The sequence below is a fragment of the Hyperoodon ampullatus genome, assembly GCF_949752795.1.
Source record: "Hyperoodon ampullatus genome assembly, chromosome: 5".
Lineage (NCBI taxonomy): Eukaryota > Metazoa > Chordata > Mammalia > Artiodactyla > Ziphiidae > Hyperoodon > Hyperoodon ampullatus.
This window is the reverse complement of record NC_136918.1, coordinates 78,781,581-78,894,906: the sequence shown is the minus strand read 5'-3', so window position 1 is coordinate 78,894,906 and position 113,326 is coordinate 78,781,581. Positions and strand designations below refer to the sequence as shown.

Sequence of the window (113,326 nt, the reverse complement as noted above, 5' to 3'; positions counted from 1 at the left end):
AAGAAAATAGTTATAAAAATGCATTGAACATGGTTTCTGCCCTCAGGGAGCTCCTATTCTGCTCACTGACCTTACAAGTCAGTATTATTTCTCCTAAGTGTATCTCCTGTTTTGCTCTGCCAGGAAGGTTCCTCTTCGCTTGGCACTACTGGAGTCTCTCATCTCGCCTCCACCCAGAGGAGCATCCTTGTCCTGAATCTGACCGGAGGTTTCAACCCAGTCTCTTCTCTCCAAATCCCCTCCTCCCCCCTCCACTCCTGGGTCTGGCCTCTGGTTCCCCTATAGGGCCTCTCCACTTTAAATAGTTTTCTTGTAGCCTCTTCTCTTCTAAAAAGGAGGAAGTAAAATCAGGAAGTGCATGGCCAAAGGCAGATGGCACAGTGTGTTTAGGAGCCTTTGGATCTTCCACAGTGGGATCCCAGCACAGCAGGAACAGCAGGATACAATGTGAGTGAGGGGTGCTCCCCCAACGCCTTCCAGGGATCCTGCATGTGCTCCCAGAAAGCTTGTATGTGTTTGAGAGTTTGTGACCCTGAGGGATTTGTGTGATTCCTGGCTTTGAGAATTGTTCTGGGGAAATTTTCAATCCTGTCTAAAAAAGTATGAGCCCTCTCCTTCCCACACCTATACCTCCCTTAGCCCTTGCTTTGGTATTAAGGTCACTTTGCTATTCACTGAAGTCAGCATTTCTCCATGTTTATTCCATGGAACAGTAGTTCCATGGAATGTTAATAAATAATATATGGAAAAAGGGCTCTTTGATCAAATATATTCAAGAAATGCTGAGTTAAACTAAATGAAACATTTTTCCAGGACCTATCAACCCCTTAGGGTGCTAATATACATTTGAATTTCCAAGAGAATATGTCACGCAGCATTGTTCAACCACAAAACCCTTTTTTCTCATACATATCTTAGGGCAGATGTCCCATGGAACATATTCTGGGAAAGCCTGGTGGTCTAACCCAAACATAACTGGGGGAATATGTTGAGACTTACATAGGAACAACAACAAAATAATGACTTTAACAAAGGTTATTCCAAGTGTAGTAGAATTAGAAAATTCCCTTATCTTCTCTTGAGAATCACTCATTCAACTGAACATCTACCTCCATTTCTTCTCTTGTAGTGAACACTTAGGTTAACTTTATATGGTCCTCTGTCTACTATGTGCATCTTTTTTTCTTCACCACTTATTACATATTATGTACCAAGTAATGTTCTAAGTGCTTTACATGCATTATCTCATTAAATTCCCACAATAACTGTATGAAATAGGAACTTATTATCAATCTCATTTTACGGAATGAAAGCTGAAATACAAAGAAGTAACTTGCCTAAGGTGACAAAGCTAGTAAGTGGTGGAGTTATGAGTCTAAGTGAGGCAATCTGATTCCAGATCTTGTGCTCTTAGTTATTATACCACCATGCACTCTCACCTAGTTACGTCTCAGTGTGTATAGTTGACTCTATCAGCGTGTGCTAATGCAGTTTCTTTCCACATATGCCATTTAGCTCCAGACAAAGAAAAACTCCATTCCACTGCCATGAGCTCTCCTGGGTCAGTCATTTTGCCAACATGTGCCATTCATTCAACAAAGATTAGATAAGAGCATACATTTGGCTCAGAACAAATAGTTTTTTCATTGCTAGATATAGAAGTAAAAATCATTTGACCTGCTGATACTGATTGAGACAAAAGTGTCCTCATCTGCAAAATAATAATAGCTACTATTATTAAACACTTACATTGTGCTAGGCACTATTCTAAGCACTTTTTGTTTTAACTTCAATAATTCTTTCAACAACACTATGAGGCAAGGACTATCACTGACCCCATTTTATAGCTGATGAACTTGAGGCAAAAAGATTCAGTTATTTACCCAGGGCCACCCAGTCTGTAAGTAATAGAGCTGAGATGCAAACTCAAGCAACCTGTCTTCAGAGCACACACCCTTAATTACTACTCTAGTTATGCTGTGCTTCTATGTGTCGACTGGTCCAGGCTCTGACCACAAAGTACTGAGCTTATGATCTCACCATTGATAATTGCACTTCCTAGTTGAAACTGTATCCATGAATGTTCTGAATACTGAGTCTATATGTGCATATGCATCTGTATTTGAGAATATTGTGATATTTCTACATCTATATGTGTATTTATCAAGAATGGAGAAAAGAAAAGAGCATGTAAATAAAACTTATGCTTCAGGCAGTTAAAGGTAAAGGAGAGCAAGAAAAGAAAGTCACCAACTGATGCTGCACCATTTGGAGTATGTCTTATTCATCTTTGTATGCTTGGCATATAGCATAGTACCTGGCATATAGGTAGTGCTCAATAAATATTTGTTGAGCTGTTAATCCATAGTTTCTGGAGGAAGTGACATGTGATCTGGGTTTGAAAACAAATAAGATTTTGCCAGAGTAATCCAAGCAGAGAGACCAGTATGTGAAGAATCATGGAACCAGGAAATAGCATAGCTGAATTATAAGCACTTGAGTTCTGCTAGACTATAGAGCAAGGTGGGGAGTGGTAGGAAAGTATGTTATAGAGAGCTAGCCAGGTAAATAAAGGGCCTTGCATGACCAGCTGGATTACTAAGACTTCATAAAATAGACACTGGGAAGCCAGTGAAGGGTCTTAAGCTGGTCGAGGCATGATCAGACTTGCATTTTAGAAAGATAAACTTGGTAGCAGTAAGAAGAATGGTAGATGAGAACTGAGATGAAAGGCAGGGAGACCAGTTAGGAACTGATACTATAGTCAAGGTGGGAGATTCTGGGGGGTTAAGCCAGTCGTTGGTGTTGGGAATGGAGAGGAAAGAATACTTGAGCAGATATTTCGAATATAGAATTGACAAGATTGGTGATAAATTAGATGTGGGAATTGAGATAAGAATATAAGTTTCTGACTATTGAGCCTGGGTGGATGGTGATGCGTTTAAAGAACATAGATATATAGAAAGGTTTTGAATCACTTCAAACACATTGCACCTGAGAGAATAGTGGACCATCCAAATGAAAATCCTATGGAGGGTTGGACATCTTTATTAAGTGCGATCTGGTTACATTAGGTTAGTAGGAGCTGCACAACTATATAGGGAGGTCTGGGTTAGTAGGGACTGAGAAACCTTCTGGATTAGTGGGATATAACAAGACAATTTATCTTGGAGTAGGGCTAAAAGCAGGAGGTGGTAGGATCTAGTAAAAGGAGTTTGAGAACAAATACGTTTATTATTACCATTCCTAGTCAACATTTTACAGGATATTATAACTAGTATAATAAGAAAATAAAAAGTAAAAGTCTGAAAATGAAGAATAAAGATGTTACATTGTGATTATCCACACAAAACATTGAAGAGAATCTATAAATTATATATAAGGATGAACAAGAAAGGTTGCTGGAAACAAGGTCAATATACTAATGTCACTGGTGTTTGTATATACCAACAATATCCATTTAGAAGAAATGAATTTAAAATATACATTTGCAATAGCAATAAATCTATAAAGTAACTAGGAATAAATCTAAAAATATATGTGGAAAAATAAAAAAATAAAAAAATAAAAATAAAAAATAAAAATATATGTGGAAGAGCTTTATGAAGAAATTTGAAAAAAGGCACTGAAGACATTTTTTAAAGATTTAAATAAAAACGAAGATGTACCATACTCATAGATAAGAACACTCAATATCACTAAGGATGATAATATTTCCCCAATTAATCAAATTCTATATATTTCTAACAAAATTCTGAAAAAAATCTCTGTAAAACTTCACAAGCCATTTCTAAGATTAAAAGGAAATTATACAGTGATAAGTAGCTAAATAATTTTGAAGAAAAATTAGGAGGAAGAGGGAATTTGCCTCTTCAAATGATAAAGCTAGAGCAATTAAAACAATGTGGCACTGGCATATAGATAGACAGACAAGTGGAACATAAAAGAGATTCTGGAAATAGGCACCCATAATAATGGGAACTTGATATATAACAGAGATGGCATTACAATGCAATGGGACAACCATAAACTATTAAGTAAGTGATGCTGGGACAATTAGTGTCTGTTGTATTAAAAGATAAGGTGTATCTTTTCTTCATACCACATACAAAATTCCAAACTGATTAAAATCTACATATTAAAGGCAAGAATTTCAATTTTTTATAAGAAAATATAGAATACCCATATGAACTTGTAGAAAAGACTGAATTCTTAAACAGAAAACAAAAAGAATAATTCATTAAGGAAGACTGATACATAAGACTATATTAAATTTAAAAGTTCTATAAACAAAAGACAACATATACAAAGTGGACAAACAAACCACAAACTGGAAAAATATATTTGCTGTGCATTTAAAAGGCAAAAAAATTATAACCAACAAATATTTTAAAAACTCCTAGGGCTTCCCTGGTGGTGCAGTGGTTGAGAGTCCGCCTGCCGATGCAGGGGTTTGTACCCCGGTTCGGGAAGATCCCACATGCCGTGGAGCAGCTGGGCCCGTGAGCCATGGCCGCTGAGCCTGCGTGTCCGGAGCCTGTGCTCCACAACGGGAGAGGCCACAACAGTCAGAGGCCCGCGTACCGCAAAAAAAAAAAAAAAAAAAAAAAAAATCCTAAAAAGTAAGCAGGAGACAATCCAATGGTAAGGGAGATGAACAGGCAATTCACATTAGAGGAAATCTGATTCAGTATTAAACATATTAAAAGATGCTCAACTTGACTAGTAATCAAAAACTGGAAATTTAAAACAAAAAAAATGCTACTTCACATTTGACAAGTAGGTTAAAATGTAAAGGTCTGAGCCAACTAAGCATTAGTAAAGATGTGAGAAGTGTAAATTGGTTCAACTACTTTGAAAAACAATTTTACAAAGCCTCATAAAGTTGAAGGTGAACATATCCTAGAATCTTGTGATTTCCCCTCTAGGTCTCCACTCTATAGAAATTCTCAACTCTTGTGAACACAGATACATGTGCAAGGGTGTTCACTGCAAAGCAATTTGTGCAAAACTTGGAAACAACTTTCTACTAGAGGGAAATAATAAGATAGGGCTTATCAATGGAATGAGATAATATGCCACTGTTAAAATGAATTAACTAGATCTATACCATGGATGAACATTACAAATATAATGTTATATGAATAAAGAAGTTGCAAGATACTGTTCTGTCAAATGTTAAGACACAAAACAATATCGTTTAGTGTTATAGAAGATTCATATATATGTAGAACAAAGTACAAAAACATTCAGGGGAATGGGATTCACCAATATTAGAGTGTTGTTACTCCTGAGAGAGGGGGAGGAGAGAAATGGGTTGGAAGGGACTTTAGCTGAATCTGTAACATTTTTTTAAAAATATTTGAAACAAATATGCTAAAAAGGTAAAATCAGTTAAATTTAGGTGGTATAAGTGTGAGATTATATTATTTTGTGTGCTTTTCTGTATCTTTGGAATCTTAGGTATTTAAAAAATACTTTCAAGACAAAAAAAGAGAGTGAGCACTGGGTGTAGAATCAGACCAAGTGTGTTTGTGTCATGACATTTCCACTGGTATTCAGTGTGACTTTATGTAAGTCACTTTGGGCCTAGATGTTTTTATCTATCAAATGGGAAACTGTATGAGATAACCTCCTTGGTCCCTCCCAGCTCTGGCATTCTACAGTTCAAAGGTGAGAAGAACCCAGATTAGGAAGATGTTAGGGTCCCTTAGCTGGACAGAGGAATACAGAACCAACGCATCTCTAAGGGTGACCTCCCTGAGAGAAGGGTCCTGCTGGGTTCTGCCCATTCTGAGCAAAGGGGTAGACTCCATGTTCTGCCAAAGCATGAGACCCATGTACTTTAATTGCACTTGTCATTGAAAGACCTAAGGATCTGGTTCTCTCAATATTTTATTATAAGGAGAGAAACCAGAGACGAATTGGGGTGTGGGCGCTGGGGGAATGGGGCTGCATTCCTGAGACTGGAGCCATAGAGAAGAGGTCCATGTCCTCAGGTCATAGCAACAAAGGCAGAAAGCCTGGAGTTTTGCTACCACCAGAGGGATTTTTTTTTTCCTCTCTAGTGTTTCTTCCTCTTGTGTCAAGGCCCAGTTTGCTATTCAGACTCAGAGCTCCTCTAAGATGATGAGCTCACTCCATGCACAATTCGGTAAAGCTCAATGAGGGTCAGAATATCCAGTTCTTTCCAGCCCACTTCAGAGACTGGTTCAATTAGTTTATGGGGAGGCCCAGGAAGGAGTATTTTTTTTTAAAGTTCCCAGGTGGTTCTAATGTGCAGGCAGAGTTGAGAAGCTAGTTGAAGGGTGAGATGGATAAAAGAATGCCCCACATATTTGTTACCAAACAGGGCATTCCCTAGCGTAGTCCCTAAATGAAACACTTTCCAACACATTTCCTATGTCAGCTTCTCTTTAGTAACTTTGCTTTGCTGCCACCTTGAGCGACAGAATAGGAGAGTTTCTACTCCAAAGACTATGATCCTGAGATGTGTAACTTTCCCCTTTTTTGGCTTCTCCATCAGGGCAGCACAATATGGTACCTTCAGATGGCAGTGAATCTCAGGTCATTACCACCAAGTAATAGCTGTATAACTCTGAACAGTTATAACACAGTAGTAACACACACTCTCTAAGCCTGTTTCTTTATTTGCAGCACAAGGGAGTTAAACTAGATCAGTGGTTTTTAAACTGTTCTGAGAAACTGTTCTGTGGAATATCTAAGGGGTTGCCTCTGCCAGAGAGGCCAGTTTGAAAAATCACTGGATCAAATGATCCAGAAGGTCTTTTCCAGAACCAACATTCAACCATTCCAAATTCTATAGGAATAGATTTATGCTACCACCAAAGGCTACTGTAACCCATATGCTTTGGAGGCCTGCTGAAGATCACATTTACCAACCCTGGTCTAAAACAGATATTATAAACTGGCTAGTTGAAAGCCAAATTCAGCACAAAGACCTGTTTTGTCTTTGCCTGAAGAGTATTCTTTTCTTTCCTTGGTATCTTTTTAAATTTTTCCTAATTTGAAGTATAAAACAATGCTGAAATCTGCACAGATAAGAGGTGTATGGCTCATTGAACCATCACACTGTAAACATACCTTCGCAACCACCACTCTGGGCAAGTTACAGAACAGTTAACACCATTTCAGAAGCTCTGCCTCATTACCCCTTGTAGTCATTCCCTCCTTTCTCCTCTTCAAAGGTAACCACCATCTTGATTTCTTACATTGTAGATTGGTTTTGCCTCTTTTAACATTTATATAAAGGAGATAATGTAGTACAGTTTTTGGAGTTTGTCTCTTCTGCTCAATATTAGTGAGCAAAAGAATTAGTGAGATTCATCTATGGTTTCGCATGTACCTGTAGTTTATGAATCTGTAGTTTACTAATTTTCATTTCTGAATAGTTTCCCATTGTTAGAATATACCACAATTTATTTATGCTTTCTATTGTTGATAGACATTTGATTTGTTTCTACAATTTGGCTATTATGAATAATGATGCTATAAATGTACTTGTAAATGTTTGAGGGGCCATACACCCACCCTTTTTTGCTTCTATAATTCAGGGTCAAATTATTTGGTCATAGGGTATGTGTGGTGATTTTAATATACGTCCATAAAGTCTTTGACCCTCCTGTCTTCGAAAGGGGGAGCATAAATCCACGACCCTCAAGTGTAGGCCAGACTTAGTGACTCACTTCTAATGAATAAAATAACAGAAGTGACACCGTGTTACCTCCGAGACTAGGTCATAAAAGACATTACAGTTTCTTCCTTGTCTCCTCTGGGGGAAAAGCAGTTGCAATATTATGAGGATACTTAGCTAGTCTTATGAAGAGGCTCACACACTGAGGAAGTAAGGCTTCCTTTCAGTGGCCATGTGAGTGAGCTATCCTGGAAGGAAATTGTCTAGCTGCAGTGAAGTCTTCCAAAGAACTGACATCTTGACTAAACTCATGAGAGACCCTGAGCCAAAAACCCTACAGCTAAACTACTTTCAAATACCTGACCCACAGAAAGACTGAGAGAATATATATTTATTATTTTAAGTCACTGAAACAATATTGCTATTAGGCAGCAATAGATTACCAGCAGAGGAAGCGTATGTTCAACCTTAATAGAAAACGCCAAAAAGATTTTTTCCAAATTTACCCGCACACCACCAGTGTATGAAAGTTCTAATTGTTCCACATCCTTGGCTATACTTGGAACTGACAGTCTTTTCACGTATAGCTCTTCGGGTAGGTGTGTAATGGTATTGCATTGTGGTTTAATTTGCATTTCCCTGATGACTAATGAAGTTGATTAGATGACTAGTAAACTTTCATATGTTTATTGGCCTTTTGGACTTTTGGATATCTTATTTTTGGCTTTGGTGGGATCTTTTGTTTATTTTTCTATTAATTTCTTGATTTTTTAGGAGTTTCTTATGTGTCTTGGATATGGTCCTTTCCGTGGTTAAAAATATCTTCTCCTAATTTGTAGGACTTGCCTTCTTGCTCTCTTAATGATATTGTTTGATGAACAAATAGTTTTATTTATTTAATAATTTATTATTTATAAATTTTAAAATCTTTTCCTTTAATGTCCTTAATATTTTAGTATTTTATTTAAGAAATACTTGCCTTCCCTAGGGTAATGAAGATATTCTCCTCTATTGTCTCCTAGAAGGATTATATTTTGGTCTTTACATTTAGGTCTATAACCCACATAGAATTAAGTTGTGAAGTACGGGGTGGGTTAAGTTTCTTTTTCTCATATGGATCCAATTGACCAAGCCCAGTTATTGAAAATTAATTTCTTTATCCACTCCTCGGCAGTGTTAGCTCTTCCAAAAGTTAAGTGTTGATACATGTGTCTCTCTGATTCTGGATTCTCTATTCTCTTCCATTGGTCTATTTATTTGCCTACCTTTGTATCTATACCACACTCTTTTAATTAGGGCTTTATAACAAGTCCTGATATCAGCTAGAGCAAATACCTCATTTTTTCCTCAAGACTGACTTGACTATTCTTAGCTCTTTGCATTGACACACACATTTTGGAATCAGTGTGAAAATTTCCAGAAAAATCTGCTAGGATCTTAATTGGGATTGCCTTACATCAGTAGGTCAATTTGGGGGAGTTAACATTTTTATATTTTGAGCCCTCCAATATCTTCATTTATTTTTATATTTTTCAATTTCTCTTAATAATTTTTAAGGGGTTTTTTTGGTAGAAATGCCACACATCTTCATGAGGTTTATTTCTATTGATATTGTTTGATGGCAAATTGTATCCTTAAAAAATTTTATTTTCTATTATTTGCTGTTGGTATATAGACACTAAGTTGATTTTGTATTCTGACCTTGTATTCAGCAGACTTGTGTGTCTGGTCATTTTTGTTGAGCCTCAGAAATTGTACATGAAAAATTATAGAGATTAATTCTGGTTTCACCTCAGAAGATGTAGAAAGCTATAAGGACAGTTGTTCCCACCCTAACAACGAGAAAATGCTGGACAAACTGCAAACCAATGAAGAACTCTTAAAAGAACTGCTATGACAGGGCAAAAATATAACCCAATATTTAGGGAGAGACAAGCTCCTATACGGAAAAACAGGATGCGAGCATTTGATTACCTGGGGCAGATGCCTCCAGATGCCACATGTCAGTAACAAGAATCAGCTGGAAAATTGTAACAATTAATTGTAAAGACTGAGTGTAGGTTAGTGTGATACAGTGAAGCCCCTGGCTTGCATCGTTTTTCTGTGAGAACATCATCAGGAGCTCACAAGGAAAACTGGAGAAAATCCTGAGGAAATTTTCTTCACAGGGATGGGTGGAGGAGGAGATTAGAAACTGCTGCAGAAATTCTGCCCAAACCCATCTATCCTGTCTCCCTTATGGAACAAAAGGCTTAATCTGCAGGGATAGTGAAAACAAAAACTATATCCTTACGGCACTTGTGGAAGCCCATTGCCACTGGGGGACAAAAGCAGGAAAACCATGTTCATCCCTGGGAAAAAGTCAGGAATAGGTTCTAGCCCAGCACTTGATTTGGGGGAGGGACAGGAACACTTAGTGAAGGCCCACAGGAAGCAGGTTCACAATGTCTGACTAAAACTGAAACAATTAGAAAATCAGAGAACTCTGCCTTCCTCATACCCCTCCTCCATAACCACTCTGATAAGCATCAAGTAAGATAAGAATGGAATACAGCTAGGAGAGCTGCAAAAGACAGATTCTTTCTGGGGAGCCAGTTCAAAGGGAAGACTCAAAGCAGAGAGAGATGAAGCCAGGTGTAGAGCAGACATTTGGAGAAACAACCTGATAAATAGCCCACACAAGTTATCATTAGAGAAATTTGAAGCCTATGGTACACTGAGGTTAACCATACCAACAACAAACTTCAAACCCAACTCAACTCCAGACAAACTTAACACAAATCCCCACATTGCTAAGGACCTAGCAGAAGGAAGGCGTGTTTATCTCTAAGCACAAAACATATTTACCTCAGAATCTATTATTTTATATAACACATCTGATTTTGAACAAAAAATTATGAGGCTGTCTTACTTGACTCAAGCTGTCATAACAAAATTCCATAGACTGGGTGGCTTAAAGCAAAAATTTATTTCTCACAGTTCTGGAGGTTGGAAGTCCAAGATCAGGGTGCCAGCATGGTTGGGTTCTGATGATGAAAACAAGCAGGACCCTGTGGGGCCTTTCCAGGGACATGCCCCACCCCTGTGTTCCCCATCTCTTCTTCATAAAATTGCTTTAGCTTCCTAGGCCTTCCCTGAGTTCCAAAGAGCAAATTTAATCAGAGAAGTGAAAAAATAAAGAAAAACAATGAAGCAAAACAAAATAATAATAGTTTAGCCATAAAACAAAGTCAAGAAACTCAAGTCTTTAGTTCCTCCTCAAGAGCTGTAGATAATATCCTGAGCCACATCCTTAAGCTGTTTTGCAGATACTAAAAACCCCACCAGGTGGAAAAAAGTTAACTGCATGCTGACCACCAGCAAGACTGTCTGGAACCAGAAGGCTGATGATTGAGATCCCCAAAACACCACTCTATTACCTCATCATCAACCAATCAAAAAACTGTGCATAGATTGTACACACCCTCTCTCACACTGTCTTTAAAAACCCTTCCCTAAAAGTCGTTGGAGAGTTCAGGTGTTCTAAACATGAGCTGCCTATTCTCCTTGTTTGGCACCCTACAATAAATGCTATACTTTCCTGCACCACAACCCAGTGTCAATGGACTGGCTTTGCTGTGCATTGGACGAGCAGACCCAAGTTTGGTTTGGTACCAGTGAGAGCTCTCTTCCTGACTTTCAGATGGCTGCCTTCTCTCTCTGTCCTCATATGGTAAGAGAGAGAAAGAGAGTGAGCATGCAAGCTCTCTGTTGTCTCTTTGTATATGGGCACTAATCCCATCATGAGGGTCTCACATCTAATTTCCTTCCAAAGGCTTCATCTCCGAATACTATCACATTGGATGTTAGGGCCTCAACATACAAATTTGTATAGCAGAGGCATACAAAAAGGCAAGAAAAATAAAAATCTGAAGAGACAAAGCAATCATCAGAACCAAACACAAATATGATACAGATGTTGGCACTATCTTATAGGAGATTTAAAGTAATTATAATTAATATGTTAAAGGATCTAATGGAAAAGGTATTTTAAAGATAATTTTAGCAGAGAAATGTAAATTATAAGAAAGAATCAATTTAAAAATGCAGTAACAGAGAAGAAAAATGCCTTAAACAGGCCCATCAATAGACATGACATAGCAAAAGAAAGAATCATGGAACTTGAAAGTAGGTCAATAAAAATTATATAAACTGATAAGAGGAAAAATAGGATGGGGGAAAAAACAACAGAACAGAGCGACCAAGAGCTGAAGGAAAATACCAAATGGTATAATATACATGTAATTGGAATCCCAGAAGGACTAAAGAGAAAGAATATGAGACAGAACAAATATCTGGAGAAATAATGGCCAAAGTTTCTCTAAAATTAATGCCATACCTCAAACCACAGACCTAAGAAGCTCAGAGAACACCATGAAGGATAAATATCAAAATCAAACCAAACCAAAAACAAAAAAAAACCCCAAAAAAACCAAAACCCACTAATATTTATATTTGTTAGGCTACCCTAACAAAATGCCACAGACTGGTTGACTTAAGCAACAGAAATTTATTTCTCACAGTTCTGAAGTGTGCAAGTTCAAGATCAAGTTATGGCAGGACTGATTTCCTCTGAGGCATCTCCTTGTGGCTTGCAGATGGCCATCCTCTTGCTGTCTCTTCACATGGTCATCCCTTTGTCCATGGCTATCATCCATGGTGTCTCTTTTTGTGTCTAAACTTTCCCTTCTTATAAGGACATCAGTCAGATTGGATTAGGAACCATCTTAACAGCCTCATTTAAATTTAATCACCCCCTTAAAGACCATATCTTCAAATACAGTCACATCCATGGAAACTGGGGTTAGGACTTCAACATATAAATTTGAGGTGGGGACACAATTCAGTCCACACCAACATTCAAAGTGCTGAAAACCAAAAGCAAAGAGAAAATCTTAAAAATAGGAAAACAAAAAAAGTACCTGCAGAAGAACAAGGATAAGAATTACAGCAGACTGTAATTCATTTTCTTCCCCTGAAACCATGCAAGTAAGAAGACAATGGAATGACATATTTAAAGTACTGAAAGTAAAAAAAATCTGTTAACTCCAATTCTTTGCTCAGCAAAAAATATTCTTCAGAAATGATGGAGAAATACTTTTTCAGACAAATGTTGATAAAATTCATTGCCAGTATGCATATTCCCCAAGAAATGTAAAAAAACACAAAAAGCAGAAAACAAGCCAACAGAAAACCCTTTAGGTGAAGGAATATGTATTGGTCAGAAATTAACAGGCGTACCTCAGAGATACCACTGGTTTGTTTCCAAACCACCTTAACAAAGTGAGTCACACAAATTTTCTGGTTTCCCAGTGCATATAAAAGTTATGTTTCCACTATCTTGTAGTCTATTAACTGTGCAATAGCACTATGTTTAAAAAAACAATGAACATACCTTAAGTTAAAAATGCTTTATTGCTGAAAAATGCTAACTATTACCTGACAAGTCTGGGTTGCTGCAAACCTTCGCTTTATAAAATATGCAGTATCTGCAAAGTGTAATAGACCAAAGCACAATAAAATAAGGTATGGCTGTATATACAAAAAAATTAATGAAATAATAGAATAAATAAAATGGAATAAATGAAAGAAAATAAAATCTTTTTTTCTTAGGATTAATTGTGCTAAAAAAATAACTGATCATATAAAGCAAAAAATGACAATGTAGTGTGTTTAAAACATGAGTAAAAGTAAAATAGATGATAAAAATAGCACAATTTTGAAATTTACTGATAAGTTCTTAAAATACCTAGTTAAAAAAGAACTTCTTTTCTTTCTTAATGTAGACATTTATTGTTATAAACTTCCCTCTTAGAAATGCATTTGCTTCATACCATAAGTTTGGGTAATTTGTGTTTTTATTTTTGTCTGTTCAAAGTTTCTTTTTGACTCCTTGTTTTTATTTCTTCTTTGACCAATTGGTCACTACTGATTTTAGTAATTTTAGTCTTTTTTCTTAATCCACCTAGCTGAAGGTTTCTCAATTTTTTTGATCTTTTAAAAAGTACCAAATTTGATTTTATTGATTTCTCTATTTTTTTCTATTTCATTTATTTCTCTTCTAATCTTTATTGTTTCCTTCCTTCTGCTATTTTTGGAATTAGTTTGTTCTTTTTCTAGTTCCTTAAGATGTAAAGTTTCTAGTTCCCTACATCGTTGATTTGAGATCCTTTTGTTTTGTTTTGTTTTTTGTGGTACGTGGGCCTCTCACTGTTGTGGCCTCTCCCGTTGCAGAGCACAGGCTCTGGAGGCCTAGGCTCAGTGGCCATGGCTCACGGGCCTAGCCGCTCTGCGGCATGTGGGATCTTCCTGGACTGGGGCACGAACCCGCGTCCCTTGCATCAGCAGGCGGACTCTCAACCACTGCGCCACCAGGGAAGCCCGAGATCCTTGTTTTTTGACATCAGTGTTTATAGCTATAAATATCCATTTTAGTCCTAGTTTTCACTGTGTCCCATAAGTTTTCATGTTTTGTTTCGTTTTCATTCATCTCTAAGTATTTTCTAATATACCTTGTGATTTCCCCTTTGATCCAGCAGTTGCTTAAAAATATGTTGTTTAATTTCCACAAATTTGTGAATTTTCCAGTTTTGGTTCTGTTATTGACTTCTAACTTCATCCCATTGTGGTCTGAGAAGATATTTTGCATGACATCTTTAAAATCTATTGAAAGTTAATTTGAGGCCTAACATATGATCTACCCTGGAAAATATCTTAAGTGTACTTGAGAAGATGTATGCTGTTGTTGTTGCGTAAAGTGTTCTATGTATGCCTGTTGGATCTAGTCAGTCTACTGTGTCCTCTGTTTCCTTACTTATCTTCTATTTGGTTGTTCTATCCATTATGGAGAGTGGTCTAATGAAATCTCCAACTATCAGTAATTCCTGAAAAGGAGAGACTTACTTTTGTCATTTTGCTATTTGTTTTCTACCTTTCTTATAGATTTTTTTGTCCCTCTTTTCCTACATTATCATCTTCCTTTGTGTTTAGTTGATTTTTTTGCAGTGAAGTGTTTAAATTTCTTTCTTATATCCTTCTATACATATTCTATATCTATTTTCTTTGTGGTTACCATGGAGATTACAATTAAACATACTAAAGCTGTAGCATTCTAATTTGAATTATACTTGCTTAACTTTAATAATAAACAAAAACTCTGCTCCTTTATAAGTGTCACCACCTCTTTCAGTTGTTGATATTACAAAATTACATCTTTATTCATTGTGTGCTCCAAAACATAAACTAATACGTCTTTTAAATGCATTAATCTCTTAAATTATGTAGAAAACAAAATGTAGAGTTACAAATCAAAGTTACCATAATACTAGCTTTTAAAATTGCCAGTGTATTAACCTATATTGAGATCTTTATTTCTTCATACAACTTTGAGTTACTCTCTAGATTGCTCTCATTTCACCCTACAGGACTTTCTCTGCATTTCTTGCAGAGAAAATCTAGTAGTAAACAACTCTCTCAGCTTCTGTTTACCTGGGAATGACTTAATTTCTCCCTTACATTTGAAGGACAGGTTTTCCATATATAGGGTTGTTGATTGACAGGTTTTTCTTTTCTTTTTTTTTTTAGTACTTAGAATATATTGCCCCATGGCCTATGGCCTCCAAAGTTTCTGATAAGAAATGTGGTGCTAATCTTATTGAGAATCCCTTGTATATTACAAGTCCTTCTCAACCGATGCTCTGAAGATTCTTTGTATTTAGCTTTCCAGAAACTTCATCATAATGCGTCTCAGTGTAGGTCTCTTTGAGTTCATCTTGCTTGCAGTTTGTTGAGCTGCTTGGATGTTTATATTCAAGTCTTTCATCAAATTTGTGAAGTGTTCTGCCCCTTTCTCCCTCTCTTCTCCTTCTGGGACTCACAATGAATATGTTGATTGATTTCATGATGTCCCATGGGTACCTTAGGCTCTGATAATTTTCTTCATCTTTTTTCCTGTTTCTCAGTCTTGATAATTTCTTTTGTCTTATCTTCAAGTTCATTGATTCTTTCTTCTGCCTACTGAAATTTTCTTTTGGCTCCTTCTAGTGAATTTTAAAATTTCAGTTATTGTACTTTTTAGCTCTATAATTTTTTTGGTTTCTTTTTAGGTTTTCTATCTCTTTTATTGATACTTCCATATTGTTCATACATCATTTTATTGACTTTCTCCACACCTTCCTTTAGTTCTTTGAGCATCTTTAAGATAGTTGTTTTAAAGTAGATGTGCCATCAAGTCTTTATCAAGATCAGTTTCTGTTGATTTATTTTTTCCTTTTAATGGAAAATTCTAAGAGGGAAGTTTATATTTTCCTTTATATATATCATGATATGATTTTTTTGTTGAATGCTGGACATTTGAATCTAATGTGGTAACTCTGGACATCAGATTAGCCACCTTTCCCACTGTTTGCTTTTTGTTATTCTTTTTGTTTTTTTAAATTGTTGTAGGCTGTCTCTGTGCCAAAGATCACACTGAGGTATAAACTTAAGGTCCTTTCAGGTCTTTTTTGAGTCTTTGCCTTTCCCACTTTCTAATTTTCCCCATATATGCAGTTGCTTTTGAATTTCCTAGTCTTTAATGTCTGGCTCCAAAGGGTGGAAAAAGAGAAAAAGGAAGGAAGAGGAAGGGCACCAGTCCTTTAAATCCACTGTAAGTCACTTCAGCTGGCAGTGGGGGAGGTGCAACAAAAACAGCTTCTCATCTCTTTGTCTGCACTTCTGTACCTGAAGCAGCAATCAGGGATCAGGACATATATCCCAGATATTTGGAGTCCAGGGTCTTGCTTTGCCCACCCTGATACATGCAAGCTGTGTGCAAGGTGCTCCAGGAACTTGTGCACAATTGCCTGCAGTGGAACTGGGAGTGGCAGATGGGTAGCTGCTGCCCTGTGCCAAGAGCTGGAATTGATTGAAATTAACCACAATTTACAGTCCAAGCCTTCCCTTGGAAATTGAAAGTCTTCAATAGACTACAGGGTTCCAAAATAGTTACATCAGACAGATTCTGCCAGTGCAATTGTCTAGGCGGTGAGAGAGATTCCTGGTGCTTCCTGCTCTGCCATCTTCCCAGAATCCTGTCACCTGTTATTTTCAAACTTCATTAAAAATAATATAGGTAATCTATTTCTAATAATTTTTCTTAACATTCTGATCTTCTAAACTAATTTACAACAATTTTTTTTAGTGTTATCTCTATATGTTTTACTGGCATTCAAGCTTACCAAAGTTTTATTTCTTTCTTTAATCATAGCTTTTCCATTCTTAGGCTTTCAATTTTAATTCATTTCTAATTATTTGGGAACACACATATTTAAGTAATTTATTTTGGAAGGTTATCTTAGTGGTGGTATTTTTGTCGTTGTTGTTGTTGTCTGCTTGGTAATATATTTCTACTGACTTCACACTTAACTGGCATCTTATCTGGGTAGAGAATGCTACCTCAAAACACTGTGGATATTGTTCTGTGGTTTTCTGACATTTAGGGTTGATTAAGAGGCCAAGCTGGTTTAACTTTCTCTGCAGTCATCCTACTTTAATTTTTTTCCTTTTTTTTTTAGTTTTCTTTGTCTTTGGAATTTAAAATGCTCACAATGATTTCTCTGGATGAAAATCCATTTTCTTAAAAACATTTTTTTGACCATCTGAACCCTTTGATTTCCTTAATTGTGCCTTTTTTAGTTCATACATGGAAATTTCTTTTCTTCTGGTAATAGATTCCACTTGATGAATTTTATGTTTCTCTCTCAAGTACATCTTTTAATTTTAGGGTTCTGCTTTTTTTTTTCAGGTCTCTATTTCAGGAATCCTCTCTTTGACCAATCTAACTTTTGGCTATAGTAGGAATGACATAATAAAAGGGATAGTTTTTGTTTGCCCTCCTTGGTTGTGCAGCTCTCGTAGGAGGTCACCCCCTTGCCCTTAAGTTCAGTGAAATCTTCCATCATCCTGGTGGTGGAAATCACAGGGGGAGGCTACCCACTTCCAATACACACCCATAATAAATCACACTTCTTATTGTTTTACCAAAATCTATAGAACATTCTTTTATTCCATCTTACAGATGCAGAGTGTTGTGTTTTTGTTTTTTTCTCTTTTTATTATCTTATTTTCTAGGCTTTTTGAGGGAGTTTCAAGAGGGGGGGTTTTTAGTCAGCTTCATCTTAATGCCATGTCTGGAACTCAAGCCACTGAATTATTACTTTTTAAATATATTTAGACCTAGGTCAACAAATTCAAATGCAAGAAAAGGGTTAAATTTCTTCCACAAGTGTTGGCAAAATCTGTAGAAAAAAAGAGGAACAGCAGCCTTTAATAAAGAAAGTTACAAAGTATACCGTCATTGAGGAGCTTTCAGCGGTGTAGGAGGGGTTGCTCCTCCTCCCACTGCCAACTAGCAGAGACAGACAGACAAACAAAGTCATTCCCAGACAGTTACCCCAACAGCAGAAACCAGTGAAGATGGGTCTCGGACGGTGAGTGATCATTCTTATTTTTGAAAGGCAGTTATGAGTTAAGTGACCTCAGTGTCAGGCTGAGTTCGAGGATGGCGCTGTTTTCTGTCCTTCCTGCCCAAGAGTGCTAATTATGTATTAAGGATGTATTTATGCAGCAGGAATATCTGGGAGAAAGAGCAATCTATGCTATGGAAGGTTAGCTAGAGTCTTGAAGCCATTCGCACCTTTTTGCTCCATCACTCTAAGATGATACCATACCTCCAAAGCAGGGGAGCTTTTAAAAAATGTCTACTGAAGATATTTGACTACTAATTAAAGATGAGAATTATGGAAATGTCAAAATGTTTATTGGTTGTTGGGGGTTTTTTAAGTGATTTAATTTTGATTTTTGAAATGTGTTTTTCAGATATTTAAATGTTACAGTTACTGATTTCAAGAATCAGGAAATTTTAAAATGTCTGTACAAGTATAACAAATGACAGGGAGTAAATTCAATGGACACCAAGGTCAGTTTGGCCTGGGGGTGGGGAATGAGATAGAGAAAGTAGAAGGAGAGAGGCCGAGGAAAAGGATGAGGAATAAGAGGCGTAAAAAGAAAATGCAGAATCCAGGTAATGAGTCACAAAGAGGCCATGGGAGATTCTGAGCAGGGTGAGGTAGCAGAAGGAGGTAGAGTAATTCAGTTAGCTACCGGGTATTGAACATGCATGATATGCTGTGTAGTTTACTAGTGTGATTTCACTGAATTTTAATCTTCACAGTGACTCTCAGGCAGATGATATCATCATCTGTGTGTGTTTTATGGATGAGATAACTGTGGCTTAAAGCAGCTAAATAATTAACTCAAGGTCACACTGGTCATAAGGAGTAAAAATCTTTCTTTCCACTTTGTCCTGCACCACAAGGTTTCTCCATGTCCTGGCAGGCCCCCATGGCAGTGACTTACTGGAAGAAGTCACATCCACCCTTCTCTTGGATGGTGGCAGCTGGGCTCACTGGTTATTTATTATTGTTCTTTGAAAATCTACGTAGCCCTCATCTATCCAGTGCTTACTGGTTTGGTAGACAGCTTTGCTGCTTTTATTTCAGAAGATTAGAATTTAATTTCCAAGTAAAGACTCCTTTTCCCTCCAGTGAAATTTTGAAATGTTACCCACGTATGAAGTGAGCAATTTCAGAATATATAATTTTGTGGAACCATAGAAGTGGTACTTTATGCTAACACTGCCTGCAGATGTCTATAGAACCACAGGCCACTGTCTACACTCTTCTTGTTAAGATTCTCTTTGTTTCACAGTGCCTGAAAATTGATCATGAACAGGAAATTTTAAAATATAAATGGCCAATACTGTTTAGTCTTACCTGAAGTAAAAGAAATGCAAATTAAAAGTGAAATGTCATTTTTCTTTTATCAACTTGGCAAATATTTTGTTTGAAAAGCAAGCAAGTAAGAATCCTATGTGTATCTAAGGAGGGAGGAACATTTATATCCTTATTACCTGTTGATGATAATATAATCTTTCTAGACAATAATATAGTGATACATACCCAAAGCAAAATATATACACCTTTCAACCAAGTAGTTCAACTTTTAGGAATTTATTATAAGGACGCAAGCATATTTTTCTTGCCATTGTTTCTCATAGGGAAAATCTTAGAAACAACTTAAATATCTAAACATAAGTAGTTGGTTAATTATGGAACATCCATGATGAAATACCATGCAATCATTAAAAACTCTATTGTAGAACAATTCTTAATATATATATATATATATATATATATATATTTTTTTTTTTTTTTTTTTTTTTGCGGTATGTGGGCCTCTCAGTGTTGTGGCCTCTCCCGTTGCGGAGCACAGGCTCCGGACACGCAGGCTCAATGGCCACGGCTCACGGGCCCAAGCCGCTCCACGGCATGTGGGATCTTCCCAGACCGGGGCACGAACCCGTGTCCCCTGCATCGGCAGGCGGACTCTCAACCGCTGCGCCACCAGGGAAGCCCCTTAATATATTTTGTATAAGAAAAAAAACAGAATGTACACAGCTACTACTTTTATACATGATACCTCTATACATACAATGTTAGAAATACAGATGCTTTTTATTTTCTACTTTGTGCTTTTGAACTTGGATCACATCTGCAGGCAGAAAAATAAAACTAGATATTTAAGAAAAAGTAACTAATAGCTGGCTTCTCTCATAAAAGCAGTCAGCTGTCTAGTGGTATGTGATCACTCATAATTTGTGGAGTTCCATTGTTAGGGCTTTGGCCCTTTGTGTTTAATGTTTTTGTCTCTTGACTCCTTCTCAAAGGAGTCATAAATCACTAGATCCTGATAAGCCTGTTTTCATAGAATATTCTATGTGGAAGAGACTGGAGTGCTCATTTCCTTATTTCACAAATGGATCTCATGGCTCTGGAGTGAGCTGCATGGTGAAAGGAAGAACAGTGCAGGGGTTAAGTGGCCACAGTTAGGAACCAAAGTACTAGTGTTTCTGTCCCAGATTCTTTCACTTTCTAGCTGTGTGACCTTGGACAAATTGTTTAACAATTGAAATCCTTAGTGTTTTACTGTATAATGGGGATAATTGTGATAATTGTGAGATTTTAATGAGATAATCCATGTAAGGTACTTAGAACCTTGCCTGCGATAAGTACTCAGTGATTATTATTATTGTTGTTGTTTATTACTATTACTGTTAGGATTAAGAAATAAAAGGGAGGTCATTTGTCCAAGATGATACAGCTACTTGATGTCAATGCTAGGATTAGAATTCAGGAAAGTTTTTTCCCATCAGAAGTGTTCAATCCCCTCTGAGCCTGTCAGGACAACCCTAGGCTGGGCTCCCAGGGGAGCTGACAGTGAAACAGGCAGAGCCCAAGGACAAGACCAGCCACTTCCAGGAAATGACTCTGATCACAGTGGGAAGCCAAATGCTGGAAAGGAAGATGAGGGTAGGGAAGCCGAGAGCCAAGTTAGATGCAAGGATGAAGCCAGGAGCAAAGAGCTAGTACAGGAGAGAAAAGATGGCTCAGAGACCCTCCTGAGGCTTTTTAGATCACCAGCTGCGGGCTTCATGGGAAGTCAACATAATTTAAACACCCAAGGTCTGGGTAATTAAGTAGACAAATGGGGTGCATGGGGGAATTGCAGGTATAGCTGTGAGAAGATGCCTGGCAAGTAGTACTCATAGAGGATGAGGTGGACACTGGGAGGGGTCAGAACAAGGACACTCTCTCCCCCCTGCCCTGAGCCCAGGCATCCACTGTGATTATCCTAAAGTCACAGCCTACATTTGAAGAACCATAAACAAGCAAAAATACGATAAAATTTGCTTTAAAAATTCCTTGGGCAGCAGAGTGCAGAACTGAGTTAACAAGGAAATCATTTAGGAAACTATTAGGCTAATAGGACTATAGGAAGCTAATTCAAGGAGAGGCGTTGAGGACATGAAACCAGGGCAGTTATGGTAGGGTGAGAGAGGAGAGGATGCATTTAGGAGATATTTACACACCAGAATTGATAGGATTTGGTTTTTGACAGATATGGAGCTTGGAAAGAGAGATCTAAGTATACAGTGGCATCCTCACAAAATCAAGGATATAGCAAGTGGATTGGGTTTGGGCCAGGGTAAAGAGGACAGAAGTTGAATTCATTTTTTAACATGCTGAATTTGAGATCTCTTGGAGCAGCTAGATGGTGATGTCCAAGTAGACAAGTGGATATACAGGTGTAAAGCTCAAAAAAGAGGTATGGGCTGCAGAAAACATTCAGAGTCTTCAGCATAAGTATAGGTGATAGTTGAAATTCTCATTGTGGGTGAGATCACTAGGGAGAGGGGATGGTGAATTGAGAAGAAGCCAAGGATGGAAGCTGGAAAATTTTGACATTTAAGGAGGTAGATGAGGATAAAGAGTCCACAGTAGACACCAAGGAGGGACTAGAGAGAATGGGAACAGAGCAGGAGAAAAGTGATATCATAGGAACCAGGGGAGGAGAGAGATGCAAGAAAGAGAAGGACAGCTGTACACCTGAAACTAACATAATATTATAAATCAACTGTACTTCAGTTTAAAAAAAGAGGAGGACATGTTCATGGAAAGACAAAGCATATTTACCAAATTTCTACACTGAGCACATGAGATACAGAAAAAGTGACTAGGGACTAAGGGTTAAGGGTTGGTTGTGTCCCCTCAAAATTTATATGTTTTAAGACTCTTGGTACAGAGTCTTAAATTGCTTTCCAGAAAGGTTATAGCCATTCACAATCCCACAATCAGTAGTATATGAAAGTACCATTCTTCTTAATGGTATCTCAGGATGTGACTGTATTTAGAGATAGGGTCTTTACAGAGATAATCAAGCTAAAATGAGGTCATTAGGATGGGCCCTAATCCAAGATGACTGATATGCTTAAAAGTAAGAGGAAATTTGGACACAGAATCATGCATAGAGGGAAGACCATGTGAAGAGACTTGGAAAAGATGGCCATCTACAAGCCAAGAAGAGAGGCCTAGAACAGATCCTTCCCTTAAAACCCTCAGAAGGAGGGTTGTTTAAACCACAAAGTCTGTGGTACTTTGTTATCACAGCCCTAACAAACTAATACATTTGGTGAGTGTACATAATCCTTTGGTGAGAGTGCAAATAGCCAGAGAAAGAAACTGTGACTAAGTATCTCAGAGAGGTTGGTGAGGAACCAAAAAAGGATTAGGTCACCTAAGCTAAGAGGAGAAAAATATTTCAAAAAGTAGAGGGTAGTCACGGTGTCAAATTCTGCAGAAAGGTGAAGTAGGAGAGTGACTGAAAACATCAGTCCAGAGGTCCGTGGTGACCTTTGCGGAGCACTCCCAGCTGAGTAGAGGGGGTAGATCTTAGAGAGCTGAGAACAGAGAGAGCAGATAGATCACTCCCACAAAACGTTCGGTGATGAAAGGGGACCTCTTCACTGAACCAAACTCACCTCTGCTGTCCATAAAGAGCCACACGGAGACACCCTAGAGTCAATCAGCCAGACCTGGAGTCTCCTCTGCTTTCTGCAGCTGTCATTTTACATGTTGGATTTTTGGTACTGACATAGATTCCATTCTCTTTTGTTAAGCCATAAGAAATGTGTTTTTCAAAGCTTCTCAGAGATGAACCCTATGATGAATCTGATGTTGTAAGGGGGATGTTGTAAGACTGTGGTGAATCTAATGATGTAAAGGAAAAAACAAGCCTGAGTGGAATTTGGGGGATCATTATAACTTAGGTCAATAAGCAGGAAAAAACATAGTAGAATTGGAATAGGGAAGTATTAAAGCATTGTCTTAGAAAGCTTTGAAGTCAAAGTGAGTCTAAAATTTTCCTTCTGTAGCCTCAGGATATTATTGGTCAAGCAATGCAAATGTCACACTTCTATATTATTGGGGATCAAATTAATCAGGTTTGACTCTACTAAAAGATCTAATAAAATTTTTTAAATGAACATTTAGCGAAATAAATGAATTAGTCAATAGCAGCCAGGAAATAACCATGGGGTAAAACCTGAAATAAATAAGTACCCAAAAGATAAACCTAGATCATCACCTCCATCTTACAACTATTTTCAACCAAGTAAACAATAAATCTTTATCAAGAACCTGATAGTTTTAAGGCAGTATGGAGGATACAGAAGAAAAAGCCAACATACAATTTTTATAATCTAATTGGGAATGGAAAACAACAATTATGAAGTGACAAAAGCAATCCAATGCCGTTAATAATTAAGTGATTTTAAAATATACAAGTAACAAAAAAATGTTCATTTTCAGTAGACATTGAAGAAACACCAATGAGATGTTTTCACTTATCAGATTAAACAATAAACAAATAATCCAATTACAAAATGGGCAAAAGACATAAAAACATTTCCCCAAAGAGGATATACAGATGATAAGTAAGCACATGAAAAGATGTTCAACATCATTATCCGTTATGGGAATGAAAATTAAAACCATAGTGAGCTATTATCGTACACCTATCAGAATGGCTAAAGTAAAAAATAATGGTAACACCAAATGCTGTCAGGATGCAGAGAAACTGGATCACTCATACGTTGCTGCTGGGACTGTAAAATGGTACAGCCACTCTGGAAAACCGTTTGGCAGTTTCTTACAAAACTAAACATACATTTACCATATAATCCAGCAATTGCATTCTTGGGCATTTATCCCAGAGAAATGAAAACCTCACACAAAAAACAGTACATGAATATTCATACCAGCTTTATTCTTGTTTTGTTTTTTGTTTTGGGGTTTTTTTTTTTGTGGTACACGGGCCTCACACTGTTGCGGCCTCTCCCGTTGCGGAGCACAGGCTCCGGACGCGCAGGCTCAGCAGCCATGGCTCACGGGCCCAGCTGCTCTGCGGCATGTGGGATCCTCCCGGACCGGGGCACGAACCCGTGTCCCCTGCATTGGCAGGCGGACTCTCAACTACTGCGCCACCAGGGAAGCCCCCAGCTTTATTCTTAATAGTCAAAAACTAAGGGGAAAAATGTCCTTCCTTGGGTGAATGATTAAACAAACTGTGGTACACATATACCATGAAATACTACTCAGCAATAAAAGGAAAGAACTACTGATACATACAGAAACATGAATGAATCTCCAGGGAATAATGTTAAGTGAAAATGCCAATCCCAAAATGCTACTGTGTGATTCCATTTATATGACATTCTTGAGACAACAAAATCATGGAGATGAGAACAAGTTGGTGGTTGCCATAGTTAGGGGTGGTGGGGAAAGGAAGAGGTATGTGTGGCTACAAAGGGATAGCACCAGGGAGCCTTGTGGTGGTGGAACAGTTCTGTATCCTGATAATGGCAGTTGTTAACATGAATCTACACGTGTGATAAAACTGCATAGAACTACACACACACACACACACACACACACACACACAGAGGAGTGCACATAAAACATAAAACTGGTGAAATCTGAATAAACTCTGTGGATTAAACCAATGTCAGTTTCCTGATTTTGACATTGTACTAGTGTTATACAAGACATTACCATTGGGGGAAATTGGTTGAAGGGTACATAGGGCCTCCCTGTACCCTTTTTTCCAGCTTCCTTTGAATCTTTAATTATTTCAAAATAAACAGTTTAAAATGTAATTTTAAAAGACAAAATTTTCATCTTCACTAAGTATTAAGGAAATGCCAGTGCAAACACCAATGAGATATATTCATTTATCAAATTAATAATTTATATTTCATAAGGGAATGGGGGTATTAATGCTCAGAGTATACAGGAAGAATGGTACTTTCATATACTATTGATTGTGGGATTGTGAATGGCTATAACTTTTCTGGAAAGTAATTTAAGACGCTGTATGAAGAGCCTTAAAAATTCAGATACAAGCAAACTTGGCCACTGCCTATCTCTCTATGTTCTAAGTAATTTTTTCAGTTCATTCAGCACCTTTGTTCCAGGCACTATGCCACACATTTGAAATACACCAAAGATGAGCAAATATGATTTCTGTCCTGAAAGAGCTCAGCTTAGTGGTAAATATAACAAATGTGGTGATATTTTTATGAGTGAAGTGTGTGAGGTTCCCCAGGAGCACAAAGGTGTCTGTTTTCTGTTTGCCTGTAGGTAGTATTGTGTCTTAGATAAGTGCCAGCGTTTTGAGTCAGTCGGGCTGGTGTCAAATAATAAGTAGTTAATAAGTAATTTTGTACTTATTAGCGATGTCACCTTGGGGAAGCTATCCAGCTCCCTGAGCTTCAGTGCTTTCATCTGTAAAATGAGGCTACTGGTACTTACCAATGCTATGAGGTTTATAAGAATTTACAATGGATGTAAAGTCTTGTGAAAATGAAATATTTTAGGCTTCACATTCTTTTCTTTAAAATCTATTATTTCCTATCTTTTAAATGAAGTCTTAAATTTCTTTGGCTCTGCCTTTTCTGACTCAGTTCTAGCAAATGGATTTTTACCTATAACTCAAAAAAGTTGCTATAATAGACCTCCTAATTATAGATAAGAGAAGGCCAGGCTCAATGCAAGTGAATAAGGTGAAAGCCAAACAAAAAAGCCACCTAAAATATATTTATATGAGGTAGGATGCCAAAAACATTAAAATGAAACCCTGTCCTGTGATTGGTAATCAAGTGAGTGTCTTTATGAAGTTGTCCTTGAAACCCCCTTTTTAGCCTTTTGGACCTCAAATATTTTATTTCTGCTTGTCTGCTTTTAATTTATAAAGATGATTTTGCTCATTAGTCATCATGGGTAACATATTCAAATTTACACTTCTAATTCTAGAAGATACATAAACTATCATTTTTCTTTATCATAAAAATACGCTTATTTATCTTGTTCTAATAATTTCACCTTTAGGGATCTATATAATTAGATAATCAGGGATGTTAACAGATTTGTGCACAGAAATGTTTATTACACCATTATTTACTATAATGAAAAATAAGAATCAACCTAAATTTTTCATAGTAGGTGAATGGTTAAGTAAACTAAAAGTGAAGTTGATGATGACTTCTTGATGACAGAAGAAAACATAAGACTATGGAATTATAAAGAAAATAATGCAGAGAAACAAGATAGCAAGCAAATACATCAAAATAGTCACAGTGATTACCTCTAGATTGGTGGGATTGCAGAAATAGGGATTTCATTGCTCTGCTAAGGAGGATGAAATCAAGGTAAAAAGTCATCTAGTAGGGGGGGTACAGACTCTAAGTCAGAAGTGGCAAACACAGAACACCTTTGAGACCCTCAGATAACAGGAGTGAGTGATGGAACAAGACAGGTGAGATCTGGGAGACAGAAGCTAAGGGGGTTGAAAGTGTGGACCCAGCAAGACACTTCCTTATGGAAGCCAGACCCTAAGGCAGAGGCCACTTATCTTCTTCTCTTCTGACTGAGTTGGGAGTGTTCCCAAGATCTTCCCCTGGGGGTTGGAAGGAAGTGGATTGGGAGCGAGGGGAGAACTTGATTGAGAGCTCAGTGGAGAAGGTGGAAATTCGAGGAACATGGAGAATTTAGACAGTAGGGAGTAGAAAAGTTAATGTGCCCATTCAGTGGCTCACCCAAGACTTTATTTCCAAGAGAATTCCCTGGCTTGTTAAGTGTTCATGGTTGCCAGAAAATAAAAGTTAAAAAAAGGAAAACAGGCTCAAACCCAGGCTCTTTAATGCCTCCAGCTGAATTTTCACACTTACAGGCAGAATGATCCCTTTAAACACTACTTAGTTATTGATATCAGGGGCTTATTCAGTTCTGGGGGGCCTTAGGAAAAACATCTGTTTAAAGGAACTTTGGGCAGGTTACTTAATTCTCTAAGCCTCAGTTTCTTCATCTGTTAGAAGGTTTAATAGTTTCAGTTTTTCAGAGGGTAAGGATTAAGTGAACTAATGGAGGAATATGAAATGCGTGGCTCAAAGAAGGAAGGAACAGTGATGGCTGTGATGGACAGGGACAGGGCTAGGAACTTACATAGGTGTTGTCCCTGGATCCTTACGAGGGCCGTGTGAGCTTGGTATTATTTTCCCCATTGAAAAAAAAAATGAGGAAATTGAGGTTTAGAGAGGTTTAGTAAGTTACTCAACATCACAAAATTAGTAAGGGGCAGAGTAGAGACATGTACTCAAAAAAGTGCCAAACCACACCAAAAAAGTACGCTGACATCTGACATTCTAATGATAGTCACATAGTATTATCAGTTAGAAATAAAACAGATTCAATTCTATGTACCACTAAAACCTTGAGGTTGCCAGCTGTGTGTCCCTGAGCAAGTGGCCTAACTCCTCTGAAACTTAGTTCCCTCACTTGTAAAACTTTGTATGTTTGTTGTGCAGATTAAATGAAGTAACAGATTTAAAGTCCTTAGCAGAGCACCTAGCTTATAAGCAATCAGCTAACAGATATTAACTTTAATAACATTTACTGGACCTGTTCCTTTGCTAAGCACTAGGAACGCAAAGGGGAATGAAACATGTCCCTTGCCCTTGTGGAACTCAGGACAGGAGAGCCATATGAGCAGTGAGATTGTAGCACAATGAGGAAATAGCTATAATGGAAGAATAAGTAATGTGATTTGGGAGCAAGGAAGATACAGATATTGTGAAAAGAGGAGGGAAAGGATGGCCAAAAAAAAGGTTTCAGCCGTGAACTGTGGAATGATCTGGATCTTAAAGGAAGAGGAGCATTTTGCCGACAGAGAAGGCATTCCAGACAGAAGGAACAGTTTGTGCAAAGGCAAAGAAGGCAAAAAAGTCTTGAAAGGATTTGAGAGGGTCAGGGAATAGTGAACAGTTCAAGTGTGACTAGAGGGTAAGTTATATGAGTTGACTGACAAAAGCAGAAGAGAAAACTTGGATTCAGGCTGTCAAGGGCCTCATGTGTCTTGCTAAGTAAGTGTGACTTCTGCCCATGAGGAACAGGGAGTAAGTCTTTAAAGCAAGGAAGTTTCATAATCAGATTGTTTTTGATGAAAGATAATGGTAGGGTAAAGGACAGTGAGAGGGAACCAGCCTGGAGGCTGCTGCAATAGTCCAGACAAATGGTGACAAAGATCCTAACACTGACCGCCATTGACATTGGAAGTGAGTGGGGAGGAAGGGGAAGTGAGGGGGTCACTTAAACACGTGTGAAATCCAAGGTATGAAAATGGCTTGGTCCCTTCTTACCACAGTCATCCCAGAGGACCAAAACAAAAACACAGAAAACCTCTTTTAAAAATAATCTCTTTTGTTTGTATGCAAATAGGCCATGCACAGTGAAAATGCAACTCAAGTGTGATGACAGATACAATATTCTGTCTTCAATCCATGAAACATGAAGATGGAACTGGTTTACAAATGCTGTCCTTCTTAAAAATTCCAACTCCTCACATTAAAGCTGTAGCTAACCAGCGCAAGGCTTATTTGAAATTGTTTTCAGTCTTAAACCAGATATGTGGAAATCTATTTAAGGCACTTTTCAAAAGAAGCTTTACTGACATTGCTGCAGAGTAGGAAGAGCAACATCTTGTTTTACTGGAAAATTTCTTTCATATAGCAACACCTCTGCGTGGTGGTGGACATTTAGAATTTTCCAGATAAAGGTGTGTGAAGGGAACTGCAAAAATTACACTTCTATGGTTCTGCACCACCAACTTGAAAATTGCAAATTCAAGTTGACAAATACATATTTTAAGGGTTCACAGAAGTCTTATGTGCATTGCTTTTGGTTACAAAGATGACACAGGGAAGTGATCCTTTGGGTATGAAGTACCCCCTCCCTCAACCCTGCTGTGAAATGGAAGCTTTAAAAAATCCAGTGGTTTTTTTCTTTTTTTAAAACAAGCTTAGTCATATTCATTGTGTTCTGTATGCCCCAGTCTATTTTATTTTACTTTGTAGTGCACATTTTATTTATACTCCTATATAAATATTTTGCATAAAAAGGTGCTTTCTCAGGTCTTTGTGCTTCCCTAAATTTGAAATATACTGCCATTTGTTAAAATGTGTCAGTTTTGTTATGTATTATATTCCCTCCTCTGCACACAGCAAAAAATACATGGACTTAACTCTTCTAGCATCTTTTACATTTAGAATATTACCTCATTTTATTTCTCCTAACCGAGGTTATAAAGGAAATGGCAAATGTCAAACGCTTTGTGAAAGAAATGACAGTTTCTCAGAATGCGTAAGTGCATACTCTTAAGCAAGGGGCCCCTTTAAATTCAGAGATCACAATCTTCTGAACTGAGGTTTAATGTTCCCAGGTAATGCTAAAGATTGAAAGGATGTAAGTTTGGAATCAGATATTCACCGTTAGATTCTGAAAAGTTCCATCACCAATGTTGGCAGTTTATTGTATCAATTTTTAAACTTGCCACTGTATATATTTCCTTCCTCTTGGAAAGATTTTATGTGGTTTTGTTATCTGTTAACTAATAGGCCATCTTTTGAGTAAACTATCAGAGAAAGTCCTGGGATTGTAAAATTGTATTGTAAACCTCACTAAATAGCTAGAGCATAGAACTGAATCTACCCCTCCCTCAAGTGAGCTCTCTCGATTGCTCCACCCATGACTAATGGTCATGCAGACACTGAGACTATTTAAAATATGAAATATCTCTCAGAGAGCCTATCCTTGAGATGGAGGGCCTTGGAAAATTTTTCTTAACTGTGGCCTACATGATCTAGTTAGAATCTGCCTCATGCTTTTAAGATGGTATTTGATCATTAGGATATCATATGTAACTGAAGTTGTTTATGTTGAAAATCAGTTGGTGGCAAGTACCTTGACATTATTAGATTGCGTAGGTCTCCTGCACTCACCTGCAGGATCTGGGAGGACAGGGACCCTCTGCTTTTGCTCACCTTGGATCCCAGGACCAGCCCAGGGCCTGTACTTAATCAAGGCTGGTTAATCATTTGTTGGTGAATGAAGGCAAATTAAAAAGTAGAAATTCCAAATGGTGCAATTACATCTGTGGATTTTTAAGAATTATTGAAAAATGGGAAATGTTAACTGAGATACAAAGATCAGCGGGAACACAGGTGAAGCATAAAACGTGTGTATTGGGATGCCACTAGAGTCTATAGTTACTACTAGTTCCCATGTATGCTCTGGCACCAGCCCTGATGCTCTGCCCAGCCCTTCCAGGAGATGTTTGTACACTCAGCAGGCAGGCAAGGCAGGAGGGATGCTCTGGATGTGATCTTGCTGGTATAATCCTGGTCTCTGTCCACTGAGTTGTGAATTCCTTGGTTCCCTTAAGCTGCCGTTCTTCTCTGGCTTAACCTTGTTTCTGACCTGTGGTCCAGTTCCCCGCTGGTCCCTAGGGCCTGTCCCCCAGTGAAGGGCCTTGTTCCATGGGGACAAACAAGGCAGTATCTCCATTCACCACACTGTAGATATCACACTTCTCAGAAACTCCTGATTCTGGGTGTGTCGTAGCACACCCCCACCCCATTCTGCCCTGTCTCCACCAGACCACCGATGCCTCTCAGACCCTGAGTGTGGTATGGCTGGCTCCTCACATGCTGGGGTTGTCGCCCCAGCTCCATCTTCCTCCCTTTCCTCACTCAGCCAGACCACTAAAGTAAGATCTCATCTAAAGGTCACCCCCATCTCCGGTACAACAGTACTTCTTTTTCTAAAATGCATGTACCCTGACGCTTACCCTTTCGACAGTTTTTTCCTTAACCTACTTTTCAATACATGCTAATGTAATCTTCAGTCCAAATAGACGTATTTTGCTGCTGAATATTAAGCCACCGTGTGATTTTGAGAGAAGAATGTTTTGTATTCACTTGATAGAATCTTGCAAAACAACTGTTTGTGCCTCTTGCCTTTCTGACTTCTTAGAGGACATCTAGGCAAAAGTGTATCACTGGGTCCTAGTTTCGGTGTTCAGAAGCTGATCAAATACAAGTTAAGAAACAATACACATGGCCTCTTTCTTAGCATGCATGAATGATAGGTGTGAATTTGCATCATGAGAAAGTGAATAGAAGGAGGGGCAGCTAGGGAGACCAAACAAGCCAGCCTAGGATGGGAGGGGAGCCCGTGCTAGAGGTTGTAAGGGTGAGGGTCTCTCCTACCTTGTCGACCCACTTGTAGAATAGAAATACTGAGGCTGCAGAATTTGGGCTCAGAGAAAAAGACTCTGATGTTTAACTATATAAAATCTATTTTAAGTGTAGGTCAAGATTGTATCTCCCCCTCAAAGAAAAAAGAAACATTTTATTTCTAAGAATGTTCCTCCAGAAACATGGAACTGAAAGCTATTTTTTTAAATTGATCTGGCCCTTAGAAAACAACGGGGGCTTTTTCTTTAATTTACCTAAGGAATTGACATAAAAATCTATGGCTCTGCACCAGAAAGATGCAGAAAATGTCAAACTAGAGGGCAGAACCACAAAACTGGAGATTATTCACTGCAACATTTTATGCATGGCATCTGATAAGTGTGCAACATGGAGAAGTGAACCTCTGGAGTGTGAAATTCATGCTAATTTCTTACCCACTAGTCTAGAAGCCCTCTAAAATGTTACATCGTTCATTTGGTTGCTTTACCAGGAATCATTGCATGTGATGAGTGTGCATGTCTGTGTTTAATTAATAGATTTTATTTTTAAAACAGTTTTAGATTTACAGAAAAATTAAGCAGATAATACAGAGAATTCCCGTATACCCCCTACACTGTACAGTTTCCCCTATTATTATCATCTTGCATTACTGTGGTATATTTGTTACAATTAATGAACAAATATTGATACATTATTATTAACTAAAGTCCATACTTTGTCTCCCTCTTTGTGTTCTATGGCTTTTGACAAATTTATAATAACCTGTATCTACCATTACAGTATCATACAGAGTAGTTTCCCTGCCCTAAAAATTCCCTGTGCTCCACCTATTCATCCCTCCTCAAGTACCCTGGCAACCACTGATCTTCCTACTGTCTCCATGGTTTATGTCTTTTTTAGAATGTCATCTAGTTGGAATCATACAGTATGTATGCTTTTCAAACTGCCTTCTTTCATCAAGCAATATGCATTTAAAGTTCTGCCATGTCTTTTTGTGGCTTGATAGCTCATTTTTTAATCACTGAATAATATCCCATTGTGCAGACATATCACGGTTTGTTTATCCATTCACTTATTAAAGGGCATCTTAGTTGCTTCTAGTTTTGGCAATTATGAGTAAAGCTGCTGTAAATATTCATGTGTGCTTTTGTGTGGACATAAGTTTTCAATTCATTTGGGTAAATACCTAGGAGCATGACTGCTGGGTCATATGGTAGGCTTATGTTAAGTTTTATAAGAAACTGTCAGATTGTGTTCCAAAGCGCCTATATAATTTTGCATTCCTACCAGCAGTGAATGAGAGTTCCTTTTGCCCCACACTCTTATCAGCACTTGGTACTGTCAGTTTTGTGAATTGTAACCATTCTAACAGGTATGTAGTTAGTAGCTCGTTGTTGTTTTAATCAGCAACTCCCTAATGATATATGAAACTGAGCATCTTTTCATATGCTTTATTTGCCATCAGTATATATTTGGTGACTTTGTATAATCGGATCTTTTGCCATTTTTAAATTGAGTTGTTTGTTTTCTTATCTTTGAGATTTAAGAGTTCTTTGTTCATTTTAGATACCAGTCCTTTACCAGATTTGTGTTTTACAAATATTTCTCCCAGTCTTTGGCTTGTCTTTTCATTCTCTTAGTGGTTAGTGTGTTTATGCTTTAAGGAGGAAGGTTCTAAAAATACAATTTTACAACAGCAGTAAAAGGCAAATGTCATAGCAAATGTGCTATGCTCTTTCTCAGGTGGTGTCAGGGAATCCTGTTTGTGGACCCAGCAGAGTTTCATTAAAAGTAGAGTCAGATGCTGGGGTGGCTGACCATCCTGCATTATTAGAGGTTGTGCGACAAGGCTGGGAATAAGAACAGGACCCAGCCCTAGGCTGCATCACTTCTAAATAAAGAAGAATTCAGAAACTGTGTTTACAGTCCAATCTTGGGCCCCCTCCATGGATTATACCATGTGTAGGCTATGAATTTCTGTCCATGAATCCAAGTGTGTAAGAGATGATCACTTTTCCTATTTCTTAATCTCAACTCTGAGCCCCCATTCTGCCAGTCGGACAAGAGACTCCATCTTGATCATACAGGGGTGCCCTTCCCCTCTTGTGGCCCAGTCAGAATTCAGGAAGTTTACCTGGTGCCTAAGAAGTGGTGGAAGTCCTAGTCTGTACTGGTTGCCATTGGCAGCCTTACTTTCTAGCCCACAGTGGTCTGTGAAGTCTGGCAGCTCTTTGCCCCATGCCATGGTGGGGAATGAGGTCACCTACTGAGGCTGGCTCTCTAGGCATGAGCCACTGCCCCTGAGGTTGTTGTCTCTTTGGGAGCAGTGTGAGCGGTGCCTGATTCCCACTACACATGGGCCCCATGCCCCTCTGCCCTCTCTCCCTTCCTTCTGCACCTCAAAAGCACTCTCTGTGTTGTCTCTCACCCTCTAGGGCACCTGTATTGTCTTTTCCAGGGGCTTTCACAAAAGTCCAGAAGTGCCTTTGACTTTAGGTCTCTTCTGCTTTCTTCTCTGCAAAAACCTCTGTGTCAAGGAAGCTCAGAAAACAAACACTAATTAACATTTCAATAAATCATTTCTCTACAATTATTTGTGGAAACTATTTTATCCGGTATCAGAACCACCACCTGGAATACTTTTAGAGTGCCTCCTGACCACTGGCCACAGGAAGCCATTTATATAAAGCAACAAATATGAATGGAATTGGAAAATTCAGCTAAGTGTTTGGCTGTTTCCAAATACTACAGGTTTCTAGCTTTGCCTCCCAGAGTGGACCCTAACGATGTTTTCCCAGAGGAACATCTCTTGAGCAAAGCTGAGCAAGGACATAGGGAAGGGATCTGTTTCCTCCACTCAGCCACCATCTATAAGCCACTCCCCTCCTGCTGCTTTCCTGGTAGCCTTGGCCTCCTCAGACCTTAGAGCATCTGGGAGTGAGGCAGTGGAGGAAGCAGCCCCACACAGAAGGCAGGTTTCTGAGGTTACCAGCAACTTCCTCCTCATTAAACACAAGGAACTGATCTTCATTTTGTTTGACCTCTTAGCATTTGAAACTGTTGACCACCATCACTGTTGAACCTTCTCTGTCCTTGGCTCTGATGACCCTTGGTAAGGCCTCCTTATCAGATATTCAAGTGGCACAGGCTTGGAGGGATGGCTAATTTACAATGGATGACATATGTGGGATTCAGAGTAATTTCGATTGGCTGAACGCTGGCCCCAAATACTGATACACAAACAAGATGGGGCCAGAGGGTGGTGATCTGACTCGACAAGTGAAAAAAATCATGGTCAGCCAACCTCCCAATGCAACTATTTACAGGCTAATTTGATCTCTGACTCATTAACAAAAGGGATCTTTTCACTGCCCCTTTCATTCTGTGAGCAAAGAGACAGTTGACAAACTCAGGGAGATGGGTGCCAGTGCGAGAGCCACCAAGTTGATTAGGGTTCTAGAGACCAAATCATATGACGAACAGTTGAGGACACTGACCATATTTAGTTGAGAGAAGAGACTATTAAGGAAATTTATAATATCTGCTTTTGACTATTTGGAGGAATTTATATCTAGATAGATATAGATACAGATATAGATATAGACACACACATACATATATTCTGGTAGTTCTAGAAAACATGTCAAGGACAACTAGATGGTACTTATGGGGGTGAGGAGTAAGGAGTGAGAGATTTGGGATTATTATAAAGAAGATCTTTGTCTTTTTTTAAAATTAATTTTATTGGAGGATAGTTGATTTACAATGTTTTGTTAGTTTCAGGTGTACAGCACAGCGATTCAGTCATACATATACATACATTCATTCTTTTTCAGATTCTTTTCCCATATAGGTTATTACAGATTATTGAGTAGAGTTTCTGTGCTATACATTAGGTCCTTCTTGGTTAGCTATTTTATATATAGTAGTGTGTGTATGTTAATCCCAAGTTCCCAATTTATTCCTCCCCACCATGTTTCCCCTTTGGTAACCATAAGTTTGTTTTTGATGTCTGTGAGTCTGTTTCTGTTTTGTAAATAAGTTCATTTATATCGTTTTTAAAAATTAGATTCCACATATGAGCGATATAGTATGGTATTTGTCTTTCTCTGAAGAAGACCTTTGTCTTATAACTGTCTTATCAGGTAGTGAGTTTTCTAATATTAGTGAAAAAGCAAAGACTGGACATCCATCTATCAGAGATGATATCGAGGGGGGTCGTTACTTGAGTGAGAGACTGGAATGACTTCTGAGGTCCCTTAAACAACCCTGCAACTCAAATTAAGTCATAGAGTAGGAGAATTCCATGACACTGTATCATCTTTTATTTCTGCTGCCTGTCTCATCTCCCTGCACTTCTATGTTACAGCTTTGGAGGAGGCTGCTCTAAGCAAGAACTAAAATAAATGTATGAAAGAAGGGATATGGAAAAAAGAAAACAAAAAACCTTTTTTAAAAAAGGACCTACTACCTGCCAGAATCTGTGCTAGGTATCATGTATATATATGTATATATGTCATCCTATTTGACCCTCACAACAAGCTTATAAGATACTTAGTATTACTTCTGTGAGGAAACTAAGGCTCAGAGAAGTTAAGTAACTTCCCCAAGAACACACATTTATTAACTATTGGAGCTGAGGTTTGAACACAGGTCTCTGTGATTCCAAAGTCCAGTGTGGCGTGTTATTTTTATTCATCCTTTATTTATGGCAAATGATACTGCTTTTTAAAATTTTTAGTATTGACATAAGGATTCCTTTTAAAATAAATTTACTTAAAGTAAGTTAAGAGAAAAATATTGTACAAAGAATAGTACAGATTTTACATGGGTATGAAGTGGTACTAGTACCTAGAATGACTGAAGTTTGGCTCAATATTTTGATAGCAGGACTTTCCAATTTAGTCAATCTTATATTTTGACTGCTGAGTACAAGGACGAGAAGAAAATTTGAAGAGTAAGTTGAATGTGAATTAGTTCCCTGTGCTCTGATAGGTGGGGTAATTTCATGTGTTACAATAAGGAAACCAAATGGACCCTTTCAAATTAAAAACTATATGATTGTAAAATCCAGAGGAAAACCCCAGGTGGGGCCTATTCGAGTAAAGGATGACGTTTCCAAGGTATGCACACAGAGTGGCTGAGGGGAAGTAGTGGGGAAGAATGATCATCACCTTTCCAGTGATAGAAGGAAGATCTTTGTGGAAAAGTCAAAGTGAGAATTGGAAAGTCCAAAAAGAAGATAGGAAAGTAGTAATGAAGGCTAAATAGTGCAGAGCTTGCTCTGTGTTGGGTGATGTACATGCAAGACCTCATTTGTTTTTCACAACAACGCAGCAAGGAAGCTATTACTAGTCACAATTCATAGATGAGAAGACTGAGACTGGGAGGCGTTCAATAACTTGCCCAGGGTCCAGTGGCTCAAGCCAGGATTTGCCCTTGGGCTGACCACCAGTTCCAAACCCGCACTACTTCCCCTGCACCACACGTCCTTGCTTGGTTGGACCTCCTCCACCCAGACAACATCAAGCAGTTTTCACTTTGTCACTCTTAATTTCTCCAGCCTCGCAGGGCACAGCTAGCCTCCAAGAGGCGGGGAGGCATGCTCAGAGGGGGCTGCCTCTCTCCTGAGCTGCAGACTCAGAGGCACATAATTGCTCCCAAAATTGAGCAGAGGGCACTGTAGGGTCTGATCGGGTCAGAAAAAGAAGCTATGCGTTTGGGGCAGGATTATATATGTGAGGCCTATTTCTGCCTAAGCACTGGAGTTGGAAAAATCCACTTGGAATTCACATACTTTCGTACTTCTTCTTGTGACTTTTCCCCAGACTCAAGAGTACCATCCACTTCCAGGAATAGCAAACCAAGGTAACAAACATTCTAGGCTACGACAATTAGGATTAGATTAGGGTAATGTGAAAATAGGGGCTGTGTAGGCTCATTGGGTTCTCGCAGGATCCATGGAGTGGTACTCAATGAATGACTTTGTGGGGAAGGTGACAGGTGAAACACCGGGACTCTCTGCTCTCTCTCGTTGAGGACTGTCTCCTGCAACCTGGCCGAGCCAGACACAGTATCTGGCACATGGCTGCCCAGTAAAACATTTGCTGAACTGAGCTGACTCTTTACCTGTAGACCTCTGTAATCTGTCAGAGAAGGTGTCTTTGCCATGTTTGTGGCGGGGCTGTCTTTGGGGGGTTTCCTCAGGGCTTTACAGTCACTCGCTCTCAGGAGTGCATTTGTAGTCATTCTCATCAGTGGAAATGCCCACCTGTCAGCAGAAGTTATCTGGAACCAGCGAGAACACTGCCACTGTCTGTGGTGTTATTTCTCTCTGGTCAGTTCCCCTTTCTGCATCTGAGATCTAGCCTCAGCCCTGACATTCTCTCTCTACTAGGAGTGTTAGGAGGTATGGGGAGCTCACAAAGGCTCCTCTTCGTTTATTCTTAATATCTTGCTTCTGTGTTCCTCGGGAATGCCACTGGGCTTATGCCTCTGGTCTCTGGGAGCTGCAGTGGATGGGCATTTGTGACAGGTATGTTCTTATGAAGCTTGTATGCCTGGGAGAGCATGGTACGGGATCAAGCTGCATCTGGGGCAGATGTTCAGAGGTGGGGCTGACAGCCAACAAGGGAGTGGGTAAGAAGGGGTGAGGGGTATGTGCTTAAAACCTTTGACCATCAGGCTTGATTCTCAGACTGGCTACGTCGGAGGTGGGACATTATCGAAACGTGTCTCTTTCAGTCAGATCCCTTTGTCTGCTTTGGTGAGCTAAGAGACATGACAGGCAGGAAATAGAGGGCACCACTTACCAAACAACTGGCAGCCGCTCTTGGCCTTGGAGTGCTGGGGGCTACAAGCAGCTCTGCTCCAGGAGAAATTGTCCAAGTATGCTAGCCCTGACTGAGCCCCTTGTGCCAGCAGAAAGTCCAGAGGATGGGGACAAAACTTACACCCTCTGAAATGGCCTCTGCTTTCTTGTTTGGCCTTTCCCTTCTCCTGTCCAGAAATCTTTGCCCATTTCTTCTTCCCATCCAAGTGCCCCATCCCAATATTGGCCCCTTTTGGCACCAGAGACCAATAGCTTATTTGGAAAGAAATAGTCCTAGGTCAAAAGAGAGCCCAGGCAGTGGTTTATCATGTTCTGTATACCATGAACATATTTGCATTTGCAAATAGGCTTAAAATAGCGCCTCCACTAATGGTTATTTAAGGCTCTGGAGAGACAGGTGAAAATAATTTTTGGCCAAGGGAACTTCCCACTCCTCTCAAATTGTAATAACTGAGGAGTTGACCTGTTCCTCCCAACTTCAATCTTGGGACTCAGGCTCTGGACTAAAATAAGTCAATTTAATTATGTGCACAAGTTCACAGTTTTATTATTATATCTTCTGTTTGCTGCTACAGATACCACTAACTCTATTTACATGAGCTATTCTGTTTATAATGGAAGCTTTTTCAAATCTCTGCTCATTTGTGTGTTCTAAATACATTTATTGAATGCTTCCTACATCCTAGGTACCGGGTTTCTAACAGGGAGCATAAAAGACATGGTCCTTGTCCTCCTGAAGCTTCTAACCTAGTGGGAAAACAGTGCTAATTAAATAGTCACACTAAAAAATGACCATATAGCAACAGTGCTTTGAAGAGAAGAAATGGTTCTTTGTGATTGTGCTCACTGTTCAATAACTATGCCTTTGAGCTTGATATTTTGGTTCCTCTGATATCCCAGATAACAGATGTCCCCTCCTGGTGGAGGTGAGGACTGGATTTCATGAAATTGAGGCTAGGGTGGGAGGGGAGAGAACATGAAAGGTGAAAGGGTGAGCCAAGCTAGATTCCTTAGGAGAAAAATCAAGGTTCAGATACCATGCTTCAAAAATTAGATGGGCTTCCCTGGTGGCACAGTGGCTGAGAATCTGCCGACACGGGTTCAAGCTCTGGTCCGGGAAGATCCCACATGCCGTGGAGCAACTAAGCACATGTGCCACAACTACTGACCCTGCGCTCTAGACCCCGCGAGCCACAACTACTGAGCCTGTGCCTTAGAGCCCGTGCCCCATAACAAGAGAAGCCACTGCAATGAGAGGCCCGCACACCGCAACGAAGAGTAGCCCCCACTCTCTGAAACTAGAGAAAGCCTGTGCACAGCAACGAAGACCCAATGCAGCCCAAAATAAATAAACAAATAAATAAATTTATTAAAAAAAAATCAGATAGAGGTGGGAGTTGAGTTTAGGGGTCTCTGGGGCAGGAGATTGAAGCTGTGAAGACACAGAACTAGAGCAAACATGTCTAAACAAGCGAGGAGGTGGTGGGGAGTTTCCTGGAGTCATTCAGAGTCCAAGCAAATGGGGACACTTCACCTTTCATGGCCAGGAAGGACGGATAGGGCTCTAGGCTGAGCATATAACCCTTTATTAGACCCTTATTCTCATCTCAAATCTGATATAGAGACCTTCTGAGCTGCACATCAGAGTATACTTAGGCTGAGGTTTGGGAGAGAGACACCATTTTGAATATATGTAGAAGAAGAAAAGTATCCAGCACTTTCTGTCTCCCCATCAAGATGGGAAAGGTCCCATTCCCTGTTCTTCTCCCTCCTTTCATGAATATGATTTCTTTCCGAGTTCCATTTCCTATTTAGATAAATTAACTTGAACTTAACTTTTTTCTCTTTTTTAATTAATTAATTTATTTGTTTTTGGCTACGATGGGTCTTCATTGCTGCATGCAGGCTTTTCTCTAGTTGCGATGAGCAGGGGCTACTCTTCGTTGCAGTGTGTGGGCTTCTCATTGCAGTGGCTTCTCTTGTTGCGGAGCACAGGCTCTAGGCATACGGGCTTCAGTAGTTGTGGCGCACAGGCTTAGTTGCTCCACGGAATGTGGGATCTTGCCAGACCAGGGCTCGAACCCATGTCCCCTGCATTGGCAGGTGGATTCTTAACCACTCTGCCACCAGGGAAGCCCAAACTTAACTCTTAATAGCTAAAAACAAAAGACATTTCTCCTTTCCAGATAGCATTTGCATTTTAACAGGGGCTTTCAAAAAATGCCTTTACCCAAGGAATGAGTAATTTGGGAATTCCAAGCACCAGGGTAGGGTTAGTACATGGAATGGGGAGAAGGGAACATCCCTCAGATTGTGCCCTTGAAACTTTGGTTTTCTCTTTTTGACCATGATTCTGGTTCTGAGAGAACAGGAAGGGGCTCCCTTAGGTTGCCAGAATTGTCATGGCTGCCTTTTGGTAAGTTCTGTGGGTCTTATTCATGGCAGGCAGAGCTCCTGATTGGATGTTTACAGACTCAAAGAGAGGAACTTGTAAAACTTTGCATGATACTTACCCATAGGAATTTTTTGGCAAAAGGGGAAAAGTGGTTTCCAAAACCATTGATAATTTGAAAAAGCAGTGCTTCTTGACTCAGAAAGGTCTGATTCTAGATACGACTAGGAAAACTGGGCATCTGTCTCATACACAAACTTGCTGTTGGGAGACTGGAAAAGCTAATTACTATTGCCATGTTACGCTCCTTCTTCTGGGTAAGTGAGGGGAATGGACTCAATTTTAAGACTTTAGTTACCTACAATATTGGGGAGTGAAGAAAAGCATCCCCCTGCTCCTTATGAATCTGCCTAGACATTTCTTCTTTGTACCTAGGCATCTTTGATACTGCTCCCCTCATATCTGTGTGGAAACACTGTGCTCCCAAATGGGTGAGGAAAAGGACAGCTAATGAAAGGAAGGCAGTGTTAGGTAAGAAACTTCTCCGCCAATGAGGGCCCAAAGGGATTTGCTCCAAGAAGAGACTGGAAACCAACTCAGACATATGATCCAGCCTAAGCTAGGAGATGTGGCTGGTGGGGAAGCTCAAGGAAAGCAGAGCTCAGGATGGGTGACATGTATCCATACCAATCACCTCCCATGTCCACCAGACACCAGGAAGTGTTCACGTTTTCATCAAGGCATCACTCATGCCCATATTCTTTCATGTCATGCCTGCTGCCCCTAAGCTGGTTCAGCCTCTTCATCTCAAGGTCTACAAGCCTTTAACATTGTCTTTCTTGATCACCCTGATATCAACCCTTGCCTCCTTCCTCAGGCCACTGACAGGATTATTTTCTTTAAATTTTCACTACATAATTTTTTTGCTCCCACACTATTAATCCCAAACTCCCAATTTTCTATCAAATCAAATATAAACTCTTTATCTGACTTTCTAGGCCTTGTTAAGCTATCCTACGCTGCTTACAGAAACTCATTTCCCATTATTTGTCCAGAGTCAACCATCAACCTCTCTTCCAGTCCAGCCTGATTTTCTTACTGTCCTATAAAAAGACCATGGTCCTTCCCATATTTCCAGGTGTCATAACATTACTATATTTGATTGTGGCTTAGGAAGTTGCCAAAGACTTTTATACTAGTAAGAAACATTGAACACAGGGTTCTGCCTCTGTTCTTATACATGTGTGTGCACCTCAAGAATATGGATAAAATATTTATCCAGTTAAACGCAATCAAACATTTAAAAGTGGTTCATCAGGAGGCAGCAGTTTTTTTTGTTTTTTGTTTTATTTTTTGCATTACGTGGACCTCTCACTGCTCTGGCCTCTCCCGTTGCGGAGCACAGGGTCCGGACGCGCAGGCCCAGCGGCCATGGCTCACGGGCCTAGCCGCGCCGCGGCATGTGGGATCTTCCCGGACTGGGGCACGAACCCGTGTCCCCCGCATCGGCAGGCGGACTCTCAACCACTGCGCCACCAGGGAAGCCTGAGGCAGCAGTTTTTTGAGACACATTAACTGCATGCCTAGGATGGTACTTCTTCAGGAATCTGTTTGAAGGGCTGTCCTGGGAAGAATTGTTGGAAGCTTGCAAAGGCTTTCAAGGACAGAGGCAGATAGCCACCACATCGAGTTCTGAACAATCAACAATTGCTAATATGAAAGGAAGACAGAAATTCTCCTAGAAAGATTCTGTTACGCAGTGGCCTAGGCTGACAAGTCTCTGGAGTGGGAGTATCAGAATGAGTGGGCTTAGGTGGAGCACTGGGTAGAAGCCTCATCTGCTCTAACAGAACTTGACTCTCTCCAGCAAGCACTAACACCCCTAGCTTACTCTTTTCCTGTCACCAGAGGACAGATCTGAGACCAAATCTGACCTACTTTTAAGTCCCAGGTCAGTTATCACCATCTTCACCCCACCCTTCTGGACTATAGGAGTGCTTGCTGTTCTCCACCTCTTCTGAAGCCTTAGACCACATGTCAGCTCAGCAGACCCTCCACAGACCCTGGGATCCTCTAAATGCACCCTACCATATACTATGCTAAAAATAAGAGGGGGCTTCCCTGGTGGTGCAGTGGTTGAGAGTCCGCCTGCCGATGCAGAGGACACGGGTTCGTGCCCCAGTCTGGGAAGATCCCACATGCCGCGGAGCGGCTGGGCCCGTGAGCCATGGCCGCTGAGCCTGCGCGTCCGGAGCCTGTGCTCCACAACAGGAGAGGCCACAACAGCGAGAGGCCCGCGTACCACAAAAAAAAAAAATAAATAAATAAAAATAAGAGGAATGGAATTGGGTGGGGGCAGGGAAAGGTGGTGCGTCCAGGTTTTCTCCCTTATTTTTCCTCCCTCCTGGGAATGGAATGAGAAGCTTCAAGGTAAACTTAAAAGTTATGAAGTTCAACCACCCACCCAATTCAAGCATCTCTCTTAAAATGTCTCTCTGCATTATTACCCCACTTTTGCTTAAGCAAGTCTGGTGATGAGGAGCTCATTATCTCACAAGAAAGTCCAGTCCTTGGTTGTACCACTCTATTCAAAGTCCTTCATTATCTGAAACTGAGCTCTGGCTCCCTGTAACTTCCAATTATTGGAACTACTGGCCCTTTAACAACAGTGCATGTGTCTTCCTGTGGGAGGGCCATTAAATATTTGCAGAGGGCCATCAGGTACTTGTAGGCTTCTCTTCTTTAAGTTAGTTAATCCCAGGCCTTTTAACTGTTCCTCATTTGACATACTTTCACTATTCCCTGGTGAATCCCTTGATAAACTCTAATTTGTCATTGTCATTCAAGTATAACCGACCGTGATACCACAAGTGATGTGGTCTGATTAGCACAGAGCACATTTACCACATTCTACACTAAGAGTGAATTAACTTTTGGTTAGCCTTGTCATGCGAACGCTTATATGATTTTTACCTTTACTATGGATAAGCTACTTCTCTATTGTCTACTTAACTACTTCACTTAAGTGCAGATCTTCATGTGTACCCTGAGATTCAGCATGCTAGTATCACACTTTCTTTTCAGGCTTTATAAATATTAATTCAGCTTACCAAATGACCAGTAGCTATCTGGCTCATTCTTGTGCACATTTTTATGCACATCTGCACATTTGAAAGCAGAAGTATGACTTCTGTGCTTTCATTCATAGTTTTACTAAATATGTGAAAGTGAAAAAGTAAAAAATCAGCCCCACAGCATCCACCATGGTATCAGTCTATTAAACAAGAATGGTTCCTGGCACTCAGTTGTTGAGTGAATGAATCAATCAATACCTTGTCCTCATTCCCCATATTTAACCCATCACCATGTCCTGTTGGCTATAATCCTGCTTGAACCTATAAACTTCTATCTACTTTTGCCACCACAACCATAGGCCATCTTCTTTCACTTAAACAACTAGAGTAGCCAACTGATTGGTTTTCTGGCCTCTGCCCTGGCTTCCCTACTATCCATTTGCTACACAGCAGCCAGTCATCTTCAAAATGCAAACCTGATTATGTCACTCCTCTGCTGTTGATGTTGCTCTCAGAATAAAGACCAAAATCCTTAACTGACCCATAAAATGAGCATGGTCTGACCCTTGCCGACCTCTCCAATCTTGTCCTCCACTGCTCTCTCCACATTGACCTCCTCTCATGTGCCCTCAGTGCCTTTGCACATGCTATTCCCTTTGCATAGCATCCTTCCAAGTCACCCCCCCCAACCCTTCACCTACTTAGCACCTATTCAATCTGCTCTGTTTACCTATTGATGCATCACAAACTGCCCCCAAACTTAGCAGCTTACAACAATGAATACCTTACTCTTTCACAATGTGGGAATCAGAAATTTGGGCAGGCTTCTGAGTGATTTTTCTGGTCCTCAGGGCATCAATTGAGGTCACTTGGCGGTATTAAACTGATGAATGGGCTAGTCTGGAAGTACACTGTCCAATTCAGTGGCCACTAGCCACATGCAGCTACTGACTGCTTGAAAGGTAGCTCATCTTAATTGAGAGTTGTTGTAGGTATAAAGTACCCACAAGATTTTGAAGATTTAGTACAGAAAAAAGAATGTAAAATATCCATTAATAATTTTTATACTGATCACATGTTGAGGTTATTATATTAGGTATATTGGATTAAACAAAATATATTATTCAAATTAATTTCACCTATTTCTTTTGAATTTTTTAATGCAGCTACTAGATATTTTCAAATTACATATGTGGCTTGCATTATATTTCTCTTAGACAGTGCTGATCTAGAGCAAGGGTCAGTATTTTTTTTTCTATAAAAGGCCACATAGAAAGTATTTTCAGCTTTGCAGGCCATATGGTCTGTGTCACAGCTACTCAATTCTACCATTGTAGTACAGAAGCAGTCATAGATAATAATTAAATAAATGGGTACGGCTGTAGTCCAACAAAACTTTATTTGTAAAAATAGGTGATAGCCTGATTTGGTCTTCACACTGCAGTTTGCTGACCTCTGATCTAGATGATTCAAGGTTTTATTCACATGTCTGGTGGCATGGAAGAGATGGCTGGAAGGCTGGGTTCAGCTGGGTCTATTGACCCAAACACCTACACATGGCCTCTCCAGCATGGTGGTCTCAGTAGTGGGACATCTTACATGAGTATTCCAAGAAAGACAGAAGCTGCAAGGCTTCTTTTGACCTAGCCCCAGAAATCCTAAACATCCCTTCTAGTGCACTCTATTGGTCAAACAAGCCTCTAAGGCCAGCCCAGACTCAAGAGAGGAGATTAGCAAAGACTATGTGTCCATCTTTAATCTATCACAACATTCTTCAAAGTTTAGACTAGACCTATTATGGGCCCTCAAAGTACCATGAACCTCTCCTCTGTAGCACTTGTCATCATTGTAATTTTACATTTATTTGTATGATCATTATCCTGCTCCTCTGCTAAACTGTAAGCAACCACATGAAAAGGAGTCCTTTCTGGTTTTGCTCATCATTCTATTCCCAGCACCCAGCACAAGGCCTGGCTCCCTAAATATTTGTTAAATGAATGAACGACATTAGGGCACAGCTTTTCAGCCAAATAATTGTACGAGTGTATATCCCATATTTCTCCATTGCTCTCAAGCATATCATGAGACACCCTGTCAGAAGTTAAAATTCAGATACAGTCAAGTCCCAGCAACCTTCTTATTTTGCAGTTCAGAAACTTCGTAAAAAAAGGAAATAAGCCTACCCTATTCCTCCCAGGGCCTCAGAGGTTATCATAGCTGCTCTAAAGGTAGAGCTTCAGGTTCTGGTGCCCTGAGAAGTGATTCATGCAGCACGTCACCCCAAGGCCAGCCAAAGCCCTGGGGAAGCCTTGTCCTCCTCCTGGTCTTCACTCTCTTCTCATCCGGCTGGCTGTGCCCATCCAGCACACCTGGCTTGTCCAGTCACAGTGTGAGCTGGCAGAAGGCAAAGGGCCAGGGCCTGAGCACTGGGCTGAGGCCCATCTAGTCCTCCCTCCACGGAGGTTGTGGCGTCTCCCGCTTCGCTCGGAACAAGGACTCTCGTATGTGCCAGGAGAAGATAAATGAGTCCACCTTCCACACTGGCCTGGAGCTTGAATGGTAGCTATTTGTGGACATTCTGTTTCTCTTTTTAGTGCTGGGTCAGGGACCAAGGCCTGTACATCTTTACACTCCCCCATAACCTCTAGAACAAGCCTGATGCTGAGCAAATTCACTACATGTTGGCAGGAGACGGTCTCAATGAACAACCTTCCTTAGACACCAACAAACCTATCATCATTTTTCCTTGTGCCCTGATCACCACTAATATTTTAGACAAAGTTGAGAAATAGGGAAATTTTTTTGTTGCTCCCCAACTTCTGCCTTGGAATCCTTCTCTCACTTCCTGAGTCATCATGTCTGTGCTCCCCCGTCCCACCCCATGGCTGGCCACCCCTACACCACACCTCTGCATACTGCCTTTTGCCTGAACTAGATCCCACATCCTCCTGCAGACCTGAGATGAAAAAGAACTCTTCTTAATCCTCTCCTTTTTCTGCCCCAATACCTGTAGTTCCCTGAGCTCTTCTAGGTGAAGCTTAGCTGAAACACAGTAACATGTATCTGGAGGTCAGCCCAGGCCAGGAAACTGATTACCTGTCTAGGGCTGGAATGGAGAGGAGCATTCTCCGCCTGGCACATAGTGGGTGCTCAAGCAATATTTGTGGACTGAATGGCAGCTCAGGACAGAACTTTTCTTGATACACAGGAACACTTATGGCTCCCTCCTGCCCACAGCCCAGCCTGTCCCCCTGAGTGTCACACTCTGATTCCAGGAGCCACCATCACACTTGGCCCCAGGGATGTGCTGCTCCCCTGTTGTCCTGAGAGGGTAGAACTGGGATCCTTTCACTGGGTCCTACAGCACATCTGAAACCAGCTGGAACTTTTAAAGGAACCACACCAGTGTTAAAAAGAACACAGCGAGTGACGGATGGAAACTAAATTTTTGGTGGTGAGCAAGCTGTAGTGTATACAGAAGTGGAAATATAATGTTGTAGGCATGAACCTTATATAATGTTATTAACCAATGTTACCTCAAAAGAATTTAAAAAGAATGCAAGGAGGCTGTGCAGGTTTAAACCTCAACCTCAGATCTCCACCTCTCAATCTCAATCTCAACCTCCAGGTGACTCAGAACTTTCTTTAACCTCTCTGAAACTCCATTTCTTCATCTGTAACATGGGGAGAAATAATCTCACCTTGTTGTGGGGCATAATAATATACTTAGTCATTCAGCTGACTCTCACTCACATTCTATGATGGCCAGGTATTTAAAGCAAGGGAAAGTAGTGTCTGATGGGTACTTTTCTTTGGTTTCTGAAGTGAACCTCCAGCTAAATGGAAGCTACTCATTCTAGGTTTTTGACCAGTTCACACACCTACAGACTTTACTCTGCTCATAGCTGACAGAAATCTCCTCTCAGAGAATCCTCCCTGTAAATTCTTAGGTTCTTTCCTCTCCCATTCCCCTTTTTGCTCTCTCCCTCCAAAGGCTAGAGTGTCTACTTCTCAGGCCCTCTGGAAAAAGCAGTGACTCATAGTTGGGGTTAAGAGTTCATTGCACAGGAAGCAGTGACATTTCTGCTCTTCTTCAGAGCCGATGACATTGAAGAAAACTGGCTTCCTAAGTCAAGCCTCCACCCTCACGCACACTCCATGGCTAGAGGTGAGAGAAATTTTTTACATGGGGCATTTATACTGTATAAGAGAGAATCATGTCAATCTCAAGTGTTTTAGCCCTACATTTTAATAGGGCCTCTGATAAACTAAGTGTCTAAAATGTTGGCCAGGATGGTGGGCAGTCTCCAAATTAATGTTAGTGAAGTTTACTAGGAATGTCACTGCTGGGCCAGGATTTTGAGAACAAACATGATCTCTACCCCCCAAATCCATGAAGGGCTTAGATAGAAGTGTGGTAGACTAATTCTGCATAGTTTGAGAGAACAACACCAGTATCAATGAGAGGAAGTTAAGGAGAGGCCGCTTCTCACTTGGGAAGAAAGAGTTTCCAAACAGAGAAGTCAGAAACGATGTTGACTTCCTTCTCATACCCAGTGCTCCTCCCCACTGCACGAATTACAGGGACCATCCGTCCAGGATTTCCCAGGGCCATACCACTTTCATGTAATTGCTTGAATTAAAGGTGATTCATTAAATTTATAACAAAATATAATTTTTTTTGAATTTTTAAAATTATTTATTTATTTATTTTTATTGAAGTATAGTTGATTTACAACATTATATTAGTTTCAGGTGTACAACATAGTGATTCAATATTTTATAGGTTATACTCCATTTAAAGTTATTACAAAATGATGGGCTACATTTCCCTGTGCTGCACAGTATATCCTTGTTGCTTATTTATACATATACATTTTATTTTATACATAGTAGTTTGTACCCTTTAATCCCCTACCCCTCTCACCCCTCCCCCCTTCCCTCTCCCCACTGGTAACCACTAGTTTGTTCTCTATAACCATCTGTTTCTGTTTTTTTACATATATTAGTTTGTTTTATTTTTTAGATTCCACATACGAGTGATAACGTAGAGTATTTGTCTTTCTCTGTTTGACTTATTTCACTGAGCATAATACCCTCTAGGTCCATCCGCATTGTTGCAGATGGCAGAATTTCATTCTTTTTTCTTCTTTTGGCTGCGTTGGGTCTTTGTTGCTGTGCATGGGCTTTCTCTAGTTGTGGCGAGCAAGGGCTACTCTTTGTTGTGGTATGTGGGCTTCTCATTGCGGTGGCTTCTCTTGTTGTGGAGCATGGGCTCTAAGCATGTGGGCTTCAGTAGTTGCGGCACATGGGCCCCAGAGCACATGGGCTTCAGTAGTTGTGGTGTGTGGGCTCAGTAGTTGTGGCACACGGGCTTAGTTGCTCCACGGCATGTGGGATCCTCCTGGACCAGGGCTCGAACCCATGTCCCCTGCATTGATTGTGTGTCCCTGTTCGACACATCACCCAGGGGAAAAATATCTTTGATTACGTCAAGCATACTGATATTTGGTTTGCAAACAATGGGAGATTTTTACACTAGGTGGGAGTTCAGACTCAAAGTGTTCCTAGTCCTCAGATTCTATGATAAATAGGATGCTGGCGGTGATTTAGGATGAGGAAGTACACAGGAATCAAACAGAAAACCCATTTACCATATGATCCAGCAATCCCACTCTTGGGCATATATCCGGAGAAAACTCTAATTCAAAAAGATACATGCACCTCAGTGTTCACTGCAGCACTATTTACAATAGCCAAGCCATGGAAGCAACCTAAATGTCCACTGACAGATGAATGAATGGATAAAGAAGATGTAGTACATATATACAATGGACTATTACTCAGCCGTAAAAAAGAATGAAATAATGCCATTTGCAGCAACATGGATGGACCTAGAGATTATCATACTAAGTGAAGTAAGTCAGACAGAGAAAAGACAAATATCATATGATATCACTTACATGTGGAATCTAAAAAAAATGATATAAATGAACTTATTTACAAAACAGAAACAGACTCACAAACATAGGAAACAAACTTATGGTTACCAAAGGAGGAAGGGGGACAGGGATAAATTAGGAGTTTGGGATTAGCAGATACAAACTACTATATATGAAATAGATAATCTACAAGGTCCTACTGTATAGCACAAGGAACTATATTCAATATCTTGTAATAAGCCATATGGAAAATAATCTGAAAAAGAATATATATATATATATATATATGTATGTATATATAACTGAATCACTAGGCTGCACACCAGAAATGAACACAGTGTTGTAAATCAACTATATACTTCAATTAAAAAAACAGAGAACTCTTTTTCCAGACTCTACCACTGAGTGGTGTCAGCTCTGGCCCAAAAGATAATGCCTGAGTTCTGAAACCTATTGAAATCACTGGAAGGAAGGCAGAGAAATTGGGAGAGAGCATGAGGTGCATAGACTGAACACCTACTGTGTGCTTCAGCAACTGAATATATTTGCAATTCACTGTCACAAAGCACTAATTTTCTAATTGTTTATTAATCAGCACTAATTTTTTAAATATAAAAGAGCTCCTAGAAATCAATAAGAAAAAAGGCCAAAGACCCAAGTTAATAGTAGGAAAAAGAAATGTACAGATATCGAACAGGAAATATTATCTCTCATACATTTGAAAAGACGCTCATACTCAGAATAAAAGAAATTCATTTTAAAATTACAGTGAGAACCACCTCACACCCATTAGCATGGGTACTAAAGAAAAAAATACAGAAAATAACAAGTGTTGGCAAGGATGTGGAGAATTGCAACTCTTGTATACGGTTAATGAGAATGTAAAATGGTACAGCCGCTATGAGAAACAATATGGAAGTTCCCCCCAAAATTAACAATAGAATTACCATATGATCCAGTAATTCCACTTTCGAGTATATACCTGAAAGAAATGAAAGCAAGATCTCAAAGAGATATTCGCACATCCATGATCATAGCATTATTCACAACAGCCAAAAGGAGGAAGCAGCTCAGATGTCCATCAACAGTTGAATGGATAAACAAAATGTGCATATATATACAATGGAATATTATTCAGCTTTAAAAAGGAAGGAAATTCTGACATATGCTACAACATGGTTGAACCTTGAATACGTTACGCTAAGTGAAATAAGCCAGATACAAAAAGAAAAATATTGTCTGATTCTACTTACATGAGGCCCCTAGAGTAGTCAGATGCATGGAGACAGAAGGTAGAATGGTGGTTGCCAGGGACGGAGGGGTGGGGGAGAGTGTGGAGTTAGTGCTTAACGGGTACAGAGTTTAATTTTGGCAAGATGAAAGAAGTTCTGGAGATGGGTGGTGGTGATAGTTATACAACAATGTGAATGTGTTTAATACCACTGTACACTCAAAAAATGAGTAAGATGGTAAATTTTATGTGTAATTCATGACAACAAAAATTTTTTAAAAATTACAGTGAGATGTCATTTTAACCTTCCCTATTGATAAAGATCGCAAATTAGAAACCTTTGTTGGCAAAAGCTACATGAAACTAAGCACACTCATGTTTTGCTGCTGGGAGCATAAACATAAAATTTTAGGGGAGAACAATTTTTTCAGTATCTGTGAAGATTAAAATTGCAATTACCTTTTGACCTTTTGGTCAAGGCATTCTGCTTCTAGGAAGACAGCTTACTCTCACATATGTATTTGGCATATGATCAAGGTTTTTCATTGCAGCAGAAGATTGGAAAAACCTAAACGTCTATTGATAGAGGCTGGTAAAGTAAATTATTGCCATCGAATAGAATACACCAGAATAATATATGACTGTTAGAATGAGGATACTCAGTACGTGCGGTTACAGAAAAATCTTCAGGGGAGTGGTTAGTGTGCAAAACTGCATTATAGTATGCTAACATTTGTGTTTTATAATAAAATGGAAAAAAATATGGGTATAAGTTTTCATTTCGTTTTGCCTAAAATAACTTCAAGTAGAGGCAAGAAACTGCTAACAGGTATCAGTGGTCACTCCAGTTATTTCTATGGGGGAAAATCAGACTGCTAGGGGGCAGGGTTGGGAGTGAGTTGCTTTCCACTATTTATCACCTTTACATTTTAAATTTAGTACCATGCGCAGGTGTGATCTACTAAAATTTTTTTAATTAAAAAAGAAATGTTATAGTACAGAAGGGAAGAAACAGACACTTTTGGCCCAAAGCGGTGTGCTGGGTGTTATGGGAAAAGAAAGAAAGGGTGTCTAGCCTAGCCCAAAGTCATCAGGGATGGCTTCTAGACAAATCACCCCTAAGAAAGAAATTTCTGCTATTGCATCAGGAATAGTTGCACACTTTCCCCTGAGCATTGGTTTGTTTTAATCTCATGGACAGATCTGTAAATTAATTCACCAGTTAGGTTTACCTTTTCTCTTTGGCTGTTAAAAAAGCTACAAGCCAAACTTGTGACCCACACCATGCAAAGTGGGCAGAGTTCTATGGTAAGCATTTAGCATTTGCCTTGTACTTGGCTCCATTTTATATTCCTGCATTTGGTTTGCTTTTCCCCTGTTTGTAATGTTGGTCATCTTTCCTATTCTGTGCTTCCCTGTAAGCCACTCTATAGCCTTTTTGGTCTAAGTTGGGGTAAGTGGGTGAATGAAGAAAGACAGAGAGCAGGAGAGTTAAAAAGAGAGGATGGAGTTTATAGAGCAATGCCTGTCATTTTCTTTGGCTCCATCATGTAGATTAAGTGAACACTCTAGCACAGTGGTTCTCAAAGTGGGGTCCTTAGACCAGCAGCATCGCTATCACTTGTGAGTTTGTTAGTCATGGGTTTCACTCAATCTACTAAATCAGAATCTCTGTGGACAAGGCCCAGGAAACTGCTTTGACATGCCCTCCAGATGATTTTTGTGCACAATAAAGTTTGAAAACCACAGGGAAGCCAAAGAAAAATAGATTTCTAAACATAAATACTTTCTGTTTGCCCCGCCATACCCATTTATTGGTCAAGATAAGTAATGCTAGCTACTGCAGTAAACAACTCCCAAAATTTCATTAGCTTAACACAATAAAGTTTTATATTTTGCTCATGTCACAGTCCAATATAGATCACTGTGGGGTGTTAAGAGCTGTTTTATTAATTTGTCCAGCAAACCAGCTTCTTTCATAGTGAGGCTTTGCCATCTTCTAGGCCCTTGGACTCCTCCTCTGGATCCTCTGCATCCAAGAAGGCAGGGGAAGGAGGCAAGAGAGAGGCTTTAGTGCTGCTGTATCTGGAAGTAACACCTGTCACTTCTGCCCACAATTCTATTGGCCAAAAACCAGTCACATGGTCCACCTAACATGGGGTGGGGGGACTGGGAAATAGGGCGTGTCTGTGGGGTTAGGAGGAAAAGAAAATGGCTTTGGTGTACACACTGTTTGATCTCTGCCGCACCCATGGGCCTGAGTGAATTTCAAACTCCACTTGTTATATTTTGGTTTTTGGTTTCATTTTCTAATCAAGCTTTATCTTCTCTTTTTTAACTTTAGCACTATGGGACTGAGAAACACTCTCGTTGTGATGGCCCTCCTGCTGTCTGGTAAGCACCCTCTGGGCTTTATAAAGTCCTAGAATCCTCCCACTGTCTCCCGATGAACCTGACCTACAAGCTGGGGTTTGAGATTTGATGGGTTTTACTCACTTTCTATTCAGCGTTCACAATACCACATGCAAAAGACTTTCATGGAGAAGAAGGAAGTATCACAATCGAGAACAAGTATCTCAGCTGATGGCAGGCCCAGCCTGAGATGGAGCCCTACACCTTCTGTCGTCTCACACCCGTGGTCCTGGATGCACAGAGGAGGGTAGACTGGCCTGTCCATCGGTGCCCAGGGAGCTGGGGGAGGGTCCCTACTCTGACAGGCCTGAGGCTTAACCCTTCTGCTCCTCTGTTCCCACTTCTGGCATTCTCACACTTTTAGGAAATGGCTGACAGGCTTCTAAACGTCTCCTTCCACCAGCGATCATTGTTTTTCTCGTTCCCTACCTTCCCTCTCCCCCACAATCCACTGCCCTCCCCACCAGCCCGTGCCCATAGATCATAGTTGGCACTGATTACTGGGAGGATCAAGAAACCCAGCTCTGCTACCACCTGCTTCAGTGACCCTCAGCTAATTGTATCAGCTGATTTACCGTCAGGATAAGGGACTCAGCTTCAGGGCTCCTCACTTGCACAGCTCTTTCCAAGCCCCTCCGAGACCCCAGGAGGAGCCCTAACAGTGTGGTCCTGTGTCTTAAGCCTTAGTAAAATTTTCATTAATAAGATATTTTAACCACAGTAAGTTAAGACCACTGTCTCTTTCCACTGCGACTTTTCGACTTTTGTCTCTATCACATTCTCCCCATGTTGAGTGGCACTGTAGTGGCCATGGGCATTTTGTTTTGTGTTCTGTATTCTTTTTCTGAAAGAGCTCTTCCCCCTCAAAGGAAATTTTAGAAGTGTCAGGCCTCACAAAACCCAAACCTTCCCTGTTTACTGCTCTCTTTGAGTTTCAGTTTCATCTGTAAACTGGGGTTGGCCGAGGTTCCTGCCGCCCATCCTGTGACTGGGTGCCTTTAGTTTCTCCTGGCCCATCCCCTTCCTGCTGCTTGTTTTCCCCACCCTTAGCAACGAGAGGGAAGGCATCCCGTCCTGGTGTGGGGCAGACAGGGAGGGGGAGCCCAGCCTGCTGTTTGGCTACAATAGCACACAGGCTGCCCCTGACTAACTGGCCTGGCCATGAGCTTACCTCCTTCTGATAGCCACACACCAGGCCCTTGGCCACTGTCCTTGTCCCTGCTGTGGGTAAAAGGAGTCAGGCTACAAGGGAGAGATGCTCCCTCAGATTGATGCTGGCTGGGACAGGCCTTTTGTGATGTGTTTTCTGTTTAGCACCTTGGAGCTTGTTGGGTCTGTGCTACAGATGTGCTGCCTGATCTATAGATGGGCTAACTGATCACTTTACTGACTTAGGTCATAACAGCAGCTTCCACCTCCCAGCACCAATATGACCTGTTACTCTAGCTCTTGGGGAGGTAGAAGTTATGTGTGAACAAGAGAAAGAGAGAAAGGGGATAAAACAAAGCTTTGCAGGGCATTATCCAGCAAGAACCCCTTCCCATCCCACTTCTTATTTTATTTATTTGACAAAACAGAGATGTAGTGCTTACTTTGTGCCAGGTACTGTTCTAAGCATTTTATAAATATTAACTCACTTAAACATCATCATAACTCTCTGCTTTAGGTCTTGTTATGATTCCCCACTTTACAGCTGTGCAAACTAAACCCAGCGAGGTTAAGTAATTTGCCTAAGACAACATTGCTAATAAGTGGCAGAGCTTGGATTCACACCTAGCAGTATAGATTCAGCCTCTCTTCACTTCACCTTGACATTATGCTGTTCCTCCTAACTCTTGCTAGAGAACTCTCCATAATACTATGATTTGTCCCTTGGGGACTCAAACAACTTTGATAGATAGTGTGGCTTGTGCCTTAGCCAAGTTCACAAGTTCCCCACCAGGTACATCCTCCACCTTCCCAGCAGCTGACACCTTAGCTGTCCCTACAGCTCGGGCCCTTGTCCTTCTCATACAGTGACCAGCCCAGCTCTTACGACTTGGGAGAGAAGAAAGAAAAATGTCCTGGAAACAGTTTTTCAGAAAAGCCTGGATTGAGATACCATTCACCACCACCCCCACCCCCACCCCAAACTTTCTGACTCTGCACATGGAAAGTGAGAATAAAACTGAGAAACCTTATCAAAACTGAGTCCAGGTGTCACTTTTGCCCTTGCCTTGCATTTGAAACTGCTTGGACACTTCCTAAATTCTAAAAAGAGAGTTATCAATATTGAAACTTTAAAAATAACTCCCCCAAATGGAAGTCATTTAAGCTTTATGGTGGTGAGAGAATAGTAGTTATATTTTTGGCAGTAGAAATTTAAAGTGGGATAGGAAAATGGTGACACCTGATTGGAAGATAACATTGCCAATACTTAACACATGATTAAAAATAATAAAACAGATTTCATTCTTTTTTAAAGAATGAAAAAGAATCTATTTGAATTTTATCTTTCTTCTCAGGGCACATCTCTGCTTGCTAGGCTGGCAAGCAGTGACCTGCCCATAGGCAGGAATCCAAAGGGAGAAAGGAGATGCAATTGACCCAGATAATCCACAGCAAAAATGCAGGGCTGAATAATTCATCTGACAGCAGAGATAAAACAGTACAGTGAAATAATTCTGTTTCTCCTTTTCCCTCCATATGTTTTGTGTCCTCTCCTAGTCATGGAAATCAGACATTGTAGTTGCTGCCGTGGCCCATGAGGCGAAAGTTGGACGAGAGTTTAAAACCTAAAAGGGTGAGAGGGCAGCCATGGCCTTGCAGAATTAGGTTATAATTTGTGTTTTGTATTCATAAAGCTAAAGGAATGTTGAAGTGCCACTTGCAAAGGCACCTCTAACTGTCCAGCTCTGTTGGCTGCTATCTCAGCACCTCCAGTAGTACTTAAAGCTGGAGTCAGAGTGGTATTTGGAAAATCAGTAGCTCGCGTTATCAGGAGGAAGTTTCTTCCTAGTTTGACTTTCTCTGGTTGCTCTTATTGTCTGGGGGTTTTCTGGGTCCTAAGGCTTCTCATTTCTCTTGAACAATACCTCTGGTTCAGTTAATGTACCAGGAGTATAGTTGGCGGTCTTCATTCACTTTAAGATTTACATAAAATTGGCTCAAACCCTCATTTCCTATCTTGTGTAAAGGTCTACTGTTTCCTCCCAGGTTTCTGCATGTTCCTACATGGGTGGCTGCATGAGGATTATGTTTATATGATTACTTTGACTCCCACTTCCTGTTGCTGTTGATAGTTGTCACTATAATCACAGAGGTGAATAGATAGATAGTTCAGATGTAATTCCCAAATTCCCAAAGAACTGTCATGGAGCCTAGTAGTTCTCCTATTGGAGTCACCCCTTTATGTTAAGGTACTGTCTCAGAGGCCTTTGAAATAGATGTTTGCTCCCCAGTAGGGAGTATCTTACTTCCGAAGTAGTGGATCATTTTAGTAGAGTATTTAGTAGGTTCCAGAGAGAATGGGCTGTCAGACAAGTTAATTTACTGGAAGATGGTCACTGAATAGGATAAGTAGAGGGCTGATTGGGAGCAAGAGTGAAACTTGTAGGGAACAGAGAGGCTCCAATGGCAAACAGGCTACTTTGGGAAGGAGCAAGAGTTTGAGAGACTGCGGCGCTGTGGCTTGTTTTTACTCTGTAAGAGATCTTAATACCATTTCCAGAGTATGCAACTCGGGATTTTGGCCCCCTCGGTACTGTTAAGATTCACAGAAACAAAAACACTTGTAGCCCTTCCTTTATAGCCATTGCCAGTCATAGGGCCAAGTTCCAGGACCTCAAAATTATGAAAACTCTTTCAACAGTCTCTAAGAGTATTTACCCATTCTTGGTTTCATTTTCACTTTCTTTCATTCATTCTCCCTATAGATGTCTCCATTGAAAAGTAGTCAACTCCCTCCACTACTTAAAAATCACTCCTCTGGGAATTCCCTGGTGGTCCAGTGGTTGGGACTTTGCCTTCCAAAGCAGGGGGTGCGGGTTAGATCCCTGGTCGGGGAGCTAAGATCCCACATGCCTCGCAGCCAAAAAAACCAAAACATAAAACGAAAGCAATATTGTAACAAATTCAATAAAGACTTTAAAAATGGTCTACATCAAAAAAAGAAAAACACTTTAAAAAAATAGAAAAAAAAATCACTCCTCTGGTCCTTACTACAGTGTAATAGACAAGAGAGTAAATATAGTTACATATAGTTGTGACCACAATATATAGGCAAATCCCTGAATATGTTCTATTCAATATTGTTTCATACACACTTTCTCATGTTTCTAAATTCTTTTCATTTTTATAATTCTTGAAATTGTATTAGTCCAGTGGGTTGAAATGCTGTAATTTGCTTTATTTGTATGTGTGTGTGTTTTACTCATTCAGAAGTTATTGCCCCATTGTCTTCTTTGGTTTATGGTTGCTAAGGAGCTTTCATTCTAACTGTCATTGTTTTATAGGTATTCTTTCTTCATTTTTTTTAAAGAATGAAAAGATTCAATTCAATACTTCTTCTTTGTAAATTTGAAAAAATATTTTATGCTTTTTGTTTAGCAGCTTCACCACAACATATCTAGGTGTGGATTTATTCTCATTTATCTTACTCGGTACTTAGAACACACTTTTGATCTGAGGTCTGAAAAGTGTTCTGCGTTTGGCAGTGGGGGGAAGCCACTGACAACATCTGCCAGGGAAGTTTCAGCAGAGAGGTGGGGACAGAGGCTGGGGGTGGAGGCAGCAATCTCCACTTACTCTTTCAGAGAGTTGACTAGAGTCTGTCATACAGAGTGAAGTGAGTCAGAAAGAGAAACACAAATACCGTATGCTAACACATAAATATGGAATCCAAAAAAAAAAAAAAAAAGGTCATGAAGAACCTAGGGGCAGGATGGGAATAAAGATGCAGACCTACTAAGAGAATGGACTTGAGGACACGGGAAGGGGGAAGGGTAAGCTGGGACAAAGTGAAAGAGTGGCATGGACATATATACACTACCAAATGTAAAACAGATAGCTAGTGGGAAGCAGCCACATAGCACAGGGAGATCAGCATAGAACAGGGAGATCAGCTCTGTGCTTTGTGACCACCTAGAGGGGTGGGATAGGGAGGGTGGGAGAGAGACGCAAGAGGGAGGAGATATGGGGATGGATGTATATGTATAGCTGACTCACTTTGTTATACAGCAGAAACTAACACACCATTGTAAAGCAACTATACTCCAATAAAAATGTTAAAAAAAAATAGGAGAAAGAGAAACTAAAAGCAGTAGCAGAGGGTACTGCTGAAGTAACTGCTGTGAGGAAGGGAGAGGGTGGTGAGCAGGGCGAGCAGCTCAGAGGCCAAGTTAAGTGGAACTAGAGACTACCAATTTGTAATGTCACCAGCCTGATCAACTGCATAATTTCCTCCAGGAGTGCTCAAACATTCAGCCCTAAGAACAGATATGTAGATCAAAAGTAGATTGCTCTTGGGATGAAATCTGCACAAAGGGGCAAGTTTATTGAAGTTGCTTGCAAGAGAATGATTGAAAAAATATTCTATCACTGTGCTATCCAATATGACAGCCACCGGCCACATGTGGCTATTTAAATTTAAATTAGTTAAAATTAAATAAGATGAAAATTCAGTTTCTCAATCATACTAGCTACTTATTAAGAGAGTGCTTTTGGAAAGCACTGCATTATAGGGTCTAGACTGGACAGAGCTGAGGTCTTAATAAAGTTGAAGAACAGATGTAGGTAGAGTAATCAAGAGCAAACCTTGGTGGAAAATATCTTGTGGACAGAGATTGGTACATTGAGATTCTAGGGGCAGAGGTGTTCTTCGTGATAAGATTTAGGATTATGTCATGGGAAAGGGGCTGCTGAAATAGCCTGTGGATGAAGATCTTTGAAGTGGAAACGATCAAAGACCTTTGAGGCAAGGGTGTTGGTAAACTCATCCATGCCAAAGTCACCCAATTTGATAGGAATAATTGATTGGAAAGAAAGACCTTGCATCTGATGACAAAAATCTTCAGTGAGCAAGGAAGTAGTGACAAATGATTAGTAGCTAACAGCAGTGAGGGAGGAGAACACCTCAAAAGGGGAAGAGTGTTGCTCAAGGTCCCTCTGATGTGTGATAAAACAAGCAGTGGCTGGAGGCATGTGACATTCTTTGGGTTGGGCCAGATTTCAATGAAAGCACAACCCTGGGGGAAACATTTGATGAAGAGGTTGAAGACATAGAGGAGTTTATTACAATGGAATGAGGCTTCCATAGGGCCTAGTAAAGCTTTGGAGGAAGTTTAGTAAAGAAGGGAAATCCATGAGTACAGATAAGCATAGTAATATGAGGAAGATATGACCCTAGAATACATAAGACATGCATGCGGGGTAGTAGCTGGGGAAGACTGAAGTCCCAGGTGGGGTCAGAGACCTCACAAAGTTAGAAGACTGTAGTTTTTGTCTGACAGACAAACAGTTTCTTGCTGATGACGTCCTCAAGTATCCTTTGAAAGAAATGTCTCCAGCTGATGAGGGAGGTGTCTAGATGGATTCTTGAGTGCCTAACTCCTATCATCATCATAGCAACCAGTTATAACTAGACCCAGACCATTTCTATGACTCAAGTGCTAGGAAAGAGAGAGAATCGCGATGCTTACCCTCCAGTGGAGGCCAGCAAGTCCTGTAGCTGGGTGGCATAAGGTTTGGGGTCATAACAGGGGAGGCCTGAAGCCACTTAGAAAAAACAGACTTTGAGCTAAATCTTCCCCATATCATCAGAGAGGCAATTAGCATGCATAGCTCTAAGTGATGTCATGGAAGCCAGTGGTTGGCAAGGAACTATGGAGTAAGTTGTGAAATACTTTCAGTTGCCCTCAGAATGGACTTCAGAGTGATTTCCACCCCAGGGTGAAGAGAGAGGGTTTGGAGAAGGATGGATGGAAACAAATTTTTCTTGTTCTGTCATCTCTCTGTTCCACTCTGGAGGCAGAGATAGAAATACTCTATTGCAGCTTCTCAAACTGGAAGTCTGTTAAAAATGCAGATTCTGACTCAGAAGGTCTGGAGTGGGGCCAGGGATTCTGCATCCCCTTGGGGATGCCGATGCCTTTAGAGCACAGACCACACTTTCGGTTGGCAGGTGAGAGGGGAACAGTTACATGGGTGGAAAGAAAATTCTGTATAATCTTTGGGAGAGGGAGCCTGGGTCTTGGACCCCTCTGTGAGTGGAGAGAATGGGTGGGCAGGAGAAGAGGCTCTGTGAGGCTCTGTAGAGAAGCAATCCTAAGTCAGGAAGACAGAAGAAGCCAAAGGCAAAGTCATTTCCAGGCCAGAGGCACTGCTGAATAATAACGTAATGGTGACTGTTAACTGGCAGAATTTTCAACTATGTGTTTGGTTTCCCCACCAGGTCATCTGCTCTATATCATATGGCAAGTTAGTGATAAAACCAGTGTGAGTTTCCCCAGAGATAGTTGCTAGAAGCTTTTACAGTAGGTGACACCCTTACATTATCATTCAGAGTTTAGCAGAGGAGTACCAGCACCCCAGGAGTGCCTGATAAGTAGTTACTGAACACAGTAAGTCTTCTTTAGGTCCCCCTTTCACTGTTCCAGGTACCCAGGTAGATTTTCCCGCCTCCCTCCAATATGGGAATGCATCTTGTACAGACTGTACTTTCTGCTTTCAAGGGCTTCACAGGCTTCTAGTGAGTGTAATGCAATAGGCAGTGATTCAAACTTGTGCCGACTCTCACTGATGCCTGGAGTCCCTTCCCAAAGAGTTCAAGACTACCCCAGGCACCCACCCCCTTGATTATGGTTCTCACTGGGCCACTCTGCACACAGTTCAATTTCACCAAGTGCATGTCTACTCCCTCTTAGAAGAGAAACCTATTGATCAGATCAATTTAATTTCTCCTTCCACCCCTCAAAGAACGCCTCAAAGCTTCCCCGGTAGCGCGGTGGTTGAGAGACCCTGCGCGTCCGGAGCCTGTGCTCAGTGAGAGGCCCGCGTAACGCCAAAAAAAAAAAAAAAAAAAAAAAAAAAAAAGAACGCCTCAGATAACTCCTCTCATCTCCCTCACCAACCTGCTTCTCCTTTCCTCCTTAATGTCAACATCCCTTTACTGAAGTCTGGAATGATGAAGCTTTACTTAGAACCCATCCTAACTCCCTCCCCGAGGTGGCGTCTAACTTCATATTAACTAAGAAACGGCATTTCTCCCCTAACCCTGCACTTCTCACTCACCACTACTTAATTTCTTGGCCGGGTCTCAAGTAATTCTGTGATCCAGAATAGGTCCTACAGAAACCCTATAGTCAATCACTTTTAAGGAGTGAGGAGACCCAAATCCCTCCACAAACCCCAATATGCCCTCAGGGATGAAAGCCTTTCTCTGAACTCTCCCAGTACATTCTCCAGGGGTTGAAAACATTTCCAAAAGCAATGCATGCTGGGGAGAGCAAGTCTGTGGTACCTGGGGATTCCCCAGTACTCCAAAAGTACATCCTCACCTTCCCATTTATGATTCATTTCCAGCATTTCATTCATGTACCTTAAATGGTCTTCGACCACCACAATCCCAAAACAACCATCAAATCTGCCCAGTTCTCTTTCTGATCTCTGAAAGAGCTTAGCGAGGTCACAGAATAGAGGCCTTGGTTGACCATTTGTGTCATTTCCAAACTGTTTTATACCCTTGGGAGAGCTGGCATGGGAGCAGCAGTCATGAGGGAAACTTTATAAAGGGAACTATCTGAATTTCAAAGATATTATTCACTGTGATCCCCAGCTACCAAGGCATAATGAAAGGAGGGATATCGGAACTCTTTTCACCACAGCAGGCCAAGGAATAAGGGGAGAGGGAGGGGAGAAGGGAGCTTTTGGTCATGGTGAAGAAGCAATGGAGCCTGTAACAGCTACAGTGAAGAGAATCAATATTCAGATTACAGGGAAGTAAGCAATGGGTGAATGAGTTGTCTAACTTTGCTGATTTTCTCTGTTCTGGGATTTAAATTCACAGAACCATAGTACTGGAAAGAAACTTAGAACATTTAGTCCACCCCTTCATTAAACAGATAAGGAAACTGAGCCTCATAGGAGTTGCAGTTTGCACAAGGCCACCCAGTTAGTTATCAGTAGAGTGAGGACAAAAGCCCCTTCCTTTCTGCACATGCCAATGTGTATGCACAGTTCCAGAGTTTAATATCTACTTCTTCAAGATCATTACTGATAAGATAGCATCTGGGTATTGTATAAAGAGAAATGGAGTTTCTGGGGTTTTTTTTTTTCTTTCTTTCTTTCTTCCCTTTTGTGTCTCTTTCCCCACTTTCCACCTTCCCTTCTTTCAGGTGCTGCTTCCTTGGAAAGTCAGGCATTTTTCAATGAGACTGGAGACCTGCCATGCCACTTTCCAAACTCTCAAAACCGAAACCTGGATGAGCTGGTGATATTTTGGCAGGACCAGAATAAGTTGGTTCTCTATGAGCTGTACAGAGGCCAAGAGAAGCCTCACAATGTTCATCCCAAGTATATAGGCCGCACGAGCTTTGACCGGGACAGTTGGACACTGCGACTCCACAACGTTCAGATCGAGGACAAGGGCTCGTATCAATGTTTCATCCATTATAAAGGACCCCAAGGACTGATTCCCATCTACCAGATGAGTTCTGACCTGTCAGTGCTGGGTATGTAGCCAATGGCGCATTCAGATCCGGGGCCGTCTCAGATGAGACTGCAATAGGTGGGGGAGAGGGCCGCCTCGAGAGAGGCAGAGGACAGCCAATTCTGGGAAGCCCGTTTGAAGGGAGTGCAGGGCTTGGGAGTAGGAAACTAAAAGTCCTTCGTACTTTTTATAGTTTACTTCTGAATGATCTGTAAGAATCTGCTCTGGGGACCAGATAGAGCTAACTAAACCAAGGTAATGTGGCTAAGTGAAAACCATGGGTGATTTGGCCCTTCAGTTTATATGAACCATATAGGTCTCAAATCTCTTTTACATTCATTTTCTCCTTTAGTCCAAGAGTTCTCACCCACTAAATCTTTGCCTGGAGCTCCTACCTAGGGTGACAGCTGGCTGATTTGGGCTTTCCCTTCAGCCTCCTGGAGGTTGCTTATGACTTGTTTGCTGCCCAACCAAAAGCCCAGTAGACAGGAGGGAAATAACCCAAGGCACACAATCCAAAAGCTGACAAACCAGCTCCCTTGTTTTTCCAGGCCTTGACAAACCTAAATGTCACTACAGATTTTTTAAAATTAAAATACAGTAAAATTATTTTTATTTTGGTGTACAGTTTGGTGTTCTATTAATATGAACTTATGTATAGATTTATATAACCAGCAATATAAACAGGATACAAATCATTCTCAGCACCCTAAAAAAATTTCCCCATGCTATACCCTCATAGTCATACCCTCTCTATACCCATAACCCCTGTTTTGCAACTTATAGTCTTATCTTTGTGTGAATGTCACATAAATGAAGTCATACAGTATGTAACCTTTTACGACCAGCTTCTTTTATTTAACGTAATGTCTTTGAGAGTCATCCAAGTTGTTGCATGTATCAAAAATCTGTTCATTCTTATTACTAAGTAGCATTTTGTTTATCTACTCAACCCATGGAAAGACATTGGGTTGTTTTCAGTTTGGGGCTATTATGAATAGATTTGCTGTAAAAATTCATGTACACATTTTTTGTGTAAACATAAGTTTTCATTTCTCTAGAGTAGATACCCAGGTGTGGGATTACTAGGTCCAGATTAATTATTGTTAATGAGGTTTAAAGTAGGTAACACCATGGCAATCCTCCTTCTACCGGCCACATCACATACAAGCAGAGTGCTTAAGGAGTAGGTGGATATAGCAAAACTTGTAACAATATCATGCGAATCACTGAAGTTTTAGAAACAATATACTAAATTATAAATTCGTATGTAGAACCTGCACAGTACCTACTGACTACAGAAGAAGAGCAAGGGATTTGGCTGGCAGAAGGAGCTAGCCCTCCTGTTGCTCAGAGAGCACCTCCTTGATTGGGGTAAGCGGGAAGTAAGCATGGTGGCCCCAAACTCCATTCCTGAAAAACAAATGTGGGATCATTATGTGGCTCTCACCGTGGGCTGAGGTCCACAATTTAGACACCCTGAGGCCTGCCAGGTGTGCCCCCAGTGAGTTCCCAGGATACCTAGTTATTTGTTGTTCCCTTCTAGATACATCTAAATTTAAACTGATTTTTTTTTGTATCTCTATTCTGCTTTCAGCTAACTTCAGTCAACCAGAAATAAATCTAATTCCTAATCAAACAGAAAATTCTAACATCATAAATTTGACCTGCTCATCTACACAAGGTTACCCAGAACCTCAGAGGATGTATATATTGCTAAAAACTAAGAATTCAACTACTGAGTATGACACTGTCATGAAGAAATCTCAAAATAATATCACAGAACTGTACAACATTTCTATCAGCATGTCTTTTTCCATCCCTCCTGAAACAAACGTGAGCATCTTCTGTGTCTTGCAACTTGAGCCAACGAAGACACTGCTTTTCTCGCCACCTTGCAATATAGGTAAGCCTGACAGTTTCTTTTATCAGGTATTATACACAGATGGGTAAGGCAGATCATCCAGTGTCCCCTGCTTGCCAGGAGACTCCAACTGGGCCATTTTCATACTGTTAGGAAAGACCCAGACAGAGGGCTCCTGTTTCATCTGAGTGCTACAAGGTCCAAGAGGCTATGAACCTATGCTGCTCTTGAGGAAGCACGTTCTTAGCCTTGACACTGGCCCAGTCTTTTGGGCTACCTTTAGATAGAAGATTCTGAAGCTTAGGTTCGAAGATGCAGGATTTCTCCAGGCTAAAATTCTTCCACTCATTAAAACACACACACACACTCTTTCACATATACATACAGCACTTGTTATGAGTACAAAACCATTCTAGGCATTGTTGGTTTCAGGGGAGAAAACCAAAAGGTATAAGACACGCTCTCTGCCCTTCTAATAGAATCAGAACTCCACGATGGACATACATGGTAAATTGGATTGTAAAAGGATTGAATTAGAATCTAAATTATAGCCCATGGAAATATACAACTAAATTTAAAAACAAGAGTGACTGATAATAAGATTTATAGGCATTCAGAGATAGGCAAGTTCTTTGAAGGTCAGTGAAGGCTTCCTAAAGGACATGGGACCTTATATTACCATAACAGAAATAAATGGGCTTAATAAGTGTGGTAAAGAGGTGACAGGTACTCAAACTTGTGGTATCTTCTGAAAAATTCTGAAACAGCATTCAGGCTTGGGAGGTGAGAGGGCCACAATCTATTAGCAGTATCTGCCATGGGCACAGGCAGTGGTGGCCATCAGTACATATGTGTCAAGGAAATACGCAGAAGCAGAAATGCTTGTGGCATGTTGACAGTGTAGTATGGGGGCCAATCCCACTGGGAAAGGGTTGAAACTAAGCAGTGTACACTAATAGGAGCCTGCCATTTTAAATTCCTGGTTTTGCCCTAGAATACATCCATATTCGAGACCCCACTTTTGAGGAGCAGTAATTGCAAGAGTCTCTCCTGCAATAAAGGCACTCTGTACCCACACTGCCTTCAACACTGCTTGTTCTGATCCTGACCCCTCCCCCCACCCATCTGCCTTCTGTTTGCCTTGGCCCCTCCTCCAGCTCTGGCCCCTTGGTTTGCCCCCTCCTAAGGCATCCATCCAGCTCCTTGCTCCATCCTCTGGCTTTAATGCCTCCCCTCTCCTGGTGGTTCATTGTTCAAACATAACTTGGCCTCTTGATGCATTCTTACGGACAGTCCCTGGGGCCAGTCCCCACCAGCCAGCTTAGCTGTACCAGTGGGCCAGTCCCCTGTGCAGGTGCTGATTTCCTTCTGATCAGACACCTCTGACTCTTGACAGTTCAGTAACTAGCGAGGTCACCCTGTCTGTCCTGGTTGCTTCCACTGTAGCCTCTCTTGGCCTGATAGAAGCCTCTCCCATGCTGTCCTGAAATTTAGCACCTTCTTGGCACTGCCAACATCACCACACATGACACACCCTGGGGCTCTCTGCCATGACTCCCACAGGAACAGAGCCTCGCCACCACTAGAGCCTCATCGTGGCTCACCCTTCTGCCGTTTCTCGACTGCTGCCAAAACCCTCCTAGCTGCCGCCATCTTCAGAAATGTTTCAGCTCTAGCTGCCTCAGGAAGATGGGGCTTGCCTCTCTGTGTCCCTATTCTATGGCTAGATCAGATATAGGTTAGGCCCTGTGTCAAGGAATCTTTTTGGGTATCAAAAGGTAGCAGCCTCCATGTTAACAAGTATTACCCTCCTTTACTGGGATGCCAAACAGGTTCAAGTGAGATTAAACTGGGATAGACACAAAAAGTGTTGAATGTGGCCTGCAGTACCAACAATTCCTTTTCTTAAGGTCCCATAAACAGGGCATGGGTCCACAAAATGTCTCTAAGCTAATGGGAGTTCACCTGGTCCTATTCTCCTGTAATTTGAGATTAACTACCAGACCTCTTCCCATAAATGTCTATAAAATAGGCCACTCAGTCCTAATTCTTCCGCCCAAAGCCTGTTTTTTAACTTCCTGTAAGTTTAGGAGTCCTTGTGTAAGGAAGTAAGTCCTGACTTCCCAGGAGCTGATTCTGACCCTGATCCTCAGGGCATGAAGACATATCAAAAGTTTTCCAGTATGAGAGACAGGCTGAAAGCCATGCTTGAGGTAGTCCACCTAGACATCAGGGGAAAGAACAAACAAACCTGGAGATGGGGGCCTGTAAAGAGGCTGCTATGTTTTGTCCGGGTGAGAGGTGTCTGGAGCCTGATTTAGAGATGATAGTGGATGGAGGAATTACTATAAGAGAAACTTCAAAAAGTGGGGCCCAGGGTTTCCCTGGTGGTGCAGTGGTTGAGAGTCTGCCTGCCGATGCAGGGGACACGGGTTCGTGTCCTGGTCCGGGAAGATACCACATACTGCGGAGCGGCTGGGCCCGTGAGCCATGGCCACTGAGCCTGCGCATCCGGAGCCTGTGCTCCGCAACGGGAGAGGCCACAACAGTGAGAGGCCCGTGTACCGCAAAAACAAACAAACAAACAAACTTGGGGCCTGACCACATAGGGGGCTGAGGAAGCCGGATACTGCCCAGATGACTGTACCTTCAGAGCCTCAGTACAGGTACATTACCCAGATTCCAGAACCAAGGGCCAAGGTGACCCTCTTCTAGATCATGGTCATTGTCATCTCAGTCTCTGGGAAGGGAAGGCAAGGCAGCTCAGTCCAGGCACTTGGTCAGAGTCACTGGCTTGGTTCTCAGTCAGCTGCCGAGGCCCTGAGACTGGGATTTTCTATGGCCCAAATCATGTGGATTTCAGGCTGCTCTGGCAGTAGAGCCCTGAGGAGATGCTGGCATGTAAATAAAGAGAAGAGCAGCAATTATAAAGCTTTTATAATCAACCTTCCTGGCTGATTGAAAACTTGGGTTCATTTTTAGATGCAAAGCCGCCTGTGCCAAGCCCCCCTGTCCCAGACCACATCCTCTGGATTGCAGCTCTACTTGTAACATTGGTCGTTGTGTGTGGGATGGTGTTCTTTCTAACACTAAAGAAAAGGAAGAAGAAGCAGCCCGGCCCCTCTAAAGAATGTGGTGAGTCAGTGCTTGTCCTCTCTGCAGATTGCCACTTTGCAGCTAACTTCCCAATCAGCTGCCTTCTGGAGCTCGTTGGCTGAGCCCAGTCTGGCAAAAAGTCAGCAGGTGTTTGAAGGAAAAGGTTCCCTCAGGGTTTCGAGCCCATATATATGGGACTCAGCAGCTGATAAGGTTGCCTGGATTTCCAGGAAAGGCAACACTTCTAACCTAAGGTTTACAAATGTACTTCTGGTTTCCAAACAAAGCTGATTATTCCTTGCCTTACCTACTTTATTTCATGAGGTTACTGTGAGAATTCAATGAAGTAAAATGGTGAAAACACTTCTAAATGTTCACGATTATGGACCTGATGATGTTCAAGCAGGGATGTTTGGTGGGAGAAGGGGAGGATTAGGTGACCATAAGATTTGCCTTCTCATCTCTAAAAGTCTCGGTTTACTGAGAAGTAAGTTAGATGAATTATTCCCCACTGACTTTAAAAAATAATATTAACTCATATGGATTACCAAGTAGTACATATCCATTACCAAATATACTGAAAATAAAAATCACCTATAGTTCTACTAGTAAGAAAAAATGATTATGCCGACATTTTAGTGTAAAACTTCCAAATTTTTCTATGTATTAATCTGTCATTTTTCCATAAGTGGGATAGTATTATGAGGACTGTTTTTCACAATTTGAATAATATAACATGTACTGTTTTCTAACTTTTTCATACTAAATGTTGGAAGAATATTTTCAGTGTCACTAAGTATTATTCTACAGCATCATTTAAAATGGCTGCAAGATACTCCATTATGTGGATACACCTTAATTTATTTAACCAAGTCCATATTGTTGGACAGTTGGGTTGTTCCCATAGTTTTGCTATTTTAAACAGCATTGCATTGAGCAGCCTCCCCATTGACTTCTGTTGTAAAAATGCCCTGTGTTTAATGGGGGGGCAAAGTGGTCCCTGACTTTGTAAGAATCTCATGCCTGTTTGTGGTTTGGGCTGGTTTGGATGAAGTTGTAAGATAAGCTTGGACTTTATCTCAGTAATTGCCTCCAGTAAAGTTTGGTTGGTGCTAATAATTAAGGTAAAACCTTCTTACTCACTTATGGTTAAAAGCACAAGATGAGTAATGCTTCTGGTCAGCATCTTAAGATTTCAGGGTGCTGCTTTTAAGATCCATCTAGAACATAGACGGATGACATTAGCAGTCATTCATTTCATCCAGCCGTATTCCAAAACCAAGAAATTTAGGAGTGATAATCCAGTTTCAATACATTAACACAAAGCATATGGCAGAGCCATTCAAACTGCCGAAGTACAGGGTACACTGAGAGATTTCTATGATACACAGTGTAAAATTCACAGTGCAGGGTCAGATGTACAGATATATCATGCTTGTCCAGGCTTTGACTTTTCAAAATGAGCGTTTTGAACTTCTCTTTCTCTCAATCTCTTTGCCATTTAGAATTAGCTAAATGTGCAGAAGCAACCTTCTGCTTGGAAATAAACTGTCTCCTAAATCTGGTTTTGCATTGGAATGATTAGCTTACAAACGAAACAAAGAAAAGGGATGGAGAAAAGCCAAGTAAAATGTTTCTTCCCCTAAAAAGCAATCAGAAAAATTCAGGAGACTAGATAAAGGGAGTTAAAGAGGATGTGTCTGTATACATGAGAGAGTTGTAAGGGTGTCTGTTGCATTTGAGGTGGTCAAATTGAGCTATGAGTATTAAAAGGCAGAAGACCACAAGAGAGCATAGTACATATACGACCCCCTCAAGAATGTGATAAAGAATATTGGTAGATAAAAGTTGTTTGGTCAGATAGTCACATGTGCCAGTAAGTTTGGTCAAAGAAAAGAGCCTTGATATCCCTGGAGGAGGGAGATGTACCAAGTAACTATGCCATGTAGATATGAGATGTTTGTAAAACTGGGTTTTGTAACTTTAGCAATGTCTGCTCTTGTTTGTGGATACCCCTGGCATTGGCTGTATGATAGGCAGAATAATGCCACCAACAAGATATCCACCTCATATACCCCAGAATCTGTAACATGTTATCCTACATGGCAAAAGGGACTTTTCATACGTGATTAATATACTGAGTTTAAAATGATGGGTTTATCTGGGATTATCCAAGTAGATCCAATCTAATCACGTGAGTCACAGAATCCTTCCCACCTGGATTAGAAAGAGGAAATGGAAGGAGGAGAGATCCAAAACTTGAGACAGGCTCAGTGCACAACTGCTGCCCTTGAAGATGGAGGAAGGGGCCGTAAGCCAAGAAATGTGGGTGGCCTCTAGAAACTGGAAATGGCCCCCAGCTGAAAGCCAGCAAGGAAATGGGTATCTCAGTCCACAAGGAACTAAATTCTGCCAGTAGACAAACATGGAAACAGTCATGACCCATCCACAGAGACACAAGCTTACTGATGAGTAGAAATTTCTCCAACAGTGCAGCTTCCTCCTAACCCAATATTAATCCTCTTCTCAGAGGAGACAGCCCTCCAACTAACTAACTTGGCATCAAAAGTCCTTTCCAGTGATTGTTCAGTAGTTACAGTTTTTGTATTCCTCAACCGTACATATTTACCCTGTTTAGGCTGTTAAATGAATAAAAGGGAAATGCCATGGTTGTTCTAGCTGGTTTCTAATCTCTCTTCCCTTTTTTTGTTTTGTCAAATAGGGCAGTTAAAGCATGAGAAATTGTAACCTTCAATTACTGTCTTTTCCCAATCAGAAGTTACCCTCTCAGCTTACCCATTGGGGAGAAAGACTAAAATAGCTCCTCCTGAAGTTTTACTTCCTCATTTGGTTCTTGTCTGACTAAAATCTATCTTGTAATAGTGTCTAGCAACCTACAATTTTTACAACTTGCCTCCCTCCTCCAAATTTGGAAGAGCCTCGGCTCTTTCAGGAATGATTTCTTAAAGGGCAAATGTCTTTTCCAAAATAAATCATTTTTAACCACCATTTAAACAGAAAGTTTCACAGGGCTTAAAAACTGAAACTAGGTGATATCATCATATCTACTCTTCAAAATGCTAAATTTGTAATCAAATCCAAAAGTTTAGAAGCTGTCTTTTTATTGTCTGCTTTCATTTTAAAATAGAAGCTTTTAAAAAAAAAAAACGGTGGTGATTTTGTCATGAGTATGAAAGGATAATATTATTTGTGTTGGTGCACAGACATCCTGAAATACTGTATTCAGCTATAAGAACCATTATTTTTAAGAGGAACTTTGACAAAAATAGAACGTAACTAGATTTACAAAGTATCTGGAAGATCAGTCAAATATACAATGGAGTATTACTCAGCCATAAAAAGAAATGAAATTGAGTTATTTGTAGTGAGGAGGATGGACCTAGAGTCTGTCATACAGAGTGAAGTAAGTCAGAAAGAGAAAAACAAATACCATATGCTAACGTATATATATGGAATCTAAAAAAAAAATGGTACTGATGAACCTAGTGGCAGGGCAGGAATATGGACGCAGACATAGAGAATGGACTTGAGGACACGGTGGGTGGGGTGGGGGAAGCTGGAGCAAAGTGAGAGTAGCATTGACATATATACACTACCAAATGTAAAATATAGCTAGTGGGAAGCTGCTGCATAGCACAGGGAGATCAGCTCGGTGCTTTACAATGACCAAGAGGGGTGGGATAGGGAGGGTGCACGGGAGGCTCAAGAGGGAGGCGATATCGATATGAGGATATATATATGCATATGGCTGATTCACTTTGTTGTACAACAGAAACGAATAAAGCATTGTATAGCGATTTTACTCCAATAAAGATGTATTTAAAAAAAAGAAATATCTGAAATAACTGAGAATGCTCAGCCAGGGGAAAAAGAAAAAGCCTTAGGGAGGACACAAGTGCTGCCTTTAAATATCTAAAAACTGCCATAGGGTGCAAAGATCATACTTAACTGAGGCTCTAAAGGGTATCTCAATGAAGGTTATAAGAAGGTAGAAGGAAATAAGAGACTTTTCTAACAGTTAAAGCTCTTTTAAAATTATATAGAAGACACAGACTTTTCCTTCCTCCCATTAAGGATTAACTACTACAGGAATTGCCCTCCTGCCGTAAACAACTAGAATCAGACAAAATATATGCAACAACTGTTTTCAGATATTGGACAACAGGCTACAGAAAACTATAGTCCCTGAGAGAAGGGAAAAGATGAGGTGAGCCCTATGATGGTCCACAACTTACTGCCTGGAGTCAGTTTCTAGGCTGCTCTGAAGGCAGGGGGAGCCCTAATACCAAAACTAGAAAAAGACATTACAAGAAAAGAAAACTACACATATCCCTTGTGAACGTAGATGCCAAAATGCTCAACAAAATTAGCAACTGAAATCTAGCAATGTATTAAAAGTATTATACATCATGATTAAGTGGGGTTTATTCCAGGAATATATGGTAAGTTTAACATCCAAATATCAAGCAATAAAACTCACCTATTGAAAGACTGAAAAGAGAAATCATGTGGATACAGAATACATGTCAATGGATACAGAAAAAGCATTTGGCAAAATTAGTACCCATTCATAATTTTTAAAAAGAAAGATAAACTCTCATAAAAGTAGGAATACAAAAGAATTTCCTCAACTGGGCAAAGAACAGCTACTAAAATCCTTTAGTTAGCATCATAGTTAATAATAAAAGACTGATTCCTTTCACCTAAGATCAGGAATAAGGCAAGGATGTCACTCTCACTGCTTCTGTTCAACCTTGTACTGGAGGTCCTAGCCAGTGCCACAACTCTACAAAAAGAAATAAAAGGCATACATATTGGAAAGAAAGAAGTAAAACTGCCTTATTTTGCAGATGACATGATCATGTTTGTAGAAAAGCCTAAGGAATCCATTAAAAGCTATTAGAACTGATTTAGTGTAGCAAAGTAGCAGGATACAAGGTCAATACACAAAATCTATTGTTTTTCTACATACTAACAACAAACAATTGCACACTGAATTTTTAATACCATTTACGGTAGCATCAAGTAATATTAAAGGCTTTGGAATTAATTTTTAAAAACAAGTACAAGACCTGTATGTATACTGAAAACTAAAAAACATTACTACTGACAGAAGTTAAAGTAGACCTAAATAAAGGGAGAATTATGCCGTGTCCATCCATGGTTTAGAAGACTAGCTATTAAGATATCAGTTCTCCCAAACTGATCTTTGGTTTCAATGCACTATCAATCAAAATCCTGGCAGGCTCCTTAGTGGAAATTAAAAAGCTTATTCTAAAAGTTATGTGGAAATGTAAAGGATCTACAATTGCCAAAACAATTCTGAAACATGACAACAAAGATGGTGGACTTATACTACCTAATTTCAAGATTTATTATATAGCTATAGTAGTCAAGGTGTGACACTGGTGAAAGGACAGACACATCAATCAATGGAACAAAATGGAGAGTCAAAAAATATGATTTTGTCAACTGATTTTGACAAAAGTGCCAAGTTAATTCCATGCAGAAAGGATAGTCTTTTCAACAAATGGTATTGGGTCAGTTAGATATCCACATGGGAAAGTATGAACCTAGACACCCAAAAACATAACTTGAAGTGGATCATAAACCTAAAATAAGAGCTAAAATTTAAAAGCTTTTGAAAGAAAACATAGAATAAAAATTTTGTGAGCTTAGGTTAGGCAAATCTCAGATAGGACACGGTAAGCACAAACTGTATTATAAAAAGATAAGATTGATAAACTAAACTTCATCAAAATTAAAAATGTTTGCCCTTTGACTTTAAGAAAATGAAAAGTCAAGCCACAGACTGGGACAAAATGCTTGCAAAATATAAATATAATAAAGGACTTATAACCAGAATACATACTTATATAATACTACTCAGTAATGAGAAGACAATCCATATAACAAAAGGCAGAAAGTAAAAGACTTGAATAGATACTTCACATAAAAATATACACAAATGGCCCATAAGCACAGTCACACAGTCGTAACACCATTAGTCATTGGGGAAATACAAATTCAAACCATAATGAGATACCACCACATACCCACTAACATGGCTAAAATTAAAAGGACTGATAAATATCAGATGTTGGAGAGGATGTGAAGCAACTGAAATTCTTATGCTCTACTATACAACCCAGCAATCCTTGATATTTACCCATGAGAAATAAAGACATATGTCTTCACAGATACACACACACAAATGTCCATAGCAGCTTTCTTCATAATACTGAAAATTTGGCATCCTGAATTTTTGCAGTTGATGAATGGATAAACAAATGGTGCTATATACATACAATGAAATACTGCTGAGCTATAAAAAGGAATGGACTACTGGTAACATAAAACAACATGAATGAATTTCAAAAGCATTATGCTATGTGAAAGACACTAGGCACGAAAAGACTACACATTACATGAAATCCTAGAAAAAGCAAAACTACTGTGGCATTAAGCAGATCAGTGGTTACAGGGGATGGGGTGAGGGGAAGGAATTGATTGAAAAGGGGCTGGAGGGGACTCTTTGGGCTTATATAAATGTTCTATATCTTGGTTGTGGTGGTAGTTACATGACTGCATACATTTGTTAAACTCATCAAAATCTGTATGGAAAATGATTGGATTTTACTGTGTACCTTACCTCAATAAAACTGATTATTTTTAAACACACACACATGCACACACAAAGAGAACTGTCAAAAATAGGAAGTGTTCAAAACCATTAGGGGTGTTGTTGAAAGGATTGCTGTGGTCCCTAAATTCCACCATGGACCCTGGGTTAACAACCCCTGCTATAAGGCTAAGAGTGGGACAACAGCACGGTCATAACAGTCAACACAGAGGAATTTTCACCCAAAGTTGCATCAGTAGTAAGTCCATGTCAGTAGGAACTCAGGCTTTGGGAGGTCTAGCACACTAGAAATTTCCCACTTGAACCTCTCCAAGCAACCTTGTGTATTATTTGGTAGCACCAGCTGGCTAACCCATTTAAGCACCAACATCTGCAAGATTTCCTTTTCCTCCTCCTTCTAAACCTTTCTTTCAGAAAAGGATTGGAAACTTTTTCCCCCATCACTAAATGATTGCTAAAACTAAATGTATTATACCTCCCAGTAGTATTTTTAGTTTAGTAAAGAATAGAGCTGTAAGTAAAACCTATTCCCAACATTAGAACTTAAGGCACAATGAACAAAAGAAGGCATTTATTTTTTCGATGAAAGAAGCTCCTTCTCAGTCCCCATGAAATTTCATCAAGGAACCATCTATTCCACATATATGGCAACAACGATTTCTCTCTGAGTCCTAGGACTTAGGAGCCTCTTCAAACTTTCCCTCTTTTAGTATTTATGGGCAATACATTTTCTGAAGTTGTTTTTGTCTCTTTCAGAAACCATCAAAATGGAGGGGAAAGAGAGTGAACAGACTGAGAAAAGGTGAGTCCTGACCCTACAACATTGTTGAAAGAGGTACAATCCCCAGAGAGTCTATAATTTAACTAGGCTTGGTCTGAGGCATGCTGGGACCTCAACATACATGAACTAATGGAGAGAAAAAGGAAAGTGAGACTAGTTAGGACTTGGAGGAAAATATCCTAGCTATAAATGGATGGCAGTGTGCCCTATGCACAATGCCCAAGGGTCATGGCAAGTTCAGTTGTGGTCAAGTAAAAAATTAATACCAAAAGGGTCTGATGTGGTGAGCATGGGCTGCATCTTATTCACCATGGTAACCGCCGTACCTGGCACAGTGCCTGGGTGTCCTACATGTGTGGATTGAATAAATAAATAAGTGAGGAGTGATAATACGTACCCTCTAGCCTCAGTGTCTTTGCATCTGCTGTGCCCTCTGTTTGGAATGTTCTTTGCCACTTCTTCACCTCATTCTTCAGATCCTGACTCAAGTTGCACTTTCTTAAAAACCCTTCCCAAACTAGATTGTGTCAGCCTGTTATAGTATCATGTGGATTCCTGTGTTTTTTCTTCATAACACCAGGTTATACTTATATACTGGTATAATTATATTATTAAACTCTATAAACTTAACTAAATCAAACTTTATAGAGGGCAGGGAATATATCATTGAAGCTCATCATTGTGCTGCCAGAACCTAGCACAGTGCCTGGCATATAGTAGGTGCTCAATAAATTTTTTAAACTGTGAAATTGCAGCAGTAGATATGTTTGGATCTATAGAAAGTAGCCTTTTAATAATACTAACAGTTTTCAGTAGTTGTAATTTTCATGGTGAATACAGGTTGAAAGATGATAAGACTTATAGAATTTACACTCTAATGGTTTGATAAGTATATAACATGTTGAAAAGGAGTTTTGTGGAAAAATAAACATTATTCTGGGCTTTACTTTCTCTTATGTTTGCTTTCAGCTGAGCAATAATTTAAGATGTTTGTTTGATTTGTACTTATTTTTCATTTATTTGGCTTTCTTTCTAGATCCTTTACCTAATCAAATTCAAATAAGAACAGCACTTAAGTAACCCTAAATATGGCATAGGGAGAAGTGTGTATATCCTTTTCTTTATATTTTCCTTTGTTCACGTATGAGGGCTGTGGAAGGCAAAATTTGGTGAGGTGCTTTTTTTCTTTAAGAGTTCAAGTTTTCAGATTGTTTTAAAAAATTCAATTTATTCAAACTAAAAAAAATTTACCCATTTCTCCCACCTCCATACCCACCCCCCAACCTTTGGCAACCATCAATCTGTTCTCTGTATCTATAAACTGATTTTTAAAAATTATTATTATTCATTTATTTTTAGATTCCACATATAAGTGAAATAATATAGTATTTTTCTTTCTCTGTCTGACTTATTTCACTTAGCATAATACCCTCAAGGTCCATCCATGTTGTCACAAATGACAAGATTTCATTCTTTTTATGGTCTACTGTATGTGTGTGTAGGTGTGTGTGTATCACAATTTCTTTATCCATTCATCCATCAGTAAACACTTAGGTTGTTTCCATATCTTGGCTATTAAAATAAATATTTGTTGAAAGAATGAATGTATGCATGAAGGAATACACAAAGATTCCTGGTGATCCATCCTTTCACAGCATGATGCAATCAGATTGTCTGTACTTCCACCCACCCTGAGAAACTGGACTCTCAAGAATATCAAGGCTCTGGTCACAAAGTCATGGGGTCAAAGCAACCCTAAGTCAAAAACCTGGTCACAGGGCTTCCCTGGTGGCGCAGTGGTTAAGAATCCGCCTGCCAATGCAGGGGACACGGGTTTGAGCCCTGGTCCAGGAAGATCCCACATGCCGCAGAGCAACTAAGCCCATGTGCCACAACTACTGAGCCTGTGCTCTAGAGCCCGTGAGCCACAACTACTGAAACCTGCATGCCTAGAGACTGTGCTCTGCAATGAGAAGCCACCGCAATGAGAAGCCCACGCATCTCAACAAAGAGTAGCCCCTGCGCACCGCAACTAGAGAAAGCCTGCACGCAGCAACGAAGACCCAATGCAGCCAAAAATAAATAAATTAAATAAATTTATAAAACAAACCTGGTCACAGAGACACAAGTCATGATCCCAGGGTGCACAGCTCCCAGTGTGCCCAGCACTTATCTGGATACACCAGCCGCTGTGAGTCTCGGAATCCAGGATGTTGAGCCTAGGTGCTGAGATCTTGCCTGTCCTGTCAGACTTAGTTCAGAAGTGGTCCGGAAGAGCTGCGGAGGGAAGGCAGCAGGGAATCAGCATAGGGCAGGGGCAGGCCCAGACACAAATCAAAGATAGTAATTTAGGAAGTGTGGACGGTACATCTCCACCTCTCTTCAGTAGTTTATTTCTCCTCATTCCTTAGCAATGTCCCCTTATATTCTGCCCTATCACTGAAATCTAGAAAGAGAAAGTGGCTCTACTGTGAAATCTCACTGAATTCTTTTCTCTGTTTTTCCAGAGTAGAACTCCAAGAACCTGAAAGATCTGATGAAGCCCAGTGTGATATTAACATTTCAAAGACAGCCTCAGGCGACAGAAGTGCTACACATTTTTAATTAAAGAGTAAATGCCATATGACTATCCGGTTTTTATATGCTTTTCTTTTCAAGTTTTGACTGACCTTTTTCTTGTCTCTCTAAGCCTTCCCAGAAGGCAAGAAAATATTACTATTAATAATAGAGGGGGCTTCACGATTCACTCTAAGTGAAATAGCCTCCCTACAATGCCAGCTCTGCTCTCTATGCCAGGAGCAGATTTTAACTGTTTCTTTTCATTTCAGAGCACACTTGTGGGTCAAGCCCACCTAACTGGTTCCTGGCTCAGGAATCATGTGTAAGACTAACACCTCCTGTTTCAGATTCAGTCTCTTTTCTTAATGTTATAAATTGTGTTTTATGTAAAACTCCCAATTCCTGGAATTGTGGCTTTTATCTACTCTGAATCTCACTTAGTGACCCATTCCATCTTGTATACCTGTGACCGAACAACTACCTTTTCAGTCCGGGTGGGAGTTATGTATTTTATGGCCTTATAGTGTTAATATTAATATTTTGAAGTATGAAGAAATATGTACTATAATAATGTAATTACTGAGAAAAGTCCACCCTCTGCTAAGGAGTTCCTGTCCCTCTGTGAGGGTCAGTAAGGAAAGTGGTGGCCCAGTGTGCTGACAACAATGAGCAGACCAACTCAAAATCTGGGAAATTAGAGACAGAGAAGGAACAAGTTCTGTAGCCATTACCATCTGGGCTCTTGCTAATGTTAAGGAGGATCCACCTGCCCAAGAAGCTACTGCTGAGCCTTAGCGAAGAGTGCTGGATAAAGCAGGAGAGTGCTGTGCATCATAAACCCTACTTCTCTTCTCAAAGAAAATGACTGAGACGATGGCCTGGGGCAACTGTTCAAGAGCCAAGAGAGAGATCGCAATACTCAAAACAGGAAAGAAAATGAAAGATCTTGACCAACAGAAATACACATTAATGTTCAGTCTGTCCAGTCCTTCGACAAGCCATAGGAAGAGCAACAGATGGACAGTCTGTCCAAATGGACTTAAGGCCGACTGCAGTTTCCTTGGAGGTTGGTGAGGGGTTTTGATGATAGCCAGGTTGTAGTGATGTTTCATCTGGCTGGAAGCAGAGCTGCGGCGGGGAGAGGAGAGCTATCATCTTAATAATGGGGTGAATGGAAGGACGCTTAGGGCTCTTTCAGTGAATGGCTGAGAGAGAAGGAGCTGGGGCAGAATTAAAAGGACCAGAATACAAATTGCCCAGAGGCTGACTTAGCCTGCAGATATCCTAAGGAGGTGATGGTTGGCCCAGAGCAGGGCTAGCAAACTTGTGTCTGAGGACTGTCTATGCGTCATTCTCAATGACAGGAAACCTGGGCACAAGAGAGGAATACATTAGCCCTGTAGAAATGAGTTAGGAGACTCTGGTTCTAAGGCAGCATCACTAAGGGATGGAGAAGCCTCAGTCCAAACCTAAAGAGAACTTTGGGAAAGCCACAGAAACAGTAGTTCTTCTTATTCTACATAAAGGACCCTAAAGGGTTATAGACGGCTATGCTAGCCATGCTTGTACTTGTAATAGTACCATTTGTGTGCTCTGCCCTGCCCTTGCCTTCATTAGACTCTAAGCATCTTGCTGTTTTGTAACATGTTTTTTTTTTTTACTTTTTATTTTATATTGGAGTATAGTTGATTAACAATGTTGGGATAGTGTCAGGTGTATAGCAAAGTGATTCAGTTATACATATACATGCATCTATCCTTATACAGAGCAGTTCTCAATAAATTTCTATTAAAATGATGTAAAAGTCTAAATTTTCTTCTTCTATTTTAACAGTACTTACAGTCTGATATTACTCCCTCTATCCTCCTAATGTATGTCCTTCCTCTTAACAGCTCTAAGTTAGCCCCATTCTCCAGTCACCTAGCTAAAAGCCTCTGACTCACCCTAAACCCTCTCCTCTTCCCTTTCCTCTGTGTCTCATATGAGTCTATGTTTATCTAGTTACTGAGACATATGTCAGGTAAGGGATGTTGTTTCTCTGGATAACTAGGAAATCTGAAGTTAAGGAAGGGATTCTTGCTTTTCAGTTTGTAATGTTTTATTCCATGTAATGTGTGCTTGCATGTACGTTAAACAAAAGCTTAGTATAAAAATTTATTCATTGAAGATACTTTGATTATAAAATAAATGCATGTAATTGTATATTTGAAAGTTGCTAAGAGAGTACATCTTAAAAGTTCTCATCACAAGAAGAAAAATTCGTAACTATGTGTAGTGATGGATGTTAACTTATTGTGGTGATCATTTCATACTATACACTATATCAAATCATTATGTTGTACACCTAAAAGTAATACAATGTTATATGTCAACTATATCTCAATTAAAAATAAATAGATACATGGCATGTGAGAAGAGTCATTATGGAAATTATGGAAATTATGGAAAAAAGAAAACTGTCCAGGCTCTGTGAGGGCAGGAATGTGCCTAATTTCTTCACCAGTGGATCCCAGGCACCTAAGGTAGTACCTCAAAACTATTTGTTTAAAAGGGACTTCCCTGGTGGCACAGTGGTTAAGAATCCGCCTGCCAATGCAGGGGACATGGGTTCGATCCCTGGTCCGGGAAGATCCCACATGCTGTGGAGCAACTAAGCCCACGTGCCATAACTACTGAGCCTGCTCACCACAACTACTGAAGCCCGTGCACCGTAGAGCCCGTGCACCACAACTACTGAGCCCATGTGCTGCAACTACTGAAGCCCATGGACTCTAGGGCCCATGTGCCTCAACTACTGAGCCCGCATGCTGCAACTACTGAAGCCCATGGGCCTAGAGCCTGTGCTCTGCAATAAGAGAAGCCACCTCAATGAGAAGCCCACGCACCACAACAAAGAGTAGCCGCTGCTTGCTGCAACTAGAGAAAGCCTGCATGCAGCAATGAAGACCCAATGCAGCCCAAAAATAAAATTAAAATTAAAAAATAAATAAATAAAAAATAAAGATTGAATAAAACATTAACATGTCCTCTGGTGAAAACACCCCCTCTTTGTACATTAAATTCTCTAGGCCTTCTGTGTTCCAAGTCTGAGAGAAAGAACCCCAAGAAAGGTGAAAAGTGAAACAGTACTAGCTAATATTACTGGTGTTTATTTTGTACCAGGCATTCTTATAAACCTTTAAACTCACTATCCCATCTAATCCTCACAACAACCCTCTGATGAAGGTACTGGGCCATTATGCCCATTTTGCTGATGAGGAAACATAGGCACAGAGAAGTCAAAGTGATTTACCCAAGGTCATTAACTTAGTAAGTGGCAGAGCTGGGGAAAATCTTGTGAATCATCATCCCTTCCACCTCTTTATTTCCCAGCCTTGTGTTTTCTGGCCATGGAAGAGGCCGCATCTTGGTTGGTTACAGGTTGAGTGCCTACACTCCATCTTACACTACACTACCTCAGCCTTCCAAGGTAGTGCCTCCAGAAGACCCATCACTGAGTTTTCCAGAAGCCATTCCATCATCTCATAAGTCCAGAAGCTGTGGATGATAAGGCACATGATATGACCAATGAATATGTTTTTGGTCAGAGAAAACGTGAGCTATGGTTGCTGACTCTAACTCCTTCCTCTTATTATAGTTTTGCAATCCACCCTCCTCCCTCTGCCATTCTGAAGCCAGTTTCATCTACTCAGTGTCCTCACATTTGTGAACCCAGGCTAGAAAGCAAGGAGTCATCTCTGACCACTGCCCTCTGACCTTTCCCTTGGTGCCCACTGCCCACCCCCACCCTCCTGCCACATCTGGTCATCACCAGGCCAGGCAAAGATTCCTCCAGCTTTAGCATCCACCCACTGTTTTCTCATTCAAGCCCGTATTTCCTCGTTCCAAGAACATGACAATCACCAACCAAATAATCCCAGTCTACTGTCTCTCTTACCCTGCATTTTGTCCAAAACATCAAAAGGAACAAGGAGATAAATAGTGAAATGAAGGTCTTCCTCACATTCCTTTTCCCTAGCCATGAAGAGGCAGCACTGATCTCCAGCTTCTTATGCATCTTTCTTAGATACACTATGCCTCTAGGTAAGTGTGCATGTGTGTTTAACATGTGTATACATATATACACACATATATAGTATGTGTATACATATACATACACACACATACATTTATATGTGGGTGTGTGTATGTTTTCCCCTTATTCAGGCAGATTTGCTTTTACTCTCTACCTAAGCAACCTAAAGAGCCTAAACTAAGGCTCTTGCAAAGACAATTAAGAGAGATACCAGTCTTTAGTATGACCCTTCAAATTAAAAACGTACTTCTTTCATGTGTCAGTTTTCAGTCTCACCCATATGCCAGAATTATTATGGATCTTATAAAAGTGAGGTTCCATTGGCTTTCACCATGGCTACCTGTTCACACCAGGAGAAAAAATACATATAGACACAGAGTCCTGCACTGTCTTTAGACACAAATTTCCAAACCTGTTCCAATCTGAACAAGCTAGATCCTAGGTCTGGTGAACAAATTCTGCACTGGATCTCCTGTTTCCTGCATTTCATGTATTTGTCTTTATTTACTCACTCACTTTGGTTGTACATACATATCCACCAGTAACTTTCTGAGAAAGGTATGTAGGGATTAAATTTAATGAGATTTTGTGTATCTGAAAATGTATTTATCCTACTCTCTCAATCATTTGGCTCAATAGAGAATTTTGGATTAGAAATCATTTCCATTGTCTCTAGCTTCCAGTGTTGCCCTTGAAAAATTGGTAGATATTCTGATTCCTTATCTTCATGTGGAAGTTTTTAGGATCTTCTCTTACCTCCAGTGTTCTTAAATTTTGTAATGAAATACCTATTCACCCACTGTTATTAGCACTGAGGTGGCCTTTTCTATCTGGAAACTCATGTCCTTCACTCCAGGAAAATGTTCCTGAATTGTTTCATTGATTATTTTTCCCTCTATTTCTCGCATCTCTCATTCTAGATTATTGGATTCCAGTGTTGTACCTCCTAGTATGATCCTCCTATTTTCTTATCTTTCTCTCCTCTTCTCTGTATTTTTGTCTTTGTTCTATTTCTTAAAGATTTTCACAACTTAATTTTCCAATCTGTCTGTTGTATTTTTAAATTTCTGCTATCATGTTTTAATTTCCAAGAGCTCTTTTTTGTTCTCTGAATATTTCTTTGTTCTTCATGGTTCTTCAAGGACCTTGAAGAACCTTGTTCTTCATGGTTGCAATATCATCTATCAACTCTCTGCAGGTATTAATGATAGGTTAAGCTTTCTTTTTCCTGCATTGTCTCTGTATACTCCAAGTTGTTTCTTCCTGCTTTGGTATATATCATCCATGTTGGGGGATTCCTTAAATATCTAATATTCCTTGATTGCCTGTTCATGTTAAAAGTGCAGAACTGAAGATTTATTTGGAGGATCTGAGTCTATGGATGGCCTTGATAACTTTAGCTTTACTGTAAAGGGATCTGGCAGGAGCGCTTTGTCAGGAAACCATCTTTAGGTCTTTCGTGTTGGACTGGTAGTTTTCCAGTATCTTGCCTGAAAGGTAGAATTCTGGCTGTCAGAATTTTGGGAGACAACTGAGAGAAGAGGGGTGTGTGTGTACGTGTGAGTGTGTTAGTGGTGGAGTCTCTGCAATCTTTATTCAGTATGTATAAATTTACTCTGTCCCTATGCTTTCAGTAGGGTAACTCCATCCTCGAATGTGTGAGATGTCCCTCTTTTCAAAAACTTTCTGCTTTTCCCTCTCCAGATAATAAAACTCCAGATTTCTGCCAGGGTGGGAGAGGAAAGTTCCCCAGTGGTATGGAGTGGGAAAGAGAGCTCAGCTTCTCAAACAACTTTTACCCAGTATTCCTTATTTTGGCCCTCACACTCACTGTCAATTGGTTCCCAGTCTTGCCATTTCCTGAGGCTTTTGATGACTCTGGGGTACAAATTGGGTTGTTTCTTGGTTTCTACACTGACAGGAAAGATTTGGCTATCCTGCCTTCCTAAGTTAGTTACCAGGCATCCATCTATTTTTCAGATTCCAAACTGTTGTCCCCTTTCTTATTCTTGTACTTGAAATTAAAAAATATTTTTTCTTTAGTTTTAGTGGAATTTCAGGAGGTAATGGAATTAGATGTGTATATTTAATCAACCCTCTTACCTGAAACTCCACTATTCAAAATTTTCAAGGACTCTACCATTGGCTGCCTTCAGCCTAAAGTCCAAAGTCATCAACAATGTGACTCAAAAGTAACTCAACTCTTTACCAACCTTATTTTTCCCTCTTCTTATATTGGATAACCATGATGCTGCCAAATTTAACTACTAATAGTTTCCAAAATATAGCTTGTATTATCTGGGTTGTTTTCACTTGTGCTATTCTGTGTGTCTCTGGAATATTTCTCACCATCTCTTTCTGCTTATTGGACTCTTGTTCATCATTAGAGCTCGGCTCAAATACCACTACTTCTGTTGGGCCACATACCTCACCACTAGCCAGGCTACACACAATTGACACAGTATCTTGTGATCCAAGAATACCCATTCCAGCAATAATTCATTCCTGTCCCAACACTTCCTTTCCCCACCAAGCACCATGACTCTGGCCACTGGCCAGTATATAGAGCAGCTCCAGGTTTCCCAAGGGGAACCTCAAGCCACTGAATAAGCAAGTGTTCTTGCTCACAGCCTTAGTCCTAAACTTCTTGGTCTGGGTAGTTTCATGCTCTATCTGCCATCTTCACCCCAACCATCCTATCTCAACCGCCCAGCTGCCTCCTGTCCTTGCCACAACACTCAGACCTGACAATCAGCTCCACCTCCCAGTTTAGAACTTTAGTTTCCCACTCCAAGAATGACTTGGATTTACTCCCTTAAAAAAGCTGCCTCTGGCCACCCAGGATAACCATCCCCCCATCATCTCAGCCTTCAGAACCCATTATTTTAGAGTGTTCACACCAGACGAGCTCTTCCCAGACAACAGGAAGCAGGATCACAGAGTACATACTTGACTCTATACAGGAGGTAGAGGTATCTACCCTGTATCTACCCCTCAATTTTAGTAGAGATCCTTATTAACTAAAGTAAAACCCCTCATTTCATGAAATCATATAATTCTAGAGCTTAAAAGAAGTCAAATAGTCCTTGGCCCTCATGGGAGATGGAGGCTAGGTACCACAGGAATTGGGAAGCAGGGTCTGGAGAGATGGGAAAGAAAGTGAAGATTCAGTCAGAGATGGGTGGGGTGGTGGCAAGGTTAAATTAGACTTGAAAAGGAAAAATGTCCATTAGAGCAACATTTCTGAATCGTGCTACACTTTGTTTGCCAGCATGTAACAAAATGCTTCTAATTATGTAGCCAGTTATCTATCTGTTCCTTATAACTTTCTTAAGAAAATATCTTCCTGCTGACAGTGCATTAACAAACATTAAGGATAAAAGGCATGATAATGAAGGAAACAAAAAGAGATCAGAATCAGTAGTTTCCACATCTTACAAGAAGCACATAAGATTTCCTACTGCTCAATTTATTTCTTATTAATTTACACTTTCAATTAGAGTGATTAATAAATTTTCTTTAGTGGACAAGGGAAATACATCTCAGTATGTATAGTGTCCTAAAGTAGTACTCTACTTTAGTAGAGTCTAAATCAGAATCACAGAGTTCGGGGAACCACAGATGCTATGCCTTAGGTCAAGGCTATCTACTAATGACGCTTTCAGAGGAAACTTATACCTAGCCTTCCTCATGTTGGCACCAATTATGTTCTTCCCTATTCATAGTACACAAGAATAATGAAGTATTTTTCATAAACAAGTGTAACTTAACAAAGATTAGAGTGCTCAGTACCTTTTAAGTGTTTTTATTATGAAAAGATGCCTTTTAAAAATACACATAAACTTATTTCAGAAAGTAGCTCTCCACCCTGGCAGTAGTGCCAGCTTGATACTACTCAGCACATGTGGCAAAGTGGCATCTCTTCCCATGATCTGATTGTAAATCATTGTTCCTGAGGTTAAATGCTGTGAACTCATGGATTTCCTAAATATAGAGAGTACAGAGTAAAGAGTCACTAAATAGTCCTAACAGTCTATTAGAAATGGAAGCAACATAGAAAGCATCCAGTAGAGCCCTTCCATTTTATGTGGCAAATGAGGGCAGAGGAGAGGGATTCACCAAACATTAAAGAGAGCTATGACCAAAAGTCAGGTTCCCCAGCTTCAGTCAAGGGTGCTTTCCACCTTACTGTGCCTTTCCATGCTTTCTGTTACCCGGACCATCTAGGAAATGGGCATTGACAGCGTATAACGCAGCAAGAGCGTGGACTTTCGGTCAAGTAGACCAGACACTGCTATAGTTAGCATGTAACCTTAGGCAAATTACTTAATCTTTCTGATTCTAGGTTTTCTTATGTGTAAAATAGGGTTAATAATACCTCCTTATCTACCTCATAGAATCAGGGGCAATCCAAAAGATACAAGGATTATACAGTTAAAGAAGGGAAGGGAAGGGGCTTCAGCAAACAAGCAGTTGGGTACCTTGTTGCAGCAAGGTGGGGCTGGTGGTGGTGAGGGAGCATTAGAAGTAGGAGAATGGGAACAGGAAGCCATGGTGGAGTAATAGGGGCGTGGGTTCTTTCATATAACACTCAGCCCAGAAGTCCCTCCACACCCTGCTGAAAGCCAGAAATGCTCCTACAATACCTCCCGCATCAGCCTCACTTGAAGAAGTCTCTCAGCATCTAAACCCAGGGACTGAGATGATTCATGCAATCATGTTATGCACATGGGACTTTTCCATCCTTACCGACTGAGGCCAAAGCCATCTTTCTAAGACCCTCTTTATATTTCCTTTGTCAAGATTACTTCCAGACATGCAATAATATCTACTTCTCTGTCATGGTGGCAGAGAGCTCTGTCCTTACTAAGTATAACATGAGATTCTAAGCAGCTGGACTGAGAGGAAAAAGGGGATCTCTGAAGGGCTAGGGCCTCTCTGCTAAGATTCTGGAGGACTTAGTCTTAAAGGGTAGTCGTGCAGAGGACGGTTTGTTGGGGGAGTGGTGTACAGGAAAAACAGGAAACTGGCACAATTAACCCCTACAAGTTTGGCATTTCTAAGGAGATGAACTAGGAGAAGCCTCCTGACATTTCCAGGCTAGACCCCAGAGTCCAGGCTCATCAGACCAAAGGCAGGATCAAGTAGACTCCACTACAGAAGCAGATGCAAATGACAGGGAAGTGAAAACTTCTTAAGTGAGCTGCTTTAGGAGAGATGGACCACAGGAGTTCTCTGCACTCAATCATAATGGGAGGAAAGAAATCCTAACAGTGGATATTAGAAAAACTATATGATTCAGGCATAGCCTGAAAATAGTACTATCAATCACAGTCTTTGATTTAGTCACCAAAGTGAAAAAACCTTTTTCTATGCTATAGACCCAGCATGGGGTTAGGGCAAAGGTTAATTTCAGATGTGAAAGCCCAGAGACACAGAGCGGGAAGCAGGGGCTCTTTGCTCCCAGAACACTGGTTACCTAATAATTAAAACCCTCCCTATTCATATTTGCAACCCAGAACATATACCTGAAGCTTATTATTAGAACAGGCCAGGGTATGGTCACCGTGCTAACTGGTAACACAAACTAGTTACATGCTGTTTCCACCAGTCCACCTGCCACTTTTTAACTGCACACATCAAGTATTTACCCTCAGGCTTCAGGCCTCACAATCTCTGTTAGAACAGCTGAGCTGTGTCCACTTGATGGGAAAACATCTAGCCCATTCCATTAAAAAAAAAAAAAAAAAGCCAAACCAAACAATTAAATCAGTCTTTTACTTTTTTTTTTTTCCTCCAGTTTTCAATTTACTTGTTGAACTCTCTTGGAATCACAGCTTCAGAGTTATATCTGAGACTCTCATTATCAATTTGAAAAGAAAGGAAAAAGAAGGAATGATTTTTTAACATTAAAAATAAATCTTGGGCCTCCCTGGTGGCTCAGTGGTTGAGAGTCCGCCTGCCGATGCAGGGGATACGGGTTCATGCCCCGGTCCGGGAGGATCCCACATGCCGCGGAGCGGCTGGGCCCGTGAGCCATGGCCGCTGAGCCTGCACGTCCGGAGCCTGTGCTCCGCAGCGGGAGGGGCCACAACAGTGAGAGGCCCGCGTACCGAAAAATAAAAAAAATTAAAAATAAATAAATAAATAAATCTTGTTCCTGTGTCCAAACCAGCCATGCATATTAACATGGGTGAGTGTCCCCAGGGTTTAAACTCTGGCTGGAAAAAAAATATTGTAGCAAGACTCAAAGAAACAAGATGACATATCAATGAGAATTTTAAGATTTTCATTCTCCCTAATTGCTTATATTAAGAACTTGATAGAAATGGTTTATTTGCAGCAGGAAATATAGGTAAGATATGAAAAAGATCAGGGTGTTTAGGATTGGGAACAATTGTCAAATCTTCCCAACACTAGGTAAGGGGTCGATGCTGCCTCATTGCCATTGTCATCGTCATCATCATCATCATAGCTATTTATTGAGCACACTACATGCCAAGCACTATGTTAAACAGCTTATATATATTATCTTGGGAAAAAGGAAGAAAGGCTGCATCATCTTGTAGAAGTTTAAGAACTCATTTTAAGACGAGAAGGGAGAACCAAAAGGAAAGTGTAATGATATGAGATAGTATGAGAATTCAGAGAAGAAAAAAAATTATGAGAGCAGCAGAACAGTGAGCAAGTATGTTACTGTAGTGGGGCAGAGTGGGGGGGTGCAGTCTAAACACAAATTGTCCTACACTAAGACAGGTATAAGTGATCATGAGGAGAGAACTGGTGGGGAAGAACTGGTGATTTTAGGGAATAATTCATCCTAAAAAAAGAGAGAATCCAGGCATAGATGTTTGATTCAAGAATCATGGAACTATTGCCAAGAGAGGTAAGTAGATTTTGAGGAAACCAGAGTATCTGTCCCTCAGCTTATTGTCTGATTCACGTTTAACCTGAAGATGGAGCCAGTCCTAAGAAGCAGATCCAGGAGATAGATCCTGGTGATGTCATGCAGGCACTGTTCCCACCACACCTGAAACAAATGTACTCCTGGGCTCTCCAGTTATGTTTTTCTTTCTCACTCTCTCCCTCTCCTCTCCTCCCACCCTTTTTATTCCTCAAGTTGGTTTTATTCCTTAAGTCATACTTTCTGTTCTATACAACAAATATATTCCTAATTGAAACACCATAGAACAGAGAAACCTTGGCTCACCTGAGTCCAGCACAATCAATATTTTTAGGCCACTCTCTAGCTTCAGTTTTGGCTCAGGTTTTCTCTGCATGTTGATCTCTTCTCCTATTACAGGCATATTCCTTCGGTGGAGCTAGAAAAGACATCCACAAGCAACTCTAACTTATGTTGTCCAGAGCATCTTTTCTGTTAGCTCCAGCAGAAATATCCTTGAGAGGAAGCTGATTGGGCTTGTTTGGGTCACACATTCATTCCTAAAGTAATCACCATGGCCAGAGATTTTTGACCTTATGAAATAGGTCCAAGTATTATTCTCCTCTTCTCCCTCCCCAAAATGCTAGGGGAATGGAGTCAACCCAAACTTAAATACATGGAACTGGGGAAAGGTGGTGTACTGGATGTTGCTGGTGCCCCGCCCAGGCCCCCTTTATATGCACGGATCCCCCAGATGCTGTGAATGTTGACTGACAACGAGCCACAGCTGCCCTCTCTTTGAGACTTGCCCTTGGCCAAATAGGAACCTCCTCCCCTAATTCTCTTTATTTAAAATTTGACTTTGTTCGTTGTGAGTTTTGGGGGTTAATTCTGATTTATTTAAAATGTTGCATTTAAATAGTATTCACCTTGATTACTGAGATTTTGGTACTCCTCTAACTTTACCCTGCTCACCTCACCCTAGTCCTAGCCCTGGCTAAGAAGCTGCACTCCAGCCCTCTGCCATCCCCTCTGGAAGCAGACCTCAGCCAATGATTAACTGATGTAGGGGTACAAAAGGTTAGCCCCCTTGCCTCAAGATAGGACTAACTCTGCAGTTGAACTTTGTTCTAGAACTCCCCATGGGATCAGATTCTACAGCTAGTCTGCAGCTAGGACCACATTCCTGCTGATTTTCATTCCTGCCCTGTTCCTGCCTTCCTCACTCTCTTTTTCTAAGAGTTTTCATGGCAAGTTACTTGGATAAGATTCCCTGTCTTCAGGGAACCCTACCTAAGATAGTTGATACCAAAAAAGGTCCTAGGAAGTACACACTAAGTGTGAGATTTTGTAGTTGGATTACTCACCAGCTGGATGACAATGAGGACTAGATTTTGAGACTGCCTGGATGCTGTGGTAGTAGACTAAGACTTACCTGTAATGAGCTATAGAGGGATACAGGTACAATGGGGTGTACTAACTGGTACAATGTCCTAGCATTAAAGTCACCTGGTAATCTCTTAAAAATTCCTAACCAAGACCACACCTAAGATTAATGACATTGCAATTTCTTGGGGTAGGACACGGGCAGCAGTATTTTTAGAAGCTCCCAGATGATTCCAATGTGCTGACCAATTTAGGAACTACTGTGTCAGGCAGTTGAGGGGTATAGGAGCAATAATAACTGTAAGGAAGAACCATGGAATCAGATAGCTGTTGGTAATCACTACTGATTCTTTGCAGAGAGAAAATCACAGGCTCAGCTGTACTCAGCAACAACTTTAAGCAGTGAAAGAGTCAGAGTATTTCCTTGACAGCATTTAAAAAGACACTCATATCCTACAGCTGGAGGGGAGGCACAGCTGAAGATCAGGCTGAGGATTTAATGAGAACTTTGAATTGCCTGAACCCTCTCGGCCTACCGAAGTGACCAACTCTCCCTTGTTGGAAGAGAGAGGACTTCCGCTGCTTAAAGGCTATAAAGAGGCCTCAAATGAGGCAGTAGGGTCACCAGATAATGTGCAAGATGTGCAGTTAAATTTGAATTTCAGATAAATAATGAATAATATTTTAGTATCCTAATCTCCTGTATCCTATTTTTTTATTTGCTAAATCTGGCAACCACACTTTCAAGGCAATCCTTGCCCTCTTCAGGATCTGTTCCCACCTCCATCTGGCCATGAGATGCACAGTTAAGACCAAGACTCTGTAAAACCTGACTGAGGGAATACAGGCTTGATAAGAGAAGAAAGAGAAAATATACCAAAAGAACTGCAGGACCAGGCTAGCATGTACTGGCAGGAACTGGGAGTAGATCCTGGGGGTGCTGGATCAAGGGAGGAAGAATAAAAATCTAAAAAGGGGATATAACATCTGGTTATTAAAGGGTTCTGAGTGACATTTCTAATACACCACTGGGATGGTGCTTGAAGATTAGAAAAAAACATGACACGTATGTAGCAAATGCAGTAGAGGTGCAAACTGTGGAGGAAAGTCTCAAAAGGCTTTGGGAAGTTGGAATGCTAGAATAAGCCTGCTTACAAACCTGAAAACCTATCACTGTCTCTGTTTCTCTGCAGGGCCTGGAAGATACTTCATTAACCAAGGCGATGAGAAACATGCTGGTGAGAGAGGGACACACATTTTCAAAAGTCCAGTAATATCTGTTCTCTGTAGGCCAAGAGTGACAGTAGAAGACACTTCTACAGAAGTGGGCTTTACAGTATCAATGGGGATGACAAAATTCTGGAATAGCAGAGACCAGGGGTGGCACTTAAACATCAGAGGTATTGGTCATAGTTAATGTGATGGGCAGCCAGTTTGGAACAGCAGCCGGGGTGGGGGTGGGGGCCTCAGAGATCCCTAGAGATTGCTCATAGAACACGGTCTTCCATGGGGCAAGGAGTTAGGCTGCCATCAGAGGCCCTGTGTGACTGCCCTAGTTGTATGCCCCATGAAGCTGACCCTGCGTAAAATATTCATACAATATTCATACAATAGAACAACATAGAGCATTTAAAAGGAAGATGCTATAGGTACACATACACTATATGTATAAGTCTCAGAAACATAATATTATTTGAAAGAAATTAGTCACACATAAAAAACCATACAGTATAACTCTATTTATATAAAATTTGGAGTCCTGGGCAAATTAGACTATATTCATTAGGGTGCATACATAGTCTGTAAAACCATAAATAAAACAAGAAAAGGTTTATCACAAAGGCAGGATGAAGACTACCTTTGGGGGGAATGGTGGGCTTTTGACCTCAATTTTCATCTCATTCATTTTTGATCCCAGACAATTACTGATCTGCTTTTTGTCATTAAAGATAAGTTTATAGATAGTAGATTGATTTTCAAGAATTTTACATAAATGAAATCATACAGTGTGTATTGGCTTGGTTACTGGCTTCTTTCACTCAGCATAATTTTGAGGATCCACGTATTCTTTTTTTTTAATCTTTTAAATTTTTTATTTATTTTTTGACATATAGTTGATTTACAATATTGTGTTAGTTTTAGGTGTACAGCAAAGTGATTCAGTTACATATATTTTTTCAAATTATTTTCCATTATAGGTTATTGTAAGATATTGAATATAGTTCCCTGTGCTGTAGAGTAAATCCTTGTTGCTTATCTATTTTATGTACAGTAGTTTCTGTTAATCCCATACTCCTAATTTATCCCCCCCTCCTTTCTCCTTCAGTAACCATAAGTCTGTGAGTCTGTTTCTGTATATAGATTCATTTGTATTAATTTTCAGATTCCACATATAAGTGATATCATATATGTCTTTCTCTGCCTAACTTACTTCACTTAGTGTGATATTCTCTAGGTCCATCCATGTTGCTGCAAATGGCAATATTTCATTCTTTTTTATGGCTGAGTAATAGTCCATTATATATATTCCATTTTATACACACACACACACACACACACACACACACACACATATATATAATCTCACATCGTCTTAAACCAATTATCTGTTGATGGGCACCTGGGTTGTTTCCATGCCTTGGCTATTGTAAATAGTGCTGCTATGAACATTGAGGTGTGTGTATCCTTCCAAATTAGAGTTTTCATCTTTTCTGGGTATATGCCCAGGAGTGGGCTTCCTGGATCATATGGTAGCTCTAGTTTAGTTTCTTAAGGAACCTCCATACTATTTTCCATAGTGGCTGCACCGATTTACATTCCCACCAACAGTGTAGGAAGGTTCCCTTTTCTCCACACCCTCTCCAGCATTTATTATTTATAGACTTTTTGATGATAGCCATTCTGACAGGTGTGAGGCAATACTTCATTGTGATTTTGATTTGCGTTTTTCTAACAATTAGCAATGTTGAGCATCTTTTAATCTGCCTGTTGGCCATCTGTATGTCTTCCTTGGAGAGGTGTCTATTTAAGTCTGCCCATTTTTTGATTGGGTGGTTTGGTTTTTTTGATATTGAATTGTATGAGCTGTTTGTATATTTTGGATATTAACCTCTTGTCAGTCACATTGTTTGCAAATATTTTCTCCCATTCCATAAGTTGTCTTTTCATTCTTCTTTTCTGATCTACCCAAGGCTATAAAGTTCCCTTTAAAATCTGTCTTAACTGTATCCCCAAAATATGCTATGAAGCATTTTCATTATTGTTCATTTCAAAATATTTTCTAAATTCCACATGGGTCATTTATAAATGTGTTTCTTATCTAATATTTAGGGATTTTTTGTTTCTTTTTGTTTTTACCAATTTTAGCTTAATTACACTGTGGTCAGAGAACATCATCTGCGTAATTTCCAGCCTTTGGTTTTGTTGTGACTTCTTTATGGCTCAGCATGTGGTCAAATTCTTTAATATGTTCCGTTTGGGCTTGAAAAGGAAGTACTTTCTGTAGTTGTTGGGTACAGTGTTCTATATAAGTTCATTATGTAAAAATCTCTTAATCATGTTAATTAAATCATTTAAATCCTTATTGAATTTTAGGGGGAATTGTTGTTCTATCACTGAGAGAAACTTAAAATCTCCCACTATAGTTGTCCATTTTTCTATTTCTCTTTGTAATTTCTCTTTGTAATGTTGTGTTAGTTTCTACTGTACAGCAAAGTGAATTGGTTATACATTCACTTTGTATACAAAGTGAACATATATCCCCTCTTTTATTTCCTTCCCATTTAGGTCACCACAGAGCACTGAGTAGAGTTCCCTGTGCTATACAGTAGGTTCTCATTAGTTATCTATCTTATACATAGTAGCATATATATGTCAATCCCAATCTCCCAATTCATCCCACTCCCCCTTCCCCCTTTGGTATCCATAAGTTTGTTCTCTACATCTGTGTCTCTATTTCTGCTTTGCAAATAAGTTCATCTGTACCATTTTTCTAGATTCCACATATAAGCGATATTATATGATATTTGTTTTTCTCTTTCTGACTTACTTCACTCTGTATGACAGTCTCTAGGTCTATCCATGTCTCTGCAAATAGCACTATTTCATTCCTTTTTATGGCTGAGTAATATTCCATTGTATGTATGTACCACATCTTCTTTATCCATTCCTCTGTTGATGGATATTTAGGTTGCTTCCATGTCCTGGCTATTGTAAACAGTGTTGCAATGAACATTGGGGTGCATGTATCTTTTTGAATTATGTTTTTCATCTTTTCTGGATATATGCCCAGGATTGGGACTGCTGGATCATACGGCAGTTCTACTTTTAGTTTTTTGAGGAACCTCCATACTGTTCTCCATAGTGGCTGCACCAATTCACACTCCCGCCAACAGTGTAGGAGGGTCCCCCTTTCTCCACACCCTCTCCAGCATTTATTGTTTTTATGATGCATTTTAATATCTTATCTTTTTTATACCACAAGATGTCATTATTGTTTTATATAGTCAATTTACCCACATATTTATTAATTTATTGTCCTTTTATTTCTTTTTTATTTCTTTTTTTTGGCCACACCAGGCAGCATGCAGGATCTTACCTCCCCAGCCAGGGATCAAACCTGGTCCCCCTGCAGTGGAAGCATGGATTCTTAACCACTGGACCGCCAGGGAAGCCTGTCCTTTATTTCTTCTTACATTGCAGATCTTCCCTGTAGGATAATTTTCTGTCTATCGGAAGTACATGTTTTAGAATTTTTTTCTTTCTAAAACCACTTTATTGAGATATAATTAATATACAACATGCTGTACATATTTAACGTATACAACTTAATGAGTTTGGAGATAAGTACACTCCAGTCAAACCATCACTTCAAACATTAGAATTTCTTTTAGTGATGCTCTGCTGTTGAAAAGCTCTCTGTTTTTGTTTATTTAACCTTATTCCTGACAGACATAAAATTCTATTTTGGCAATTATTTTCCCAGTGCATTGAAGATACTACTTCACTGTCTTCTAGCTTTCCTTGTTGAGAAGTCAACTGACAAGCTGTCACACCTTTGAAAGCAGTCTGTATTTTTCCCCCTCTGGCTTCTTTTAAGATAGTCTCTTTGTCTTGTCTTTCTGATGTTTCATTATGATGTGCCTAGGTATGGATTTGTTTTTATTTATGTTGATTAGCTTCTTAAGTTGGTATATTGCTGTCTTTTTCATTTTCAGTGAGTTACCCATTATCTCTTCATATATTATTTCTCCGAATTTCTCTTTCCTCTCCTACTGCAACTCTGATGAATTGATTTAGACCTTCCCATACTATCTTCCTTGTCTCTTAACTTTTCGTTTGTATTCCCCCAGTTTTTTTTCTCTAGACATTTTTTTCTGTCCTATCTTGTAATTCACTAAATATATCTTTACCTATATCTAATTTGCTGTTAAACATTTTGACATTTACCTACTATGAAATATAATCCCTGGTCCTTCTCGGGATGTAATGGTTGCCATGCATTCATTCATGTATTCAATTAATACTTACTGAGTACTTTCCATGTGCCAGGCACAGTGCTAGGCCTTGGATATACAGTGGTGAAAAGCACACAAAACCCCTGTTCTCATGAAGCTCACAGTCTAGTGGAAAAATATACATTAAACAAGTAATTAAACAAGCACATTCATTTCATATTGTAGTAAATATGATGTAAGAGAAAAACAAGGTGCTGTGAGAGAGAATGAGTGTTAGAGCTTCCACTGTGCCTGGCTCACCTCCACAACAGCTCTCATCATGATTTATTCTAATTGTCTGATCCCTGTGGCTATTATTTTGCCTGACACCATTCCTCCCTAACAGTGATAGACTCTAGTTTGACTCTGCTTCCCTCTCTCTGGCTGCCTTGCTGACTCAGCATGGCCTGGGTCACTCTTGCTCTGAGAAACAAAGTTCTGAGAAAACTGAGCCAACAAACAGGTGACAGAAAAATAAAACTCCTAACGTAAGGGATTTGGAGCATGTAGGGGTGGAAAAATCACTCTGGAGTTGTCAGATGAACCTGATCCAGATAAAATACTCTGTGCTTAGATGAACAAACAGATAGTGTGGTAAATAAAAGTACATTTTGAGTACTGTTTGAAGCAGTGGCATGTAAATGCCTCCTATACCTTGAGAAAGGCCCTCATAATAATAGGGGAGATCTTGTCACAAAACCAAACCTGAATATATGGACTATGAAAAAAACAGAAAATAGAACATGCAGTCAATGAATCCACATTTTCTCTGTCATCATCATCTGGGAAATAAGCCATTATAGCCTCAGGGTTTCAGGATCTTAGAAGTCCTAAAATGACAGGAAAGTGCCTTCCAGTGTCTTCCCTGAACTCAGGGCCTGGCATTTCCAATCAAATCTCTGCTCCACCAGCTGCATGGTCTTGGGCAGGTTGTTTAACCTTACTCACCCTGGGCTCAGTTTCTTCATGCATAAAATGTGAATAATAATGGGTCTCCTATGGTTCCCACCTCCCAGTTTTATTAAGAATACTAGGACTTTTGAAAATAGTTAATGTATGAAAGACATTACACTTTTATAATATTTAATTTTTTCAGCACGTAGCTCAGTGCTGAGCACATATTAGGTACCCAATAAATGTTTTATTGTTTGATTAGTCGTGCTTTTATTACTGGGGCCTCTCTGAAATAGTAAGGCTGCATCTCTGAGATAAATGAGTAGGTGGTCTCTGTGACCCCACAGAGGCTTTCAGAGGCCTGGTGATAAGTCTACAGAGTGATTCAGGGGCATTTCAAGACAGCTGAGCCTAGATAAGGCCCTCAGGGATGGAAAAGAAGAGCCTTCCTCCATTTACCTGCTCAAGTGCCTTGCTGGACTTATTTACCTTCCAACTTCCTAGGCAGACCTAGTCACAAAAACAGACAGCAATATGGATATTCTTTGCCTAAATGAGTAAATTAAAAGCACTGGGTAATGTATATTGCACACTCTTAGTCAAGTTTAGCTAAAAGGAAAGCTTAAGCTGGCCAGAGGCTTTGCCAATCACCTGCTCAACACATAAGGTTGTATGATGCTAGTTGGACACTGACCCTGTCCCAAGCCCCACACCTGGATCTGGAGCTTTCTTTCCTAACCAGAGCTGTATCCCACACCCTGGTGGTCTTCAGTCAGCTCACATGTTTTAACTTTCCCAGTGGAGCAGCAGGAACTATCTTCTCTATTCTGTCATCTGCTTCGTCACCACCGCACGCCAAATCATGAACTGTCAGAGGATGGAGTCGGGGCCTGCCTGCAAGGGCACCACCTCTGGCTGCTTCCCTGATTGTTTAATGGAAGCTTTAGCTCTGCAGGGAACTCTGCTCACAGGGGCCCAGAAGGAGCTCCCTCTGAACTGCACTCAGTCCCAAACCAGTCTGTGACATGGGATTTGCTCAGAGAAGTAGAGAGACAGTCTTCACATCTGCACCTGAAAGGGTGAGGATCATCCAAGATATTCTGATGGAAATTCTGATGGACCCAATCAATAGATCATCTGAAACTCAAGGAGATTTTCTTCTACCACAAAGAAAAATAAGGCCAGAATTTTCCTTCTCAAAGTAGCCTGAACCACTACTTGGAAAGGAAGTTTGATATTTCTAATTATGGTTTCCTTAGTAATCAGCTGACAATAATTTTAAAAATCGAGAACTGAGATAGAATTAAACACTCAGATGTGAGCTTGGTACATCGCAGTTAAGGACAATACTGAAAGAGTAAAATGATTAATCTTGGGTTCACAGCTGTGGGGTAAGACTGAAAGAAAAGTTTATTTCCTGAAAGCTAAAGACCAGGCTCTCTCTCTAATCCAAGACCGTATTATCCTGATAAAGAAGGAAGTTGTGCTTATTAACAGGAGCTTAATAAGATTGCAGACCCTTTAAATATCCTGAAGACACCAGCCGCTTCCCTCTCCAGCAGCAAATTGTGGTGAGCAACTCAAGGTCATTTCCTGCCTTGTCCTTGACTACCGGCTACAGCCTGTGGACATGGCTGACCAGGGCACGGAGCCACATGAGTCATCTTTCTTCCAGCATATGGATATGAGGGCAGCACCATTTCACAGGAAAGCACAATTTTGTTTTAAATTGTCTAATGTGGTTCTGGGACAGCACAAGCTGTCCCTAATCTGAGGCGAGAGAATTTGATTTCCTCTCTTACCTGTGGAAATGGGTTCAGCATATAAGCCTATTTAATCACAAACTATTAACACTAACCTTACTAAGATGGCCAGCCCTGGGCCACCACAGATGCAGCACGGATCCTTCTCACTGAACCTCGCTCCAATCTCAGAATACAGAGCTCTTGGCAGCCCCATCAACCACAGGAGGCATGTGTGATCGAAACCACCATATATTTCCTCAGTTCAAAGATGCATATTTTTTATGCACTAGGAGAAGAAAACACGATACTACTTTAATAGTTGACCCCAGAATTCCACTAAGGGAAGAGTACAACCACTTCTCCCAACAGTAATGTACATTCATGGTGATGCTCTTTCCAGTGCTATTTTCAAATTCCTCTCTTTTATCCCTAATTCCTCAATCAGAGTCTAGTATAGACAGCCACCTTGTATTCCTGAAGAGTTGGGGAATAAAGGAAGAAAGGTGGTGCCTGTGTGGGGTGAAGCAGGGGGAGACAGGACCACAGCTACTGATGCTGAAAGACAGGGTAGAAGCCAGGAAACAGTAGAGAGGCTGGCTGCAGTGTGGACAGACTAAGAGAGACAGACACAGGAGAAACCCTGCAGTCGAGGGGGCAGGAAAGGGAAAACAGGTAGATGGGGCTAGAAGGCCTTGGGGCTGTTATATGGAAAGGGGTTTTCCAAGTGATAGGCATGTACTTGTTTAACACATCTGTGATGATAATTCATGAAAATCTAGTACCTTGACTACTTTTGCAAAATATAATCTCAGTAGCACTTTCTATGTTAATAATATATTATCTTCATGAATATCATTTGCAGTGGTGTCATAATAGTCTATTGAGCAGCTTTACCATGGATTACTTAACATTTCCCTATTTTGGACTTTTAAATAAATTCAAAATTTTAGCTATTAAGGATGATGCTATGAATATCTTTATGTATAAAGCTTTTTCATAGTTATGATAATTTCCTTATGATAAATTGCCAGCAATGGAATTTACCAGTTCAGATGACATGAAATTTTTGAACTCTTGTTAATATTGGTATAGTTTCTACTTCCATCAATACTAGGGGAATCCCATTTTCTTTACACAAAAGAAGCTCTCTATTAACTTCCACTTATTCTCTGGAGGGAGATGTTCTTAAGATTGATTGGTATTCTTAGAGATATAATTGCTAAGTCAAAAGATATGCATATTTGAACTTTTGGTAGATAATGCCAAATTACCTTCCAAATAGGCTATACCACTTAAACTCTCATCAACCATGTATGAAAATACTCATTCCTCCACATTTTTGCAAACATGGTATTATAAAATTCGTCATAAAACTATTTTGGTCAATCTGATGGTCAAAGATATCTTATTATTATTTTAACTTACATTTCCACAACTGCTAGAGAGGCTGTCTTTTCATATTATCAGCCACTTGTATGTTTTTCATCTGTGAATTGCCTGTTCACATACCTTGACCATTATTCTATTAGATAGTTCATATTTTACTTACTGATTGTAGAAGGCCTCTAAATATTACAAAACTATATTGCCTATTACATATATTGCAAATTTTTCCTTCCTTCTTTGTTTTTAATGCTTTTTGTACAGAAAATTTTAATTTGTATGTAGTCAGATCCATCTGTCTTTCCCTTTTGAACATCTGTGCTTTTTACCTACCTTAGAAGGGTCTTACCCATCCAAGATTATAAAAATATTTTCAGAAGATTTATTCTAATATTTTTGTTTTTTATAGTTAGCTATTTAATCTATATGGAATTTAGTTTTGTATAAAGTGTGATTTCATTTTATTTTTCAAAAAAATTAGCAATTGTCCATTTATCACATAATAAATTCATAGTCTTCTTGGATCTAGCTTTTTTTTGTTTTGGGCTGCATGGCTTGAGGGAATCTTAGTTCCCTGAACCTGGGCCCTGGCAGTGAAAGCGCCAAGTTCTAACCACTGGACCACCAGGGAATTCCCTGGGATCTAGTGTTATATTTTCTAATTATTACCTTCATAATAGGTTTTGTTCTGCTAGAGCAAGTTACTCCTTGATATTTTTCCCATTTTAAGATTTTATGGGTAATTCTTGTATATTAACTTTTCCAGATGAACTTTAGAATCATCTGAAGAGCATTTTTTTAAACAATTAATTTTTTTGAGACTACACTGAATTTATATACTAATTTGGGGATGAATAGTACCTTGCTATAATATTAAATCTTTCTATGTATAAAATGGCATTACTCTACATTCATTTATTTACCGGACTACTTTTCTGTTTATTTTTATTGGTATTTTCAAATTTTTCACTTTGTCTTGATTAAATTTTAATAACATCTTTATTGAGATACAATTCACGTATCATAAGGTTCATCCTTTTAAAGTGCATTATTCACTGGTATTTAGTGTCTTAATAGAGTTGTGCATTGATCACCACTGTCTAATTGCAGAAGATTTTTATCATTACTTATAGAAATTTCATACCCATTAATAGTCACTCCCCATTCCTTTCCTCCCCTTAGCTCTTGGAAACTACTAATCTATTTTCTGTCTCTGTGAATTTACCTATCCTGGACATTTCATTTAAGTTGAATCATACGTGGCCATTTGTGCCTGTCTTCTTTCACTTTGTATAATGATTTTAATGTCCATCTATGTTGTAGAATGTTGTCAGAACTTTACTTCTCTTTATGGTCAAATAATATTCTGTTATGTGGATATACCATATTTTGTTTATCCATTTATTAGTTGATGGATTTTGGGTTGTTTCCACTTTTGCCTATTACGGTAATACTGCTATGAATATTTGTGTACAAGTTTTTGGTGGAGGTATGATTTCAATTCTCTTGGGTATAGATATAGGCATATGTACTTATACCTATATATATCTGCAATTACTGGGTGATATGATAACTCTATTTATAACACTTTTAGGAACTGCCAAACTGTTTTCCAAAGTGATTTTACATTCCCACCAGCAATTTATGGGAATCCTAATTTCTTCAACTCCTTGTCAACACTTGTTACTGTCCATTTTTATTATAGCCATCTTAGTGAGAATAAAGCTGTACTTCATTGTGGTTTTGATTTTCATTTCCCAAATGACTGATGATATTGAGCATCTTTTCATGTGTTCCATTTACTCCTATGTTTTTTTCTAAAAGCTTTTTGGTTTTAGCTCTTATATTTAGGTCTATGATCTATTTAAGTTAATCTTTGTATGTGATCTGAAGTAAGGATCCACCTTCATTCTTCTGCATGTGGCCATCCTGTTTTCTCAGCATCATTTGTTGACAAGGCTATTCTTTCTCCCAGTGAATGGTCTTGGCACCCTTGTTGAAAATCAGTTAACCATAGATTCATGGGTTTATTTCTGGACTCTCCATTCTATTCCATTGATCTATATGTCTATCCTTATACCAGTACCACATAATCTTGATGATTGTAGCTTTATAGTAGCTTTGAAATCAAGAAATGTGAGTTCTTAACTTTGTTCTTTTTCAAGATTGTTTTGACAACTCTGAGTGCCTTGCAATTCTATATGAATTTTAGAATCAACTCACCAATTTCTACCCAAAAGTTCAGGTGAGTTTCTGATAGGAATTACATTGAATCTGTAGACCAATTTAGGGAGTATTGTCATCTTAATAATATTAGCTCCTCTGATTCATGAATATGATATGTTTTTCTATTTATTTAGGTTTTCTTAAATTTCTCTCAACTATGTTTTGTCATTTTCAAAGTATAGATCTTCTATTTGTTTTGTTAAATTTATTGCTAAGTATTTCATTTTTTAAATACTATTGTAAATGGAATTTTGTTCTTAATTGCATTTTCAGATTGTTCATTGTGTATAGGAACTTGATTTTTATATTGATCATGTATTCTTCAACCTTGTTGAACTCATTTATTTGGTCTTATAGTTTTTTGTAGACTTCTTAATATTTTCTATATAGAAGACCTTGTCATGAAGATGGTTTCACTTCTTTCTTTCCAATCTGGATGCTTTTTATTTATTTATTTTGCCTAACTATTCTTACTAGAACCTTCAGAACAATGTTGAGTAGAAGTAGTGAGAGCAGACATACTTGACTTGTTCCTTATCTGAAGGAGAAAGCATCTAGTCTTTCACTTTTATGTGTGAAGATAGCTGTGGATTTTTCAAAAATGCCCTTTTTCAGGTTAAGGAAATTCTCTTTTATTCCTAGTTTTTTCAGTGTTTTTATCTTCATAAAAGGGTGCTGGGTTTTGTCAATAATTTTTCTGCATCTATTGAGATGAACATTGTCCTTTATTTTATTAATGTGGTGTATTACAATAATTGATTTTCAGATGTTAACCCAACATTGCTTTGCTAGTATTTTGTTGAGAATTTTTGTTTCCATTTCATAAGGGATATTGATCTGTAGTTTTCTTTTTGTGTGATTTCTTTCAACGGTTTTGATATCAGAGTAACATTGACTTTATACAATGAGTTAGGGAGTTTTTTCTCCTCTTCTATATTTGGGAAGAGTTGGTGAAAGATTGGTGTTAATTCTTATTTAAATGTTTGGTGTAATACATCTGTGAAGCCATCTGGGCCTGGACATTTCTTTGTAGGAAGAATTTTGATTACTAATTCAATATCTACTTATTATAGATCTATTCCAATTTTCTATTTCTTCCTGAGTCAGTCTTGGTAGGTGTCTTTCTAGGAACTTATACATTTCACCCGGGTTTTCTAATTTGTTGGCATACAATTTTTTTATAATATTCTCTTATAATCTTCTTAGTTCTGTAAAGTCAGTAATAATGCCCCCTCTTTCATTCTTTATTTTAATAATTTGTGTCTTCTCTCTTCTTCCTAGTTAATCTAGCTAAAGGTTTGTTAATTTTGTTGATCTTTTCAAAGAATCAAATTTTTGTTTTACTGATTTTATTAGTTTTCTAGCCTCTGTTTCACTTATTTCCACCCCAGTCCTTTTTTCCTTTCTTCTGCTTGCTCTAGATTTAGTTTGCCTGCTTTTGCAGATTGTTTCTTATGGAAGGTATTGTAGAAAATTAGAGTATTGATTTGGGATCTTTCTTCCTTTCCCATAGAGTTGCTTACAGCTATACATTTCTCTCTAAGCACTGCTTTGCCTGCATCTCACACATTTTGGTATGTTGTTCATTTATATTCATCTCAAAGAATTTTCTAATCTATCTTATGATTTCTTCTTTGATATATTTGTTATTTAGGGGTAATGCTGTTTAATTTCCACATATTTGTGAATTTCCTGAATTTTTAAATGTAATTAACTTGTAACTTCATTCCGTCATGGTCAGAAAACATACTTTGTGTGATTTCAATCTTTTTAAATTAATTGAGTTATGTTTTACGGCCTAACATACTGTTTGTCTTAGTTCATACAGGCTACTATTAAAAATATATATACCATAAACTGCATGGCTTGCAAACAACAGAAATTTATTTCTCACAGTTCTGGAGGCTGGGAACTCCAATATCAAGACACCAGCAGATTTAGTGTCTAGTGAGGGCTTGCTTCCTGGTTTAGAGATGACTGTCTATTTTCTGTGTCCTCACATGGGGAAGGAGGCAAGGGAGCTCTCTGGGCCTATTTTATGGGGTTCAGCACTCATGACCTAATCACCTCCTAAAAGCCCCACCTGAAAATAACATCACATTAGGGATTAGGTTTCAATATATGAATTTGGGGGAGATACAAACATTTAGTCTATAGCACAATCTATCCTAGAGAATGACCCATGTGTACTTGAGAAGACTGCATATTCTGTTGTTTAGGGGTAGAGTGTTCTAAAAAGTTATCTGTTTAGATCTAATTGGTTTATACTGTTGTTCAAGTCTTCTATTTCCTTGTTGATCTTCTTCTTAGTTGTTATAGTTGTTTCAGCTGATGAAACTGGAGTACTGAAATCTCCAACTATTATTGTTGAATTGTCTACTTCTCTCTTCAATTCTATCAGTCTTTGCTTCATGTATCTTGCAGCTCTCTTGTTATGTACATATATGTTTAGAATTGTTATGTCTTTCTGATAGATTGACTCTTTTATCACTAAAAAATAACATTCTTTATCTCTAGTCATAAGTTTTGTCCTAAAGCATATTTGTCTGGTATTAGTACAGCTGCTCCAATTCTGTTTTGGATACTGTTTGCAAGGTACATCTTTTTCCATCCCTTTATTTTAAACCTAAGTGTGTCTTTGAATCTTGTGTATCTTATTACAGTATATAGTTGAATTGTTTTTTTTAATTCATTCTGCCAATTTCTGCCTTTTGATTGAGGTTTTTAATCCATTTACATTTACTTACATTACTGCAAAAGTAGGATTTATGGCTGCCATTTTGTTGTTTGTTTTATGTGTGAAACTTAGGTCTTTTGGTTCCTCTATTTCTCCATTACTGCCTTTTTTTTTTTTTTCTTGCGGTATGCGGGTCTCTCACTGTTGTGGCCTCTCCCATTGCGGAGCACAGGCTCCGGACGTGCAGGCTCAGTGGCCATGGCTCACGGGCCCAGCCACTCCGTGGCATGTGGGATCTTCCTGGACCGGGGCACGAACCCGTGTCCCCTGCATCAGCAGGCGGACTCTCAACCACTGTGCCACCAGGGAAGCCCCTCCATTACTGCCTTTTATCAGATAAAATATGTTCTAGTATAACACCTTAAGTCCCTTTTTGTTTATTTTACTATATATTTTTTAGTTATTTTCTTAGTGATTGCAATTAACATCCTAACTTAAGACAATCTAATTTAGATTAGTACCAACTTAATTTCAATAGTGTATAAAATTCTTTCAAAGCTCACCAACACAACATTATAATTATTCTTTATGTGGTTATCTTTTAAATTAGATAGGAGAAGGAAAAAAAACATTATTTTTTTCCTTGGTAGAAAAAATAATAATAAATTAGATAGGAGAAGAAAAGTATTACAAACAAAAATACATTTATATCCTCTCTTATAATTATCTCTGTAATTACCTTTACTGGTGCTCTTTATTTCTTTATGTGGATTTGAGTTGTCGTCTAGTGCCCTTTCATTTGAACCTAAAGTATAACAGTTAATATTTCTTGTAGGGCCGGTCTCTCACTTTTTGTTCATCTGAAAATGTCTTAATTTCTCTTTTGGTCTTGAAGTACGATTTTGCTGATTATAGAATTCTTGTTAGACATTTTTTTTCTTTCAGTACTTGAACATGCCATCCCTCTGCCTTATATCATGTGGGGCCTGAAGGCCTGTATAGTTTCTGAGAATTTTATCAGCAGTTGATCTCATTTAGGATCGCTTGTATGTGATGAGTTGCTTTTCTCTAGTTATTTTCTCTTTGTCTTTGCCTTTTGCCAGTTTGATTATGATGTCTAGATATGGTTTATCTGAGTTTTTCTACTTTGATGCATTGAGCTTCTTGAATGTGCAGATTAATAGTTGTGTTTTTTTAATCAAATTTGAGATGTTTCCCACCATTATTTCTTTAAACAATCCTTTATGCCCTTTTCTGTCTCTTCTCTCCTTCTGAGACTCCCATTATGTGTATATTGATATTCTTGATATTATCCCACAGGTCTGTGAGGCTCTGTTTATTTTTTCTTTATTCTTTTTTTTTCTCTTGAACTGAATAATTTCAATTAATCTGTCTTTGAGTTTGCTGATTCTTTTCTTCTGCCAGTTTAAATATGCTGTTGGGTCCGTCCAGTAAAAACTTTATTTCAATTATTTTACCTTTCAGTGACAGAATTTCTATTTGTTTCTTTTCATAATTTATTTCTTTATTGATATTCTCTATTTGATGAGACATAGTTCTCAAAGTTTCCTTTAATTATTTAGACATCGGTTACTTCAGTTCTCTTACCACATATAAAATAGCCGATTTAAAGTCTTTGTCTAATTAAGTCCAATGTCTGGGCTTTGTCAGGGACAATTTCTACTGACTGCTTTTTTCTTTTGTATGGACCATACTTTCCTGTTTCTTTGCATGTCTCGTAATTTTTTTGTTGAGAGCTGGACATTTAAAATAACATAGTGTATCAATTATGGAAATCAGATCCTGCTTCTTGCAAAGTCTGTTGTTGTTATTTATTGTTTGTTTGTTTGCTTGGTAACATTCCTGGACTAATTCTGTAAAGTCTATATTCTTTGTGGTGTGCAGCCACTGAAATCTCTGCTTAGTTAGTTTAGTGGTCAGCTAATGATTGGACAGGGATTTCCTTAAATGCCTGAGACCAATAGCCTCAGCCTTTGCTGAAAGGCTCTGTGTGTTGGGATATGCCTTCAATGCTCCTACAGGCAGTTTACAACTCTGTTTTAGCCTCCACTTCCTGTTTGCACAGAATCTCAAGGCCAGAAGTGAGACATTAGAGCCTTCTCAGATCTTTCCCACACAGCCCTGCACATTAGAGTCCAAGGAATATGTCACAGCTTTTTAAAGTTCCCTATGGACATCTTATTCCCCATGTTTTATCAAGTTTTTCAACTTCTTGTTAGCCTCACTGGTAATGCCACATCAGGCAGCTGTGATGTTAATTACTGCTGCTTGTTTCCAAGGAATACCCAGAAGGCAGGGCAGTTTGCATGCGGTGAGCTCTGAGTGAGGTCTAATAAAGGCAAGCCCTGAGAATGGAGCTTTTAAACAAGTGTCTAGGCAGGTAAAATGGTGATTATTCTCTGGGGATGGGGCTTTGGGGAGCTCCAAGCTCTTTTTATTCACTCAGTAGCTTCTAGCCTGCTGGTTTTCACAGCTACCATAACTGCATTACTCTTGGCTTTCAAGGCTACCACACAACTGGGGAGAGGGAGATAGGATTAAGGCAAGGTAAAATGCCACAAGATTTGCCATTCCAAGTAAGCTTCAGCAGAGTTTCTTGAATAAACACTCCTCTGACTGTTGTAAGACTTTAGTGAATTTCCAGAGTTCTGAAAAACTTGGTCTGTCCATTTTTGCCAGTGTTCTAATTAATTGTTTTTATGGAGATTTTCAGAAGTCCTTACTCTGTCATTCCAGAAGCCAAGGGCTTGATTAGATTTTGATCATTTATGATTTCTTATTAATTTTTCCATTTTTATCCACATTGTCTAATACATTGATATAATGAATTTCCTTTCAACCATTGTAGTTCTGTGTACTTTTTTGTTTCTAATGACTTTATGAATTTTTTTGTTTTTGTTTTTGTTTTTGTTTGCGGTACGCGGGCCTCTCACTGTTGTGGCCTCTCCCATTGAGGAGCACAGGCTCCGGACGCGCAGGCTCAGCAGCCATGGCTCACGGGCCTAGCCACTCCGCGGCATGTGAGATCTTCCCAAACTGGGGCACGAACCCACGTCCCCTGCATCGGCAGGCAGACTCTCAACAACTGTGTCACCAGGGGAGGCCTTTTTTTGTTTTTTTGATTGACAACATTTATCTATTTTATTGGTTTTCCCCAAGAAAAAATAGTATCTGATTTAATTGAAGCACTGGATTTTTTGTGTGTGTTGTATTTCATTAATTTCTCTCTTTAACGTCTATTAATTCCTGTCGTCTACACTTTTAGACAATTTATTGTCATTTTATGGACTTAAATGTTTAGGTGCTTTATGTTTAGTCTTTATTTTTTTCCCAAGGAGAAAATTTAAGACTATACATTTTTCTCTGAATAATGCTTTGGCTAAATTCAACAGGTTTTTATATGTTCTACTTACTGCTAAGCAATCTATAATGTCAGTTTTTACTTCTTTAATCTAAGTGTTATTTAGAATATTTTTTGTTAATATCCAACTGTAGACACTAATAAATATAAAATAGATAACCAACAAGGACCTACTGTATAGCACAGGGGACTATACTCAGTATTTTGTAATAACATATAAGGGAAAAGAATCTGAAAAAAATTAGATATATATGTATGTATAACTGAATACTGTATGTATAACTGAATCACCTTGCTGTACACCTGAAAATAACACAAAATTGTAAATCAACTATACTTCAATTAAGTAAAGATTTTAAAAAATCCAACTGTAGAGAGTTTAAATGTCTGTGTATTTCATTATTTTATTATAATTAAGAAATGTGGCTTTTATGACGTCTACTTTGGAGAATTTGTTGAGATTTTCTTTTTGATCTAATACATGGACAATTTAAAAAGTATATTCTAGAAGTGAGTGAAAGGAATTAATATTCTCTATGGACCACAAGGTTTTATGCATACACATGTGTACTACTCAATTGTACTACTCACATAGCATATGTTCTTACTCATTTTTTAATCTGCTTGATCTTCTAATTTCTTTAAAAAGGTACCTTTTTAAAAAAAAGGTGTCAATTCCCCCTCTATGAATGTCAATTTGACAATTATCTATGTGCTTCTAATACATATTCTTTTATATGTTTCAAGATAATTTTTGGTGTATCAGCTGATGTGCTTTTTGATCTTGGTAATATCTTTTTTCCCAGTGTTTCTTCCCCCATTCAAACTAGGCCTTGAATCATTTCTTTGAGAGAGGAAGGCTGCTACACAAAAACAGAAGAAAATGAAGTCCGATATCAGTCAAAAGCTTTTGAGTTGCACATGCCTGGGTTTCAAAGGTCTAAATCATGATGGATTAGAAGCCCAAAGCCATAAAACAAATTTGCAAGAATTCCTGATGTTATAATAGCTAGGTTTTACTTTCTCAGACTAGATCAGTATTCCTTGGGCTAGGATCAGGAGACTGGAAAGGAATTAAGAGAGTTGTAGACTGGTGTGTCTCCTTGAGAAAGTGACAAGCTCCCTCTCCCCTCCCCACTCTGGGCTAACTTACTTTGGTTAGAGGATACACTAAAAACTCCAGACAGGGTTGAAAGATCTAAGAGCATAGAGGACCTGCACGTTGCTTCCTGAGTGAAGCTTGAAGAAGTGGCAAATACTCAGAGTTCTCTATCATGAAATATGGAATGGGAGCAATAGAGTAGAGGTGGCTGCATTCACTGACTAGGCAAATATTTCATACAGTGTTGTAGAGGTTTCCAAATTTTCCCAAGAGGGGCATAGAAGTAACCAAGAGGGGGTCGGACCTGAAGACGTCTTGAAATGAGGACAAGAAGAATACTGCCTCACTGATTCACATGGACCAATGATTAGAGACCTATCAGGAACAAGCATTTCAGCAGATGCTAAGAACAGACAGAAAATGATGCCCCCCTGGCATTAAGTATGTCCCCTGGAACACAAATTCAACTCAAAGAATTTGTCAGGTAGTATAAATGGAATATGGAAAATCTGAACCAACTGAGATTCGCCTGAACCAAGTAAGATTACATTTCTGCCATCTAGCAGCATGAACAGTTGAAACAAAATTTAAGTTCACTTACAGAAAAATTTGTTTCATTTTAATTCTTATACCTAAGGTTGTAAAACAATACCCACAAGATCTATTTCAAAATTAACTTGATAGATGCATAAAGAATTGACAACTGTCCTATCTTCTAGATGGATCGTACTTTCTACCAATGTAAATTTTTTTCCATTTGATGCTTTTAGCTTTTAATTCAGCCTTTTCTGTTACTACTATTGTTTTTGTAAGCATTTATCAGTTATATTTTTATTCCTATAATTTTATATATCCTCATGTCATTTTATTTTTGGTGTGTCTTTTGAAACAGCATATAGCTGGATGCTTTTAAAACTATACTTGAGATTTTCTGCCTTTTAATAATTTATTATGATTAGTGATGTGTTGGATCTATTCCAGTCTTTTATGTTCTCCATTTATTATGCCTTCTTGTTGGGTCTTGTTTTTCTATTTCCTGCTTTTTGTTGTTTGATCAAGTTTTCTTTGTTCACTTTTTTCCCCTCTAATGGTTTTTAAAAAGTTATCTCCTAGCTCTCCTTTGTTGCCACCATAAAATTGGATGAAGAAAACTTGCAAATTGCTTCTTTGGCTCAGCTCCATCTTCTCTCCAGTACCTGGGAGCTGCTCCAACTCCTCCCCCTTCTCCTCCAAGCTGGAAAAGGAGGAGACTTGAGAGAAAAGACAAAAGCAAAGGTGGAATCAACGGGAGGAAAGAGAAGCAGAGGTCAGGAAAGGGTGTATGTTCTCTGCAGCACACCTACCACTGGCCCAGCTGGCCCCTGTATTGTTACAGATGATATCAAGACTGGTACCTGGAGTTAGGAAGGTGAAGGAATGTTCTTATGCGTATAGAAGCTGGAGAAGGGTGACGGTCAACAGCTTGGGTCCAGAGAGCTGTCTCAAATTGCAAATTACACCCCTTTGCAGAGTAGTGTCTGTCTGTCCCAGGACTTTTGCCAGTTCTGCTAAACAAAAGACTTCATTGTGTGGGTTTTTTTTTTTTTTTTAATTCTCTGATACTTGCATGAGTGTGGTCTCTTTTTCCCAGTGAGACTAAAACTCTCTATGGAAAAGGAATTTAATAGCTAGCTCAAAAATAATTTATAACCAGGCTATCAGTGCTGAGTCATGAAAAACTGTGTCAAGAAGTTGGGTTTGGACAATAGAACCTGGTAAATATGAAAAGTTTAGCAATCCTAACATTCTTCCTAAAGGATGGTAGCTCAGGGAGGACACTGTGTTGGGACTGGGGCAAAGAGAGGAAAACTAAATTTCCTCCAACCATACACCTAGGTAGCTGTTTACCGGTGCAGAAAAGGCAAAACTATTCTAGATCTGTTTTGCCTCTATCTTCTCAATCAATCAAAGTGGCCTTCCAACAGAAAAGGGGAGAATTAACATCGGAAAGAAAGTCTGAGGTAGATGGAGAGATAATAAAGATACCTAACCCCTATGAACGGGTTTGAATCCTCAGATTCCAGAAAACCTCATTCTAATGAGGTAGAAAACGTTAAAGGTATGATCTAAAAGTCCCTGTATGCAACACTGAGAAACCGTAAAGAATGGATAAAGAAGGCAAATACTCTCCTTATTTTCAAATAAGGGGCAACAAATGGATTCTGGACACAAAAGACAAATAAGGTAGGTGTTGATTCCAGACAAAATTTTTTTAAAATTAAACTTTTTTTTTTTAGTATTTAGAATGAAGGGTCATTCCGTTCAATAATACAAGTTGAAACAAGCAAATGTCATTTCTTTTTTTACAGAATTACTAGGATTACAACAGGAAGGGTGTTATTAGATTCCTTGAGTTGGGCAAGTCTCTCGTGATAGTAATGTTACTTGTATGGTTAAATAAGAGCTATGGTTAAATAAGATGATAATATAGCCAGCAATTCTGCAGCTGATTGACCAAGTGTATCTTCAGAGAGTTGATAAAGAGATTGGTATTTACCCAAAGGTGTAAATAAGTGAAGACCTGCAGGGCCTGGTCTTTAACCCTATCTAGGTTTGTAGGTTTTAAGTTACTTAAATAATGTATAAGAGGACATGCTTATCAAATTTTCTAGATACACAAGGGTTTAATAATATTGATGACAGGATCAAGACTCAAAATGATCTCAATGAGTTGTAATGCTAGGTTAAAATTCAGCAGGAGCAGATCCAAGACTTGTGGGGCCTGAAACCTACAGAATTTGGAGGGGCTTCTTTAATTTAAAAAAATTATAAATACAAAAAATAAATAAATAAAATACAAAAGTGAATATTTATCAGCAAGGTAAAGAAATCACCCCAGGCTTGGAGTTAGATCTCTTTATCCAACTCCCGACATCTCCCTACATTCACAGGGGCCATACAAATAAAAGACCCTGAAGCTTAAACTTTTTTAGCTTCAGGGTATAAGTACTTCTGGCAATACTCCTTCATATATATTAAAATAATTAAACTTTATTTCAAAAATACAGGCTGGGGGATATTGTTTGACCACAATCTTACTATGCATCAATATTGTGACAGAGCAAATAAAAATGATCCAGCTCAGGCAATTAATTTTCTAAATTTACCATATACATTGATCAGATCAATTCTGGGAGCCCAGATTGAAAAGGAATATTGGCAAACCAGAGCATGTACTAAGGGGAAGCAGACAATATAATGAGAGAATTCTAAAACCTGCCTCATGAGGAACTGCTGAAAGAACTGAAGTGCTTGGCTTTGGGAAAGGAATAATGCTGGGGGGTAGATGACAACCCACAGTATACAAGAAGAAGGAGACTTATTCTGTATTGTTCTGGAGGAAGGAAGTATGAGTTGGAAGAAGATTTCAGCTCAATATAAGTCAATCCAATTCAATAAATATATATGAAGTCTATTATGTGTCAGGAACTGGTTAAGGCACTGGGCATAAAGAAGTGATCAAAATGGACAAAATTAACTATTCTCACACAGTTTACATTTTGGAAGAGAGACAGACAATAACACATAAATATATAGTATATCAGGTGATGAGGTGATGTATCCTAAGAAGATAAATATAACAAGGTATCAGCAACAAACAATTAAGAATACAATTTTAAAAGGATGTCAAATACAATTGCATCAAAAAGCATCAAATACCTAGGAATAATCCAGCAAAATATGTGCATGACTTATACACAAAAAACTGTAAATTATTGGTGAGAGAAACTAAAGAAGACTTAAATAGTGGAAGGATATCCTGTGTTTGTGGATTAGTAGTCTAAATAT

General features: G+C 39.6%; 1 protein-coding gene across 1 annotated transcript; it reads left to right on the top strand.

The window, feature by feature from the left end:
* Positions 1–38,179: 38,179 nt before the first annotated feature.
* On the top strand, positions 38,180–78,295 carry CD86 (CD86 molecule; the record flags this gene model as incomplete). Its single annotated transcript, XM_079705177.1, has 7 exons — positions 38,180–38,253; positions 53,534–53,583; positions 62,973–63,308; positions 64,884–65,192; positions 68,133–68,285; positions 75,667–75,712; positions 78,199–78,295. Exons 1-7 carry the CDS (start codon positions 38,237–38,239, stop codon positions 78,293–78,295), a joined length of 1,008 nt encoding a protein of 335 aa, XP_079561303.1. The 5' UTR covers positions 38,180–38,236.
* Positions 78,296–113,326: the final 35,031 nt, after the last annotated feature.